We start from the raw sequence: 144,179 nt of genomic DNA, 5'->3' as shown, positions 1-144,179 counted from the left end.
TCGTGGGTTCGGCTTGGTGTCCTCCATTACTCTATATTTAACTTAGGGAGTATGGCAGATGTTACTCGTGGGTTCGGTTTGGTGTCCACAATTATTCTATAATTAACTTGGGGAGTATGACTCATGTTACACGTGGGTTCTGCTTGGTGTCTTCTATTACTCTATATTTAACTCGGGGAGTATGACAAGTGATACTCGTGGGTTCAGCTTGGTGTCCTCCATTACTCTATATTTATCTCAGGGAGTATGACAAGTGATACTCGTGGGTGCTGCTTGGTGTCATCCATTACTCTATATTCAAGTCAGGGAGCATGACACATGTTACTCTTGGGTTTGGCTTGGTGTCCTCCATTACTCTATATTTAACTTGGGGAGTATGACAAGTGATTCTCGTGGGTTCAGCTTGGTGTCCTCCATTACTCTATATTTACCTTGGTGAGTATCACACATGTTACTCATGGACTCGGCTTGGTGTCCTCCATTACTTTATATTTAACTTGGAGAGTGAGACAAGTGATACTTGTGGGTTCGGCTTGGTGTCCTCCATTACTCTATATTTAACTTGGGATTATGGCACATTTTACTCGTGGGTTCGGCTTGGTGTCCTCCATTACTCTGTATTTAACTAGGGGAGTATGGCACATGTTACTCGTGGGTTCGCTTGGTGTCCTCCATTACTCTATATTTAACTCTTGAGTATGACAAGAGATACTCATGGGCTCATCTTGGTGTCCTCCATTACTCTATACTTAACTTGGGGAGTATGGCACATGTTACTCGTGTGTTCGGCCTGTTGTCCTCTATTACTCTATATTTAACTCAGGGAGTATGACACGTGATACTAGTGGGTTCGGCTTGGTGTCCTCCATTACACTATATTTAAATTGGGGAGTATGGCACATGTTACTTGTGGGTTCAGCTTGATTCCCTCCATTACTCTATATTTAAGTCAGGGAGTATGACAAGTGATACTATTGGGTTTGGCTTGGTGTCCTCCATTACTCGATATTTAACTTGGGGAGTATGGCACATGCTACTCATTGGTTCGGCTTGGTGTCCTCCATTACTCTATATTTATCTAGGAGAGTATGGCACATTTTACTGAAGGGTTCAGCTTGGTGTCCTCCATTACTACATATTTAACTTGGGGAGTATGGCAGATGTTACTCGTGGGTTCGGCTTGGTGTCCTCCATTACTCTATATTTAACTTAGGGAGTATGGCAGATGTTACTCGTGGGTTCGGTTTGGTGTCCTCAATTATTCTATAATTAACTTGGGGAGTATGACTCATGTTACAGGTGTGTTCTGCTTGGTGTCTTCTATTACTCTATATTTAACTCGGGGAGTATGACAAGTGATACTCGTGGGTTCAGCTTGGTGTCCTCCATTACTCTATATTTATCTCAGGGAGTATGACAAGTGATACTCGTGGGTGCTGCTTGGTGTCCTCCATTACTCTATATTTAACTTGGGGAGTATGACAAGTGATTCTCGTGGGTTCAGCTTGGTGTCCTCCATTACTCTATATTTACCTTGGCGAGTATCACACATGTTACTCATGGAATCGGCTTGGTGTCCTCCATTACTTTATATTTAACTTGGGGAGTGAGACAAGTGATACTAGTGGGTTCGGCTTGGTGTCCTCCATTACTCTATATTTAACTTGGGATTATGGCACATTTTACTCGTGGGTTCGGCTTGGTGTCCTCCATTACTCTGTATTTATCTTGGGGAGTATAGCATATGTTACTCGTGGGTTTGCTTGGTGTCCTCCATTACTCTATATTTAACTCTTGAGTATGACAAGAGATACTCATGGGCTCGTCTTGGTGTCCTCCATTACTCTATACTTAACTTGGGGAGTATGGCACATGTTACTCATAAGTTCGGCTTGTTGTCCTCTATTACTCTATATTTAACTCAGGGAGTATGGCACATGTTACTCGTGGGTTCAGCTTGTTGTCCTCTATTACTCTATATTTAACTCAGGGAGTATGACACGTGATACTAGTGGGTTCGGCTTGGTGTCCTCCATTACACTATATTTAACTTGGGGAGTATGGCACATGTTACTCATGGGTTTGGCTTGGTGTCCTCCATTACTCTATAGTTAACTCAGGGAGTATAACACATGTTACACATGGGTTCCGCTTGTTGTCTTCTATTACTCTATATTTAACTCGGGGAGTATGACAAGTGATACTCGTGGGTTCGGCTCGTGTCTTCCATTACTCTATATTTAAGTCATGGAGCATGACACATGTTACTCTTGGGTTCGGCTTGATGTCCTCCACTACTCTATATTTAACTTGGGCAGTATGACAAGTGATACTCGTGGGTTCGGATTGGTGTCCTCCATTACTCTATATTTAACTTGGCGAGTATCACACATGTTACTCATGGACTCGGCTCGGTGTCCTCCATTACTTTATATTTAACTTGGAGAGTGAGACAAGTGATACTTGTGGGTTCGGCTTGGTGTCCTCCATTACTCTATATTTAACTTGGGATTATGGCACATTTTACTCGTGGGTTCGGCTTGGTGTCCTCCATTACTCTGTATTTAACTAGGGGAGTATGGCACATGTTACTCGTGGGTTCGCTTGGTGTCCTCCATTACTCTATATTTAACTCTTGAGTATGACAAGAGATACTCATGGGCTCATCTTGGTGTCCTCCATTACTCTATACTTAACTTGGGGAGTATGGCACATGTTACTCGTGTGTTCGGCTTGTTGTCCTCTATTACTCTATATTTAACTCAGGGAGTATGACACGTGATACTAGTGGGTTCGGCTTGGTGTCCTCCATTACACTATATTTAAATTGGGGAGTATGGCACATGTTACTTGTGGGTTCAGCTTGATTCCCTCCATTACTCTATATTTAAGTCAGGGAGTATGACAAGTGATACTATTGGGTTTGGCTTGGTGTCCTCCATTACTCGATATTTAACTTCGGGAGTATGGCACATGCTACTCATTGGTTCGGCTTGGTGTCCTCCATTACTCTATATTTATCTAGGAGAGTATGGCACATTTTACTGAAGGGTTCGGCTTGGTGTCCACCATTACTACATATTTAACTTGGGGAGTATGGCAGATGTTACTCGTGGGTTCGGCTTGGTGTCCTCCATTACTCTATATTTAACTTAGGGAGTATGGCAGATGTTACTCGTGGGTTCGGTTTGGTGTCCTCAATTATTCTATAATTAACTTGGGGAGTATGACTCATGTTACAGGTGTGTTCTGCTTGGTGTCTTCTATTACTCTATATTTAACTCGGGGAGTATGACAAGTGATACTCGTGGGTTCAGCTTGGTGTCCTCCATTACTCTATATTTATCTCAGGGAGTATGACAAGTGATACTCGTGGGTGCTGCTTGGTGTCCTCCATTACTCTATATTTAACTTGGGGAGTATGACAAGTGATTCTCGTGGGTTCAGCTTGGTGTCCTCCATTACTCTATATTTACCTTGGCGAGTATCACACATGTTACTCATGGAATCGGCTTGGTGTCCTCCATTACTTTATATTTAACTTGGGGAGTGAGACAAGTGATACTAGTGGGTTCGGCTTGGTGTCCTCCATTACTCTATATTTAACTTGGGATTATGGCACATTTTACTCGTGGGTTCGGCTTGGTGTCCTCCATTACTCTGTATTTATCTTGGGGAGTATAGCATATGTTACTCGTGGGTTTGCTTGGTGTCCTCCATTACTCTATATTTAACTCTTGAGTATGACAAGAGATACTCATGGGCTCGTCTTGGTGTCCTCCATTACTCTATACTTAACTTGGGGAGTATGGCACATGTTACTCATAAGTTCGGCTTGTTGTCCTCTATTACTCTATATTTAACTCAGGGAGTATGGCACATGTTACTCGTGGGTTCAGCTTGTTGTCCTCTATTACTCTATATTTAACTCAGGGAGTATGACACGTGATACTAGTGGGTTCGGCTTGGTGTCCTCCATTACACTATATTTAACTTGGGGAGTATGGCACATGTTACTCATGGGTTTGGCTTGGTGTCCTCCATTACTCTATAGTTAACTCAGGGAGTATAACACATGTTACACATGGGTTCCGCTTGTTGTCTTCTATTACTCTATATTTAACTCGGGGAGTATGACAAGTGATACTCGTTGGTTCGGCTCGGTGTCTTCCATTACTCTATATTTAAGTCATGGAGCATGACACATGTTACTCTTGGGTTCGGCTTGGTGTCCTCCACTACTCTATATTTAACTTGGGCAGTATGACAAGTGATACTCGTGGGTTCGGATTGGTGTCCTCCATTACTCTATATTTAACTTGGCGAGTATCACACATGTTACTCATGGACTCGGCTCGGTGTCCTCCATTACTCTATATTTAACTTGGGGAGTATGGCACGTGTTACTCGTGGGTTTGGCGTGGTGTCCTCAATTACTCTATATTTAACTAGGGAAGTATGGCACATTTTACTTATGGGTTCGGCTTGGTGTCCTCCATTACTCTATATTTAACTTGGGCGGTATGGCACATGTAACTCGTGTGTTCGGCGTGTTGGCCTCCAGTACTCTATTTTTAACTTGGGGAGTATGGCGCATGTTACTCCTGGGTTCGGCTTGGTGTCCTCCATTACTCTATAATTAACTTGGGGAGTATGACATATTTTAGTCATGGGTTCCGCTTGGTATCCTCTATTACTCTACATTTAACTCAGGGAGTATGACATATGATATTCGTGGGCTCAGTGTGGTGTCCTCCATTACTCTATATTTAACTCGGGGAGTATGACAAGTGATACTAGTGGGTTCGGCTTGGTGTCATCCATTACTCTATATTTAACTTGGGGAGCATGACAAGTGTTAACGTGGGTTCGGCTTGGTGTCCTCCATTACTCTATATTTAACTTGGGGCGTATGGAACATTTTACTCGTGGGTTCGGCTTGGTGTCCTCCATTACTCTATATTTAACTTGGGTTGTAAGGCACATGTTACTTGTGGGTTCGGCTTGGTATCCTCCATTACTCTATATTTAACTCAGGGAGTATGACAAGAGATACCCGTGGGCTCGACTTTGTGTCCTCCATTACTCTATATTTGACTTGGGGAGTATGGCACATGTTACTCGTGGGTTTGGCTTGGTATCCTCCCTTACTCTTTATTTATCTCAGCGAGTATGACACATGTTACTCATGGGTTCCGCTTGGTGTCCTCCATTACACTATATTTATCTCGGGGAGTATGACAAGTGATACTCGTGGGTTCTGCTTGGTGTCCTCCATTAACCTATATTTAAGTCAGGGAGCATGACACATGTTACTCTTGGGTTCGGCTTGGTGTCCTCCATTAGTCTATATTTAACTCGGGGAGTATGACAAGTGATGTTCATGGGTTCGGCTTGGTGTCCTCCATTACTCTATATTTAACTTGGCGAGTATCACACATGTTACTCATGTACTCGGCTTGTTGTCCTCCATTACTCTATATTTAACTTGGGGAGTATGACATGTGATACTAGTGGATTCGGCTTGGTGTCCTCCATTATTCTATATTTAACTTGGGGAGTATGGCACATGTTTCTCGTGGTTTCCGCTTGGTGTCCTCCATTACTCTTTATTTAACTTGAGGAGTATCACACATGTTACTCGTGTGTTCGGCCTGGTGTCCACCATTACTCCATATTTATCTCGGGGAGTATGACAAGTGATACTCATGGGTTTGGCTTGGTGTCTTCCATTACTCTATATTTATCTCAGGGAGTATGACACATGTTACCCCTGGGTTCGGCTTGGCGTCCTCCCTTACTCTATATTTAACTCGGGCAGTATGACAAGTGAAACTCGTGGGTTCGGCTTGGTGTCCTCCATTACTCTATATTTAACTTGGCAAGTATCACACATGATACTCATGGACTCGGCTTGGTGTCCTCCATTACTTTATATTTAACTTGGGGAGTGAGACAAGTGATACTAGTGGGTTCGGCTTGGTGTCCTCCATTACTCTATATTTAACTTGGGATTATGGCACATTTTACTCGTGGGTTCGGCTTGTTGTCCTCCATTACTCTGTATTTAACTTGGGGAGTATCGCACATGTTACTCGTGGGTTCGCTTGGTGTCCTCCATTACTCTATATTTAACTCTTGAGTATGACAAGAGATACTCATGGGCTCGGCTTGTTGTCCTCCATTACTCTGTATTTAACTTGGGGAGTATGGCACATGTTACTCGTGGGTTCGGCTTGTTGTCCTCTATTACTCTATATTTAACTCAGGGAGTATGACACGTGATACTAGTGGGTTCGGCTTGGTGTCCTCCATTACACTATATTTAACTTGGGGAGCATGGCACATGTTACTTGTGGGTTCAGCTTGAGTCCCTCCATTACTCTATATTTAAGTCAGGGAGTATGACAAGTGATACTATTGGGTTTGGCTTGGTGTCCTCCATTACTCTATATTTAACTTGGGGAGTATGGCACATGTTACTCGTGGGTTCGGATTGGTGTCCTCCATTATTCGATATTTAACTTGGGGAGTATGGCACATGCTACTCATTGGTTCGGCTTGGTGTCCTCCATTACCATATATTTAACTAGGAGAGTATGGCACATTTTACTGAACGGTTCGGCTTGGTGTCCTCCATTACTATATATGTAACTTGGGGAGTATGGCAGATGTTACTCGTGAGTTCGGCTTGGTGTCCTCCATTACTATATATTTAACTTAGGGAGTATGGCAGATGTTACTCGTGGGTTCGGTTTGGTGTCCTCAATTATTCTATAATTAACTTGGGGAGTATGACTCATGTTACACGTGGGTTCTGCTTGGTGTCTTCTATTACTCTATATTTAACTTGGGGAGTATGACAAGTGATACTCGTGGGTTCAGCTTGGTGTCCTCCATTACTCTATATTTATCTCAGGGAGTATGACAAGTGATACTCGTGGGTGCTGCTTGGTGTCATCCATTACTCTATATTTAAGTCAGGGAGCATGACACATGTTACTCTTGGGTTTGGCTTGGTGTCCTCCATTACTCTATATTTAACTCTTGAGTATGACAAGAGATACTCATGGGCTCGTCTTGGTATCCTCCATTACTCTATATTTAACTTGGGGAGTATGGCACATGTTACTCGTGGGTTCGGCTTGTTGTCCTCTATTACTCTATATTTAACTCAGGGAGTATGACACGTGATACTAGTGGGTTCGGGTTGGTGTCCTCCATTACACTATTTTTAACTTGGGGAGTATGGCACATGTTACTCGTAGGTTTGGCTTGGTGTCCTCCATTACTCTATATTTAACTCAGGGAGTATGACACATGTTACTCATGGGTTCCACTTGGTTTCTTCTATTACTCTATATTTAACTCAGGGAGCATGACAAATGATACTCGTGGGTTCGTCTTGGTGTCCTCCATTACTCTATATTCATCTTGGGGAGTATGACAAGTGATACTCGTGGGTTCTGCTTGGTGTCCTCCATTACTCTATATTTAACTTGAGGAGTATCACACATGTTACTCATGAGTTCGGCTTGGTGTTCACCATTACTCCATATTTATCTCAGGGAGTATGACAAGTGATACTCGTGGGTTTGACTTGGTGTTTTCCATTACTCTATATTTAAGTCAGGGAGCATGACATGTGATATTCATGGGTTCAGCTTGGTTTCCTCCATTACTCTATATTTATCTTGGGGAGTATGACAAGTGATACTCATGGGTTCTGCTTGGTGTCCACCATTACTCTATATTTAACTCAGGCAGTATGACAAGTGATACTCGTGGGTTCGGATTGGTGTCCTCCATTACTCTATATTTAACTTGGCGAGTATCACACATGTTACTCATGGACTCGGCTCGGTGTCCTCCATTACTCTATATTCATCTTGGGGAGTATGGCACGTGTTACTCGTGGGTTTGGCTTGGTGTCCTCAATTACTCTATATTTAACTGGGGAAGTATGGCACATTTTACTCATGGGTTCGGCTTGGTGTCCTCCATTACTCTATATTTAACTTGGGCGGTATGGCACATGTAACTCGTGTGTTCGGCTTGTTGGCCTCCATTACTCTATATTTAACTTGGGGAGTATGGCACATGTTACTCCTGGGTTCGGCTTGGTGTCCTCCATTACTCTATAATTAACTTGGGGAGTATGACATATTTTAGTCATGGGTTCCGCTTGGTGTCCTCTATTACTCTACATTTAACTCAGGGAGTACACAAGTGATACTAGTGGGTTCGGCTTGGTGTCATCCATTACTCTATATTTAACTTGGGGAGCATGACAAGTGTTAACGTGGGTTCGGCTTGGTGTCCTCCATTACTCTATATTTAACTTGGGGCGTATGGAACATTTTACTCGTGGGTTCGGCTTGGTGTCCTCCATTACTCTATATTTAACTTGGGTTGTATGGCACATGTTACTTGTGGGTTCGGCTTGGTATCCTCCATTACTCTATATTTAACTTGTGGAGTATGGCACATGTTGCTCGTGGGTTCAGCTTGGTGTCCTCCATTAATCTATATTTAACTCGGGGAGTATGACAAGTGATACTAATGGGTTCGGCTTGGTGTCATCATTTACTCTATATTTAACTTGGGGAGCATGACAAGTGTTAACGTGGGTTCGGCTTGGTGTCCTCCATTACTCTATATTTAACTTGGGGCGTATGGAACATTTTACTCGTGGGTTCGGCTTGGTGTCCTCCATTACTCTATATTTAACTTGGGTTGTATGGCACATGTTACTTGTGGGTTCGGCTTGGTATCCTCCATTACTCTTTATTTATCTCAGCGAGTATGACACATGTTACTCATGGGTTCCGCTTGGTGTCCTCCATTACACTATATTTATCTCGGGGAGTATGACAAGTGATACTCGTGGGTTCTGCTTGGTGTCCTCCATTAACCTATATTTAAGTCAGGGAGCATGACACATGTTACTCTTGGGTTCGGCTTGGTGTCCTCCATTAGCCTATATTTAACTCGGGGAGTATGACAAGTGATGTTCATGGGTTCGGCTTGGTGTCCTCCATTACTCTATATTTAACTTGGCGAGTATCACACATGTTACTCATGTACTCGGCTTGTTGTCCTCCATTACTCTATATTTAACTCGGGGAGTATGACAAGAGATACCCGTGGGCTCGACTTGGTGTCCTCCATTACTCTATATTTAACTTGGGGAGTATGGCACATGTTACTCGTGGGTTTGGCTTGGTATCCTCCATTACTCTTTATTTATCTCAGCGAGTATGACACATGTTACTCATGGGTTCCGCTTGGTGTCCTCCATTACACTATATTTATCTCGGGGAGTATGACAAGTGATACTCGTGGGTTCTGCTTGGTGTCCTCCATTAACCTATATTTAAGTCAGGGAGCATGACACATGTTACTCTTGGGTTCGGCTTGGTGTCCTCCATTAGCCTATATTTAACTCGGGGAGTATGACAAGTGATGTTCATGGGTTCGGCTTGGTGTCCTCCATTACTCTATATTTAACTTGGCGAGTATCACACATGTTACTCATGTACTCGGCTTGTTGTCCTCCATTACTCTATATTTAACTTGGGGAGTATGACATGTGATACTAGTGGGTTCGGCTTGGTGTCCTCCATTATTCTATATTTAACTTGGGGAGTATGGCACATGTTACTCGTGGTTTCGGCTTGGTGTCCTCCATTACTCTATATTTAACTTGAGGAGTATCACACATGTTACTCATGTGTTCGGCCTGGTGTCCACCATTACTCCATATTTATCTCGGGGAGTATGACAAGTGATACTCATGGGTTTGTCTTGGTGTCTTCCATTACTCTATTTTTAAGTCAAGGAGCGTGACACATGTTGCTCTTGGGTTCGGCTTGGCGTCCTCCCTTACTCTATATTTAACTCGGGCAGTATGACAAGTGAAACTCGTGGGTTCGGCTTGGTGTCCTCCATTACTCTATATTTAACTTGGCAAGTATCACACATGATACTCATGGACTCGGCTTGGTGTCCTCCATTACTTTATATTTAACATGGGGAGTGAGACAAGTGATACTAGTGGGTTCGGCTTGATGTCCTCCATTACTCTATATTTAACTTGGGATTATGGCACATTTTACTCGTGGGTTCGGCTTGTTGTCCTCCATTACTCTGTATTTAACTTGGGGAGTATGGCACATGTTACTCGTGGGTTCGCTTGGTGTCCTCCATTACTCTATATTTAACTCTTGAGTATGACAAGAGATACTCATGGGCTCGTCTTGGTGTCCTCCATTACTCTTTACTTAACTTGGGGAGTATGGCACATGTTACTCGTGGGTTCGGCTTGTTGTCCTCTATTACTCTATATTTAACTCAGGGAGTATGACACGTGATACTAGTGGGTTCGGCTTGGTGTCCTCCATTACACTATATTTAACTTGGGGAGTATGGCACATGTTACTTGTGGGTTCAGCGTGATTCCCTCCATTACTCTATATTTAAGTCAGGGAGTATGACAAGTGATACTATTGGGTTTGGCTTGGTGTCCTCCATTACTCTATATTTAACTTGGGGTGTATGCCACATGTTACTCGTGGGTTCGGCTTGGTGTCCTCTATTACTCGATATTTAACTTGGGGAGTATGGCACATGCTACTCATTGGTTCGGCTTGGTGTCCTCCATTATTCTATATTTAACTAGGAGAGTATGGCACATTTTACTGAAGGGTTCGGCTTGGTGTCCTCCATTACTATATATTTAACTTGGGGAGTATGGCAGATGTTACTCGTGGGTTCGGCTTGGTGTCCTCCATTACTCTATATTTAACTTAGGGAGTATGACTCATGTTACACGTGGGTTCTGCTTGGTGTCTTCTATTACTCTATATTTAACTCGGGGAGTATGACAAGTGATACTCGTGGGTTCAGCTTGGTGTCCTCCATTACTCTATATTTATCTCAGGGAGTATGACAAGTGATACTCGAGGGTGCTGCTTGGTGTCATCCATTATTCTATATTTAAGTCAGGGAGCATGACACATGTTACTCTTGGGTTTGGCTTGGTGTCCTCCATTACTCTATATTTATCTTGGGGAGTATGACAAGTGATTCTCGTGGGTTCAGCTTGGTGTCCTCCATTACTCTATATTTACCTTGGCGAGTATCACACATGTTACTCATGGACTCGGCTTGGTGTCCTCCATTACTTTATATTTAACTTGGGTAGTGAGACAAGTGATTCTAGTGGGTTCGGTTTGGTGTCCTCCATTACTCTATATTTAACTTGGGATTATGGCACATTTTACTCGTGGGTTCGGCTTGGTGTCCTCCATTACTCTGTATTTAACTTGGGGAGTATGGCACATGTTAATCGTGGGTTCGCTTGGTGTCCTCCATTACTCTATATTTAACTCTTGAGTATGACAAGAGATACTCATGGGCTCGTCTTGGTATCCTCCATTACTCTATACTTAACTTGGGGAGTATGGCACATGTTACTCGTGGGTTCGGCTTGTTGTCCTCTATTACTCTATATTTAACTCAGGGAGTATGACACGTGATACTAGTGGGTTCGGCTTGGTGTCCTCCATTACTCTATATTTAACTCGGAGAGTATCACACATGTTACTCGTGAGCTTGGCTTGGTGTCCACCTTTACTGTATATTTAACTCAGGAGTATGACAAGTGATACTCGTGGGTTCAGCTTGGTGTCTTCCATTACTCTATATTTAACTAAGGGAGTATGACACATGTTACTTGTGGGTTCGGCTTGGTGTCCACCATTTCTCTATATTTAACTAGGGGAGTATGACAAGTGATACTCGTGGGTTCGGCTTGGTGCCCTCCATTACTCTATATTTAACTCAGGCAGTATGACAAGTGATACTCGTGGGTTCGGCTTGGTGTCCTCCATTACTCTATATTTAACTCGGGAGTGTGACAAATGTTACTCATGGGTTCGGCTTGGCGTCCTCCATTACTCTATATTTAACTGTGGGAGTATGGCAAGTGATACATTGTGGGTTCAGCTTGGAGTCGTTCATTACTTCATATTTAACTCAAGGAGTATGACAAGTGATACTCGTGGGTTCGGCTTGGTGTCCTCCATTACTCTATATTTAACTCGGGGAGTATGACACATGTTACTCGTGGGTTCGGCTTGGCGTCCTCCATTACTCTATATTTAACTCCAGGAGTATGACAAGTGATAAATCGTGGATTCGGCTTGGTGTCCACCATTATTCTATATTTAACTCGGGGACTATGACAAGTGATACTCGTGAGTTCGGCTTGGTGTCCAACATTACTCTATATTTAACTTGGGGAGTATGACAAGTAATAATCATGGGTTTGGCTTGGTGACCTCCATTACTCTATATTTAACTTGGGGATTATGGCACATGTTACTCGTGGGTTCGGCTGGGTGTCCTCCATTACTCTATATTTAACTCGGGGAGTATCACACATGTTACTCGTGAGTTCGGCTTGGTGTCCTCCATTACCCTATATTTAACTCAGGGAGTATGACAAGTGATACTCGTGGGTTCAGCTTGGTGTCCTCCATTACTCTACATTTAACTCTGGGAGTATGGCAAGTGATACATCGTGGGTTCAGCTTGGTGTCCTTCATTACTTCATATTTAACTCCAGGAGTATGACAAGTGATAAATCGTGGGTTTGGCTTGGTGTCCACCATTATTCTATATTTAACTCGGGGACTATGACAAGTGATACTCGTGAGTTCTGCTTGGTGTCCACCATTACTCTATATTTAACTTGGGGACTATGACAAGTAATAATCATGGGTTCGGCTTGGTGTCCTCCATTACTCTATATTTAACTCGGGGTGTATCACACATGTTACTCGTGAGCTTGGCTTGGTGTCCACCTTTACTCTATATTTAACTCAGGAGTATGACAAGTGATACTCATGGGTTCAGCTTGGTGTCTTCCATTACTCTATATTTAACTAAGGGAGTATGACATATGTTACTTGTCGGTTCGGCTTGGTGTCCACCATTACTCTATATTTAACTAGGGGAGTATGACAAGTGATACTCGTGGGTTCGGCTTGGTGTCCTCCATTACTCTATATTTAACTCGGGGAGTGTGACAAATGTTACTCATGGGTTCGGCTTGGTGTCCTCCATTACTCTATATTTAACTGTGGGAGTATGGCAAGTGATACATTGTGGGTTCAGCTTGTTGTCCTTCGTTACTTCATATTTAACTCAAGGAGTATGACAAGTTATACTCGTGGGTTCGCCTTGGTGTCATCCATTACTCTATATTTAACTCGGGGAGTATGACACATGTTACTCATGGGTTCGGCTTGGCGTCCTCCATTATTCTATATTTAACTCCAGGAGTATGACAAGTGATAAATCATGGGTTGGGCTTGGTGTCCACCATTATTCTATATTTAACTCGGGGACTATGACAAGTGATACTCGTGAGTTCGGCTTGGTGTCCACCATTACTCTATATTTAACTTGGGGAGTATGACAAGTAATAATCATGGATTCGGCTTGGTGACCTCCATTACTCTATATTTAACTTGGGGAGTATGGCACATGTTACTCGTGAGTTCGGCTTGGTGTCCTCCATTACTCTATATTTAACTCAGGGAGTATGACAAGTGATACTCGTGGGTTCAGTTGGTGTCCTCCATTACTCTATATTTAACTTGCGGAGCATCACACATGTTACTCATGGGTTCGGCTTGGCGTCCTCCATTACTCTATATTTAACTGTGGGAGTATGGCAAGTGATACATTGTGGGTTCAGCTTGGAGTCGTTCATTACTTCATATTTAACTCAAGGAGTATGACAAGTGATACTCGTGGGTTCGGCTTGGTGGCCTCCATTACTCTATATTTAACTCGGGGAGTATGACACATGTTACTCGTGGGTTCGGCTTGGCGTCCTCCATTACTCTATATTTAACTCCAGGAGTATGACAAGTGATAAATCGTGGGTTCGGCTTGGTGTCCACCATTATTCTATATTTAACTTGGGGACTATGACAAGTGATACTCGTGAGTTCGGCTTGGTGTCCACCATTACTCTATATTTAACTCTGGGACTATGACAAGTAATAATCATGGGTTCGGCTTGGTGACCTCCATTACTCTATATTTAACTTGGGGAATATGGCACATGTTACTCGTGAGTTCGGCTTGGTGTCCTCCATTACTCTATATTTAACTCAGGGAGTATGACAAGTGATACTCGTGGGTTCAGTTGGTGCCCTCCATTACTCTATATTTAACCTGCGGAGTATCACACATGTTACTCGTGGGTTCGGCTTGGTGTCCTCCATTACTCTATATTTAACTCAGGGAGTATGACAAGTGATACTCGTGGGTTCAGCTTGGTGTCCTCCATTACTATATATTTAACTTGCGGAGTATCACACATGTTACTCGTGGGTTCGGCTTGGTGTCCACTACTACTCTATATTTAACTGGGGGAGTATGACAAGTGAAACTCGTGGGTTCGACTTGGTGTCCTCCATTACTCTATATTTAACTCGGGGAGTATCACACATGTTACTCGTGAGTTTGGCTTGCTGTCCACCTTTACTCTATATTTAACTCAGGAGTATGAGAAGTGATACTCGTGGGTTCAGCTTGGTGTCTTCCATTACTCTATATTTAACTCAGGGAGTATGACACATGTTACTTGTGGGTTCGGCTTGGTGTCCACCATTACTCTATATTTAACTAAGGGAGTATGACAAGTGATATTCGTGGGTTTGGCTTGGTGCCCTCCATTACTCTATATTTTACTCAGGCAGTATGACAAGTGATAATCGTGGGTTCGGCTTGCTGTCCTCCATTTCTCTATATTTAACTCGGGAGTATGACAAATGTTACTCATGGGTTCGGCTTGGCGTCCTCCATTACTCTATATTTAACTCTGGGAGTATGGCAAGTGATACATCCTGGGTTCAGCTTGGTGTCCTTCATTACTTCCTATTTAACTCAAGGAGTATGACAAGTGATACTCGTGGGTTCGGCTTGGTGTCCTCCATTACTCTATATTTAACTCGGGGAGTATGACACATGTTACTCGTGGGTTCGGCTTGGCGTCCTCCATTACTCTATATTTAACTCCAGGAGTATGACAAGTGATAAATCGTGGATTCGGCTTGGTGTCCACCATTATTCTATATTTAACTCAGGGACTATGACAAGTGATACTCGTGAGTTCGGCTTGGTGTCCAACATTACTCTATATTTAACTTGGGGAGTATGACAAGTAATAATCATGGGTTTGGCTTGGTGACCTCCATTACTCTATATTTAACTTGGGGAGTATGGCACATGTTACTCGTGGGTTCGGCTGGGTGTCCTCCATTACTCTATATTTAACTCGGGGAGTATCACACATGTTACTCGTGAGTTCGGCTTGGTGTCCTCCATTACCCTATATTTAACTCAGGGAGTATGACAAGTGATACTCGTGGGTTCAGCTTGGTGTCCTCCATTACTCTATATTTAACTCTGGGAGTATGGCAAGTGATACATCGTGGGTTCAGCTTGGTGTCCTTCATTACTTCATATTTAACTCCAGGAGTATGACAAGTGATAAATCGTGGGTTTGGCTTGGTGTCCACCATTATTCTATATTTAACTCGGGGACTATGACAAGTGATACTCGTGAGTTCGGCTTGGTGTCCACCATTACTCTATATTTAACTTGGGGACTATGACAAGTAATAATCATGGGTTCGGCTTGGTGTCCTCCATTACTCTATATTTAACTCGGGGTGTATCACACATGTTACTCGTGAGCTTGGCTTGGTGTCCACCTTTACTCTATATTTAACTCAGGAGTATGACAAGTGATACTCATGGGTTCAGCTTGGTGTCTTCCATTACTCTATATTTAACTAAGGGAGTATGACACATGTTACTTGTGGGTTCGGCTTGGTGTCCACCATTACTCTATATTTAACTAGGGGAGTATGACAAGTGATACTCGTGGGTTCGGCTTGGTGTCCTCCATTACTCTATATTTAACTCGGGGAGTGTGACAAATGTTACTCATGGGTTCGGCTTGGTGTCCTCCATTACTCTATATTTAACTGTGGGAGTATGGCAAGTGATACATTGTGGGTTCAGCTTGGTGTCCTTCGTTACTTCATATTTAACTCAAGGAGTATGACAAGTTATACTCGTGGGTTCGCCTTGGTGTCATCCATTACTCTATATTTAACTCGGGGAGTATGACACATGTTACTCATGGGTTCGGCTTGGCGTCCTCCATTATTCTATATTTAACTCCAGGAGTATGACAAGTGATAAATCATGGGTTGGGCTTGGTGTCCACCATTATTCTATATTTAACTCGGAGACTATGACAAGTGATACTCGTGAGTTCGGCTTGGTGTCCACCATTACTCTATATTTAACTTGGGGAGTATGACAAGTAATAATCATGGGTTCGGCTTGGTGACCTCCATTACTCTATATTTAACTTGGGGAGTATGGCACATGTTACTCGTGAGTTCGGCTTGGTGTCCTCCATTACTCTATATTTAACTCAGGGAGTATGACAAGTGATACTCGTGGGTTCAGTTGGTGTCCTCCATTACTCTATATTTAACTTGCGGAGCATCACACATGTTACTCATGGGTTCGGCTTGGTGTCCTCCATTACTCTATATTTAACTCAAGGAGTATGACAAGTGTTACTTGTGGGTTCAGCTTGGTGTCCTCCATTACTCTATATTTAACTCAGGGAGTATGACACATGTTACTTGTGGGTTCGGCTTGGTGTCCACCATTACTCTATATTTAACTAAGGGAGTATGACAAGTGATACTCGTGGGTTTGGCTTGGTGTCCTCCATTACTCTATATTTAACTCAGGCAGTATGACAAGTGATACTCGTGGGTTCGGCATGGTGTCCTCCATTACTCTATATTTAACTCGGGGAGTATGACACATGTTACTCGTGGGTTCGGCTTGGTGTTCACCATTACTCTATATTTAACTCCAGGAGTATGACAAGTGATAAATCGTGGGTTCGGCTTGGTGTCCACCATTATTCTATATTTAACTCGGGGAATAAGACAAGTGATACTCGTGAGTTCGGCTTGGTGTCCACCATTACTCTATATTTAACTTGGGGAGTATGACAAGTAATAATCATGGGTTTGGCTTGGTGACCTCCATTACTCTTTATTTAACTTGGGGAGTATGGCACATGTTATTCGTGGGTTCGGCTTGGTGTCCTCCATTGCTCTATATTTAACTCGGGGAGTATCACACATGTTACTTGTGAGTTCGGCTTGGAGTCCTCCATTACCCTATATTTAACTCAGGGAGTATGACAAGTGATACTCATGGGTTCAGCCTGGTGTCCTCCATAACTCTATATTTAACTCTGGGAGTATGGCAAGTGATACATCGTGGGTTCAGCTTGATGTCCTTCATTACTTCATATTTAACTCAAGGAGTATGACAAGTGATACTCGTGGGTTCAGTTGGTGTCCTCCATTACTCTATATTTAACTCGGGGAGTATCACATATGTTACTCATGAGTTCGGCTTGGTGTCCTCCATTACCCTATATTTAACTCAGGGAGTATGACAAGTGATACTCGTGGGTTCAGCTTGGTGTCCTCCATTATTCTATATTTAACTCTGGGAGTATGGCAAGTGATACATTGTGGGTTCAGCTTGATGTCCTTCATTACTTCATATTTAACTCAAGGAGTATGACAAGTGATACTCGTGGGTTCAGCTTGGTGTCCTCCATTACTCTATATTTAACTCGGGGAGTATCACACATGTTACTCGTGAGTTCGGCTTGGTGTCCTCCATTACCCTATATTTAACTCAGGGAGTATGACAAGTGATACTCGTGGGTTCAGCTTGGTGTCCTCCATTACTCTATATTTAACTCTGGGAGTATGACAAGTGATACTCGTGGGTTCGGCTTGGTGTCCTCCATTACTCTATATTTAACTCAGGGAGTATGACACATGTTACTCGTGGGTTCGGCTTGGCGTCCTCCATTACTCTATATTTAACTCCAGGAGTATGACAAGTGATAAATCGTGGATTCGGCTTGGTGTCCACCATTATGCTATATTTAACTCGGGGACTATGACAAGTGATACTCGTGAGTTCGGCTTGGTGTCCAACATTACTCTATATTTAACTTGGGGAGTATCAAAAGTAATAATAATGGGTTTGGCTTGGTGACCTCCATTACTCTATATTTAACTTGGGGAGTATGGCACATGTTACTCGTGGGTTCGGCTGGGTGTCCTCCATTACTCTATATTTAACTCGGGGAGTATCACATATGTTACTCGTGAGTTCGGTTTGGTGTCCTCCATTACCCTATATTTAACTCAGGGAGTATGACAAGTGATACTCGTGGGTTCAGCTTGGTGTCCTCCATTACTCTATATTTAACTCTGGGAGTATGGCAAGTGATACATCGTGGGTTCAGCTTGATGTCCTTCATTACTTCATATTTAACTCAAGGAGTATGACAAGTGATACTCGTGGGTTCAGCTTGGTGTCCTCCATTACTCTATATTTAACTCGGGGAGTATCACACATGTTACTCGTGAGTTCGGCTTGGTGTCCTCCATTACCCTATATTTAACTCAGGGAGTATGACAAGTGATACTTGTGGGTTCAGCTTGGTGTCCTCCATTACTCTATATTTAACTCTGGGAGTATGGCAAGTGATACATCGTGGGTTCAGCTTGGTGTCCTTCATTACTTCATATTTAACTCCAGGAGTATGACAAGTGATAAATCGTGGGTTTGGCTTGGTGTCCACCATTATTCTATATTTAACTCGGGGACTATGACAAGTGATACTCGTGAGTTCGGCTTGGTGTCCACCATTACTCTATATTTAACTTGGGGACTATGACAAGTAATAATCATGGGTTCGGCTTGGTGTCCTCCATTACTCTATATTTAACTCGGGGTGTATCACACATGTTACTCGTGAGCTTGGCTTGGTGTCCACCTTTACTCTATATTTAACTCAGGAGTATGACAAGTGATACACATGGGTTCAGCTTGGTGTCTTCCATTACTCTATATTTAACTAAGGGAGTATGACACATGTTACTTGTGGGTTCGGCTTGGTGTCCACCATTACTCTATATTTAACTAGGGGAGTATGACAAGTGATACTCGTGGGTTTGGCTTGGTGCCCTCTGTTACTCTATATTTAACTCAGGCAGTATGACAAGTGATACTCGTGGGTTCGGCTTGGTGTCCTCCATTACTCTATATTTAACTCGGGGAGTGTGACAAATGTTACTCATGGGTTCGGCTTGGCGTCCTCGATTACTCTATATTTAACTGTGGGAGTATGGCAAGTGATACATTGTGGGTTCAGCTTGGTGTCCTTCGTTACTTCATATTTGACTCAAGGAGTATGACAAGTGATACTCGTGGGTTCGCCTTGGTGTCCTCCATTACTCTATATTTAACTCGGGGAGTATGACACATGTTACTCATGGGTTCGGCTTGGCATCCTCCATTATTCTATATTTAACTCCAGGAGTATGACAAGTGATAAATCATGGGTTCGGCTTGGTGTCCACCATTATTCTATATTTAACTCGGGGACTATGACAAGTGATACTCGTGAGTTCGGCTTGGTGTCCACCATTACTCTATATATAACTTGGGGAGTATGACAAGTAATAATCATGGGTTCGGCTTGGTGACCTCCATTACTCTATATTTAACTTGGAGAGTATGGCACATGTTACTCGTGAGTTCGGCTTGGTGTCCTCCATTACTCTATATTTAACTCAGGGAGTATGACAAGTGATACTCGTGGGTTCAGTTGGTGTCCTCCATAACTCTATATTTAACTTGCGGAGCATCACACATGTTACTCATGGGTTCGGCTTGGTGTCCTCCATTACTCTATATTTAACTCAAGGAGTATGACAAGTGTTACTCGTGGGTTCAGCTTGGTGTCCTCTATTACTCTATATTTAACTTGTGGAGTATCACACATGTTACTCGTGGGTTCGGCTTGGTGTCCACTACTACTCTATATTTAACTCAGGAGTATGACAAGTGATACTCGTGGGTTCAGCTTGGTGTCTTCCATTACTCTATATTTAACTCAGGGAGTATGACACATGTTACTTGTGGGTTCGGCTTGGTGTCCACCATTACTCTATATTTAACTAAGGGAGTATGACAAGTGATACTCGTGGGTTTGGCTTGGTGCCCTCCATTACTCTATATTTAACTCAGGCAGTATGACACGTGATACTAGTGGGTTCGGCTTGGTGTCCTCCATTACACTATTTTTAACTTGGGGAGTATGGCACATGTTACTCGTAGGTTTGGCTTGGTGTCCTCCATTACTCTATATTTAACTCAGGGAGTATGACACATGTTACTCATGGGTTCCGCTTAGTTTCTTCTATTACTCTATATTTAACTCAGGGAGCATGACAAATGATACTCGTGGGTTCGTCTTGGTGTCCTCCATTACTCTATATTCATCTTGGGGAGTATGACAAGTGATACTCGTGGGTTCTGCTTGGTGTCCTCCATTACTCTATATTTAACTTGAGGAGTATCACACATGTTACTCATGAGTTCGGCTTGGTGTCCACCATTACTCCATATTTATCTCGGGGAGTATGACAAGTGATACTCGTGGGTTTGACATGGTGTTTTCCATTACTCTATATTTAATTCAGGGAGCATGACACATGTCACTCAAGGGTGCGGCTTGCTGTCCTCCATTACTCTATATTTAACTCAGGCAGTATGACAAGTGATACTCGTGGGTTCGGCTTGGTGTACTCCATTACTCTATATTTAACTTGGCGAGTATCACACATGATACTCATGGACTCGGCTTGGTGCCCTCCATTACTCTATATTTAACTTTGGGAGTATGGCACATGTTACTCGTGGGTTCGGCTTGGTGTCGTCCATTACTCTATATTTAACTCATGGAGTATGACAAGTGATACTAGTGGGTTTGGCTTGGTGTCCAACATTACTCTATATTTAACTTGGGGAGTATGGCACATGTTACTCGTTGGTTCGGCTTGGTGTCCTCCATTACTCTATATTTAACTGGGGAAGTATGGCACATTTTACTCATGGGTTCGGCTTGGTGTCCTCCATTACTCTATATTTAACTTGGGCGGTCTGGCACATGTTACTCGTGTGTTCGGCTTGTTGGCCTCCATTACTCTATATTTAACTTGGGGAGTATGGCACATGTTACTCTTAGGTTCGGCTTGGTGTCCTCCATTACTCTATAATTAACTTGGGGAGTATGACATATTTTAGTCATGGGTTCCGCATGGTGTCCTCTATTACTCTATATTTAACTCAGGGAGTATGACATATGATATTCGTGGGCTCAGTGTGGTGTCCTCCATTAATCTATATTTAACTCGGGGAGTATGACAAGTGATACTAGTGGGTTCGGCTTGGTGTCATCCATTACTCTATATTTAACTTGGGGAGCATGACAAGTGTTAACGTGGGTTCGGCTTGGTGTCCTCCATTACTCTATATTTAACTTGGGGCGTATGGAACATTTTACTCGTCGGTTCGGCTTGGTGTCCTCCATTACTCTATATTTAACTTGGGGAGTATGGCACATGTTACTTGTGGGTTCGGCTTGGTACCTTCCATTACTCTATATTTAAATCGGGGAGTATGACAAGAGATACCCGTGGGCTCGACTTGGTGTCCTCCATTACTCTATATTTAACTCAGGGAGTATGACACATGTTACTCATGGGTTCCGCTTGGTTTCTTCTATTACTCTATATTTAACTCAGGGAGCATGACAAATGATACTCGTGGGTTCGTCTTGGTGTCCTCCATTACTCTATATTCATCTTGGGGAGTATTGCAAGTGATACTCGTAGGTTCTGCTTGGTGTCCTCCATTACTCTATATTTAACTTGAGGAGTATCACACATGTTACTCATGAGTTCCGTTTGGTGTCCACCATTACTCCATATTTATCTCGGGGAGTATTACAAGTGATACTCGTGGGTTTGACTTGGTGTCCTGCATTACTCTATATTTAACTTGGGGAGTATGGCACATGTTACTTGTGGGTTCGGCTTGGTATCTTCCATTACTCTATATTTAACTCGGGGAGTATGACAAGAGATACCCGTGGGCTCGACTTGGTGTCCTTCATTACTCTATATTTAACTTAGGGAGTATGGCACATGTTACTCGTGGGTTTGGCTTGGTATCCTCCATTACTCTTTATTTATCTCAACGAGTATGACACATGTTACTCATGGGTTCCGTTTGGTGTCCTCCATTACACTATATTTATCTCGGGGAGTATGACAAGTGATACTCGTGGGTTCTGCTTGGTGTCCTCCATTAACCTATATTTAAGTCAGGGAGCATGACACATGTTACTCTTGGGTTCGGCTTGGTGTCCTCCATTAGTCTATATTTAACTTGGGGAGTATGACAAGTGATGCTCATGGGTTCGGCTTGGTGTCCACCATTACTCTATATATAGAGTATGACAAGTGATACTAGAGGGTTCGGGTTGGTGTCCTCTATTACTCTATATTTAACTTGGGGAGTATGGCACATGTTACTCGTGGGTTCGGCTTGTTGTCCTCCATTACTCTATATTTAACTCAGGGAGTATGACAAGAGATACTCAAGGGCTCGGCTTGGTGTCCTCCATTACTCTATACTTAACATGGGGAGTATGGCACATGTTACTCGTGGGTTCGGCTTGTTGTCCTCCATTACTCTATATTTATCTCGGGCAGTATGACAAGTGATACTAGTGGGTTTGGTTTGGTGCCCTCCATTACTCTATATTTAACTTGGGGAGTATTGCACATATTACTCATGGGTTCCGCTTGTTGTCTTCTATTACTCTATATTTAATTTGGGGAGTATGACAAGTGATACTCGTGGGTTCGGCTCGGTGTCTTCCATTAGTCTATATTTAAGTCAGGGAGCATGACACATGTTACTCTTGGGTTCGGCTTAGTGTCCTCCACTACTCTGTATTTAACTCGGGCAGTATGACAAGTGATACTCGTGGGTTCGGCTTGGTGTCCTCCATTACTCTATATTTAACTTGGGGAGTATGGCAGATGTTACTCGTGGCTTCGGCTTGGTGTCCTCTATTACTCTATATTTAACTTGGGGAGTATGGCACATTCTACTCATTGGTTTGGCTTGGTGTCCTCCATTACTCTATATTTAACTAGTGGAGTATTATGGCACATTTTACTCATGGGTTCGGCTTGGTGTTCTCCATTACTCGATATTTAACTTGGGGAGTATGGCAGATGTTACTCGTGGCTTCGGCTTGGTGTCCTCTATTACTCTATATTTAACTTGGGGAGTATGGCATATGCTACTCATTGGTTTGGCTTGGTGTCCTCCATTACTCTATATTTAACTAGGGGAGTATTATGGCACATTTTACTCATGGGTTCGGCTTGGTGTCCTCCATTACTCTATATTTAACTTGGGGAGTATGACAAGTGATTCTCGTAGGTTCGGCTTGGTGTCCTCCATTACTCTATATTTACCTTGGCGAGTATCATACATGTTACTCATGGACTTGGCTTGGTGTCCTCCATTACTTTATATTTAACTTGGGGAGTGAGACAAGTGATACTAGTGGGTTTGGCTTGGTGTCCTCCATTACTGTATATTTAACTTGGGAGTATGGCACATTTTACAAGTGGGTTCGGCTTTGTGTCCTCCATTACTCTGTATTTAACTTGGGGAGTATGGCACATGTTACTCGTGGGTTCGCTTGGTGTCCTCCATTACTCTATATTTAACTCTTGAGTATGACAAGAGATACTCATGGGCTCGTCTTGGTGTCCTCCATTACTCTATACTTAACTTGGGGAGTATGGCACATGTTACTCCTGGGTTCGGCTTGTTGTCCTCTATTACTCTATATTTAACTCAGGGAGTATGACACGTGATACTAGTGGGTTCGGCTTGGTGTCCTCCATTACACTATATTTAACTTGGGGAGTATGGCACATGTTACTCATGGGTTTGGATTGGTGTCCTCCATTACTCTATATTTATCTCGGGCAGTATGACAAGTGATACTAGTGGGTTTGGTTTGATGCCCTCCATTACTCTATATTTAACTTGGGGAGTATTGCACATGTTACTCATGGGTTCCGCTTGTTGTCTTCTATTACTCTATATTTAATTCGGGTAGTATGACAAGTGATACTCGTGGGTTCGGCTCGGTGTCTTCCATTAGTCTATATTTAAGTCAGGGAGCATGACACATGTTACTCTTGGGTTCGGCTTAGTGTCCTCCACTACTCTGTATTTAACTCGGGCAGTATGACAAGTGTTACTCGTGGGTTCGGCTTGGTGTCCTCCATTACTCTATATTTAACTTGGGGAGTATGGCAGATGTTACTCGTGGCTTCGGCTTGGTGTCCTCTATTACTCTATATTTAACTTGGGGAGTATGGCACATGCTACTCATTGGTTTGGCTTGGTGTCCTCCATTACTCTATATTTAACTAGTGGAGTATTATGGCACATTTTACTCATGGGTTCGGCTTGGTGTCCTCCATTACTCGATATTTAACTTGGGGAGTATGGCAGATGTTACTCGTGGCTTCGGCTTGGTGTCCTCTATTACTCTATATTTAACTTGGGGAGTATGGCATATGCTACTCATTGGTTTGGCTTGGTGTCCTCCATTACTCTATATTTAACTAGGGGAGTATTATGGCACATTTTACTAATGGGTTCGGCTTGGTGTCCTCCATTACTCTATATTTAACTTGGGGAGTATGACAAGTGATTCTCGTAGGTTCGGCTTGGTGTCCTCCATTACTCTATATTTACCTTGGCGAGTATCATACATGTTACTCATGGACTTGGCTTGGTGTCCTCCATTACTTTATATTTAACTTGGGGAGTGAGACAAGTGATACTAGTGGGTTTGGCTTGGTGTCCTCCATTACTCTATATTTAACTTGGGAGTATGGCACATTTTACAAGTGGGTTCGGCTTCGTGTCCTCCATTACTCTGTATTTAACTTGGGGAGTATGGCACATGTTACTCGTGGGTTCGCTTGGTGTCCTCCATTACTCTATATTTAACTCTTGAGTATGACAAGAGATACTCATGGGCTCGTCTTGGTGTCCTCCATTACTCTATACTTAACTTGGGGAGTATGGCAAATGTTACTCGTGGGTTCGGCTTGTTGTCCTCTATTACTCTATATTTAACTCAGGGAGTATGACACGTGATACTAGGGGGTTCGGCTTGGTGTCCTCCATTACACTATATTTAACTTGGGGAGTATTGCACATGTTACTCATGGGTTTGGATTGGTGTCCTCCATTACTCTATATTTAACTCAGGGAGTATGACACATGTTACTCATGGGTTCCGCTTGGTTTCTTCTATTACTCTATTTTTAACTCAGCGAGCATGACAAATGATACTCGTGGGTTCGTCTTGGTGTCCTCCATTACTCTATATTCATCTTGGGGAGTATGACAAGTGATACTCGTGGGTTCTGCTTGGTGTCCTCCATTACTCTATATTTAACTTGAGGAGTATCACACATGTTACTCATGAGTTCGGCTTGGTGTCCACCATTACTCCATATTTATCTCGGGGAGTATGACAAGTGATACTCGTTGGTTTGACTTGGTGTTTTCCATTACTCTATATTTAAGTCAGGGAGCATGACACATGTCACTCTTGGGTGCGGCTTGCTGTCCTCCATTACTCTATATTTAACTCAGGCAGTATGACAAGTGATACTCGTGGGTTCGGCTTGGTGTCCTCCATTACTCTATATTTAACTTGGCGAGTATCACACATGATACTCATGGACTCAGCTTGGTGTCCTCCATTACTCTATATTTAACTTGGGAAGTATGGCACATGTTACTCGTGGGTTCGGCTTGGTGTTGTCCATTACTCTATATTTAAATCATGGAGCATGACAAGTGATACTAGTGGGTTTGGCTTGGTATCCTCCATTACTCTATATTTCACTTGGGGAGTATGGCACATCTTACTCGTTGGTTCAGCTTGGTGTCCTCCATTTCTCTATATTTAACTGGGGAAGTATGGCACATTTTACTCATGGGTTTGGCTTGGTGTCCTCCATTACTCTATATTTAACTTGGGCGGTATGGCACATGTTACTCGTGTGTTCGGCTTGTTGGCCTCCATTACTCTATATTTAACTTGGGGAGTATGACATATTTTAGTCATGGGTTCCGCTTGGTGTCCTCTATTACTCTACATTTAACTCAGGGAGTATGACATATGATATTCGTGGGCTCTGTGTGGTGTCCTCCATTACTCTATATTTAACTTGGGAGCATGACAAGTGTTAACGTGGGTTCAGCTTGGTGTCCTCCATTACTCTATATTTAACTTGGGGCGTATGGAACATTTTACTCGTGGGTTCGGCTTGGTGTCCTCCATTACTCTATATTTAACTTGGGGAGTATGGCACATGTTACTTGTGGGTTCGGCTTGGTATCCTCCATTACTCTATATTTAACTCGGGGAGTATGACAAGAGATACCCGTGGGCTCGACTTGGTGTCCTCCATTACTCTATATTTAACTTGGGGAGTATGGCACATGGTACTCGTGGATTTGGCTTGGTATCCTCCATTACTCTTTATTTATCTCAGCGAGTATGACACATGTTACTCATGGGTTCCGCTTGGTGTCCTCCATTACACTTTATTTATCTCGGGGAGTATGACAAGTGATACTCGTGGGTTCTGCTTGGTGTCCTCCATTAACCTATATTTAAGTCAGGGAGCATGACACATGTTACTCTTGGGTTCGGCTTGGTGTCCTCCATTAGTCTAAATTTAACTTGGGGAGTATGACAAGTGATGCTCATGGGTTCGGCTTGGTGTCCACCATTACTCTATATATAGAGTATGACAAGTGATACTAGTGGGTTCGGGTTGGTGTCCTCCATTACTCTATATTTAACTCAGGGAGTATGACAAGAGATACTCAAGGGCTCGGCTTGGTGTCCTCCATTACTCTATACTTAACCTGGGGAGAATGGCACATGTTACTCGTGGGTTCGGCTTGTTGTCCTCCATTACTCTATATTTATCTCGGGGAGTATGACATGTGATACTAGTGGGTTTGGCTTGGTGTCCTCCATTACTCTATATTTAACTTGGGGAGTATTGCACATGTTACTCATGGGTTTGGCTTGGTGTCCTCCATTACTCTATAGTTAACTCAGGGAGTATGACACATTTTACTCATGGGTTCCGCTTGGTGTCTTCCATTACTGTATATTTAACTCGGGGAGTATGACAAGTGATACATCGTGGGTTCGGCTTGGTGTCCTCCAATACTCTATATTTATCTCAGCGAGTATGACAAGTGATACTCGTGGGTTCTGCTTGGTGTCCTCCATTACTCTATATTTAACTTGAGGAGTATCACACATGTTACTCATGAGTTCGGCTTGGTGTCCACCATTACTCCATATTTATCTCGGGGACTATGACAAGTGATACTCGTTGGTTTGGCTTGGTGTCTTCCATTACTCTATATTTAAGTCAGGGAGCATGACACATGTTACTGTTGGGTTCGGTTTGATGTCCTCCACTATTCTATATTTAACTCGGGCGGTATGACAAGTGATACTCGTGGGTTCGGATTGGTGTCCTCCATTACTCTATCTTTAACTTGGGGAGTATCACACATGTTACTCATTGACTCAGTTTGGTGTCCTCCATTACTCTATATTTAACTTGTGGAGTATGGCACATGTTACTTGTGGGTTCAGCTTGGTGTCCTCCATTACTCTATATTTAACTCAGGGAGTATGACAAATGACACTAGTGGGTTTGGCTTTGTGTCCTCTATTACTCTATATTTAACTTGAGGAGTATGGCACATGTTACTCGTGGGTTCAGCTTGGTGTCCTCTATTACTCTATATTTAACTTGGGGAGTATGGCACATGCTACTCCTTGGTTTGGCTTGGTGTCCTCCATTACTCTATATTTAACTTGGGGAGCATGGCACATGTTACTCGTGGGTTCGACTTGGTGTCCTCCATTACTCTATATTTAACTTAGGGAGCATGGCACATTTTACTCAGGGGTTCGGCTTGGTGTCCTCCATTACTCTATATTTAACTTTGGGAGTATGGCACATGTTACTCGTTGGTTCGGTTTGGTGTCCTCCATTACTCTATAATTAACTTGGGGAGTATGACACATGTTACTTGTGGTTCCGCTTGGTGTCCTCTATTACTCTATATTTAACTCAGGGAGTATGACATGTGATATTCATGGGTTCAGCTTGGTGTCCTCCATTACTCTATATTTATCTCAGGGAGTATGACAAGTGATACTCATGGGTTCGGCTTGGTGTCCTCCATTGCTCTATATTTAACTCTGGGAGTATGGCACATGTTACTGGTGGGTTCAGCTTCGTGTCCTCCATTACTCTATATTTAACTTGGGGATTATCACACATGCTACTCGTGGGTTTGGCTTGGTGTCCTCCAGTACTCTATATTTAACTCAGGGAGTATCACACATGTTACGTGTGAGTTCAGCTTGGTGTCCTCCATTACTCTATATTTAATTTGGGGAGTATCACACATGTTACTCGTGAGTTCGGCTTGGTGTTCACCATTACTCTATATTTAACTCAGGAGTATGAAAAGTGATACTCATGGGTTCGGCTTGGTGTCCTCCATTACTCTATATTTAACTCAGGGAGTATGACACATGATAATCGTGAGTTCGGCTTGGTGACCACCATTACTCTATATTTAACTCAGGAGTATGACAAGTGATATTCGTGGGTTCGGCTTGGTGTCCTCCATTACTCTATATTTAACTCACGGAGTATCACACATGCTACTCGTGAGTTCGGCTTGGTGTCCTCCATTACTCTATTTTAGACTCTGGGAGTATGACACATGTTACGCGTTGGTTCTGCTTTGTGTCTTGCATTATTATATATTTAATTCGTGGAGTATGACACATGTTACTCATGCGTTCTGCTTGGTGTCCTCTATGACTCTAGATTTAACTCAGGGAGTATGAGAGGTGATACTCGTGGGTTCGGCTTGGTGTCCTCCATTACCCTATACTTAACTTGGGGAGTATGGCACATGTTAGCCGTGGGTTCGGCTTGGTGTCCTTCATTACTCTATATTTAACTTGGGGATTATCACTCATGTTACTTGTGAGTTCAGTTTGGTGTCCACCATTACTCTATATTTATCCCGGGGAGTATGACAAGTGATATTAGTGGGTTCGGCTTGGTGTTCTCCATTATTCTATATTTAACTTGGGGAGTATGGTAGATGTTACTCGTGGGTTCTGCTTGGTGTCCTCCATTACTCTACATTTAACTTGGGAGTATCACACATGTTACTGGTGGGTTCGGTTTGGTGTCCTCCATTACTCTATATTTATTATATGATATGATATGGAATTTATAACGCACCTATACACAAGCGTTTCAAGGCGTGACGAGGCAAGGGAGGACAGACAACGATCCAGGTGTCATTTAGATCGTGCAAGTGCATGGGAAGGGGGAAGGGAAAAGTGGCGGGGGGAAGGGAGAGGGGAAAGTACAGTACATGGGAAAGTGGAATGAATAAGATAAATAAAACACATAAAACAGCCAGCTGGTGGCAAGTGCAAGGAAGTGCAGACATAAGTGCTGGAGGGGGACTGAAGGGATACAGAAAAAACGGTCCCCAAGTGCAGGGGTTGCCAGGGAGGAAGTGCAGGTGGGCAGTTGATGGGGCCTCGGCCAGAGATCAGAAAAGGGTGGCCAGGTAACCAGTGCAATTTCAGTCAGGAATTCAGCAAGGGAGGGGAGGAGAGAAAGCAGAAGCAAAGAGGAAGGTTTTGAGGTGTTTCCGGAACCGGAGATGGTTCTCCTCGAGTTTCAGGGAGGCAGGAAGGCTTTTCCAGAGAGAGGCCCCTGCCGAAGAGAATGATCTGCCACCAACTCGTTGCTTGGAGAAGCGACTGACCCTGAGGGAGTTGGAGGCAGATGAGCGAAGAGCTCGAGAAGAAAGATATTTAGGAAGAGAGAGTTGAAGGTATTGCGGCCCCAGACTCCAGAAGGCCTTGTGTACAATGCAGAGGGTTTTGAATTTAATCCTTGCAGCTACTGGGAGCCAGTGCAGAGATTTCAGTCCTGGAGAGATAGGATCCCTGGGCTTGAGGCCAAGGATAAGTCTCGCAGTCCTGTTCTGGATAAGTTGCAGAGAACAGAGAGTGGAGGCAGGAAGATTTAGAGGCTGTTACAGTAGTCCAACTTGGAGAGGACCAGGGCTCTGGAGACAGTGAGCTTCTGGGGGAAGGAGAGGAAAGGAAGAATACCTCTAAGGAGGTGCAGCTGGTAGTGTGACTTCTTAGAGACGTCTGAGATGCGAGGGGAGAAGGAGAGTGCAGAGTCGAAGATGACCCTGAGGTTTTTAGCCTTGCAGGTGGGAGTGGGAGGAGGGCCAAGAGAGGCCGGACAGAGAGCAGCAGCACTTATTAAACAAAGATAAATAGAAAGAACTCCTGTTAGGTTAGCACCTGATGCCAAATGCAATCCATCCCTAAATATTATAACACACTTACAGAGTTTTTTTTTTTTTACAGAACTTCAACCTCAAAAGGGAAGCACTTACAAATATACAAAACACAGGTGCCAACCTTGAAGCTGTATTTCTGTGAGGTTCCAAGACATCTGAAATTCAAAAATGCAATGTTCAGCCAGTGGTCTGCATCACTGTTCTCATCTGAGGCTGTTCCTGATATTTAACTTGGGAGCATCACACATGTTACGTGTGAGTTCGGCTTGGTGTCCTCCATTACTCTATATTTAACTCGGAGAGTATCACACATGTTACTCGTGAGCTTGGCTTGGTGTCCACCTTTACTGTATATTTAACTCAGGAGTATGACAAGTGATACTCGTGGGTTCAGCTTGGTGTCTTCCATTACTCTATATTTAACTAAGGGAGTATGACACATGTTACTTGTGGGTTCGGCTTGGTGTCCACCATTACTCTATATTTAACTAGGGGAGTATGACAAGTGATACTCATGGGTTCGGCTTGGCGTCCTCCATTACTCTATATTTAACTGTGGGAGTATGGCAAGTGATACATTGTGGGTTCAGCTTGGAGTCGTTCATTACTTCATATTTAACTCAAGGAGTATGACAAGTGATACTCGTGGGTTCGGCTTGGTGGCCTCCATTACTCTATATTTAACTCGGGGAGTATGACACATGTTACTCGTGGGTTCGGCTTGGCGTCCTCCATTACTCTATATTTAACTCCAGGAGTATGACAAGTGATAAATCGTGGGTTCGGCTTGGTGTCCACCATTATTCTATATTTAACTTGGGGACTATGACAAGTGATACTCGTGAGTTCGGCTTGGTGTCCACCATTACTCTATATTTAACTTGGGGACTATGACAAGTAATAATCATGGGTTCGGCTTGGTGACCTCCATTACTCTATATTTAACTTGGGGAATATGGCACATGTTACTCGTGAGTTCGGCTTGGTGTCCTCCATTACTCTATATTTAACTCAGGGAGTATGACAAGTGATACTCGTGGGTTCAGTTGGTGCCCTCCATTACTCTATATTTAACTTGCGGAGTATCACACATGTTACTCGTGGGTTCGGCTTGGTGTCCTCCATTACTCTATATTTAACTCAGGGAGTATGACAAGTGATACTCGTGGGTTCAGCTTGGTGTCCTCCATTACTATATATTTAACTTGCGGAGTATCACACATGTTACTCGTGGGTTCGGCTTGGTGTCCACTACTACTCTATATTTAACTGGGGGAGTATGACAAGTGAAACTCGTGGGTTCAACTTGGTGTCTTCCATTACTCTATATTTAACTCGGGGAGTATCACACATGTTACTCGTGAGTTTGGCTTGCTGTCCACCTTTACTCTATATTTAACTCAGGAGTATGAGAAGTGATACTCGTGGGTTCAGCTTGGTGTCTTCCATTACTCTATATTTAACTCAGGGAGTATGACACATGTTACTTGTGGGTTCGGCTTGGTGTCCACCATTACTCTATATTTAACTAAGGGAGTATGACAAGTGATATTCGTGGGTTTGGCTTGGTGCCCTCCATTACTCTATATTTTACTCAGGCAGTATGACAAGTGATAATCGTGGGTTCGGCTTGCTGTCCTCCATTACTCTATATTTAACTCGGGAGTATGACAAATATTACTCATGGGTTCGGCTTGGCGTCCTCCATTACTCTATATTTAACTCTGGGAGTATGGCAAGTGATACATCGTGGGTTCAGCTTGGTGTCCTTCATTACTTCCTATTTAACTCAAGGAGTATGACAAGTGATACTCGTGGGTTCGGCTTGGTGTCCTCCATTACTCTATATTTAACTCGGGGAGTATGACACATGTTACTCGTGGGTTCGGCTTGGCGTCCTCCATTACTCTATATTTAACTCCAGGAGTATGACAAGTGATAAATCGTGGATTCGGCTTGGTGTCCACCATTATTCTATATTTAACTCGGGGACTATGACAAGTGATACTCGTGAGTTCGGCTTGGTGTCCAACATTACTCTATATTTAACTTGGGGAGTATGACAAGTAATAATCATGGGTTTGGCTTGGTGACCTCCATTACTCTATATTTAACTTGGGGAGTATGGCACATGTTACTCGTGGGTTCGGCTGGGTGTCCTCCATTACTCTATATTTAACTCGGGGAGTATCACACATGTTACTCGTGAGTTCGGTTTGGTGTCCTCCATTACCCTATATTTAACTCAGGGAGTATGACAAGTGATACTCGTGGGTTCAGCTTGGTGTCCTCCATTACTCTATATTTAACTCTGGGAATATGGCAAGTGATACATCGTGGGTTCAGCTTGATGTTCTTCATTACTTCATATTTAACTCAAGGAGTATGACAAGTGATACTCATGGGTTCAGCTAGGTGTCCTCCATTACTCTATATTTAACTCGGGGAGTATCACACATGTTACTCGTGAGTTCGGCTTGGTGTCCTCCATTACCCTATATTTAACTCAGGGAGTATGACAAGTGATACTCGTGGGTTCAGCTTGGTGTCCTCCATTACTCTATATTTAACTCTGGGAGTATGGCAAGTGATACATCGTGGGTTCAGCTTGGTGTCCTTCATTACTTCATATTTAACTCCAGGAGTATGACAAGTGATAAATCGTGGGTTTGGCTTGGTGTCCACCATTATTCTATATTTAACTCGGGGACTAGGACAAGTGATACTCGTGAGTTCGGCTTGTTGTCCACCATTACTCTATATTTAACTTGGGGACTATGACAAGTAATAATCATGGGTTCGGCTTGGTGTCCTCCATTACTCTATATTTAACTCGGGGTGTATCACACATGTTACTCGTGAGCTTGGCTTGGTGTCCACCTTTACTCTATATTTAACTCAGGAGTATGACAAGTGATACTCATGGGTTCAGCTTGGTGTCTTCCATTACTCTATATTTAACTAAGGGAGTATGACACATGTTACTTGTGGGTTCGGCTTGGTGTCCACCATTACTCTATATTTAACTAGGGGAGTATGACAAGTGATACTCGTGGGTTTGGCTTGGTGCCCTCTGTTACTCTATATTTAACTCAGGCAGTATGACAAGTGATGCTCGTGGGTTCGGCTTGGTGTCCTCCATTACTCTATATTTAACTCAGGGAGTGTGACAAATGTTACTCATGGGTTCGGCTTGGCGTCCTCCATTACTCTATATTTAACTGTGGGAGTATGGCAAGTGATACATTGTGGGTTCAGCTTGGTGTCCTTCGTTAATTCATATTTAACTCAAGGAGTATGACAAGTTATACTCGTGGGTTCGCCTTGGTGTCCTCCATTACTCTATATTTAACTCGGGGAGTATGACACATGTTACTCATGGGTTCGGCTTGGCGTCCTCCATTATTCTATATTTAACTCCAGGAGTATGACAAGTGATAAATCATGGGTTGGGCTTGGTGTCCACCATTATTCTATATTTAACTCGGGGACTATGACAAGTGATACTCGTGAGTTCGGCTTGGTGTCCACCATTACTCTATATTTAACTTGGGGAGTATGACAAGTAATAATCATGGGTTCGGCTTGGTGACCTCCATTACTCTATATTTAACTTGGGGAGTATGGCACATGTTACTCGTGAGTTCGGCTTGGTGTCCTCCATTACTCTATATTTAACTCAGGGAGTATGACAAGTAATACTCGTGGGTTCAGTTGGTGTCCTCCATTACTCTATATTTAACTTGCGGAGCATCACACATGTTACTCATGGGTTCGGCTTGGTGTCCTCCATTACTCTATATTTAACTCAAGGAGTATGACAAGTGTTACTCGTGGGTTCAGCTTGGTGTCCTCCATTACTCTATATTTAACTCATGGAGTATGACACATGTTACTTGTGGGTTCGGCTTGGTGTCCACCATTACTCTATATTTAACTAAGGGAGTATGACAAGTGATACTCGTGGGTTTGGCTTGGTGTCCTCCATTACTCTATATTTAACTCAGGCAGTATGACAAGTGATACTCGTGGGCTCGGCATGGTGTCCTCCATTACTCTATATTTAACTCGGGGAGTACGACACATGTTACTCGTGGGTTCGGCTTGGTGTTCACCATTACTCTATATTTAACTCCAGGAGTATGACAAGTGATAAATCGTGGGTTCGGCTTGGTGTCCACCATTATTCTATATTTAACTCGGGGACTAAGACAAGTGATACTCGTGAGTTCGGCTTGGTGTCCACCATTACTCTATATTTAACTTGGGGAGTATGACAAGTAATAATCATGGGTTTGGCTTGGTGACCTCCATTACTCTTTATTTAACTTGGGGAGTATGGCACATGTTACTCGTGGGTTCGGCTTGGTGTCCTCCATTGCTCTATATTTAACTCGGGGAGTATCACACATGTTACTTGTGAGTTCGGCTTGGAGTCCTCCATTACCCTATATTTAACTCAGGGAGTATGACAAGTGATACTCATGGGTTCAGCTTGGTGTCCTCCATTACTCTATATTTATCTCTGGGAGTATGGCAAGTGATACATCGTGGGTTCAGCTTGATGTCCTTCATTACTTCATATTTAACTCAAGGGGTATGACAAGTGATACTCGTGGGTTCAGTTGGTGTCCTCCATTACTCTATATTTAACTCGGGGAGTATCACATATGTTACTCGTGAGTTCGGCTTGGTGTCCTCCATTACCCTATATTTAACTCAGGGAGTATGACAAGTGATACTCGTGGGTTCAGCTTGGTGTCCTCCATTACTCTATATTTAACTCTGGGAGTATGGCAAGTGATACATTGTGGGTTCAGCTTGATGTCCTTCATTACTTCATATTTAACTCAAGGAGTATGACAAGTGATACTCGTGGGTTCAGCTTGGTGTCCTCCATTACTCTATATTTAACTCGGGGAGTATCACACATGTTACTCGTGAGTTCGGCTTGGTGTCCTCCATTACCCTATATTTAACTCAGGGAGTATGACAAGTGATACTCGTGGGTTCAGCTTGGTGTCCTCCATTACTCTATATTTAACTCTGGGAGTATGACAAGTGATACTCGTGGGTTCGGCTTGGTGTCCTCCATTACTCTATATTTAACTCGGGGAGTATGACACATGTTACTCGTGGGTTCGGCTTGGCGTCCTCCATTACTCTATATTTAACTCCAGGAGTATGACAAGTGATAAATCGTGGATTCGGCTTGGTGTCCACCATTATGCTATATTTAACTCGGGGACTATGACAAGTGATACTCGTGAGTTCGGCTTGGTGTCCAACATTACTCTATATTTAACTTGGGGAGTATCACAAGTAATAATAATGGGTTTGGCGACCTCCATTACTCTATATTTAACTTGGGGAGTATGGCACATGTTACTCGTGGGTTCGGCTGGGTGTCCTCCATTACTCTATATTTAACTCGGGGAGTATCACATATGTTACTCGTGAGTTCGGCTTGGTGTCCTCCATTACCCTATATTTAACTCAGGGAGTATGACAAGTGATACTCGTGGGTTCAGCTTGGTGTCCTCCATTACTCTATATTTAACTCTGGGAGTATGGCAAGTGATACATCGTGGGTTCAGCTTGATGTCCTTCATTACTTCATATTTAACTCAAGGAGTATGACAAGTGATACTCGTGGGTTCAGCTTGGTGTCCTCCATTACTCTATATTTAACTCGGGGAGTATCACACATGTTACTCGTGAGTTCGGCTTGGTGTCCTCCATTACCCTATATTTAACTCAGGGAGTATGACAAGTGATACTCGTGGGTTCAGCTTGGTGTCCTCCATTACTCTATATTTAACTCTGGGAGTATGGCAAGTGATACATCGTGGGTTCAGCTTGGTGTCCTTCATTACTTCATATTTAACTCCAGGAGTATGACAAGTGATAAATCGTGGGTTTGGCTTGGTGTCCACCATTATTCTATATTTAACTCGGGGACTATGACAAGTGATACTCGTGAGTTCGGCTTGGTGTCCACCATTACTCTATATTTAACTTGGGGACTATGACAAGTAATAATCATGGGTTCGGCTTGGTGTCCTCCATTACTCTATATTTAACTCGGGGTGTATCACACATGTTACTCGTGAGCTTGGCTTGGTGTCCACCTTTACTCTATATTTTACTCAGGAGTATGACAAGTGATACTCATGGGTTCAGCTTGGTGTCTTCCATTACTCTATATTTAACTAAGGGAGTATGACACATGTTACTTGTGGGTTCGGCTTGGTGTCCACCATTACTCTATATTTAACTAGGGGAGTATGACAAGTGATACTCGTGGGTTTGGCTTGGTACCCTCTGTTACTCTATATTTAACTCAGGCAGTATGACAAGTGATACTCGTGGGTTCGGCTTGGTGTCCTCCATTACTCTATATTTAACTCGGGGAGTGTGACAAATGTTACTCATGGGTTCGGCTTGGCGTCCTCCATTATTCTATATTTAACTGTGGGAGTATGGCAAGTGATACATTGTGGGTTCAGCTTGGTGTCCTTCGTTACTTCATATTTAACTCAAGGAGTATGACACATGTTACTCATGGGTTCGGCTTGGCGTCCTCCATTATTCTATATTTAACTCCAGGAGTATGACAAGTGATAAATCATGGGTTCGGCTTGGTGTCCACCATTATTCTATATTTAACTCGGGGACTATGACAAGTGATACTCGTGAGTTCGGCTTGGTGTCCACCATTACTCTATATTTAACTTGGGGAGTATGACAAGTAATAATCATGGGTTCGGCTTGGTGACCTCCATTACTCTATATTTAACTTGGAGAGTATGGCACATGTTACTCGTGAGTTCGGCTTGGTGTCCTCCATTACTCTATATTTAACTCAGGGAGTATGACAAGTGATACTCGTGGGTTCAGTTGGTGTCCTCCATTACTCTATATTTAACTTGCGGAGCATCACACATGTTACTCATGGGTTCGGCTTGGTGTCCTCCATTACTCTATATTTAACTCAAGGAGTATGACAAGTGTTACTCGTGGGTTCAGCTTGGTGTCCTCCATTACTCTATATTTAACTTGTGGAGTATCACACATGTTACTCGTGGGTTCGGCTTGGTGTCCACTACTACTCTATATTTAACTCGGGGAGTATGACAAGTGATACTCGTGGGTTCGACTTGGTGTCCTCCATTACTCTATATTTAACTCGGGGAGTATCACACATGTTACTCATGAGTTTGGCTTGCTGTCCACCTTTACTCTATATTTAACTCAGGAGTATGACAAGTGATACTCGTGGGTTCAGCTTGGTGTCTTCCATTACTCTATATTTAACTCAGGGAGTATGACACATGTTACTTGTGGGTTCGGCTTGGTGTCCACCATTACTCTATATTTAACTAAGGGAGTATGACAAGTGATACTCGTGGGTTTGGCTTGGTGCCCTCCATTACTCTATATTTAACTCAGGCAGTATGACAAGTGATACTCGTGGGTTCGGCATGGTGTCCTCCATTACTCTATATTTAACTCGGGGAGTATGACACATGTTACTCGTGGGTTCGGCTTGGTGTTCACCATTACTCTATATTTAACTCCAGGAGTATGACAAGTGATAAATCGTGGGTTCGGCTTGGTGTCCACCATTATTCTATATTTAACTCGGGGACTAAGACAAGTGATACTCGTGAGTTCGGCTTGGTGTCCACCATTACTCTATATTTAACTTGGGGAGTATGACAAGTAATAATCATGGGTTTGGCTTGGTGACCTCCATTACTCTTTATTTAACTTGGGGAGTATGGCACATGTTACTCGTGGGTTCGGCTTGGTGTCCGCCATTGCTCTATATTTAACTCGGGGAGTATCACACATGTTACTCGTGAGTTCGGCTTGGTGTCCTCCATTACCCTATATTTAACTCAGGGAGTATGACAAGTGATACTCGTGGGTTCAGCTTGGTGTCCTCCATTACTCTATTTTTAACTTGCGGAGTATCACAAATGTTACTCGTGGGTTCGGCTTGGTGTCCTCCATTACTCTATATTTAACTCAGGGAGTATGACAAGTGATACCCGTGGGTTCAGCTTGGTGTCCTCCATTACTCTATATTTAACTTGCGGAGTATCACACATGTTACTCGTGGGTTCAGCTTGGTGTCCACTACTGCTCTATATTTAACTCGGGGAGGTTGACAAGTGATACTCGTGGGTTCGACTTGGTGTCCTCCATTACTCTATATTTGACACAGGGCGTATCACACATGATACTCGTGAGTTCGGCTTGGTGTCCTCCATCACTCTATATTTAACTCAGGGAGTATCACACATGTTACTCGTGAGTTTGGCTTGGTGTCCACCACTACTCTATATTTAACTAGGGGAGTATGGCACATGTTACTCGTGGGTTCGGCTTGGTGACCTCTATTACTCTAGATTTAACTTGGGGAGTATGGCACATGTTACTCGTGGGTTTGGCTTGGTGTCCTCCATTACTCTATATTTAACTCGGGGAGTATCACAAATGTTACTCATGAGTTCGGCTTGGTGTCCTCCATTACTCTATATTTAACTCGGGAGTATCACACATGTTACTCGTGAGTTCGGCTTGGTGTCCTCCATTACTCTATATTTAACTCAGGGAGTATGACAAGTGATACTCGTGGGTTGAGTTGGTGTCCTCCATTACGATATATTTAACTTGCGGGGCATCACACATGTTACTCATGGGTTCGGCTTGGTGTCCTCCATTACTCTACATTTAACTCAGCGAGTATGACAAGTGTTACACGTGGGTTCAGCTGGGTGTCCTCCATTACTCTATATTTAACATGCGGAGTATCACACATGTTACTCGTGGGTTCGGCTTGGTGTCCACTACTACTCTATATTTAACTCGGGGAGTATGACAAGTGATACTCGTGGGTTCGACTTGGTGTCCTCCATTACTCTATATTTAACTAAGGGAGTATGACAAGTGATATTCGTGGGTTTGGCTTGGTGCCCTCCATTACTCTATATTTTACTCAGGCAGTATGACAAGTGATACTCGTGGGTTCGGCTTGGTGTCCTCCATTACTCTATATTTAACTCGGGGAGTATGACAAATGTTACTCATGGGTTCGGCTTTGCGTCCTCCATTACTCTATATTTAACTCTGGGAGTATGGCAAGTGATACATTGTGGGTTCAGCTTGGTGTCCTTCATTACTTCATATTTAACTCAAGGAGTATGACAAGTGATACTCGTGGGTTCGGCTTGGTGTCCTCCATTACTCTATATTTAACTCGGGGAGTATGACACATGTTACTCGTTGGTTCGGCTTGGTGTCCACCATTACTCTATATTTAACTACAGGAGTATGACAAGTGATAAATCGTGGGTTCGGCTTGGTGTCCACCATTTTTCTATATTTAACTCGGGGACTATGGCAAGTGATACTCGTGACTTCGGCTTGGTGTCCACCATTACTCTATATTTAACTTGGGGAGTATGACAAGTAATAATCATGGGTTCGGCTTGGTGACCTCCATTACTCTATATTTAACTTGGGGAGTATGGCACATGTTACTCGTGGGTTCGGCTTGGTGTCCTCCATTACTCTATATTTAACTCGGAGAGTATCACACATGTTACTCGTGAGTTCGGCTTGGTGTCCTCTATTACTCTATATTTAACTTGCGGAGTATCACACATGTTACTCGTGGGTTCAGCTTGGTGTCCACTACTACTCTATATTTAACTCGGGGAGTATGACAAGTGATACTCGTGGGTTCGACTTGGTGTCCTCCATTACTCTATATTTGACACAGGGCGTATCACACATGATACTCGTGAGTTCGGCTTGGTGTCCTCCATCACTCTATATTTAACTCAGGGAGTATCACACATGTTACTCGTGAGTTTGGCTTGATGTCCACCACTACTCTATATTTAACTAGGGGAGTATGGCACATGTTACTCGTGGGTTCGGCTTGGTGACCTCTATTACTCTATATTTAACTCGGGAGTATCTGACATGTTACTCGTGAGTTCGGCTTGGTGTCCTCCATTACTCTATATTTAACTCGGGAGTATCACACATGTTACTCGTGAGTTCAGCTTGGTGTCCTCCATTACCCTATATTTAACTCAGGGAGTATGACAAGTGATACTCGTGGGTTCAGCTTGGTGTCCTCCATTACTCTATATTTAACTTGTGGAGTATCACAAATGTTACTCGTGGGTTCGGCTTGGTGTCCTCCATTACTCTATATTTAACTCAGGGAGTATGACAAGTGATACTCGTGGGTTCAGCTTGGTGTCCTCCATTACTCTATATTTAACTTGCGGAGAATCACACATGTTACTCGTGGGTTCAGCTTGGTGTCCACTACTGCTCTATATTTAACTCGGGGAGTATGACAAGTGATACTCGTGGGTTCGACTTGGTGTCCTCCATTACTCTATATTTGACACAGGGCGTATCACACATGATACTCGTGAGTTCGGCTTGGTGTCCTCCATCACTCTATATTTAACTCAGGGAGTATCACACATGTTACTCGTGAGTTTGGCTTGGTGTCCACCACTACTCTATATTTAACTAGGGGAGTATGGCACATGTTACTCGTGGGTTCGGCTTGGTGACCTCTATTACTCTATATTTAACTTGGGGAGTATGGCACATGTTACTCGTGGGTTTGGCTTGGTGTCCTCCATCACTCTATATTTAACTCGGGGAGTATCACAAATGTTACTCATGAGTTCGGCTTGGTGTCCTCCATTACTCTATATTTAACTCGGGAGTATCACACATGTTACTCGTGAGTTCGGCTTGGTGTCCTCCATTACTCTATATTTAACTCAGGGAGTATGACAAGTGATACTCGTGGGTTCAGTTGGTGTCCTCCATTACTCTATATTTAACTTGCGGAGCATCACACATGTTACTCATGGGTTCGGCTTGGTGTCCTCCATTACTCTACATTTAACTCAGCGAGTATGACAAGTGTTACACGTGGGTTCAGCTGGGTGTCCTCCATTACTCTATATTTAACATGCGGAGTATCACACATGTTACTCGTGGGTTCGGCTTGGTGTCCACTACTACTCTATATTTAACTCGGGGAGTATGACAAGTGATACTCGTGGGTTCGACTTGGTGTCCTCCATTACTCTATATTTAACTCGGGGAGTATCATACTTGTTACTCATGAGTTTGGCTTACTGTCCACCTTTACTCTATATTTAACTCAGGAGTATGAGAAGTGATACTCGTGGGTTCAGCTTGGTGTCTTCCATTACTCTATATTTAACTCTGGGAGTATGACACATGTTACTTGTGGGTTCGGCTTGGTGTCCACCATTACTCTATATTTAACTAAGGGAGTATGACAAGTGATATTCGTGGGTTTGGCTTGGTGCCCTCCATTACTCTATATTTTACTCAGGCAGTATGACAAGTGATACTCGTGGGTTCGGCTTGGTGTCCTCCATTACTCTATATTTAACTCGGGGAGTATGACAAATGTTACTCATGGGTTCGGCTTGGCGTCCTCCATTACTCTATATTTAACTCTGGGAGTATGGCAAGTGATACATCGTGGGTTCAGCTTTGTGTCCTTCATTACTTCATATTTAACTCAAGGAGTATGACAAGTGATACTCGTGGGTTCGGCTTGGTGTCCTCCATTACTCTATATTTAACTCGGGGACTATGGCAAGTGATACTCGTGACTTCGGCTTGGTGTCCACCATTACTCTATATTTAACTTGGGGAGTATGACAAGTAATAATCATGGGTTCGGCTTGGTGACCTCCATTACTCTATATTTAACTTGGGGAGTATGGCACATGTTACTCGTGGGATCGGCTTGGTGTCCTCCATTACTCTATATTTAACTCGGAGAGTATCACACATGTTACTCGTGAGTTCGGCTTGGTGTCCTCTATTACTCTATATTTAACTTGCGGAGTATCACACATGTTACTCGTGGGTTCAGCTTGGTGTCCACTACTACTCTATATTTAACTCAGGGAGTATGACAAGTGATACTCGTGGGTTCGACTTGGTGTCCTCCATTACTCTATATTTGACACAGGGCGTATCACACATGATACTCGTGAGTTCGCTTGGTTTCCTCCATCACTCTATATTTAACTCAGGGAGTATCACACATGTTACTCGTGAGTTTGGCTTGATGTCCACCACTACTCTATATTTAACTAGGGGAGTATGGCACATGTTACTCGTGGGTTCGGCTTGGTGACCTCTATTACTCTATATTTAACTCGGGGAGTATCAGACATGTTACTCGTGAGTTCGGCTTGGTGTCCTCCATTACTCTATATTTAACTCGGGAGTATCACACATGTTACTCGTGAGTTCAGCTTGGTGTCCTCCATTACCCTATATTTAACTCAGGGAGTATGACAAGTGATACTCGTGGGTTCAGCTTGGTGTCCTCCATTACTCTATATTTAACTTGCGGAGTATCACAAATGTTACTCATGGGTTCGGCTTGGTGTCCTCCATTACTCTATATTTAACTCAGGGAGTATGACAAGTGATACTCGTGGGTTCAGCTTGGTGTCCTCCATTACTCTATATTTAACTTGCGGAGAATCACACATGTTACTCGTGGGTTCGGCTTGGTGTCCACTACTACTCTATATTTAAGTCGGGTAGTATGACAAGTGATACTCGTGGGTTCGACTTGGTGTCCTCCATTACTCTATATTTAACACAGGGCGTATCACACATGATACTCGTGAGTTCGGCTTGGTGTCCTCCAGCACTCTATATTTAACTCAGGGAGTATCACACATGTTACTCGTGAGTTTGGCTTGGTGTCCACCACTACTCTATATTTAACTAGGGGAGTATGGCACATGTTACTCGTGGGTTCGGCTTGGTGACCTCCATTACTCTACATTTAACTTGGGCAGTATGGCACATGTTACTCGTGGGTTTGGCTTGGTGTCCTCCATTACTCTATATTTAACTCGGGGAGTATCACACATGTTACTCGTGAGTTCGGCTTGGTGTCCTCCATTACTCTATATTTAACTTGCGGAGTATTACACATGTTACTCGTGGGTTCGGCCTGGTGTCCTCCATTACTCTATGTTTAACTCAGGGAGTATGATACATGTTACTCGTGGGTTCGGCTTGGTGTCCACTACTACTCTATATTAACTCGGGGGGTATGACAATTGATACTCGTGGGTTTGGCTTGGTGTCCTCCATTACTCTATATTTAACTCAGGGAGTATCACACATGTTACTCGTGAGTTTGGCTTGGTGTCCACCATTACTCTATATGTAACTCGGGGAGTATGACACATATTACTCATGGGCTCAGCTTGGTGCTGTGAGAAACCTGAGGGTGTTCTCCTAAGTAGACCTCAGGGCCAGAGGAGGGCTGGCGCTCTCAGATCCCAACGCTGGGGGTGAACGAGCAAGGATCCCCTGGATAAGGAAACCCAGGGTTATGCTTGGGGGAACGCCCCAGGTGAGACGCGATACTATGCGGAGGAAGATTATGAGGCGAATGACATCTCTGAGGCCTTTATAGGCTATAACACATCTGCCTCACCTCCTCCCATTAAATCTCTTCTACCTAGATCCAATGACCCCTTTGTACAAAAACAATCCCCTAAGATTTTAAACCCGCTTGCACCCAAAGATTATCCACCCCAGAATCCCTCTTTGTCTATTCCCTACTCAAATTCCTCTAGTCATTGCCCTTCCCATTCTTCATTACGTCCCTTTAATTATTCTTCCCCGAAACCCCAGTATACTGTATTTACAGTAATCTGACCCATGAAGCGAGTGTCAGTTGAGGCTTTCGCCGCCACTTTCTCATCCCCTCCTCCCCCTTTGGCTGACTCACACCCTGACACAGCCCTTTCCATGCTCCACTCTTCTATCTGATACTCTCAATGCTCTTGCCCCTGTCATGAGGATCCGCCTGAAGCCCAAAGCCAAGTGCAACTCTTGGTACGACCCAGACCTTGTCACCCTCAAATGCAAGTGCAGGGTGGCTGAGAGGAAATGGCGTGCTTCTGGTAGATCCTCTGCCAAACTGGCCTGCTGCCTGCTCCACAGGCAATACCGGCTCTCTGTCCTCACCAAGAAGAGAGCTCACATCCAAGCCTGCATCTCTACGGCATCTAACAACTCAGATGAACTCTTTAAAATCTGCAAGGAACTGGCCAATCCTGCCGCAGTCTCTACCTCTCCTGTCCCCTCCCAGGCCCTCTGCACGGCGATGGCCTCTCATTTCATCTCTAAAACTAGGACATCCTATCCTCTCTCTCCTCCTCTCCCCTTCATCCCTCTACTCCTTGCTCTTCCTCTGGCCCTTCTTTGGCCACCTCTCCTCCCTCCTTCTCTTCCTTTCCCCTGTTCTCCCCAGACGAGGTTTCGAGACAAGTCCCATCCATGAAAGACTCGTCAAAACAGGTGCAACCCTGTCCCTCCAAAACCATCAAGGACCACATTGACTCCCTGGCTCCTGCTCTGGCCAACTTCTTCAACCACTCCTTCACCACTGGAGTCTTCCCTTCCCCCTGGAGCACTCCCTTGTGACCCCTCTTCTTACGAAACCCTCTGCCGACCCGTCCTGCCCAGCTAACTATCTCCCAATCTCCATCACTCCTTTCCTGGGCAAACTCTTGGAAAAGTTGGCCATCTCCCAGCCAGACCTTCCAGGATATTGCGGCATGAATTGTCAAATTATGTGGCATGAAATGGCAAATATTGCATTACCAACCTTTATTTATTGCGGCATTTTTGCGGGACATTTTGTATTAACTGGAGGGTGTAAGATTGCCACATTGTAGGAAATAGGCAAAGTGCAAGACTACAAGAGAGCCAGGGTGTCATTATTATGTATCTTTTGTATTAATTTAATAGGAAGAGTCCATGATGTCTCTGGATTGGCAGAACAGTTTTTGTTTTGGCTATATTTTTGGTTTAATGTGCCTGCCTATTTAATAGTATTAAATAAACTGATCATTATCAGTTGTAATGCTGAAACTATTCCCCTTCTGTGTTCTCCAATCCCCAAACACCCACACACACCTCTCGCACCAACACACCTCACACGTCTCATCAATTCCTCATCACAACTTGTAATCCTGAACCTCTCACTGCATCATACAAATACTTTTGTGCTATGTCACACTGTCAAGTCACAATGTGCACTCCCCTGCCCCTGCCAAACTCCAAATCATACTCCCAACTCACACCTTGCACACCACAATTCCTCCCGCAATATACAGTCCTTCATTCTTTTGTGCTTCTTCTGCATCTTGCATCCTTTCTCCCATTCTATCGCACTCTTCACTCATTCTTTTTCCCAATCTGCAACTCACTGCCTCTTTCCGGCCAACCGCTTCCTCTCTACTTTCTGGCTCAACGTCCCCCATGACCACACGCTCCCTCTACTTTCTGTACCTCCACTCGCTCTCAGATTTCTGGACCACTGCATCACTGCTTCCTCTGCTCTCTTGTGCACCACCTCCTCCTCTGACCCACTTCTCTCCCTCTGCTTTCTTGCCTATCACGTCACATCTCACCCATCACTCTCACTGTCTCCCCTTTCCCTCTCATAGTATGACCATTTTTTTTAAATGTAGATTTTGACCATGATTCTCAAAAAATGGGGCATTTAAAAATAGAGCAGAGGATATGCTATTTTTAGATAACCCCTTTTTGGAAATGAGTAGGTCACCTTATTCTCAAAGGTGACCTGCGCATTTCCAAGGGGCTGAGCTGTAGTGCTAATTCTGCTCTGGCCAGCTGCTTTGAATAGGGTTCTGGGTTGTTTGACCGAAGTTTCATTATTTGAGGCGGAATTTGCCGGAGTCAATTTTGCAGCAAATAGATTTGCTCTTCAGCCAAACAACCCAAAATGTACCTTTCACCACCACCCCACCGCCTCGCCTACTTAACTGCTTGGTTGCTGTCGCTTCCCCTGCAACCCTGCGGAGTAAGATCCGTCCCTCTAACGCAGGTCGAATCCGACGCCGGAGGGTCCCTTTTTAGTTTGTTTTTGTTTTCTGTTATTGGATCCCACCTCCAATTTTGAGGAAGCGGGGAGCACCCCTGCAACCCCCATGCCCCAAAAAACTGAACATGAGGAGCGGGTGACACCCCTGCAACCCCTGCTCCACAGGTTCGGTATTTATCAAAACTGATTGAATGGCACTGGCAAAATAGGTCAAATTGTACCATTCGATCGATTTTTGGCAGTCAAAATGGGAAGTACCTTGAATAGAAGTGCTCTCCCGACAGTGTTCTGCAAGCTCCCAGCGCCATTTACAGTGACAGGCCCTTCAGGGGCCTGCCACTGTAAAATGTGACCCAAAAAACGCATTTCTATCCTGTTTGAGGAACAGAAATGCAAGCGACATAGCAGCGGTTCATATATTAAAAAAATACATGACAGGTTCGAGAAAGACCCTTTCATGCATGGGCACCCCATCTCCCGTGCGCGTGGGGTTGCCTACAATTTCTGCACATTTAAAAGTGCATCTTGCTTGGAAATTTAGGATGTGCTTTTAAATGGCAGAAATGCCCCCTGATTTGCTCAAGGAGGTGAAAAAGGCCATCTTAATGGGCGCGCATATACAATTTAGAAGGGACACCTGAATGGGCACATTTTAATAAAATGTGCCCATTCAGGTGTCTCTTGTGGATTGGGCTGCTCTTTTTTTGGGCGTAAGTGATGAGATGTGTTAGTGCATTTCATTTCTTGCGTAAAAAAGTTTAGAGAATCTGGCACCCAGAATATTTCAATTTTTTTAAATGGTAGTTTTGCCTTTTTTTCTGCAAAAACAGCAGTTTTTTTGCAAAACGGCCGTTTTCGCAGCATTTTGTGCAAAACGGCCATTTTCGCAGCATTTTGCGGGATCGCAAAAAATCGCTATAAACTGAGGGGTCTGCCCAGCTTAATCTCCACACTGAACCTGTTGCTTGTCTCCATGATCATCAGTCTGGCTTCAGAGCTGCCAGAAGCACGGAAACTGCTCTCCTGAACATCCGTGAAGACTTGCTCTCCAACCTTGATTCCAACAGCCCCTGTGTCCTCATCTTACTTGATCTCTACCCTGCCTTTGACACGGTCAACCATGCCATCCTGCTCAACCGCCTTCGTGATAACCTGGGTATCACCGGTCTGGTCCTGGCGTGGCTGACTTCTTTCCTCTCTGATCAACCCTCCCAGGTTCAACTTGGGTCCTTCCTCTCCTCTATCTCTATCAGTGGCGGCTGGTGGGGCATGAATTTGCCGGGACGAATTTGGAAGCAAGAGAGCGCAGCGAGTGAGCCCAATGCATATCAAGAGGGGTAGAGCTGGTTTTCCCCTCTGGGAAAACTTCGGAAAAAGGGCTTCCAAAATGTGAAATTTACTGCCAAACCCACACAAACATGACCTAAAAGCATTAGGTTTTAGCTACGAATTGTGGTACATTATTCTTACGTGTGCAAGTGTGATGGTGAAGTATTTTACAGCAGTTTGTATTGAGAAGGGGTCATTTCCAGGTATGAAGGCAGTTGATGGGCAGGGCTGCTCCCATTGGTGGCAGTACATGACTGATTTGCATATGGCGGGATCCCTTTTGCAATGGCACAGCCCGGCGAAAAAACAGTGGTGTGGAAGGATGCCCAGAGCAGTGGCAGTGGCACAGATTAATTCAAAACCTTCCACCCATCACGTTTTTGGTTTCACTGCAGTCATGAAACACTACAGATATTTAGTCAACTTAGAAACTGTGTATCTTTCCTAACATTACAGAGGTGGAGGAGGAACAGCAGACATCCCAAAAATGCTGCAAAACGATCAGTGTGACTTGCAGGTTCAAGTTCAGGCAAGAGCAACTCAGACTTTCATCCATCCGCGGTCGAGGAATATCAACTTCGGCTGGGTGATATATTGTATGTTAATATGTTCTATGTAAAGCGCTTTGGTAAAAACGCTATATGTAAATAACACTTCATTATCACATAATTTAAAATGCAATTCTGCAAGGGAGCCTTTTTACTGTACATGACAATGGTAAGCCTGCACGCGATCGTGTGTAGTTATTTTCTTGTGCTGTGGTTTCCTTCCTTGCTATTTATGAAATATGCCATTTTGTCTGCGTGCTACACGTGCTTCTCCCACAGCACTCTCTGATGTACACTAATAAGATCTCAAATGTAATTAATACTGCTGCAAAAATGAAGGCGAGTGCAATGAGTATGTGAAGTTCCTGGAAGGCACTTTATTACAGTAAGTTTAATTGTGTCGGTCTGTGATCATGCAATTGGCTCATTAATGGCAACCCATTCCCATAAGAATAGGGCGCAAAGTGCGACCTTCATCCTGAATTTGCATTTCATTTCTTTATTGTGGAAGATGACATCTCATTTACCATTACTGGTACCCCTGCCTTGTGATGGCGAATATATGGCGAAGGCCGGAAATGGGGATAATTTTATAGACATGTTGCTAGTGCCAACCAAGTGTCCTGCAAATGGGATTGCGTAAAAACGGTTTCTAAATATATATATTTCAGACCATATACTACAGTGCAGTATTACCACACCCTTTGCGCAGTGTCCTGCATATACTGCACGCTTGCTAGCGCAGATGCATGCGAACGAGGATTGGTGAGCCCGACACAACAGAGAAGAGAGCACTAAAGAAGACACGTGGCAAACAGTGCCTGGTGCAGGGGTCCCTGAACCGTTTGGCTCTTCTGCTACCACTGATGTGTCAGGCTTCCCTGCAGGGGCCTTAACTCCCCATACCACAGTGGCGATGAGCTTCTGTTGAGGCCACCACGCTGGCACTATGCACCTTTCAGTGGGTATACCGCCTCCATCTGCATTCCTCCCCAAATGAACCATCCAATCCATGGCTCGAGAGGCGCACTGAGTTCTAAACCTAGCTACCCTACTTCACAACTCATTGGTTACTGAAGGACAGTGATGGTCTGCGTGGCCATGCGCCTGTGGTATTCAAGCTTCCTTAGGGCTCATATTGTTGTAGATGGCGGCATCTAATCGTGAGTGCCCACAGACCAGTACCATGGAATCCCTCTCAGGCCATACTGGTGTCTAACTGTTCATGGCCATATTGCAGTGCTAATGCAAGCCCGCCCAGCCCTCACATCATTGCAGACGGCAGTGTCTAACTATGTCCTCATACCAGTGCCACAGCAAGCGGTCTTCTTAAGCTTTATACTATAGGAAACTGCAGCGTGGCACTAGCAAAACGGACTCCAATGCTGTCTGCTACTCGCTTTTATTAGAACTGTTTGCTCACAGTGCAGAAGCGGCAGGACCGCTGCTAAGGGGTCATACATCATTGACCAGAAGAAAACATGTCCATCCTTTCATGCACTTCTGAATAAATAAGCAGCCACATGTGTGAGAGCTCAATCCCTGCGAAATATAGATAGCCTGCTCGGTATTGGGAATTCACCATGAGACCATTGTGAGACTGCAATGTTTTCTGTTGCAGGTGACTCACACTGGAAGCACCGAAACTGCCTCAGCAGCTTTGCAAAGGTACTGCACTACAATCCAAGATGGCCCATCCATCCCTCACTTAGAGTTGACTGCACGGTGGCAAGGATTAACGTTGCTTTGTGAATGCTGCTAGTTCCCGCAGCCAAACATTCACACAATGGGAAGTACAGGTGGGCTGCCCCCTAGCAACTGGCACTTTTGCGATATGCAACCATGCAAAATCAAATTTAATAAACAAAATACAAATAAAATGAGCGCTTTTAATGTAGGTCTGTTTTATGTTCACTCTGCAGATAATCACCCTAAATAAAGTGAAACTGTTCATACCCCTACAGCGCTTGCAATGAGTAAGATCGTCACTTTTCTGGTTCTTGCTTCTTCATTGTTTGCGCTGGGGCAAGCTCACCCCCAACTTGAAATTAAATGCTGGGGGAGGTCGCATTTTCGCACACATGCTGTGCAATTCAACAAACTGCAGGCCCCTGCACCCAACTCTAAATGGGGGCCTTGGTCACTGTTTGAAATACTGCTGCTGCAAAAAAGCCTGGTGACTCTGCTTTCACCATCACGTTCATGCAGCTACAGTCCTGCCTGCCAACTTCAAGCAGGTTGGAATAGGTGCTTAACTTTGTTCTAGAATGTCTGACGCTTTATGCTAGGTAGGCTGCAAGCGCCTTCCAAATCTATCGACGGTGACTGTGAGTTTGTCTAAGTAATGGATTCAAGTAGTTAGCCGGGCAGCACCTGTGCTTTCCAAAATGTGCCTGATCGGTAATTCGTTACCAGCTACATTTTGGTTGTCGAACGCCGTCAGGTACATTTTTGGATTCAGCTCGGGGTGGGCCAGGGCAGGCAAGAAGGCAAGGCCAACTAGGCCGAAGCATGCACACCCTCCCCGAGGAGTAGGACGAGTCGACCCCACCCTGGGCTTGACTAAGTGAGAAGGTGGAGCTGTGCCTGCCCATCACCCACCCGACACGTGACCATAATTATTTTAATTAGCTGGCAAACAGCCAATGAAAACTGTATAATCTGCCATTGTTACTAGGCAGCATTTCACTGCGCTGTTTGCGCACAGAATATAGATATATAGTGGTGGGGCCGGGGTCACTGCTCTTGCACCCCGCCAGCCTCCACATTCAAATGCTACTACTCTGCTAGCATAACGTGCGTGGAGCTACGACAAGCTCCATGCACTATAATGAAAAGAACACTGCGTTAAATGGGACGCACCCCTGCTGTTGAAAGGCAAGGTACCTCCAGCCATGCGAGCGGAGCGATAGGAGATATTTATGTATCACATTGCCATCACGCCGCCATGTTTAACAAACAGATTACAATAATTCCTTTTCTTTCTGCACTCCAGGAGGGGGTTGCGCCCCCACACCCTAAATAAGGAGCCACCACTGATCTCTATCTAACCTCTCTCCCTGGCTGTTCAACCAATACCTGGCACTTCTTGCCCACCGCATTGCTGCGCTCTGCCCCAACTTCCAATGCTATGCGGATGACACCCAGCTCATTTTCAGGCTACCCTCAGCCACTTATTCTCCCTCTCTCATCTTAGACTGTCTGTCCGCCATCCAGGAGTGGTGTGACGCCAAGGATCTCTGCCTTAATGCCAGTAAGAATGAGATTATCCTCATCGGCACACCCACACCCTCCTTTCCTGTCACTCTCTGGCCGGCCTCTCTTGGCCCTCTCCCTGCTCCCACCTGTGAGGCTAAAAACCTCGGGGTCATCTTCCACTCCACACTCTCATTCTCTCCTCACATCTCTGATGTCTCTGAGAAGTCGCACTACCAGCTGCACCTCCTCAGAGGTATTCTTCCTTTCCTCTCCTTCCTCCAGAAGCTCGCTGTCTCCAGAGCTCTGGTTCATATCTCTTCAGGACTGAAATCTCTGCACTGGCTCCTAGTGGCTGCGAGGATAAAGTTCAAAACCCTCTGCATTGTCCACAAGGCCTTCTGGGGCCTTAATACCTTCAACTCTCTCTTCCTAAATATATTCCTTCTCGAGCTCTTCGCTCATCCGCCTCCAACTCCCTCAGGGTTAGTTGCTTCTCCAAGCAACACGTTGGTGGTAGATCTCTTTCTTCAGCTGGGGCCTCCCTCTGGAACAGCCTCCCTCCCTCCCTCCCTGAAACTTGAGGAGTATCATCTCCAGTTCCGGAAGCACCTCAAAACATTTCTCTTTGCTTCTGCTTTTTTCTCCTCCTCTCCCATGCTGACCTCCTGGCTGATACTGAAACTGCACTGGTTACTTGGCCACCCTCTGTCCTCAGACCCAGGTCCCCTCCCCCGCCAGTCACATACCTGCACTGCCTTCCTGGCAACCCCTGCACTTGGGACTGTTTCTGTATCCCTACAGTCCCAATAGCAGCACTTACACCTGATGTCTGCACTTACCCTGGAGTACACAAAAAGGTGTTCGCATGTACGAAATTAGTTAACTTTGTAAGTACAACTTATGCTTTTTAGATGTTGCATTAAGTGGTGATTTAATCACATATTTTTACAGATCTATGGTACCTGTAACTATATTTTAACATAAGCCCGGTGAGTATTCAGGGTCTCAATGATGCCAATATCGAAAAAAAGAAAAGAAAAAGTAAATTGTTTTTTTATTTGTTTAGTGCAAAAGAAAATTGTCTGTGATTCATGAAATAGACATTCCGGCTTAATATAGCGCTGATAAATCAAAAATTAATACAAAAGCTAAATAAAATAGAGCACCTTGCTATTATTTCAACAATTAGACATTTGTGAAAAAATCTAAATGTACATTTGAACATAATCATATGGGGAAAAGCTAGCAACAGAGAAAATATTGTTGTGAGGAAACACAAACAGTAAGTACAAAAACAGTTTCAGCATGAAATGGAAAAGCACATCCAATGTGATTTGAAACAAAATTAGTCCCAAGCGGGATCTATGTGTTTGCAAAACGGAAAATACAGCTGAATTGGCTGACTGTCCCTGGCTAATCAGTGAGGTTAAGCCATCATCATGTGCATATTGACGCAAGAAAAAACAATTGCAACTTATTGTGGACATCAATACATCATTATAAACATGAATAAATTATTCCAAAAGGTCCTGGTTAGAAGATACCAGTTTAAGGCCGATGTAGAGGAGCCTACGCCCTGCGCTTGACTGAGTTGAAAGAAAGTGTTGATAGCCAACCGCTATTGTTCTGATGGTACAACACAGTACCCAAGCGGACGTTTGGCACAATGGGTGTTTTGGTGGGATGAAAGGGGTGTACCATATTCATCAGGTAGAGGATTTCTCTGTTCAGCCCTGAATAGAGTATCGTGCTCTTAGGCAAAGTGTGGTATGCCAACGGTATGTTAGCTCACAGGAAGAATTATTCAGTTTAGGCAATTGACACCAAAGACTTGAGTGTATAACTCGTAGCAAAGGGTGCACACATTGGTGCACGTCTGTAGTGTTAAGCAGCTACATGTAGCCGTGGCAGAAATATTTGAAGGCACATGTCATCTAAATCACGTGATTAAGTGAATCATACTGAGCTGAAAAGGAACATAAGGCTCAGGATCTCAATACCAAAAGGTGATTTTGATGACTTGTGCGTATAGTAATACATTTGACTGGTTAACAGACAAAAAAGAAGCGTTGGCCCCAATCATAGGAGGGTAGCAGTTGAGAAAAAATCGAATACAATAAGATTTTTAGATTGTCAATAATAAAAGCAGGATAGTAAGAATCAATAGAACTATAAAGGAAGACATAAAAAGAATGTTATTGTGCAGGCTTGAAAATTGTTTAAAGAATTGTTTTTGGGAAATGGGCGCTGATTGATGGTGCTTGCCCAAATGGATTGTTGTGGTATAATTAATTAAAGTATTAACAGAATAAAAGGAACCAGTAATTACTGACAGTTAAAAACGACTTGTCATTATGGGGACAAAGTGGGGTGGGGTGCAAAACATTACCAAGATACACACCTAAGATTAGGAAATACCATGCAGAGTGGGTAAAAGGCACAGCTGACATGGCTTGGCTTGAAGAAGGTTTGCTATCAAGAACAATATTGCCACACATAACAACATACTTAAACGCTGCATACTCAGGGAAGACGTTACAGAAAAGGTTAGCTGTTTTAGAGCTATGGAAAATGTACCAGAGCGAGAGTGAAGATCTGCCCGAGAAGGAGTGGATGCTTAATTAGCATATAGAGCAGGATGTAACGCCCTCGGCTCCTCTTTCTCCTCCTAAAAATGATAGTACAACTGAAGACAAACAGGGAATATATCCTCTAAAGGAGTTAAGGGCAGCGGTGGGGTATGTTAACCCAACATTTGCGCTCCCCGATTATAGTAGTGAGGATAGCATGGAAGGAATCAAGACTAAAGAATGTAAATATATGTCCACACCCGATGAATGTAAAGAGTGTGATCAAAGATGGTACAGACAGATAGAGATTGAAGAGTAAATATATGTCCACACCCGATGAATGTAAAGAGTGTGATCAAAGATGGTACAGACAGATAGCGATAGAAGAATAAGCTAAGTGACAAAAAGGAGACAAAGACTGAACTAGTGGAGTGACAATAGTACAGAACAAGTGGATGGGAGGACAGATACTACTTAAATTAGACAGAAAGGGTATTGACGATGTCAAAGAAAGAGAGGAACAGCAAAAGAAGGAAAAGAAATAAGAAAGGATATATAAAGATGAGGCAGATAAAGATAAGAAGCGAAAGGAAGAATGAAGAAGGTGTGAAGAACAGAAAAAGAGAAATAGAGAAAGGAAGAGAAGAAATGTGAAGAAATAGAAGCACAGAGATTGAAAGAACGTTGCAAAGAAGGCAAGAGGAAGAAGAGAAAAGGGAGATGAGAAGAAGGGAAGAAGAAATGAGAAGGAGTAGGGCACAACGGGATGACAAAGTAGATCACAATGTTAATAGATGTATGATACCAATTGTAGCATGAGAATGATGGGAAGAAGAGAGAGGGTCACAACCGGCCTGCAGGGAGCTGCACAACATACCTAGTGCACCGACATGGGCCGATGAGCTTGAGGCAGAAGCCATAAGGAAAACGATTGGGGATCTACAAAGGCAAGTGAGGGAGGAAAATGGTTATGAGACCAGAGGGAGTATCAAAGGATCTCCACCGAAAGAACCAAGAGGCAGATTGGATGACATAATGATGGACAAGCATAGAACACTGTCCTTAAGCACACTAGATCTTGATGACGAGGAAAGGGACAGCAGTCATACCAGTTGGGGTATAACGATGTCAGATCAAGAAAGGGGAGACAAGGAGAGAGCGCAAAGAGAGGGCATATGCAGCTTTTTGATATATCCGAACATAGAAAAGGGGTATAGTGGTTAGACTTAGAGGACCCAAAAGAAAAAAACACCAGAACCTATTCCATATTCTGAATGACCACAAGCACGGTTGCGTAGTTTAGAGGATATATTTCCATTTTATGAAGTAGATTAAATTCATTGTCAGAATGAAGATGAATGGGTGGAACTAGCCCCACCTGGAAGACAATTTGAATACAGTTATGGACCAGGATTTATACAATTTCCATTAATAGATAAAGGAGGAGGACAACCACAATGTATACAATGGCCACAAATGGATAAAGAAAATGTGTAATGTAAATTACCTAGTTTGACTGCAGGTGCAGGAAAATGGATTTTTGAGTTAGAAAGAATGACAGCTGGAATGACGTTAGCATTGGGTGATGTAAAAGGACTACTAGCAGCTATTCTAGGGGAGAGAGCTGGCAACATCTGGAGACGAGTGGGGAATGCAATTGTGACAGCACAAAATATGACACATGATGGAGCACCATTTAATAATTTTGGAGCAGACATATGGAGGGTGCTTACAGTACAATGCCCTGACACATCAGACATAGGTACGATTATGACTAGGAAAATGGGAAAGGACGAAGATCCTGCTGCTTTTATTCAGGAGATTCAAGAACATTTGCGTCTAGAAACCGTAGCATTATTTTATAATATTTTATGCCAGGGACTGCCCGAGCCAGTGCAACAGCAAATGAAGAAACAGGTAGAGATGCAAGCGAAGCCATGGCCAGAAATGCTGTTGACTAATGTACATCATTGTCGATTATTACAAGAGAAGAATAAGAAAAAAGCTAATTGGAAGCAGGATGAAGCAAATTTGGTTCTGAAAGAATTGTTGAGGTTTGCAATAGAAGGAGCAGTATTGACGAGTGGTGAAGGCATGGCCACACAAGAGTTACAGCCAGCGCGGCCAAGCAATGCAGGGTACCCTATAGTTAAAGGTGGGTACAATTTTTGGTCATGAGGTAGAGGGAATGGACCCAGAGGACAAGCAGATTTCAAAACCCTCAAGGGGAGAGGGAATTATTGAAGGACAAGCGCATCAGTGCTGGATTTGTATAATGACAAGACATATAGCCTGCATGTGTAGAAGTAGACGGGGCATGCAACAGAACTGGCAAGTTCCAAGAGGGGGGACGGGCTATTTTCCACTGTATAATACAGAGCCGCAGGTCTATTATGCCCAGGATCACACACAGTATTAGACACATGTGCTGCAAATACAGAAAACACAGCATATCACGCTGCAAACACAGTCGCCACAAGGGCAACCACATCAAATGCCTATGGAAACACAAGTACGGACACAACAACCGCAGTACACTCCGATGCAACAAGCAACAGTGCCACAATGGAAGGAGAATGCAGGAGCCCCACAGGTAACCACGCCCAGGATAGGGAGTGTGACCGTAGTCAGAGGGAATCCTTTTACCAGAACAGGGATGGCGTTATAACCACAATAGGTGACCCCACAGAGCAACCTGATGTTTTCAGTACTATCTGTGACACCAGACCCACCAAGGGTCAGGGTAACGATAGGAGGGAAGATATTTTTGTTGCTTGTAGACACAGGAGCTAATCGTTCCTGTGTTTGAGTGGGAAAGTACCCAATGTCTGGGATTGCCATGAATGCGCAGGGATTCTCTGGGCCTGCTAGTTTGGTTCCTTTTACTGAAGGATTACCACTTTCCATAGGAGAACATGAAGTGCCTATGCCAGTATTGTATTCTCCCGGCAGACACCCGGTTAACATAGTGGGACGTGACTTAATGACAAAGCTAAACATGACGATATCTTTTACTGACAAAGGGATAGCGTGTTCCACCACAGGCATATACTACATACATGTAAGATTATTCAGATTAGCATTTACAGGCCAAAACACATTGCAAGGGGTTCCTTTAGACTCAGAAGTATTTTTGTATGGAATACATATTTTGCTGACATGGCTTCCTAGACTGGTAGGTAAATTGTTGAGAATACCTCATAAATGTTTGTTTAGGCCAGAAATACCCATGCATGTCAAGGAAGGACAGGCTATTCCCCTAGAACTAGTTGCAGCTGTGGTAAGAGAGGAAAGGGTGGTTGTTCATGGGACAGATGATGAAGGAAGAGAATCGATTAATTGCTCTTGGTGAAGGATACAGACTAAGAGACTTGACAGATGAAGAATTGTTCAATGATGATTATTCAGATGATGAATTCGTATTTTTCATAAATCCACTTATTGGATTAAAGTTGAGAATAGGGAGATACCACAGAGAATAGCATTGGTGAAAAAGAAACCATCAATTTTCCAGGAAGATTTTGTTACCGTGGCAAGCATCTTATGAACCAGCAGCACATATGATGTGAGTCTATTGAGTGGCGCAGGAGCAGTTAAAATAAAACTCAAACCAGGAGCAATTTGCCACGAGCAAAACAGTATTCAATGTTGAGAGAGGCAGATGAAGGTATAGATGAGACCATTTCTGTTTTAATACAGCAGGGAATATTGTTACCATCAGAATCCCCATGTAACACAGCTGTATACCCGGTGAAGAAAGCAACGGGGGGGGCATGGAGATTTATTCAGGATCTGCTCCTGCCAAACAATATTTGTGAAGCAGAGTTTACGCTGGTTCCGATTACTGCTATGATGTTATGTAACATTGGAGCTAAAACCAAACATTTAAAAGTTATAGTTTTAAAAATGCATTCTTTTCAATTCCCCTTCTTGAAGACTCATAAGATTTGACTTTGTTTTTTAATAGAAATCAGTGGTAGAAACATACAAGAATACCTCAGGAGTATTGTGAGTCCCCATCAATCTTTAATAGGATTCTTCATAGGGACCTAGATAATGTACGATTGGAGAGCACAATAATTCAGTACGTAGATGACATATTAGTGTGCAGTAAGATAGAGGAAAGGTGCAGAGAAGATTCAGTTCGACTAATGACAATACTAGCAGAGAAAGGATACAGCCGTTGTTAGGTCTATGTAATTATTGCAGGGCCTGGGTTTTTGATTACAGTACATATATTTGACCACTTTTAAAAGGAATGAAGGGAGCACAGATATATAAAAGTAAAATAGCATGGACAGATGAGATGACTGAAGGATTCCAGGAATTAAAAAGGGCAATTTTTACATCCCCCTATTAGGGATTCCGGACTATAATGAGGAATTGTATTTATTCTCACATACAAATGGAGAAGTGATGGCTATAGTCCTCACGTAGAAGACAACAGTAGGACATGGACATAAACCGCTCCAGTTAGCCTACTATAATGAGATTCTAGACCCAGTAATGAAAGGGTCTAGAACCCTTGCGAACAACGTTAGCTGATGCTGCTTTTGCGATTCAAAAAGCTGATGCCCATAGTGTAGCAAAAATATCAGGGGATGAGATGTATGATTATTTGACAAATATGACCACTAGTGTTTCTTTTATTTCTCCAGAATTGGATCTTTCATAGATTCACATGCTTGAATATTCCCTGTCGTCAGACCGGGAATCCTCGGGGATTTAAAATAATTATTAATAATTAAATATATATATTATTTCCAAAGAAAAATTGAATTTGGATAGCCTATTATGCCTAATGAGGCATTCATTTGTGTAGCACCTCCACCTCACTTTGGTTTTGGGTTTAAGCCCCGCCCCAGGCAGCCATCTTCAGATTTTGAGCCATGAGTAGACTACATGTGTGATGACTGCTGGGCGTTGGAGCAGCCTCTCAGGGTAGGGTGCATGTGAATCTATGAAAGATACCAATGCTGGAGAAATACAGTTACTTCAATGCCAGCGAAGAACAAAACCCAACACTCACCGAATGACTCACTGAATTAAACCAGTGGATGAGCACCAAGAGCCTTAAACTCAACCCGGGCAAAACAAAAATCATGATTGCACCCGACGACCTGCTGAGCAACATTCACATTCCATAGCCCACCGAGCTAGGAAACCTGCCAGAACCATCCAAAGTGGTCAAAGACCTGGGAATCCTAATCGATAAGGAACTAACACTAGAACCACAAGTCAATGGAGTAGTAAAGAAATATGTTTTCTACCTGCACTTGATCAAGAAGATACTTCCTTACCCCTCTTTCACACACAGAACACTCGCCGTCATCTCTCTCATCATGTCAAGAATAGACTACACCAACAGCATCCACCTCAGAATGCCAGAATACCTTACGAGGAAGCTACAACAAATTCAGAATGCAGCAGCAAGATTACTCCTCAGACTCATTAAGAAAGAACACATCACAGGAGCGCTGAGAATACTACATTGGCTACCAGTCAAAACACAAATCTTCTTCAAAACTCTCTACATAACACACAGAGTGAACAACAGCCAAGGACCGGAATTCATACAGGAACAAATCACCATTCACAAACCAACTCAAACGCTAAGATCCAGCAATGACACCTGCCTCGAACCAACACAATACGCAAAAACAAACATTTGGGGGATCATCCTTCTCATGCATAGCAGTGAAACTATGGAACTTGCTCCCAAGGGAAATACGAGCAGTAGAAAACCACCTCCAATTCAGAAAGCTATTAAAACAGGGCTTTTTAACACACAGAGCTGAAGAAATCACAGAGAGAAAAAAGCCATGACCACAACACAAGAAAACTCTACAAAACCAGACCACCCAAACAGGTATCCGACGCTAATCAGAAAAGGAACAAAATAAGCTGAAGGGCTATCCCAATGCAAAAAACAACCCAGACAACCCCCGACTAACACTGCAAATAACCCTCCTACACTCTGCATACCCACCACCCAATCAGACCTCCACCACAAAACACCCACACTGCAGGCACTCTACCAATTCTCCACAACACCCAACACGCACATGAAACATCTTCATACAACTACACACAAAACATCACAAAATGACAATCAACTAAAACCATACCAGCACACAGCAACCGGTTTTCTCAAGCTGAAGCTACCAACAGCACATCAAAGCTCTCTTGCGCTGGTCCCTCTCAGACCTACTAATTAACTAACCACCCTAACCCCCTTCCCTTTCAGATCTACCTGAGCACCTGGAGACCTTAAAATATGGTAGCAGTTTGCAGTGTAAGTCACAATAACATAACGGTTCTATGTCCCTTTATTGACAGCTTTTTTTAAAAATAATTTATAACACCAAAATTACTTCGAAAAAAACTCTGCAAATTTGTATTTTTTATTTTTGGGGGGTCCCCTTTCTCTATATTCTAACTCCTACTCCAAACCCCTCCCCACCCATTTTAACCCCTTACCCCCTATATATTTCAATTAGTTTTTTCATAGTAATTTTGGCATTTAAATATGTCAGCAAAACAACAGGATATGTAACACAATATAATAAATGTATGAATGACCCATCATCCAGAAAGATGTAAATACTAAGCATTCTGAGAGACATAGGTCAGCTTTCACATTCTGTTTATTAAGTAAATAAGATAAAATGGCGAAACAGAACCGACACACCAAAACATTATGTTAGCAAAAGTAAGGCTTTGGGTCTTCACAGTGTTCGTCGTCTTGAGAAAAGCGCAGTCTTTAAAGCAGAATGTTCTCACGTGCTCCTCAAGCTGAAAGGAAAGAAGAAAAGTTACAACACACAGATCACACCGGCAGTGTAGCTCCTGAAGAAGGCCACTTTGCACAATCACATGGGAAATGAACCAACAAGTACATAGAGAAGGACCTAAAATCCACACCACAGATCACACAGAAGTAGAAGCAAGTAGCAGAGCTCAGTGGGTAAATGCGCCTTATGCAGGCATGAGGGTTCAGCAGCATATGTTTCATCAGAGGCTGCGTCCAAATCTTGATCAAAAGACTTGCCGTTTACAGAGCTTTCAGCCCTTGTGGGGTTCGATGCTGCAGTAAAGCAATACATTCCAGCTCTTGGTTATTAGAGTGCTGCATCTGGGGCGCTGTGGACACATTTTGTCAATTAGAGGGGGTGCATTAACCAAAGATCCCCTGCTTGACTCGTGCCATGCCCTTGCCATCCATGCTGGCTAGCCCAGTGCCTTTTCCCAGTAGAGAAGCGGGCACTTTCCTGAGCATTGACCCTTCTGGTACACCTGTTCTTCCCCTCAGTCTCCCTGCTCTGCTCACCCTCACCTCGTGGCCCTCCATTACGAGGGTAGCGGGCATCCAGTAAAAATCAAGTGCCGATAGTGCTGAAACTGGTACTCTTGCCACCCGGGAACCTTGGGATGCACATTATACAGGATGCCAATGTACGAAAGCCCATGGGCCGGAAACTCTTTGTGGGAAATCAATGATCCCGGGGAGCAACACCAGGGCGTCGGTGCTTTATTAACCACGCAACGCCATCTTGTCCATGTTACATGCATAGATGAAAGACACAGGAGCGTCATTTGTGTTGAGTTTCCAAACTCTTTTCCATGGACAAGGATCTTGGGACCAGCATTAACCTTCTTCAGGGAAACAGCAAGAAACAAGCTTTTAAAAAAATGCTTCCTTACCCCGGCTAACTACTGGGGGTCTTTTCGTTACCCTTTGGTGCCCCCAGCTAGCACCAGCCCTCTTGGGTGGAGGACTGCTAGTGCAAAATAGTGTCAGATCAAAGTAGTTAGGACTCAAACCAAGGGGCCCTTTCTAGGAACCTCATCAAATTGAAACTTTCTTTCCAAAATTCGAGCTTCTCTTTCAAAAGAGTGTTTGGAAACCAGGCATAGGAGGCCGCAGATGAGTGAGATGTCTGTAATGACAGTGGGATTTATTTGAATGCTACAGAGACTAAGTAACCAACCTATTCTAAGGTAGACCCAATGGTGGGCCTTGGGGTGTAGTAACATGAGCTCTTAGTGCTAAGAGATGAGGCAGTGTGTGCAGTGTGTGCAGTGTGTGCAATATCTAATGCAGTCATTCAGGAGACAATGGCCTAGTCCACTCAACGAGCTCCCAGTCAGTATAACCAGAGTCTTCAGAGCGACAGCAACAAAGCAAATGGCATGAAGGGAATCCCAGGTGCCGCCTTGCATACTTACAGCAGTACAGGCGGTTGATCTTGGTGATGTCCGTGCTGGTGAACTGGCGGGATGTACCAATAGCAACGTTGGGATCCGGCTTGGGGACAATGGTGGCGCGTCCATTGCTTGAGAAGGCGGTCCTGTAGGGAAGCACAGAAAGGAGAGATGTGAAGCATTTAGCAAGTACACTGCGCCGAGAGACCATTGTGAGAAAACTGTGCAAGCGCTCGGCTACTAAGAGGGACGCTGGAGAGAGAGAACTCACTCACTCACTCACTCACTCACTCACTCACTCACTCACTCACTCCTGCACTTAAGACCACAGGGAAAAGCTTCCTGAATCCTATGACTTGAGAATACTCATCTCAGGACCAGTATCGCAAAAAAGCGTTACTGGTTTTGCCTCAATGAAGACAAGACGGAAGTGATGATTGTGGGTCCACCGTCTGCAGCCTCACTCTGGACACCGGCCTTCTGGCCGGCATCTCTTGGGCCGCTGCAGGTTCCTGTTTCCATGGTTAGGGATCTGGGCTTCAAAATGTCTTCTTCACTGTCTACTGAGGCGCAAGTAAGTGCTGTCTCTCAGAAGATACATTTTAAACTTAAGGTTCTTCATAACGTGTTTCCATTTCTCCCCATGCACTTTCGTCTTCCGGTTGTGGCTACTATTATTTCTGGAACCTTGGATTATTGCAATTCTTTGTATCTGGCTCAAACAGCTTATTTGGTTAACGGCCTGCAAATTTTGCAGAACGCGGCGGCCAGAGTTGCAACGGGTTCTGGTTTCCGTTTGTCTATTGCTCCAATTCTTAAATCGTTGCACTGGCTTCCTCTTGCCAAACGTACTGAATTCAGAACACTTTGCATAGTTCTGCATAGTCCCATTGCTTTTTATAGCAATGGGACGGATTTTCTAAAAGCAAAATTTCGCCCTTATGTCCCCACCAGTTTTTTAGATCTGAGACTGATTCTCTAATTGCGATTGCACGCTTTTCACTATTGCGCATTGCTAGCCGAGCCTTTTACGTGGCAGCTGCCCAGCTATGGAATTGGCTGTCCCGCAACTTCGTGCTACTGAGAATCATTTCACATTTTGGTGACTTTTGAAAACGTGTCTCTTCTAGGGGTTTTTTCCTTTTTCTTTTTTCTGACTTGTGTTGTTTAGCGCCAAGGTGCCCTTGTGGTGAATGTTTGTGCTATACAAATTGGTATAACATAACATCTGCCATTCACGGATACAAAAATGCCCCAAACCTCAGTAGCGAAAAAGCATCGCACATTGTGATTAACAATACTTGCCTTGCGTAGTGCATGATTGATGCATAGTCATAGCGGGTGCCCAGGTTGTTGCTGCTCACCTTCCGAAAATTATGTTCCATGCCTAAAATGATACAGCTTGTTATTAGGAGAAGTTATCAATCATTGTTTCCAATGTTATTATGTCTGGGTCACAGTAATTTACCATTGCTTTTAACTATACATTGCAGTTCTAGCAGTTTATCTGAAGGGATGAGCAGTCCTTGATGAATCACGTACACATAACTTTAAAGATCAGTCTTTACAGCGATGTATACGGAAAACTCTACATTGTTGGCCATTGTGGGTTGGGCAATATATGTCTGGACTAGTGTCAGATTTGTGATATTAAATTACAGTGGTAGTAAAATTGTGATGTGCAAATATATAATACTTTTTATTGTTGTCAGTAGCATAATCTATGCTATTAAACCTAATGGGATGTGCAATACAGTCCTCCTCAAGAGTTAGAAGTGCAATACTAAAAACAGGTTTAGCCACTTTGGCATGTATTAGACAAGACTTCTCCTTGGTGACGCTGCTAATATCTGTAATGTTTAACTAAATTGGTGATACCAAGTGCTGAGTGTGCTGAGAGAATGCTACTTAGACTTGAAACCCCAACTTCGGACTTCTTAAACCCATCCTGGAATTTATACATAAGCATTCCATTCTAGATTTTAAAAAACCATGTCAAAGACACAAGTCCATTCCTGGATCTTATCACTAGTGCAGCAAAGCAAAGACACATCTTAATTGCCCACTGGCCTGAACTGAAGAAAATCCATCCCTTGCCCCAAGAGCCAGATCATGCCCAGAATGTCAACACTTCGTCTCGTGTGTAGAACGCTCAACATGTATTGTCTGTCCATTGCACACACAGGCCACCTGCGTTAGTTATCTCCCTTGGGTCACTTACATAGATAAGTAGGTTTCTAAAGAGTAAGAAGTATATTCACGGTACCCCCCAAAACAACCAATACGCTATATATCCCCTTAAATTCAGGAAATACCTCTGGCTTACTGAGTGTCCCTGCAAGCACTCAACAGAAGTGTCTCCACTATCTGCCCTTTACCACTTATAGAACTTTACATCGACATTCACCCCGTTTGATGTCTTAATCTTATGTGTTCAACTTACAAAAGTGTTTTTGTCCCTCATTGCCAACCAGAACTAGCAGATGCGCATCACCCGCCACTGCGCCAACCTTTTTTTGGATTAAACAGACAGCAAGTCATTTTATTTATTTATTTAACATTTGTTTGGCGCTTATACAGCAGAATGTGTTTCCAGGCGCCACAAGACTAAGGGGCGAGGGGAACAGAAGAGGATATACAACAATAAACAGTTCTACTAGGCCTTGTGACATTTGTATCGTGCAAGTGCAACAAACAGGAAATGTAGAGGGGGAGGCGAAAGGGAAGGTAAAGGTGGAGGATGCAGGAGGGAGAGGGCCCCAGGAGCTGGCTAAGTGCTATGCGGAGCCCGGAGGGCAAGTGTGGCGGGGGACAGGATAAGGGTCAATTAGTGTGAGGAGGGGGGTGGACCAGACTCAGTAGTCTAGTCAGGGAAGGGTGCCCGTGTGCAAGTGCTACTAAGGAGGTGCTGAGGCAGACTGGTCAAGGGGGCGGCCTGGCCCCTGTATGACTCCGAAGGGACCAGGTAGCCAGTTGCAGCAATAGGGGGTCTTAGCAAGCAAGCAAGAGAGGGAAGGAGGAGGAGAAGAGGAAGGTCTTGAGAAGCTTCTTGAATGTAAGGAGCTCCGGCTGAAGTCTGAGAGGGGTGAGAGGCCATCTCCTGCCGAGTAAAGAGACCTACCCCCACTCTCTGCTTGGAGAAACATCGGACCTGCAAAGAGTTAGAGTTAGAGGACTGAAAGACTTTAGCCGGGTGGCATCTAGGGAGAGAAAGTTGGATGTAGCGCGGTACCCAGAAATTCTTGTGGATGATGCAGAGGGTCTTGAATTTGATCCTTACGGCCACCAGGAGCCAGTGGAGAGATTTTAGGGCTGGAGAGATGGGGTCCCTGGGCTTGAGGCCAAGGATAAGTCTTGCAGTTCTATTCTGGATTAGTTGTAGTGGGCGGAGGGAGGACAGAGGCAGATTGAGCAAGAGGCTGTTGCATTAGTCCAGCCTGGAGAGAACCAGAGCTCTGGGGATGGTGAGGAAAGGGAGAATGCCTCTGAGTAGGTAAAGCTGAAAGTGATCCTTCTTGGGAAGGCCAGTGATAAGATGTGGGAAGGAGAGAGACAAGTCGAAGATGACACCCACGTTTTTTGCTTCACAAGAGGGTGAGGGAAGGGAGCCCAAGAAGAGCGGCCAGAGAGTAGGGGGAGGGAGTTCCAACGAGAAGGATCTCAGTCTTACTGGCATTAAGACGGAGATCGTTAGCAGCACACCATGCCTGAATAGCGGTAACACATTCGAGAGTCAAAGAGGAGAGAAGGCTGCAAGCCTTACCAGGTGTCACATTCTGGAGCAAGATGTCAACAAAGCTGTCGCGGTCACTACGGTTCTGTTCGTGGTGGAATCCCAGGGCATGGAGGAGCTCATGCTGCGCCGTGCCCAGGTAGACGCATCCGTTCCGCTGCAAGGAAACAACCTGGCGGCCCCCAGTTCGTCCAATGTAGGACCAGCATCTGAAAAGAGGAGGGATTAGTACTCAAATGGGCACATTTGCTGACTGTCATTGGGTGCGCTGATATCCGTAGGGCTCAAAGACCTTCCCACGAGGAAGGGTCTCAACCCTTGAGGATTGACATATTTCTGAACCTCTACCTGCATGAACCATCTTGAAGAGTATGATGGCTTGAAGGATTTGCGATGATAAAGGCGTTCCTCACCAATGACAATTATCACAAAGAGAGGGCCCACCTAGAAAGGAGCACCCAAACCTTCAGCTGCAGATATGCAACAATTAGAGGACATCAGTGGTCCTTCTGGGAGGACTAGGTAAACACAGGCTTTGAAACACTCAATGCAGTGGTCAAGAACAGTGCTAGGGGCCAGCGTTGAGTACTACGACACTGAATGGAGTTACAGCAGGGGTTTTATTGCCCTACCCCACTGAAATTGTTCCTTCTCTGGAATACAATGTCTGAATCCTTAGGACACAGCACAAGAGGAATTTCTCTGGAGGTTGAAATGTAATATCTGGCTATCGTGTAAATCCACACAGCCTCGGAGAACCGTGTGTACGTAAACAAGGAATGTGGGTACAGCCCGGTAGCACCAACCTGGGGCCCTTTATCAGCAGACCTAGAGGCTTATTAAGGGCACAGCTGAGGCTGCCCTCAGGCAGGACCACCTTCTGTGTTTCTAATCCAGGACATCAAGGAGCCCACAGAGAAGCAAACCAACCCTCCTCCCAACGCCCCCATGCTTCATAGGTGTCAATCGGGCCCTTGACTTTCCTATGGAGATCCCATGTGATATTCTCTCTGACACAGCACTCAGTGTCACAGAATAACAGCAAAAGATGCCTATCACAGACCATGCCATGAAAATCTCACCACGGCCATGCCATGAAAAGCCCACCACAGACCGTGCCATGAAAAGCCCACCACAGACTCTGCCATGAGAAGCCCTCCACAGACTATGCCATGAAACTCCCACCACAGACTGTGCCATGAAACTCCCACCACAGACTGTGCCAAGAAACACCCACCACAGTCTGTGCCTTGCAACGCCCACCACAGACTGTGGCATGAAAAGCCCCCCTCAGGCTGTGCCATGAAAAGCCCATCACAGGCTGTGCCATGAAATGCCCACCAGAGACTGTGCCATGAAATGCCCATCACAGACTGTGCCATGAAATGCCCACCACAGACTGTGCCATGAAATTCCCACCACAGTCTGTGCCATGAAACGCCCACCACAGTCTGTGCCATGAAATGCCCAACCCAGACCATGCCATGAAAGGCATACTGCAGGCTGTGCCATGACATTCCCAGAGGCCAGGCAATGAAAGGTCTATCAGAGAGTGCCACATTAAATGTCCATCAGAGACTGTCCCATGAAATGCCCCTCAGAGACTGTCCCATGCAATGTCCATCAGAAAGAGTGCCACACAATCTCCAGACTGTGCGGGGAAATCCCCAGCACTGTGCCATGAAATACCTAACAGAGACAGTGCCATCAAATTCCCACACCTGTGCAATGAAATGCCAATCCAATTGTCCCCTGAAATGCCCACCAGGCCGTGCCATGATATGCCCAACAGTACCCACAGAGATAGGGTGTCCAGATGTCCTGGTTTTTCCAGGACTGTCCTGGTATTTGCCCCTCCGTCACGGTGTCCCGAGGCTTTTTTAAGTTTAAAAACCCTGGGAATAGAAGGTCTGGGGGAGACCAGGGTCGCCAAGTACACAGGTGCTCTAGGGCCCAGCCCCCACCCCTGGAAAGGCCAATTGCATAAAAGTCATCATACATTACAATGGGACTTTTTGTCTTACTGCCGGCCTCTCAAATCCCACCAGGGAAACTGTAAGTCAACCCCCTGGTGGACACTGTCCCAGTTTTTTTGCCAAACACTATTGAAAAATCTGAGATCGAGCGGGTTACCGCTCTCCCCAATCACTTTTCATCCCACTTACCAAACCTGGTCCCTTCCTCCAGGTCATCTTTCCTCCAATCAGCGTTCTGTGCCTCCAACATGCACAGAGACTGACCACTGACACAGAAGTAGGACAAAAGTTTCATCAGCACCCTGTTTGTGTTTTAGTCCTTCTTTGCTGTTTATCACAGCGGAAATTGTAGTCCTACTTCTATGTCGGTGGGCTGTCATGGTTTTTTTGTTTGAAAATATGGTCCCCCGACTGTCACAGACACCCTTACTGACCCATTCTGTGGCTCGATGAAGAGATAGTCGCGCTCGTTGGTTCGAGATCTGAAGGAGATGCAGGTGCTTTGCGAGAAGGACTGGATGGCGGACATGATGACGGAACGCTCGTTCGAGGCTGAGGAGGGGAAACAGAAGAGGAAGGAGTTGCATGCTTTCATTCGACACAAACATACTATGATCTGGCAAGGTTTAAAGTAGCTCAGACAAGATTAAATCAGGGAAGCACTTGACATAGGATCTTGGTTTGAAAATGAGGTGCAAAACGATGGCAAGAAACAACGTGAACAGGAACTGGATTTGGGAATTTTCCAAGAGGTCAGCTGGTCCTAAAACACAATCAGAACAGTGCACGAGCTACCCAAAAAATATAATTATAATATAAAAATGACCACTTAATACATTTTTAGCTGCTTAAATAAATGCAGACTAATTTGACCCAAAAGGGTCAGCTGAAGGGAACTCTACTTCAGCCATACTACTCTTTTTACTACTTCAAGTGATAAGGTAAAGTGGCTCTATAATGAGACAGGTGGTGGTGGACTGTGAGTGCGATAGAGGGAGTGGCAGATGCAGAAGACTGCTGCGCTGAAGAGTGCAGGTGGGAAGCACCCCTAACTATTTGGCAGGAGGGGTTCTCGGTGTTCAGGGGGAGGAAGGGCGCAGTGGAGGATATCCATGAGACATGCCTCAGCTGGGAGCCCTGCGATAGATGCGGTGTAGGTGCTGATGGAGTAGAGCTTGATGGGAGTCTGTGATTCCGATGCTAGGCCTTGTGGGCTGTCGGATGGGGAAGGAGTGTGGTGTAAACATCAGAGATTTTAGCAGTGAGGGTGTTAGTGAGTGGGGAAGGAGGGAAGGGAACGTTCCTCAGAAGCAGTGCTGGGGCTGTTCCCTGGTTCAGGGGTTGTAGTCCGGTTTGAAGAACATGGAAAAGACACAAGCGGTTAAGCAAAGCTACGTGAGTCGTGGTCTGTAGGTGGGATATAGAGTAGACCACCTCCTTGCTCATCTCAGGAACGGTGGTTATAGCAATTAGTTGAAGAGCCATGTTTTGAGCTGTTCCTTGAAAGTCTGGTGGTGCCCTTCAAAGTTCCTTAGGTAGTGAGTTCCAGAATGTGGGGGCCAATTCTGTGATGCAGAATTGCAGCTTTGAAGTGTCATAACTGACGCAACATAGCTGCCACAGCTTTGCTGACTCAAACATGACCTGTGCAGTGGCGCGTCATGCCTGACTGTAACATGGCCGCCATCGTGACTTCAATACTAAAATCAGACATCCAAATATTTTACATTAATAGCGAACATTTGAGACTGCTAGGAAGGAGCTTTTAAGACGAAAAGATGGAGGGCCTCATTACGACCCTGGCGGTAAGGGGTTAACGCCAGCGTTAGCTGCGCCGACCCCTTACCGCCAATTCCGAGTTCCCCTAGCGCCATGGAGGTTTTAACACCCGATTTTAGCGGGTGTTAAAATCCATGGCGCTAAGGGACCATGGAGTTAATTACGCCACCGTAATTTACGGTGGCGTAATTAACACCTTCCCCACTCCCATTATGCCCTATGGGGCAAAAATGGGAATGGGGAAGGGTAAATGGGGATTGGGGACTTACCGCCCCGCCAAGGTCGGAATGGGGCGGTAAGTCCGCCAACCACCATGGCGTAAACGTAGTTTACGCCATGGTGGTAAAGTCACGGCCCAGGCGGTAACTTACCGCCTGGGTCGTAATGAGGCCCGGAGTGTTGAATGTGCCTGTTCAATTGCATTGTGGTGATATTTTATGAGAGAGAAAGTAAACAATCTATGAAAAACAGCAGTAGTTTTGGCCAACAAATTGTGAATCTCCTTCGTCAACAGGTAAAGTGGTCTACATGCTAGTACAGGGTCAGCGCTGTAACAAGGCCATGCCGTAAGCATCCAATGGCGGACAGGGTATTTTCTGGCATGGGCACCATATGGAGAGATACCATTTTAAATAAGAAGTTCAGGCAGTTTGGGAGGTGGGCGGCTGGGGCCATCAATACACGGCTTAGTCGTTCAGCTGCAGCACCACTGCAGGGTCACACTAAACCCCCCTAAAGTAGGATATGCGATGGCACTGAGCAGAGGTGGGCAAGCCTCCAGGGAGAGAAACTCGCCTGTAACTGACTCTGCAGAGCCTGTCTGACATACGACTGACTCTGCCCCAGTCCCACCAGACCATCGGAGATGCCTACTTGTGGGAACAGAGTAGCCTATCTCTGGTGTAATGGACCACCAGGAATTTTAATCCCACGTAGTGGACCGCCACATCTTTATGGAAAAAACAAAGTTTTATTGTAAAATGCCAAACTTAATGGTTGCCCCCAGTGCTGATGAGACCCATGACATGAAGTTGGTGATGGCACTTACTGTAACTGGACGAGATCTGATATGGTACCAGCACTTGGCCGTTGTTGGCACGTGGCCATCGGCATTGGCCAGAAGCACACTGGTCGGCATTTCTGAGGGGATCCACAGCGATATCACCGAACTCGAGGGACGGCTGCCCAATGGGGGATTCGCCTATGAAATGGGGAAGAGAGAACAAGGAGTTAAAAAGCTGATCATGTGTGCCTCCAAAATGCAGTCTCTACTCGTACCCCTCCTCTATCGTTACCCCGCCACGAGTTCCAGGTCACTAACAAAATGCTTTGTTCTCCTGCTTCTGACCCCTCTACAATCACTTCTCTTCTCGATCACCCTACTCTACTTTCTGCGTTCACTACACTCAAGTTCTCTAGCTCTATTATCCGCTGGTTCCATTCGGATTCTCCTGGATCTATTTGCGGTCTTTGACACTGTCGACCACCCTACTCTACTTTCTGTGTTCACTGCACTCGGTTCTCTAGCTCTATTATCCGCTGGTTCCGTTCTCATTCTCCTGGATCTATCTCCGGCCTTTGACACTGTCGACCACCCTACTCTATTGTCTGCGTTCTCTGCACGCGGGATCACTAGCTCTATTATCCACTGGTTCCATTCTTATCTATCTAGTCATGCAGCCTGTGACACTGCTGTCGACCATCCTACTTTCTGCGTTCACTGCGCTCGGGTTTTCTAGCTCTATTATCCGCTGGTTCCATTCGGATTCTCCTGGATCTATCTGCGGTCTTTGACACTGTCGACCGCCCTACTCTACTTTCTGAGTTCACTGCACTCAGGTTCTCTAGCTCTATTATCCGCTGGTTCCATACTCATCCTCCTGGATCTATTTGTGGCCTTTGACACTGTCGACCTCCCTACTCTACTTTCTGCGTTCGCTTCACTTAGGTTCTCTAGCTCTCTTATCCACTGGTTCTGTTCTCTTTCTCCTGGATCTATCTGCGGCCTTTGACACTGTCGACACCCTACTCTACTTTGTGCGTTCACTTCACTCGGGTTCTCTAGCTCTATTATCCGCTGGTTCCATTCTCTTTCTCCTGGATCTATCTGTGGCTTTTGACACTGTTGACCACCCTACTCTCTGCGTTCACTGCACTCGGGTTAACTAGCTGTATTTTCCGCTGTTCCATTCTCATTCTCCTGGATCTATCTCCGGTCTTTGACACTGTCGCCCACCCAACTTTACTTTCTGCGTTCACTCCACTTGGATTAGCTAGCTCTATTATCTTCTGGTTCCATTCTCATTCTCCTGCATCTATTTGCGTCCTTTGACATGTCGACCACCCTATTCTCTGCGTTCACTGCACTCCGGTTCGCTAGCTGTATTTTCCAATGTTCCATTCTCATTCTCCTGGATCTGTCTGAGGTCTTTGACACTGTTGAGCACTCTAATCTACTTTCTGCGTTCTATGCACTTGGGTTCTCTAGCTCTATTATCCGCTGGTTCCGTTCTCATTCTCCTGGATCTATCTGTGGCCTTTGACACTGTTGATCACCCCACTCTACTTTCTGCGTTCACTGCACTCAGGTTCTGCAGCTCTATTATCCACTGGTTCCATTCTTATCTTTCTAGTCATGCGACCTTTGACACTGTCAATCACCCTACTCTACTTTCTGCGTTCACTGCACTCGGGTTCTCTAGCTCTATTATCCACTGGTTCCATTCTTACCTTTCTAGTCATGCGACCTTTGACACTCGACCACCCTAATCTACTTTCTGCGTTCACTGCACTCAAGTTCTCTAGCTCTATTATCCACTGGTTCCATTCTCATTCTCCTGGATCTATCTGCGGTCTTTGACACTGTCAACCTCCCTAATCTACTTTGTGCGTTCACTGCACTCGGGTTCTCTAGCTCTATTATTAGCTGGTTCCATTCTCATTCTCCTGGATCTATTTGCGCCCTTTGACACTGTTGAGCACCCTACTTTACTTTCTGTGTTCACTGCACTTGGGTTCTCTAGCTCTATTATCCACTGGTTCCATTCTTATCTTTCTAATCGCCCGTTTTTATGTCCTGGGCAGGCTGCACCTCTTCTCCACAGCCGATCTGCTACGGGATCCCACAAGGCTCAGTACTTGGCCCCTAGCACGTCTCTATATATACTCTCCCGTTGGTCTCTATCATTGAATCTTTTAACTTTCCTTGCACATTTATGCCAATGACTCTCAAATCGTTTTTGCCATTTCTCCGTTTTCTGGCTCAGTCTCATCATGGCTCTCTGCCATAAAGGATTGGATGCGCTTCCATTTTCTTCATCTTAACCCTTCGAAAATGTAGATTGTGTACTTTGCACCAACTTCTCCCTCTCCCCTCTTCTCTTCTTTCTCCATCTGTTCTCCCCTTTTCATGATCGAGGCGTCAGTTATGATTCTTCTCTTTCCTTCTCCGCTCATATTTTCCTAACTGTTCGCACCGTCGCTTCTTTCTCTTTAACTTTCAGGAAATCCGCCTTCACCTGTCCTTTCACGCTGCTAAACTCCTTACTACCGCCTCAATCTTTTCCCGTCGAGACTGCTGCTCTGCTCTCCTCATTTGACTACCATTCTCCCATATCACCCCCTCTGCTCTGTATTTAACTCTGCTATCATCTTCTGATCTCACTTTCTCCTCTCTCGTCCCTTATTCCCTCCGTTCTATATCTCTACTTCCTTGAGACTCTCGTCTTCTTTTCCACTTCCTCTGAATCGTTTTAAGTCTTACCAGGGTCCTGCTTCCCTTATTTACCCTCACTCCGCCTCACGTTCTCTTCGTTAACAGCCTCTCATCCCCTCGTCGCGGCTCCTGAGGCATCTTGTGCTGCTTCTGGCTTCTGGTCAATCTCTCTGCTGGCTCCAGCATTGCAGAATGTCCCTCCTCATGGTCTTACCAGGGACTTGCTTCTCATATTCCTCCCTACTCTCTCTTATGCCCTCTTTGTTCCTAGCCTCCCCTCGTCACACCTCCTGAGCCTCCTTGTGCTGCTTCTGGCTTCTGGTCAGCCTCTCTGCTGGCTCCAGCATTCTGGAATGCCCCTCCTCATGTGTTAGCAGGTTCTTGTTTACCTTATTTCTCCCTACACTCTCTCACGTTCTCTTTGTTACCGGCATTTTATCCCCTCCTCGCTCTTCCTGAGCCTCCTTGTGCTGCTTCTGGCTTTCGGTCACTCTCTCTGCTGGCTCCAGCATCTTGGAATGCCCCTCACCTGATATTCCTGTCTCTCCCTTTCTTCACATCTTTTACTCTTGATTAAAGACTCATCTTCTGGCACCTCTTTATCCCCTTTAATGTCCGCTTATTTACCTCGGTTTGATATTCATATTCAATTTCATTTTTTTTGTACTGTCTTTTGCCATGTGATATGTACAGCACTTTTACGAAAGTGCTCATAAATTGCAATAAAATACAAATACAATTTGGACAGCAGTGCTAGGCCTTGAATTCTGGCCAACAACACGTGAAGTAATGCGCCCACACGATCCCCAAACTAATTCTGCAACCAAATCTTGCACCCACACCACCACTGCACAGTGGTGCATGTCATGGTGAGGGGCGCACTCTGGTTCCCAGTTCAATCAGCCGCCCAAAGTCCAGATGGTGTTCTCCTTCGAGTGCTTCAGCGCCTCTCTCACTCATCAGAGAGGCAGTCTGTTCAGGTGTTGCTGTTTAGTACAAGATCGTGGCCTCAGGGAATTCTGGTAGCTGTAGTCCATGAAGTTAGTCAAGTACCAACTCTCCCTCCCATTGCGCAATGGTCTTTCTTCTGGAAACGGATGCCACCGATGCTGCCGTAGGAGCCGTGTTAAAAAAGCTACAAGACAATGGCAGAGAACACGCTTTTGGCCTATTTTTCAAAGACCTTATCGCCCGCTGCGTGCAATTACTCGGAATTGGAGAAAGAGCTGCTCGCCATGAAACTGGCCTGTAAAGAGTGGAGACACTTGTTACTTGGCACTCCTCATCCCACTGAGATCAGGACAGACCATCGAAACCGGATGTCCTTACAAAGCCTAGACTGCCAGAACAGCTGGCAAGCACGGTGGGTGCACTTCTTTTCCCATTATTTGTTTGTGATTACCTAGCTTCCTTGAACAAAGAACGTGATCGCTGACCTTCTGTCCAGAAACAGACACCTAGAAGCGGAAGGACCATTTCGGGGTAAGATGTTTCCTACCACCATCTTCATACACAAAATCAAAACTTGGATACAGCAGTAACAGGCAGTCCCCTTGATAGTAAACTACGTCCACAACTCACGTCTAAACACGGTCTATACTACTTCAAAACAAAGATATATGTACCTACACCAGAATTCCACTAAAGGGTTATGAAATTGGGACAAAACTCATTTATGCGTGGACACCATGGACAGAGAGTCACTATCGAGCTCATAAAGAGGTAGTTTTGGTTGCCCTCTCTTATCAGTGACGTTACCACCTACGTTAATGAATGTTTGGTTTGTGCTCAGAATAAGACATCACGCCGTCTTCCAGCAGGTCACCTCTATTCCCACACATTGCCTTCTCGACCATGGCAGAAGATTTCAACAGACTTTATAGTAGAGCTACTGGAATTCTGTGGATGTACGGTCATTATGGTGACTGTGGTTTATTTCACAAAACTAGCACATTTCTCCTCTCTGAGAAAGATACCAACTGCAGAAGAAATGAGCGCTGTGTACCTCAGGGACATCTTTCACTTGAATAGGTTACCGGAGTCCATAACTTCTGACCATGGAGTGCAGCATACCTCTAGGTTCTGGGGGGCATTGTGTAGGCACCTTGGTATCTCTAGAGCCATGTCATCCGGATACCATCCTGAGACAAATGGTCAGACCGAGCGCCTTAACCAAACCCTGGAGCAATACCTCAAATGTTTGACTAACTACTGTCAGGACAACTGGGCAACTCTGTTACCTTTAGCTGAGTTCTCCTATAACAACATGGTACACTCAGCTATGGCAAAGAGTCCTTTCTTTTGTTCCTACGGATTTCATCCCATCTGGATCCCGGATCTACCCGCTGTGGTCACTTCAGTGCCATCTGTAGAGGAAAACCTAAGGAACTTACGGGATGTTCAGCAAAAGACCTGTCAAGCCTTGCAAGACGCTCAAGCCACGTACATGACCTATGCTGATTGTAGGAGGAAACAATCCGAGAACTATCAAAATGGCGACCTGGTATGGTAATTCTCAAAATACCTCCCACGCAGACTAAGACCTGGCAAGTTCCCCCCTAAACATGTCGGACCGTTTCCAGTGATGAAAACCATCAATCCGGTGGCTTATAAACTCTGTTTGCCAACCACTTGGCAACGTTTACATCCTGTGTTCCACACCGCTTTGTTGAAACTGTTTATTGGGCAAGACAAGAAAGATGTAATTCCCCCAGTGAAGGACCAGGAGGGTGAATACAAGGTCAATAAGGTCTGCGACTCCAGGTACCATCAGGGTGTACTTCAGTATCTGGTACATTGGGAAGGTTATTCTGCAGCTGAAATATTGAGGGAATCCCCCTCCAACATACAATCCTCCTCCAAAATACGTGCCCCTCGTTTGATTTAAGAATTCCACCAACGTCACCCCTGGAAGCCAGGTGTATTTTCACACAGGAGGGGCATAATGTAACATCTCTGTTATGTTTACGGCAGACATGGAGGTTGCTAAACCGTGCGTCGCTATGGAAACGCTGGAGGAGCTTTCCCCATTCCAACATGGCCGGCATTCACGTACCCGCAACATTGAAGTCATTACGTTTGCGTCAGTACCGGAAGAATGCAGTTCCGGCAATATAGACACAGAAGAACAGGTAGGCTGCGCGTTGCAACTGCTTTCCATTGATGCTGTTTGCTAGTGTGTGTGTTTTTCCCTTGCACGGCTCGCCGCGCGCTTCTGTTCTATTTGACTTCCTTTCTCTGATTCTTGCTTTCCCGCTTGCCGTGCCTCCAGATTCTCGCGGCATTCTACATTCTGTGCCTCTCCCTGTGCTATTCTGGATTCTTGTAACTGGCGCCTTCTGTGGTTCCCCCCTGCCTGAGTTTCCTGCCTTGCTCTCTTAATTCTTCATATACAGTTGGTTCTCTTCTCTGCATATCCGCTGTTACCTGCCACAGCTCTCATATTTTTTCCGTATCTGCTGCACAGTTTGAAGGAGAGCTGCTACTGCTACTGTGATCTTCAACAACTACAGTGACCTGGCACCATAACATTCCAGTCAGGTTTTCCCCCAGGAGGGGTTTATTCCTTGAGACCGAGCTCACCGGGTGGGCTCCGTGCCTCCCAGATTACTATACTTGATTGGCAAGTTGGCGGCATGGAGTGAAAGGCCTTACCTCTTTGCACCAAAGGACAACAAAGCAAAGAAGGTGAGACCTGACAGTGACAGAGAGAGAGAGAGAGAGAGGGAGCACACAGAGCAGACAGAGAGAGAGAGAGGTCACAGGGCAGAAAGACAGAGAGAGCACAGAGAATAGAAAGACAGCGAGAGAGAGAGACAGAGAGAGAGAGCGAGGGAGCACACAGAGCAGAAAGAGAGAGAGAGCACATACAACAGAAAGACAGAGAGAGAGCACACAGAGCAGAAAGAGAGAGAGAGAGCACACAGAGCTGAAATACAGAGAGAGAGATAGACAGAGAGAGCACACAGAGCAGAAATACAGAGAGAGAGAGAGAGAGAGAGAGAGAGAGCACACAGAGCAGAAAGAGAGTGAGAGCACAGCACAGAGATAGAGCACACAGAGCAGGAAGACATAGAGAGAGAGAGTGAGAGAGCACACAGAGACAAAAGAGAAAGAGGGAGAGAGGGATCCCACGGAGCAGAAAGACAAAGTGAGAGAGGGAGAGAGAAAGCACACAGATCAGAGAGAGAGAGAGAAAGAGAGAGAGAGAGAGAAGTGGACAGCGAGGGGGAGGGAGAGAGCACACAAAGCAGAAAGACAGAAAGAGACAGAAAAAGAGAGAGAGCGCACAGCATTGAGAGAGAGAAGAGAAAGAGAGCACACAGCAGAAGAAGAGAGTTCACAAAGAGCAGATATACAGCGAGAGGTAGGGAGAGAGAGCATACACAGAGCAGAAACCCTGAAAGAGAGGGGGGAGAGAGAGCACACAGCACAGATAGAGAGAGAGAGAGAGAGCACAGAGAACAGTAAGACAGAGAGAGGGAGCACACAGAGCAGAAACAGAGAGAGTGGTGGAGAGAGAGAGTGAGATACAGATAGAGGAGAGAGGGAGAGAACACAAAGAGCAGGAAGACAGCGAGGGACAGGGAGAGCACACACAGAGCAGAAAGGCAGAACAAGAGGGGGAGACAGAGCACACAGCACAGAGAGAGGGAGAGAGAGAGAGCACGGAGCAGAAAGAAAGCGAGAGAGCAGAAAGACAAAGTGAGAGAGCACACAGAGCAGAAAGACAGAGAGAGAGAGAGAGATCACACAGAGCAGAAAGACAGAGAGAGCACACAGATCAGAAAGATAGAGAGAGGGAGAGAGAGAAAAAACAGAGTGCACAGAAAACCAGTTGTAGAGGAGGAGATGTACATGTCACTCATGGAGCCCGTCCCCTCACCTCTGTCATATTGGAAGAGCAGCAAGAAAGCACTGTGCATGACACCTGGTATCGTCCCAATACCGCATTGACGATATGAATGACGTTATGCACTCAGACAACTGTTTCGAATGTACCCTCAAACTGACGTGGTAGAAGGAAGTATGCAGACAACACCAGACGTAGAAGAGTTATAAGTAAAGTCTGACAGGTGTAAAGTGACGTCATAAAGAGAAGACATAATGACGCACTGAAGCGATATACAAACACTCAAAGAATGAAGATGTAACTGAAGCAACAAAGTAAACGAACATAAAAATGTGAAGAAATCATGTGTAATAAGAAGACACTGGAGAAGAGATGCAGTAGATGTGTATACGCAGAAACGCAAGGTAGATGAGAAATATAGAAGCATGCTGCAGTAGAAAATATAACACGGGTAAAGCAGCCATTTTGAAAAGATAGGCGTCGGTTTCGTGTAATAGCAAGCTGAAAACCCCACGGAGAGAGACCGAGGCAGAAGAGCTGACAGGTACTGGAATACAAATTCATGCAAGAACAATGAATATTTGTTTGGCTAAGGATCAAGGATGCCACAGTCAGAACCAACTGCAAAGAACAAAAGGAGTGAAAGAGGATAAGCCATGTACGCAGGACATATTTCTCTTAGATTAAGCAAAGGAGTAAACATCTGTGAGAGCCAAGTGTTGGACAATTAAAAGTGAAGAAGAGCATGTGCAAGACAGAGCAACCAAGTCCCCAGAGGCCAAAGAGAGTAATAGCACCCAGTATAACTGAATCAAGTAGCACTAAATAGGAGGACAGAATAGAGAGATCATGGTCTGCTCACACGTGGTGCAAGAACAGAAAACCAGGGCTATTCATATTGCTTGAGACGAAGATAGCAGTGTACCCTCACTCGCTTAAGAGTCCCGGAGAAGAGAACAGTCAGCAAGGTCAACTCCAAAGAAGAGGCCTTGCCTTAAGGCCTAACTGATGAGCGATGGTAGGCTAGTGGGCCAAGTGGGCAGTTGTCAGACGTTGTTCCCTGCACCTGGGTTTCATTTTGCTTACGTGCTGCTAACGAGCTGAATGTCCAAGGTTGGAAGAAGATGCCAGCCACTAGGCGTGCCTATCAGGTGAAGGGCAACCAGTGATGTTTCTCGATAGCTATTTATGTTCCCTTAACCTATCGCTCCGCTCAGTAGGTTTTTACTACTTGCCAGTAGGATGGCCTCATAGCTGATGCATTTTGCGTTATAAAGCCTCTGTATAATGGGAATGTATTTTGAGAGCGAGTAATCTGCGACTTGTTATGCTTGCTGGATTTCCCTGCTTTATTGAACTGATAATAAAGTAGTATTTTGGCATATTATGTGAGTCGGTCCAGTTATTTGGGCCTGTAATTAGTGTTATGGTAACCCCGCCCAGGTGCTACTACACACAGGTTTCACATACACTCTGAGTGCAAGAGACCGAGAACAACAAAAAGCAGAGAGAGACTGAAGAGAAAAGCAGGGTAGACACTTTCAGCTAAAGAAGTTACCCCGTCCCTCACCGTCACTTTGGCCCCCAGTCTAACCGGTACAACGTCCTTTCATCGCAGGATGTTTTTTCAATGGTATTTTCACAGTGACATTTTTAACGAAAAAAACCCATCAAATTCTTTAGGGGGGGGTAGAAAATGACATATATGGGTTGTGGGTGTTCGGGAATACATACAAAATTAAAGGGAATGGGGGGCTTGGGGGACCCCATCGAAAAATAAAATAAAACTAAATTCGATGGGTTTTTTCATTACAAAAGTCACCCAAGCACCATGCAATCACTGTGGCACCCCGGGCAATTACTACGTCCCCCAGCAGTCACCCAGACAGCAGGCAATCACTGTGGCACCCAGGCAATTACTACGTCCCCCAGCAGTCACCCAGACACCAGGCAATCACTGTGGCACCCAGGCAATTACTACGCCCCCCAGCAGTCACCCAGACACGAGGCAATCACTGTGGCACCCCAGTCAATTACTACGCCCCCAGCAGTCACCCAGACACCAGGCAATCACTGTGGCACCCAGGCAATTACTACGCCCCCCCAGCAGTCACCCAGACACCAGGCAATCACTGTGGCACCCAGGCAATTACTACACCCCCCAGCAGTCACCCAGACACCAGGCAATAGCTTTGAGTCCCAGAACTCACCACCCCCCAGGCCCCCACACCTCTACCCCATCCCTGATAACTCCACTCCCGCCACCCACCCCTCCCCCCGCAGTCACTGTTGTCTGCAGGCAGTCACCATATGGCCACCAAACTCTCAACCAAAACCCCAGAAGTAACCATGGCCCGTTGGCAGTCACCACAGCCCCAAGCAATCCTTATATCCCGGCAGTCACCCCAACACAGAGGCGTTGCTAGGGGGTGGCTAAGGGGGCTATAGCCCCTGGTCTTTTGGTTGTAGCCCCGGATAGAAACTCAGGAGCTACAAACAAAAGGGCCGGATAGCCCCCAGTCCCAAATGTTCTGACCTTAGCGTAGCCCCGGGTCGTTTCCAGACGTAGCAACACCCCTGCCCCAACACCAGGTACCCCTCATCTCGACTTACCAGAAGCTTCGTTGACCTTTAGGATCTGAGCTGATGGTTCGGGGTCTTCCTCCCCAGAGATGAGGTCAGCCTGCTCGTCGGGCCCTCCTCCTATCAAAACAGGATCTGATCATGTGACTTAGACATTAAGAAGTGAAACAGTGACCCCGCCCCCGGCCCCACCCCCGCTTAGCGCACCCAGGTCTAGCTGGAATACTTACCAAGGTGGTGCTGGGTCTCCGAGGGTCCCGCCAGACATCCCTGCGCCTGAAAAAGAGGAGAGGGCACAGCTGAAAGAGCAGGCAAGGCAGTAGAGTTGGGCCTGTTTTTGGGGTGCTGCCCTTTCCCTGCATGCAGCTGGGTAGACATACACATGGCATTTGCAGGGAACCTTTTTCCGAACCGTTCTGAAAGATGCCAACGACTGCAGAACAGTTTCTCGCTTCAAGAGTAAATGCTTTCTGCAGAACTGGCAACACTGCGCCAGGTTATAAGCACTTGAGTGTTGGCTACAAAATTAAAAGATTAGCGGGGGGTGTTTAAAGTAAAATAAAAAATACAACTGGATAGCAGCTGTAGAGTGGCTTACAGTTAGCGAGGGACCGGAAATGACATCACAGGAAGTGACATCACAGGAAGTGACATCACATGCAGAAATGGATACTTGCTTGTAAACATTGTTAGGCAGAATCCTGTGCAGTTTCCTTAGGGACCAGTGCAAGAAGATTAAGACTATAGGAGTAAGCAGTAAACCCAATTGGTAGCAGTCTGTACCACCCAGATTTACCTGGTAGCTGTGGCTGAGCAGTCAGACTTCTCTCAAGAAGAGTAGGGCAGTATACAGAGCATACACAATAGGGCAAAAGAACACAGTAGAACAAGCAAACACTGACCAGAGCTTTGTATCAAAAGTATATAATTATTTATTTAACACACACTTCAGAGAATACACTAGCACTATTAATTAAAAGCAAGTTCCAACACAATCAGAAAAGTATTTACACCTCCCTCAGCAATTACTAGACAAGTCTAAGTTAAAACACCACTTTTTATCAAAACAGAGATGAGCGCGTAACTTAGATGGCACTCCAATAATTAGGTTAAAGGGAGAGAAAAAAGGCAGGTCATAAAAATAAAACAGTTCCCAACACTTTTAAGAGACAAAATCAAGTTACTGAAGGCAGGGTATACTGTAGAGCCAAAGTTCATAGGCCAGGCCCACTTTGAATGGAGCAAGGCGAAATGTGCCCAAGATCACACGGTTTAGCAATGCATTCAAGTCTTTGTAGAAATGTTCAAAAGAGGTTGGGGTGGTTCAAAAGACAAAGTTAGAAGGTCTGGGGGCCAACCCATTTGGAAAGCCAAGGATTTAAGGGTCACCTTGGGCAAACCAAAGAAAGGGAGGCAAGGTAGAACACAGTACCTTAAAGAGTGAGGAAGCTCCAGCGGTGGCAGTTGTTCGTGGCAGCGTGTGCAGTTCGTGGTTTAGACCAGGGGAAGAGAGGATCTCGTCAAGGAGGAAACTTGGAGTCGTTGCACTGCCCAGGGAAGAAACTAGCCGCGGTGTTCATCGGTGGAAAGGTGTGTTCCTGGTATTCGCGGTCACAGTGGTGCAGCTTGGCTATCCAGCTGCTGGGGTGCTTGGCACGGGCGATTTGACCAAGAGATGTCTTTGGAAGACGAAAGGGGTGAACTGGTTGGTCCCATCAACTCAAAGGAAGAAGACTCGTCCAGCAGAAGATCTTCTCTTGTCGTTGGTGAGTTTGTTGCAGCAGGGCTTCACCGGTGGTGTCGTCGTTGCAGATGGCTCAGCTTCTTCCCTCATTGGATTCTTAGGTCCTGTGGCTTCTTCTGAAGTTCCAGTCCCAAAGGCCCTGCTTTTATGCTGAAAAACCCCCATTCAACAGCCTAGCTGTCACTCACACATGCTAAATGGTGAGCCGGGTGGCTCACCACTGGCCCAATCAGAACAGAGTGCGACTTGAGTTGCTAAGGCAACGCATTCCAGGGTGACAATTCCCCCACCCACACATCCTGTGGAACCCAGACAGAGTGGCACCAGTTGGAGGGCTTCTGTGGGGAAGTCTGCCAAAAAGTGGAACAAAGGGTCCGACCTTGGTTGGAGTTACAGAGGCGGACACAAACGAAAAGAGCTCTGGCAAAAAGACCCAACCGGTGTTTTGATATTAAATAAATAAACCAGCGGTATCTTTAACATTGCACCAAAAAGTGGTGCGTTTGAAATCAATGGGAAAATCCCATAGGAAATATTCTGGTGGAATATTTTGCGTGGTAACCACTGCCACCAGCCAGAAACTCGACAAGCGGGGACTGGACAGTGCCCCCTTGGAAACAGACCCAGGGGCAATCGAATTAACCCCTTCCAGTATTTCCACAATATGATGGTTTGTACTGGTTCTGTTCACAATTTTGTACTAGTAAAGTCAATGGTGACTTTACATGCCCTGGGAGACAGTAGTCAGTCCCAGGGTATGGAGTCTATGTTTGGGGTCGCTATGACACCCCTGTGTTAGTGCACTGAGGGTGCTGTGTAACACATACACAAAAAACAGATGATACCCTATGGAGTAAAAGACCCCATATCCCATAAGCACACAAAAAGTCAGAGACATACCTCAAATCATGCCTAAGAGTGGGAGGAAAAGAGTCTCACTCTTAGCAGGAGAAAAAAAACAAACGCCAAAAATCCAGCAAAGCTGCTGGGGGACCACTAGGTTTGGGAAATTAGCAGTATAAGAGAATTCTCCCTAACAAACATACCTTTTCATAAGGTGAATAGTGCCTCACACTGGGAAATTCCAAACGTTTTAAATAAACATGTGCAATAAACACTTAATATAAAGTGGATTTTGCCTTTAAACACTTGATTAACACTTGTTTTGCCTATAAATTGAGAGCCCTTTCGTAGAGCCCAGGCACTGCCAGGGAAGCCCGCCACTATCCGATCACTCTTGGGCATGTAATTTCCATCCCACAGGATTTCCTTCCGATTCACCAGTTGCTTCCTAGATCCCAGGCACTGCCAGGGAAGCCCGCCACTACCCAATCACTCTTGGGCACTTAAGTTCCATCCCCCAAGCTTTCCTTCAGATTCACCAGTTGCTTCCTGGAGCCCAGGCACTGCCAGGGATGCCCGCCACTACCCAATCAGTCTTGGGCATGTAAGTTCCATCCCACAGGCTTGCCTTCAGATTCAACAGTTGCTTCCTAGAGCCCAGGCACTGCCAGGGAAGCCCACCGCTACCCGATAGTCTGGGGGAGGTAAGTTCCATCCCACAGGCTTTCCATCAGATTCACCAGTTGCATCCTGGAACCCAGGCACTGCCAGGGATGCCGCCACTACTTGATCAGTCTGGGGCACGTAAGTTCCATCCAACAGGCTTCCCTTCCGATTCCCCAGTTGCTTCCTAGAGCCCAAGCACCGCCAGGGAAGCCCACCACTATCCGATTAGTCTTGAGCAAGTAAGTTCCATCCCACAGGCTTTCCTTCAGCTTCCCCAGTTACTTCCTAGAGCCCAGACACTGCCGGGGAAGCCCGCCGCTACCTGATCACTCTTGGGCAGGTAAGTTCAACCCCACAGGCTTTCCTTCAGATTCACCAGTTGCTTCCTAGAGCCCAGGCACTGCCAAGGAAGCCGGCCACTACCCGATCACTCTTAAGCAGGTAAGTTCCATCCCACAGGCTTTCCTTCAGATTCACCAGTTGCTTCCTAGAGCCCAGGCACTGCCAGGGAAGCTGGTCACTACCCGATCAGCCTTGGGCAGGTAAGTTCCATCCCATAGGCTTTCCTTCAGATTCACCAGTTGTTTCCTAGAGCCCAGGCACTGCCAGGGATGCCTGCAACTACCTGATAAGTCTGGGGCCTGTGTGTTCCATCCCACAGGCTTTCTTTCAGATTCACCAATTGCTTCCTAGAGCCAAGGCACTGCCAGGGAATCCTGCCACTACCTGATCAGTTTTGGGCAGGTAAGTTCCATCCCACATGCTTTTCTAGAGATTCACTGGTTGCTTCTTAGAGCCAAGGCACTGCCAGGGAAGCTGGCCACTACTCGATCAGTCTGGGGCAGGTAAATTCCATCCCACAGGCTTTCCTTCAGATTCACCGGTTGCTTCCTAGAGCCCAGGGACTGCCAGGGAAGCCCGCCACTACCCGATAACTCATGGGCACTTTAGTTCCATCCCCCAGGCTTTCCTTCAGATTCACCAGTTGTTTCCTATATCCCAGGCACTGCCAGGGAAGCCCGCCACTACCCGATCACTCTTGGGACCTTAAGTTCCATCCCCCAGGCTTTCCTTCAGATTCACCAGTTGCTTCCTGGAGCCCAGGCACTGCCAGGGATGCCCGCCACTACCCGATCAGTCTTGGGCATGTAACTTCAATCCCACAGGCTTGCCTTCAGATTCAACAGTTGCTTCCTAGAGCCCAGGTACTGCCAGGGAAGCCCAATGCTACCCGATAGTCCGGGGGAGTTAAGTTCCATCCCACAGGCTTTCCTTCAGATTCACCAGTTGCTTCCTGGAACCCAGGCACCTCTAGGGAAGCCCGCCACTATCCGATCAGTCTTGGGCAGGTAAGTTCCATCCCACAGGCTTTCCTTCAGCTTCCCCAGTTGCTTCCTAGAGCGCAGGAACTGCGGGGGAAGCCCGCCGCTACCTGATCACTCTTGGGCAGGTAAGTTCAACCCCACAGGCTTTCCTCCAGATTCACCAGTTGCTTCCTGGTGCCCAGGCACTGCCAGTGATGCCCGCCACTACCCGATCAGTCTTGGGCATGTAAGTTCAATCTCACAGGCTTGCCTTCAGATTCAACAGTTGCTTCCTAGAGCCCAGGCACTGCCAGGGAAACCCACTGCTACCCGATAGTCTGGGGGAGTTAAGTTCCATCCCACAGGCTTTCCTTCAGATTCACCAGTTGCTTCCTAGAGCCCAAGCACCGCCAGGGAAGCCCGCCACTATCCGATCAGTCTTGGGCAGGTAAGTTCCATCCCACAGGCTTTCCTTCAGCTTCCTCAGTTGCTTCCTAGAGCGCAGGCACTGCAGGGGAAGCCCGCCGCTACCTGATCACTCTTGGGCAGGTAAGTTCAACCCCACAGGATTGCCTTCAGATTCAACAGTTGCTTCCTAGAGCCCAGGCACTGCCAGGGAAGCCCACCGCTACCCGATAGTCTGGGGGAGGTAAGTTCCATCCCACAGGCTTTCCATCAGATTCACCAGTTGCATCCTGGAACCCAGGCACTGTCAGGGATGCCGCCACTACTTGATCAGTCTGGGGCACGTAAGTTCCATCCCACAGGCTTCCCTTCCGATTCCCCAGTTGCTTCCTAGAGCCCAAGCACCGCCAGGGAAGCCCACCACTATCCGATTAGTCTTGGGCAGGTAAGTTCCATCCCACAGGCTTTCCTTCAGCTTCCCCAGTTACTTCCTAGAGCCCAGACACTGCCGGGGAAGCCCGCCGCTACCTGATCACTCTTGGGCAGGTAAGTTCAACCCCACAGGCTTTCCTTCAGATTCACCAGTTGCTTCCTAGAGCCCAGGCACTGCCAAGGAAGCCGGCCACTACCCGATCACTCTTAAGCAGGTAAGTTCCATCCCACAGGCTTTCCTTCAGATTCACCAGTTGCTTCCTAGAGCCCAGGCACTGCCAGGGAAGCTGGTCACTACCCGATCAGCCTTGGGCAGGTAAGTTCCATCCCATAGGCTTTCCTTCAGATTCACCAGTTGCTTCCTAGAGCCCAGGCACTGCCAGGGATGCCTGCAACTACCTGATAAGTCTGGGGCCTGTGTGTTCCATCCCACAGGCTTTCTTTCAGATTCACCAATTGCTTCCTAGAGCCAAGGCACTGCCAGGGAATCCTGCCACTACCCGATCAGTTTTGGGCAGGTAAGTTCCATCCCACAGGCTTTCCTACAGATTCACTGGTTGCTTCTTAGAGCCAAGGCACTGCCAGGGAAGCTGGCCACTACTCGATCAGTCTGGGGCAGGTAAATTCCATCCCACAGGCTTTCCTTCAGATTCACCGGTTGCTTCCTAGAGCCCAGGGACTGCCAGGGAAGCCCGCCACTACCCGATCACTCATGGGCACTTTAGTTCCATCCCCCAGGCTTTCCTTCAGATTCACCAGTTGTTTCCTAGATCCCAGGCACTGCCAGGGAAGCCCGCCACTACCCGATCACTCTTGGGACCTTAAGTTCCATCCCCCAGGCTTTCCTTCAGATTCACCAGTTGCTTCCTGGAGCCCAGGCACTGCCAGGGATGCCCGCCACTACCCGATCAGTCTTGGGCATGTAGGTTCAATCCCACAGGCTTGCCTTCAGATTCAACAGTTGCTTCCTAGAGCCCAGGCACTGCCAGGGAAGCCCAACGCTACCCAATAGTCTGGGGGAGTTAAGTTCCATCCCACAGGCTTTCCTTCAGATTCACCAGTTGCTTCCTGGAACCCAGGCACTGCCAGGGATGCCCGCCACTACCTGATCAGTCTGGGGCACGTAAGTTCCATCCCACAGGCTTCCCTTCAGATTCCCCAGTTGCTTCCTAGAGCCCAAGCACCTCCAGGGAAGCCCGCCACTATCCGATCAGTCTTGGGCAGGTAAGTTCCATCTCCCAGGCTTTCCTTCAGCTTCCCCAGTTGCTTCCTAGAGCGCAGGAACTGCCGGGGAAGCCCGCCGCTACCTGATCACTCTTGGGCAGGTAAGTTCAACCCCACAGGCTTTCCTCCAGATTCACCAGTTGCTTCCTGGTGCCCAGGCACTGCCAGTGATGCCCGCCACTACCCGATCAGTCCTGGGCATGTAAGTTCAATCTCACAGGCTTGCCTTCAGATTCAACAGTTGCTTCCTAGAGCCCAGGCACTGCCAGGGAAGCCCACTGCTACCCGATAGTCTGGGGGAGTTAAGTTCCATCCCACAGGCTTTCCTTCAGCTTCCCCAGTTGCTTCCTAGAGCGCAGGCACTGCCGGGGAAGCCCGCCGCTACCTGATCACTCTTGGGCAGGTAAGTTCAACCCCACAGGCTTTCCTTCAGATTCACCAGTTGCTTCCTAGAGCCCAGGCACTGCCAAGGAACCCGGCCACTACCCGATCACTCTTGGGCAGGTAAATTCCACCCCAAAGGCTTTCCTTCATATTCACCTGTTGCTTCCTAGAGCGCAGGCACTGCCAGGGAAGCCTACCACTAACCGATCAGTCCTGGGCAGGTAAGCTCCAACCCACAGGCTTTCCTTCAGATTCACTGGTTGCTTCCTAGAGCCCAGGCACTGCCAGGGAAGCTGGCCACTACCCGATCAGTCTGGGGCATTTTAAGTTCCATCCCACAGGCTTTCCTTCAGATTCACCAGTTGCTTCCTAGAGCCCAGGCACTGCCAGGGAAGCCGGCCACTACCTGATCAGTCTGGGGCTCGTATGTTCCATCCCACAGGCTTTCCTTCAGATTTCCCAGTTGCTTCCTAGAGCCCAAGCACCACCAGGGAAGCCCGCCACTATCCGATCAGTCTTGCGCAGCTAAGTTCCATCCCACAGGCTTTCCTTCAGCTTCCCCAGTTGCTTCCTAGAGCCCAGGCACTGCCGGGGAAGCCCGCTGCTACCTGATCACTCTCGGGCAGCTAAGTTCAACCCCACAGGCTTTCCTTCAGATTCACCAGTTGCTTCCTAGAGCCCAGGCACTGCCAAGGAAGACGGCCACTACCCGATAACTCTTGGGCAGGTAAGTTCCATCCCACTGGCTTTCCTTCAGATTCACTGGTTGCTTCCTAGAGCCCAGGCACTGCCAGGGAAGCTGGCCACCACCCGATCAGTCTGGGGCAGTTAAGTTCCATCCCACAGGCTTTCCTTCAGATTCACCAATTGCATCCTAGAGCCCAGGCACTGCCAGGGAAGCCGGCCACTACCTGATCAGTCTGGGGCACGTAAGTTCCATCCCACGGGCTTTCCTTCAGATTCCCCAGTTGCTTCCTAGAGCCCAAGCACCGCCAGGGAAGCCCGCCACTATCCGATCAGTCTTGCGCAGGTAGGTTCTATCCCACAGGCTTTCCTTCAGCTTCCCCAGTTGCTTCCCAGAGCCCAGGCACTGCCGGGGAAGCCCGCCGCTACCTGATCACTCTCGGGCAGCTAAATTCAACCCCACAGGCTTTCCTTCAGATTCACCTGTTGCTTTCTAGAGCCCAGGCACTGCCAAGGAAGACGGCCACTACCCGATCACTCTTGGGCAGGTAAGTTCCATCCCACAGGCTTTCCTTCAGATTCACTGGTTGCTTCCTAGAGCCCAGGCACTGCCAGGGATGCCTGCAACTACCTGATAAGTCTGGGGCCTGTATGTTCCATCCCACAGGCTTTCCTTCAGATTCACCAATTGCTTCCTAGTGCCCAGGCACTGCCAGGGAAGCCTGCTACTACCCAATCAATCTTGGGCAGGTAAGTTCCATCCCACAGGCTTTCCTTCAGATTCACTGGTTGCTTCCTAGAGCCCAGGCACTGCCAGGGAAGCTGGCCACAACCCGATCAGTCTGGGGCAGTTAAGTTCCATCCCACAGGCTTTCCTTCAGATTCACCAGTTGCTTCCGGGAGCCCAGGCACTGCCGGGGAAGCCCGCCACTACCTAATCACTTTTGGGCAGGTAAGTTCCATCCCATAGGCTTTCCTTCAGATTCACCAGTTGCTTCCTAGAGCCCAGGCACTGCCAGGGAAGCTGGTCATTACCCGATAAGCCTTGGGCAGGTAAGTTCCATCCCATAGGCTTTCCTTCAGATTCACTGGTTGCCTCCTAGGGCCCAGGCCCTGCCAGGGATGCCTGCAACTACCTGATAAGTCTGGGGCCTGTATGTTCCATCCCACAGGCTTTCCTTCAGATTCACCAATTGCTTCCTAGAGCCAAGGCACTGCCAGGGAAGCCTGCCACTACCCGATCAATCTTGGGCAGGTAAGTTCCATCCCACAGGCTTTCCTTCAGATTCACTGGTTGCGTCCTAGAGCCCAGGCACTGCCAGGGAAGCTTGCCACTACCCGATCAGTCTGAGGCAGTTAAGTTCCGTCCCACAGGCTTTCCTTCAGATTCACCAGTTGCTTCCTAGAGCCCAGGCACTGCCTGGGAAGCCGGCGACTACCCGATCACTCTTAGGCAGGTAAGTTCCATCCCACAGGCTTTCCTTCAGATTCACCAGTTGCTTCCTAGAGCCCAGGCACTGCCAGGGAAGCTGGCCACTACCCGATCAGCCTGGGGCAGGTAAGTTCCATCCCACAGGCTTTCCTTCAGATTCACCAGTTGCTTCCGGGAGCCCAGACACTGCCAGGGAAGCCCGCCACTACCTAATCACTCTTGGGCAGGTAAATTCCATCCCACAGGCTTTCCTTCAGATTCACCGGTTGCTCCCTGGAGCCCAGGCACTGTCAGGGATGCCCGCCACTACCCGATCACTCTTAGGCAGGTAAGTTCTATCCCACAGGCTTTCCTTTAGATTCACCAGTTGCTTCCTAGAGCCCAGGCACTGCCAGGGAAGCTGGCCACTACACGATCAGCCTTGGGCAGGTAAATTCCATTCCACAGGCTTTCCTTCAGATTCACGGGTTGCTTTCTAGAGCCCAGGCACTGCCAGGGAAGCCTGCCACTACCCGATCAGTCTTGGGAAGGTAAGTTTGAACCCACAGGCTTTCCTTCAGATTCACTGGTTGCTTCCTGGAGCCCAGCACTGCCAGGGAAGCTGGCCACTGTCCGATCAGTCTGGGGCAGTTAGGTTCCATCCCACAGGCTTTCCTTCAGATTCACCGGTTGCTTTCTAGAGCCCAGGCACTGCCAGGGAAGCCTGCCACTACCCGATCAGTCTTGGGAAGGTAAGTTCCAACCCACAGGCTTTCCTTCAGATTCCCCAGTTGCTTCCTAGAGCCCAAGCACCCCCAGGGAAGCCCGCCACTATCCGATCAGTATTGGGCAGGTAAGTTCCAACCCACAGGCTTGCCTTCAGATTCAACAGTTGCTTCCTAGAGCCCAGGCACTGCCAGGGAAGCCCACTGCTACCCGATAGTCTGGGGGAGTTAAGTTCCATCCCACAGGCTTTCCTTCAGATTCACCAGTTGCTTCCTGGAACCCAGGCACTGCCAGGGATGCCCGCCGCTACCTGATCAGTCTGGGGCATGTAAGTTCCATCCCACAGGCTTTCCTTCAGATTCCCAAGTTGCTTCCTAGAGCCCAAGCACCGCCAGGGAAGCCCGCCACTATCCGATCAGTCTTGGGCAATTAAGTTCCATCCCACAGGCTTTCCTTCAGCTTCCCCAGTTGCTTCCTAGAGCGCAGGCACTGCCGGGGAAGCCCGCCGCTACCTGATCACTCTTGGGCAGGTAAGTTCAACCCCACAGGCTTTCCTTCAGATTCACCAGTTGCTTCCTAGAGCCCAGGCACTGCCAAGGAACCCGGCCACTACCCGATCACTCTTGGGCAGGTAAATTCCACCCCAAAGGCTTTCCTTCATATTCACCTGTTGCTTCCTAGAGCGCAGGCACTGCCAGGGAAGCCTACCACTAACCGATCAGTCCTGGGCAGGTAAGCTCCAACCCACAGGCTTTCCTTCAGATTCACTGGTTGCTTCCTAGAGCCCAGGCACTGCCAGGGAAGCTGGCCACTACCCGATCAGTCTGGGGCATTTTAAGTTCCATCCCAGAGGCTTTCCTTCAGATTCACCAGTTGCTTCCTAGAGCCCAGGCACTGCCAGGGAAGCCGGCCACTACCTGATCAGTCTGGGGCACGTATGTTCCATCCCACAGGCTTTCCTTCAGATTTCCCAGTTGCTTCCTAGAGCCCAAGCACCGCCAGGGAAGCCCGCCACTATCCGATCAGTCTTGCGCAGCTAAGTTCCATCCCACAGGCTTTCCTTCAGCTTCCCCAGTTGCTTCCTAGAGCCCAGGCACTGCCGGGAAGCCCGCTGCTACCTGATCACTCTCGGGCAGCTAAGTTCAACCCCACAGGCTTTCCTTCAGATTCACCAGTTGCTTCCTAGAGCCCAGGCACTGCCAAGGAAGACGGCCACTACCCGATAACTCTTGGGCAGGTAAGTTCCATCCCACTGGCTTTCCTTCAGATTCACTGGTTGCTTCCTAGAGCCCAGGCACTGCCAGGGAAGCTGGCCACCACCCGATCAGTCTGGGGCAGTTAAGTTCCATCCCACAGGCTTTCCTTCAGATTCCCCAGTTGCTTCCTAGAGCCCAAGCACCGCCAGGGAAGCCCGCCACTATCCGATCAGTCTTGCGCAGGTAGGTTCCATCCCACAGGCTTTCCTTCAGCTTCCCCAGTTGCTTTCCAGAGCCCAGGCACTGCCGGGGAAGCCCGCCGCTACCTGATCACTCTCGGGCAGCTAAATTCAACCCCACAGGCTTTCCTTCAGATTCACCTGTTGCTTTCTAGAGCCCAGGGACTGCCAAGGAAGACGGCCACTACCCGATCACTCTTGGGCAGGTAAGTTCCATCCCACAGGCTTTCCTTCAGATTCACTGGTTGCTTCCTAGAGCCCAGGCACTGCCAGGGATGCCTGCAACTACCTGATAAGTCTGGGGCCTGTATGTTCCATCCCACAGGCTTTCCTTCAGATTCACCAATTGCTTCCTAGTGCCCAGGCACTGCCAGGGAAGCCTGCCACTACCCAATCAATCTTGGGCAGGTAAGTTCCATCCCACAGGCTTTCCTTCAGATTCACTGGTTGCTTCCTAGAGCCCAGGCACTGCCAGGGAAGCTGGCCACTACCCGATCAGTCTGGGGCAGTTAAGTTCCATCCCACAGGCTTTCCTTCAGATTCACCAGTTGCTTCCGGGAGCCCAGGCACTGCCGGGGAAGCCCGCCACTACCTAATCACTCTTGGGCAGGTAAGTTCCATCCCATAGGCTTTCCTTCAGATTCACCAGTTGCTTCCTAGAGCCCAGGCACTGCCAGGGAAGCTGGTCATTACCCGATAAGCCTTGGGCAGGTAAGTTCCATCCCATAGGCTTTCCTTCAGATTCACTGGTTGCCTCCTAGGGCCCAGGCCCTGCCAGGGATGCCTGCAACTACCTGATAAGTCTGGGGCCTGTATGTTCCATCCCACAGGCTTTCCTTCAGATTCACCAATTGCTTCCTAGAGCCAAGGCACTGCCAGGGAAGCCTGCCACTACCCGATCAATCTTGGGCAGGTAAGTTCCATCCCACAGGCTTTCCTTCAGATTCACTGGTTGCGTCCTAGAGCCCAGGCACTGCCAGGGAAGCTTGCCACTACCCGATCAGTCTGAGGCAGTTAAGTTCCGTCCCACAGGCTTTCCTTCAGATTCACCAGTTGCTTCCTAGAGCCCAGGCACTGCCTGGGAAGCCGGCGACTACCCGATCACTCTTAGGCAGGTAAGTTCCATCCCACAGGCTTTCCTTCAGATTCACCAGTTGCTTCCTAGAGCCCAGGCACTGCCAGGGAAGCTGGCCACTACCCGATCAGCGTGGGGCAGGTAAGTTCCATCCCACAGGCTTTCCTTCAGATTCACCAGTTGCTTCCGGGAGCCCAGACACTGCCAGGGAAGCCCGCCACTACCTAATCACTCTTGGGCAGGTAAATTCCATCCCACAGGCTTTCCTTCAGATTCACCGGTTGCTCCCTGGAGCCCAGGCACTGTCAGGGATGCCCGCCACTACCCGATCACTCTTAGGAAGGTAAGTTCCATCCCACAGGCTTTCCTTTAGATTCACCAGTTGCTTCCTAGAGCCCAGGCACTGCCAGGGAAGCTGGCCACTACACGATCAGCCTTGGGCAGGTAAATTCCATTCCACAGGCTTTCCTTCAGATTCACGGGTTGCTTTCTAGAGCCCAGGCACTGCCAGGGAAGCCTGCCACTACCCGATCAGTCTTGGGAAGGTAAGTTTGAACCCACAGGCTTTCCTTCAGATTCACTGGTTGCTTCCTGGAGCCCAGCACTGCCAGGGAAGCTGGCCACTGTCCGATCAGTCTGGGGCAGTTAGGTTCCATCCCACTGGCTTTCCTTCAGATTCACCGGTTGCTTTCTAGAGCCCAGGCACTGCCAGGGAAGCCTGCCACTACCCGATCAGTCTTGGGAAGGTAAGTTCCAACCCACAGGCTTTCCTTCAGATTCCCCAGTTGCTTCCTAGAGCCCAAGCACCGCCAGGGAAGCCCGCCACTATCCGATCAGTATTGGGCAGGTAAATTTCATCCCACAGGCTTTCCTTCAGCTTCCCCAGTTGCTTCCTAGAGCCCAGGCACTGCCAGGGAAGCCCGCCGCTACCTGATCACTCTTGGGCAGGTAAGTTCAACCCCACAAGCTTTCCTTCAGATTCACCAAGTTGCTTCCTAGAGCCCAGACACTGCCAAGGAAGCCCGCCACTACCCGATCACTCTTGGGCAGGTAAGTTCCATCCCACAGGCTTTCCTTCAGATTCACTGGTTGCTTCCTAGAGCCCAGACACTGCCAGGGATGCCTGCAACTACCTAATAAGTCTTGGGCCTGTATATTCCATCCCACAGGCTTTCCTTCAGCTTCACCAATTTCTGCCTAGAGCCCAGGCACTGCCAGGGAAGCCTGCCACTACCCGATCAATCTTGGGCAGGTAAGTTCCATCCCACAGGCTTTTCTTCAGATTCACTGGTTGCTTCCTAGAGTCCAGGCAATGCCAGGGAAGCTGGCCACTACCCGACAAGTCTGGGGTAGTTAAGTTCCATCCCACAGGCTTTCCTTCAGATTCACCAGTTGCTTCCTAGAGCCCAGGCACTGCCAGGGAAGCCAGCCACTACCCGATCAGTCTGGGGCATGTAAGTTCCATCCCACAGGCTTTCCTTCAGATTGGCCAGTTGCTTCCTAGAGCCCAGGCACTGCCAGGGACGCCGGCCACTACCCGATCAGTCTGGGGCAGGTAAGTTCCATCCCACAGGCTTTCCTTCAGATTCACCAGTTGGTTCCTAGAGCCCAGGCAATGCCAGGGAAGCCGGCCACTACCCGATCACTCTTGGGCAGGTAAGTTCCATCCCACAGGCTTTCCTTCAGATTCACTGGTAGCTTCCTAGAGCCCATGCACTGCCAGGGATGCCTGCAACTACCTGATATGTCTGGGGCATGTATGATCCATCCCACAGGCTTTCCTTCAGATTCACCAATTGCTTCCTAGTGCCCAGGCACTGCCAGGGAAGCCTGCCACTACCCAATCAATCTTGGGCAGGTAGGTTCCATCCCACAGGCTTTCGTTCAGATTCACTGGTTGCCTCCTAGAGCCCAGGCCCTGCCAGGGATGCCTGCAACTACCTGATAAGTCTGTGGCCTGTATGTTCCATCCCACAGGCCTTCCTTCAGATTCACCAATTGCTTCCTAGAGCCAAGGCACTGCCAGGGAAGCCTGCCACTACCCGATCAATCTTGGGCAGGTAAGTTCCATCCCACAGGCTTTCCTTCAGATTCACTGCTTGCTTCCTAGAGCCCAGGCACTGTCAGGGAAGCTTGCCACTACCCGATCACTCTGAGGCGGGTAAGTTCCATCCCACAGGCTTTCCTTCAGATTCACCAGTTGCTTCCGGGAGCCCAGACACTGCCAGGGAAGCCCGCCACTACCTAATCACTCTTGGGCAGGTAAATTCCATCCCACAGGCTTTCCTTCAGATTCACTGGTTGCTCCCTGGAGCCCAGGCACTGTCAGGGATGCCCGCCACTACCCGATCACTCTTAGGCAGGTAAGTTCCATCCCACAGGCTTTCCTTTAGATTCACCGGTTGCTTCCTAGAGCCCAGGCACGGCCAGGGAAGCTGGCCACTACACGATCAGCCTTGGGCAGATAAGTTCCATTCCACAGGGTTTCCTTCAGATTCACGGGTTGCTTTCTAGAGCCCAGGCACTGCCAGGGAAGCCTGCCACTACCCGATCAGTCTTGGGAAGGTAAGTTTGAACCCACAGGCTTTCCTTCAGATTCACTGGTTGCTTCCTGGAGCCCAGGCACTGCCAGGGAAGCTGGCCACTGCCCGATCAGTCTGGGGCAGTTAGGTTCCATCCCACAGGCTTTTCTTCAGATTCACCGGTTGCTTTCTAGAGCCCAGGCACTGCCAGGGAAGCTTGCCACTACCCGATCAGTCTTGTGAAGGTAAGTTCCAACCCTCAGGCTTTCCTTCAGATTCCCCAGTTGCTTCCTAGAGCCCAAGCACCGCCAGGGAAGCCCGCCACTATCCGATCAGTATTGGGCAGGTAAGTTCCATCCCACAGGCCTTCCTTCAGCTTCCCCAGTTGCTTTCTACAGCCCAGGCACTGCCAGGGAAGCCCGCCGCTACCTGATCACTCTTGGGCAGGTAAGTTCAACCCCACAGGCTTTCCTTCACATTCACCAAGTTGTTTCCTAGAGCCCAGACACTGCCAAGGAAGCCGGCCACTACCCGATCACTCTTGGGCAGGTAAGTTCCATCCCACAGGCTTTCCTTCAGATTCACTGGTTGCTTCCTAGAGCCCAGACACTGCCAGGGATGCCTGCAACTACCTGATAAGTCTTGGGCCTGTATATACCATCCCACAGGCTTTCCATCAGATTCACCAATTTCTGCCTAGAGCCCATGCACTGCTAGGGAAGCCTGCCACTACCCGATCAATCTTGGGCAGGTAAGTTCCATCCCACAGGCTTTCCTTCAGATTCACTGGTTGCTTCCTAGAGTCCAGGCACTGCCAGGGAAGCTGGCCACTACCCGACAAGTCTGGGGTAGTTAAGTTCCATCCCACAGGCTTTCCTTCAGATTCACCAGTTGCTTCCTAGAGCCCAGGCACTGCCAGGGAAGCCAGCCACTACCCGATCAGTCTGGGGCATGTAAGTTCCATCCCACAGGCTTTCCTTCAGATTGGCCAGTTGCTTCCTAGAGCCCAGGCACTGCCAGGGACGCCGGCCACTACCCGATCAGTCTGGGGCAGGTAAGTTCCATCCCACAGGCTTTCCTTCAGATTCACCAGGTGGTTCCTAGAGCCCAGGCACTGCCAGGGAAGCCGGCCACTACCCGATCACTCTTGGGCACGTAGGTTCCATCCCACAGGCTTTCTTTCAGATTCACTGGTTGCTTCCTAGAGCCCAGGCACTGCCAGGGATGCCTGCAACTACCTGATAAGTCTGGGGCCTGTATGTTCCATGCCACAGGCTTTCCTTCAGATTCACCAATTGCTTCCTAGTGCCCAGGCACTGCCAGGGAAGCCTGCCACTACCCAATCAATCTTGGGCAGGTAAGTTCCATCCCACAGGCTTTCCTTCAGATTCACTGGTTGCTTCCTAGAGCCCAGGCACTTTCAGGGAAGCTGGCCACTACCCGATCAGTCTGGAGCAGTTAAGTTCCATCCCACAGGCTTTCCTTCAGATTCACCAGTTGCTTCCGGGAGCCCAGGCACTGTCGGGGAAGCCCACCACTACCTAATCACTCTTGGGCAGGTAAGTTCCATCCCACAGGCTTTCCTTCAGATTCACTGGTTGCTTCCTAGAGCCCAGGCACTGCCAGGGATGCCTGCAACTACCTGATAAGTCTGGGGCCTGTATGTTCCATCCCACAGGCTTTCCTTCAGATTCACCAATTGCTTCCTAGTGCCCATGCACTGCCAGGGAAGCCTGCCACTACCCAATCAATCTTGGGCAGGTAAGTTCCATCCCACAGGCTTTCCTTCAGATTCACTGGTTGCTTCCTAGAGCCCAGGCACTGCCAGGGAAGCTGGCCACTACCCGATCAGCCCTTGGCAGGTAAGTTCCATCCCACAGGCTTTCCTTAAGATTCACTAGTTGCTTCTTAGAGCCCAGGCACTGCCAGGAATGCCTGCAACCACCTGATAAGTCTGGGGCCTCTATGTTCCATCCCACAGGCTTTCCTTCAGATTCACCAATTGCTTCCTAGAGCCCAGGCACTGCCAGGGAAGCCTGCCACTACCCGATCAATCTTGGGCAGGTAGGTTCCATCCCACAGGCTTTCCGTCAGATTCACTGGTTGCTTCCTAGAGCCCAGGCACTGCCAGGGAAGCTGGCCACTACCCTGATCAGTCTGGGGCAGTTAAGTTCCATCCCACAGGCTTTCCTTCATATTCACCAATTGCTTTCTAGAGCCCAGGCACTGCCAGGGAAGCCGGCCACTACCCGATCAGTCTGGGGCAGGTAAGTTCCATCCCACAGGCTTTCCTTCAGATTCACCAGTTGCTTCCGGGAGCCCAGACACTGCCAGGGAAGCCCGCCACTACCTAATCACTCTTGGGCAGGTAAGTTCCATCCCACAGGCTTTCCTTCAGATTCACCAGTTGCTTCCTAGAGCCCAGGCACTGCCAGGGAAGCTGGCCACTACCCGATCAGCCTTGGGCAGGTACGTTCCATCCCACAGGCTTTCCTTCAGATTCTCGGGTTGCTTTCTAGAGCCCAGGCACTGCCAGGGAAACCTGCCACTACCCGATCAGTCTTGGGCAGGTAAGTTCCAACCCACAGGCTTTCCTTCAGATTCACTGGTTGCTTCCTGGAGCCCAGGCCCTGCCAGGGAAGCTGGCCACTGCCCGATCAGTCTTGGGCAGTTAGGTTTCATCCCACAGGCTTTCCTTCAGATTCACCAGTTGCTTCCTAGAGCCCAGGCACTGCCAGGGAAGCCGGCCACTACCTGTTCAGTCTGGGGCACCTTAGTTCCATCCCACAGGCTTTCCTTCAGATTCCCCAGTTGCTTCCTAGAGCCCAAGCACCGCCAGGGAAGCCCGCCACTATCCGATCAGTCTTGGGCAGATAAGTTCCATCCCACAGGCTTTCCTTCAGCTTCCCCAGTTGCTTCCTAGAGCCCAGTCACTGCCAGGGAAGCCGGCCAGTACCTGATCGCTCTTGGGCAGGTAAGTTCCATCCCGCAGGCTTTCCTTCAGATTCACCAGTTGCCAGTCATGTATGGGCAATGCACCACTGGCACGCGGACCTCCAAGCGCTGAAGTCATACTCCACAGTCACTCGCGGCGCTACGGCTGGCGAGGCTCCTGTTCAAGATCTTCTACTTGGAACATTCTGGAATGGCGGCCACTCTACCCCCCAGGCTTCCCCCATGCATGTTCTCAGAGTGCAGTAAGCTCCCATGCTGCGGGCCTGAAGACACTGTTTGCGTGGGGCCCCAGGAGCACCGGGCTCCAAGAGCTCAGGGCCCCAGGAGCGCGGGGCAAAGTGATGGCCAGTGTTTGGCAAATCTCTTGCCCTGTGCTTCAGAAAATCAACACACAATGCAAAGCAACAATGTTTAGTGCACAATTTACTGCTGTCTCAGGTATGCCATCACTCTCTCCCCATCATCACATGAAGCTTCCGGGATGCCATCTCACCCGGGACCCCCAGACTGCACTACACTCTGCACAGCCCCCATGTGCATTGAAGAGGGGCACAGTATTACCTCTGCGGGAAGTTGGTAGCATTCTCTGCCAAAGAGGTACGCCAGAGGTCTGGGGGTGACTACGAGCTTACCCGTTCTGCTCCCAAAGGCCCCAAACTCCCCTACCCCCAGTAACAAACGGAGGACTGAGCCAAGGGGAAGTTAGAACTTTCATTTATTACAAAAAGCCGGAAGGGATCATACAGGACATTCCCAAATCTCTAAAATCACAAATCCAACCAACACCTCACTGCTTTCTGGTTGGATTTTGATGTACTTAACCTCCACCCAATCGGCATCAGCTGCCCCAGGATCCTAACAGCAACGCACGCTTGAAAGCCCCTTGAACAAGTCTCTAAATAGCAGCTGGATCTGGGTCCCAAGTCTCTAAACAGCAGCTGGATCTAGGTCCCAAGTCTCCAAACAGCAGCTGGATCTAGGTCCCAAGTCTGTAAACAGCAGCTGGATCTAGGTCCCTAGTCTCCAAACAGCAGCTGGATCTACGTCCCGAGTCTCCAAACAGCAGCTGGATCTGGGTCCCAAGTCTCTAAACAGCAGCTGGATCTGGGTCCCGAGTCTCTAAACAGCAGCTGGATCTGGGTCCCAAGTCTCCAATCAGCAGCTGGATCTGGGTCCCAAGTCTCTAAAAAGCAGCTGGATCTAGGTCCCAATTCTCCAAACAGCAGCTGGATCTAGGTCCAAAGTTTCTAAACAGCAGCTGGATCTAGCTCCCTAGTCTCCAAACAGCAGCTGGATCTAGGTCCCAAGTCTCCAAAAAGCAGCTGGATCTGGGTCCCAAGTCTCTAAACAGCAGCTGGATCTGGGTCCTGAGTCTCTAAACAGCAGCTGGATCTGGGTCCCAAGTCTCTAAACAGCAGCTGGATCTGGGTCCCATGTCTCTAAACAGCAGCTGGATCTGGGTCCCGAGTCTCTAAACAGCAGCTCGATCTGGGTCCAAAGTCTCTAAACAGCAGCTGGATCTGGGTCCCAAGTTCCTAAACAGCAGCTGGATCTGGGTCCCAGGTCTCTAGATAGCAGCTGGATCTGGGTCCCGGGTCCCAAGTGTCTAAACAGCAGCTGGATCTGGGTCCCAAGTGTCTAAACAGCATCTGGATCTGGGTACCAAGTCTCTAGACAGAAGCTGGATCCGGGTCCCGAGTCTCTAGACAGCAGCTGTATCTGGGTCCCAAGTGTCTAAACAGCAGCTGGATCTGAGTCCCGAGTCTCGAAACAGCAGCTGGATCTGGGTCCTGAGTGTTTAAACAGCAGCTGGATCTGGGTCTCAAGTCTCTAGACAGCAGCTGGATCTGGGTCCCAAGTCTCTAGACAAAAGCTGGATCTGGGTCCCAAGTGTCTAAACAGCAGCTGGATCTGGGTACCAAGTCTCTAAACAGCTGCTGGATCTGGGTCCTAAGTGTTTAAACAGCAGCTGGATCTGGGTCCCAAGTCTCTAGACAGCAGCTGGATCTGGGTCCCAAGTCTCTAAACAGCAGCTGGATCTAGGTGCCTCGTCTCCAAACAGCAGCTGGATCTATGTCCCAAGTCTCCAAACAACAGCTGGATCTGGGTCCCAAGTCTCTAAACAGCAGGTGGATCTGGGTCCCGTGTCTGCAAACAACAGCTGGATCTGGATCCCGAGTCTCTAAACAGCAGCTGGATCTGGGTCCCAAGTCTCTAAGAAGCAGCTAGATTTGTGTCCCTAGTGTCTAAACAGCTGCTGGATCTGCATCCCAGGTCCCCAACCAGCAGCTGGATCTGGGTCCCAAGTCTCTAAACAGCAGCTGTATCTGGGTCCCAGGTCCCCAACCAGCAGCTGGATCTGGGTCCCATGTCTCTAGACAGCAGCTGGATCTGGGTCCCAAGTCTCTAAACAGCAGCTGGATCTAAGTGCCTCGTCTCCAAACAGCAGCTGGATCTATGTCCCAAGTCTCCAAACAACAGCTGGATCTGGGTCCCAAGTCTCTAAACAGCAGGTGGATCTGGGTCCCGTGTCTGCAAACAACAGCTGGATCTGGATCCCGAGTCTCTAAACAGCAGCTGGATCTGGGTCCCAAGTCTCTAAGGAGCAGCTAGATTTGTGTCCCTAGTGTCTAAACAGCTGCTGGATCTGCATCCCAGGTCCCCAACCAGCAGCTGGATCTGGGTCCCAAGTCTCTAAACAGCAGCTGTATCTGGGTCCCAGGTCCCCAACCAGCAGCTGGATCTGGGTCCCAAGTCTCTAAACAGCATCTGGATCTGGGTCCCAAGTCTCTAAACAGCAGCTGGATCTGGGTCCCAAGTGTCTAAACAGCAGCTGGATCTGGGTCCCTAGTCTCTAAAGAGCAGCTGGATCTGGCTCCCAAGTCTCTTAACAGCAGCTGGATCTGGGTCCCAAGTCCCTAACCAGCAGCTGGATCTGGGTTTCAAGTCTCTAAACAGCAGCTAGGTCTGGGTCCCAAGTCCCTAACCAGCAGCTGGATCTGGGTTTCAAGTCTCTAAACAGCAGCTGGATCTGGGTCCCGAATGTCTAAACAGCAGCTGGATCTGGGTCTCGAGTCTCTAAACAGCAGCTGGATCTGGGTCCCAAGTCCCTAAACAGCAGCTAGGTCTGGGTCCCAAGTCCCTAACCAGCAGCTGGATCTGGGTCCCAAGTCTCTAAACAGCAGCTTGATCTGGGTCCCGAATTTCTAAACAGCAGCTGTATCTGGGCCCCGAGTCTCTAAACAGCAGCTGGATCTGGGTCCCAAGTCCCTAAACAGCAGCTGGATCTATGTACCAAGTCTCCAAACAGCAGCTGGATCTGGGGCCTGAGTCTTTAAACAGCAGCTGGATATGGGTCCCAAGTCTCTAAACATCAGCTGGATCTGGGTCCCAAGTCTCTAAACAGCAGCTGGATCTTGGTCCCAGGTCCCTAAACAGCATCTGGATTTGGGTCCCAAGTCTCTAAACAGCAGCTGGATCTGGGTCCCAGTTCCCTAAACAGCAGCTGGATCTGGGTCCCAAGTGTCTAAACAGCAGCTGGATCTGGGTCCCAAGTCCCTAAACAGCAGCTGGATCTGGGTCCCGAGTCTCTAAACAGCAGCTTGATCTGGGTCCCGAGTCTCTAAACAGCAGCTGGATCTGGGTTCCGAGTCTCTAAACAGCAGCTGGATCTGGGTCCCGAGACTCTAAACAGCAGCTGGATCCGGGTCCCAAGTCTCTAAACAGCAGCTGGATCCGGGTCCCGAGTCTCTAAACAGCAGCTCGATCAGGGTGCCAAGTCTCTAAACAGCAGCTAGATCCGGGTCCCATGTGTCTAAACAGCAGCTGGATCTGGGTCTCAAGTGTCTAAACAGCAGCTGGATCTGGGTCCCAAGTCTCTAAACAGCAGCTGGATCTAGGCCCCGGGTTTCTAAACAGCAGCTGGATCTGGGTTCCGAGTCTCTAAACAGCAGCTGGATCTGGGTCACAAGTGTCTAAACAGCAGCTGGATCTGGGTCCCAAGTCTCTAAACAGCAGCTGGATCTGGGTCCCGAGTCCCTAAACAGTAGCTGGATCTGGGCCCCGAGTCTCTAAACAGCAGCTGGATCTGGGTCTCAAGTGTCTAAACAGCAGCTGAATCTGGGTCCCAAGTCTCTAAACAGCAGCTGGATCTGGGTCCCAAGTCTCTAAACAGCAGCTGGATCTGGGTCCCAAGTCCCTAAACAGCAGCTGGATCTGGGTCCCGAGTCTCTAAAAAGCAGCTGGATCTGGGTCCTAAGTCTCTAAACAGCAGCTAGATCTGGGTCCCAATTCTCTAAACAGCAGCTGGATCTGGGTGCCAAGTCTCTAAACAGCAGCTGGATCTGGGTCCCGAGTCCCTAAACAGCAGCTGGACCTGGGCCCCGAGTCTCTACACAGCAGCTGGATCTGGGTCCCAAGTCTCTAAACAGCAGCTGGATCTGGGTGCCAAGTCTCTAATCAGCAGCTGGATCTGGGTCCCAAGTCTCTAAACAGCAGCTTGCTCTGGGTCTCACGTCTCTAAAGAGCAGCTGGATCTGGTTCCCTAGTCTCTAAAGAGCAGCTGGATCTGGGCCCCAAGTCTCTAAACAGCAGCTGGATCTGGGTCCCAAGGCTCTAAACAGCAGCTGGATCTGGGCCCCAAGTCTCTACACAGAAGCTGGATCTGGGTCCCGAGTCTCTAAACAGCAGCTGGATCTGGGTCACTGTCTCGACATCGTGTTTGCTGACACGCTGTTCCATGTCCCCGAGTCCCCCATGTCCCCCTAGACCTCTCCCCTGTCACGACCCCTGTTCATCGTTTGATGGGCAGAGCTACCCTTACCCTGAGCCCTTACACCCTAATGGAGTAACCGCTGCACAGACGATTTATCCTGACATCAAAATCCTGAGACTCTCTCTATGAATGCATGTGGCTTATGGTTACAAACACTTTAATGCTAGGGTGAGGTTGTGTAAAATGAATTGCACCTCTAACCCAGTGCACACTGTGCACTTAGTGATACAAGCGTTTAACCCTTTATCACAACATTATGTGTCACATATAATCTGTGGTCATTTTTAAATTCCCAAACTTCTTTGATTTTATGCAAAGCAGTCTCAAACCTTCATTGCTGCTGTTTGTCTCCTTCCCTTGTTCATATAATAATTTCTACAATAGGACTGTACCAGAGCGTCCATCTTGCAATGGAAACCTTCTATCAGAAAATACTCTATGGTTACTCTAGGATGTGATAATGTGCTTCGCTCAGTAAGACTAAAGCAACATTCCTATTAGGTGTTCAGTGTGTACTGGACGTGATCTGTAGAAATAAACACTGCACCATTTTAAAAGAAGCCAGTTTACAATGTTAGTAAAATTAAATATTTTCCTTTTTTGAAACTTTAAGATATCTGTTTTTTTTAACTCTTACCCAGAAGCTGTCAGCAAAGGCTGGGGGGCCTCTAAAAAACGCAGCTATAACAACGTAACTCACTTCCCCCCCCCCGCTGTGTGCGACACAGCGGGGGGGGGGGGGGAGCAGAGAGAGAATAGGCAAGTATGCGAGAGATCAGTGTTCGAAAGGATGGAGAGAGAGAAAAGGAGAGAGTGGGAGATCTTTGTTTGACACGAGGGCGGGAGAGAAAAAGGTCGGTGATTGAAATGAGGGAGAGAGGGTGAGAGAAAGGGAGTGCTTGAGAGAGAGCAAAGAGAGAGAAAAGGAGAGAGTCTGAGGCAGGGGTGGACTGGCCTATAGGGAACTCTGGAGATTTCCCGGTAGGCCTCTGCACCCTGGTCAGGGGTGGACTGGCCTACAGTGAACTCTGGAGATTTCCCGGTAGGCCTCTGCACCCTGGGCAGGGGTGGGCTGGCCTCTAGGGAACTCTGGAGATTTCCTGGTAGGTCCCCGCACCCTGGGTAGGGGTGGACTGGCCTATAGGGAACTCTAGAGATTTCCTGGTAGGCCTCTGCACCCTGGCCAGGGGATGGAGTAGCCTATAGGGAACTCTGGAGATTTCCCGGTAGGCCTCTGCACCGTGGGCAGGGTTGGGCTGACCTCTAGGGAACTCTGGAGATTTCCAGGTAGGCCTCTGTACCATAGGCAGGGATGGACTGGCCTCTAGGGAATTCTGGAGATTTCCCAGTAGGCCTCTGCACCCTGGGCAGGGGTGGGCTGGCCTCTAGGGAACTCTGGAGATTTCCCGGTAGGCCTCTGCACCCTGGGCAGGGGTGGACTGGCATGCAGGGAACTCTGGAGATTTCCCGGTAGGCCTCTGCACCGTGGGCAGGGGTGGGCTGGCCTCTAGGGAACTCTGGAGATTTCCCGGTAGGCCTCTGCACCCTGGGCAGGGGTGGACTGGCATACAGGGAACTCTGGGGATTTCCCTGCAGGCCTCTGCACCCTGGTCAGGGGTGGACTGGCATACAGGGAACTCTGGAGATTTCCCGGTAGGCCTCTGCACCGTGGGCAGGGGTGGGCTGGCCTCTAGGGAACTCTGGAGATTTCCCGGTAGGCCTCTGCACCCTGGGCAGGGGTGGGCTGGCCTCTAGGGAACTCTGGAGATTTCCCGGTAGGCCTCTGCACCCTGGGCAGGGGTGGACTGGCATACAGGGAACTCTGGAGATTTCCCGGTAGGCCTCTGCACCGTGGGCAGGGGTGGGCTGGCCTCTAGGGAACTCTGGAGATTTCCCGGTAGGCCTCTGCACCCTGGGCAGGGGTGGACTGGCATACAGGGAACTCTGGGGATTTCCCTGCAGGCCTCTGCACCCTGGTCAGGGGTGGACTGGCATACAGGGAACGCTGGAGATTTCCTGGTAGGCCTCTGTACCGTAGGAATCTTTTGTGTGGTCTTTGCAAATTTTACCATAGGAAAAGAGTTGGGTTACTGGAAATGTGCAATATTGGGCCTCTTTAAACAGTATTTCCAGGGCCAGTCCACCCCTGAGGGAGGGGGAGAGAGCAGAGAGAGGAACAGGACAGAGTGTGAGAGATCGGTGTTTAAAAGGAGGGAGAGAGAGAGGGAGAAGCAGTGTGAGAGGCCATTGTTTGAAACTAGGAGGGGGAAGTGCGAGAGAGGAGAGTGTAAGAGAGGCAGGGAGAGAGAGCGCAAAGAGGGAGAGAGAGAGAGAGAAAGAGAGAGAGGGAGAGTTTGAGAGGTCGGTGTTTAAAAAGAAGGAGAGAGAGAGGAAGAAGCAGTGTGAGAGGTCATTGTTTGAAACAAGGAGGGGAAAGTGGGCAGAGAGGAGAGTGCAAGCGCGGTAGGGAGAGAGAGCGCAAAGAGAGAGAAAGAGCAGGAGAGAGAGAGAGAGGGAGAGTTCGAGAGGTCGGTGTTTGAAACGCCGGGTCATGCAGCTAGTGTCCTTGTAACTCGTTAATGACCTGGGAATGCAATTCGCTGCCATACATTGGAGATACAGACAGCACCCCCCCCCAGAGCCCCCCCCCCCCCACCACGTCTTAGAAGAATGCGCCGTGGGACGCTTGAAAGCCCCATGAATAGGGGAGAGGTGTAGTCCAACACTCTCAGCATTACAAGTTAAATCATTCATTCAATTCGATGTGTGCCCTGAGAGTCTCAGACAGTATTTGCATTTTCTGATTCCAGCTGGCTCACAATGCCCAGAGGGCCATGAAGGCGGCATGTCGGCGCTATACATATGAACATACATTAAGCTCACTACTCACCTGCCCGGCGAGTCCAGGCAGCGGGAGGGCATAGAGGGCGGTCGGCAGCGCCGATAGGAGGACGCTTAGGAGTAGGAGCTTCATAGTGCCTGGAGGAGCAGCTGGATACCGAGGCACTTCGGGAGGCCTGCTCTTTATACCCTCTATCGGAGGCGGGCACGGCCAGGCCGTAGCGCGAGATGTCCTTGGACAACTCTCTGGCTAACCCGATTGGCTCATCTGCGGCTCCTAATCGACGGGGGCCCAGAGGGGCGGGGGTTGCTAGGGGGGCGGTGGGGTGGGGGGTTGGAGGTAGGGGCAACATCATAGCTGACCACAAAGACACGCCTGGATATGAGACCTTGGGCCCTTCACATTTTCCAAGACATGCCTACATCATGGAAACTATCGTGACATGTTGCTGGCCTCATATAAGAAACATGAGACCTGCCAACAATAGACGCTGGGCGCAGGGCAGTAATCCTGTAACATGTTATCTAGTGCTTCATGCTGAATTACTCTAGCTTCTAAGCTCTGTAATGATAGCAGTTACTACCCAATGTGATGGTAGTCAATGTATCAGCCTCCAAAGCTTGCGGGTTACACACAGGAATAACTAGCTGAGCTATCCTGGCCGTTACTCACACAGCAACATAATAATAATAATAATAATAATAATAATAATAATAATAATAAAGAGCCTCACGAAGGACTCCTCCCGTTTCTAAGCACTCTAATAGCAGGTGCCATTGTCACCCTTTTTTAATGGTGCTGTTTATCCCATTTTGAAGGATGAAAGGTGGAGTCAGGACCCGTCTCGGTATTCAGACTTGCATGGACAGGCATTGGCAAGGCCAATGGGTTTGGCTTTTGTAATCTGTGCTGCCAGGGGTGGGTACCCCATGCCAGCTACTCCGACCCCTTGACATGCATGGCGGTGATGTGCTGGCTCTGCAGGAAACCCTTTGCCATCGTGTTGCCATATACTCGCATCACTGAAGGGCAAAGCCACCCTGATAAAGCAGGCACTGGTGCCATTTGCCCTCTCTTGCCACTCTGGGTACATGGTGCCAGTACCTGGGCAAGGGATGGCAACCCCAGGCCCCTAGCAGCCACGCCTACCATGTGATGCCAGTGTCCAGGTGAAAGAGAGCAGCACCAGCAGCTCCCTGGCCCGCAGGTCGGCTTCTCCCCCCGCCTTATGCAGCTCTATAACCAGTATTTCTAGTGTTCTTTTAAAAAAACGCGAAAGCCGCAAGTAGACCTCTTCATTATTTGTCTATTTACCGGATCCAGTCTTTTCTATAACATTCGGCCATTGGATTTCCCCATCCGCCTGGACTACAACCGACGAGTTGTTAGCAGCTTTATCTCCCGAATAGCAAAGCATGTACCCCCTTGGTCACACCTGGCCCGCTCCCTACAGATCGTGCCCCCCATGTTTGGCTAAGATGTCTGTTAGGGACCACAAGTCAGTAGGCAGTCTAATAATGAGAAATATGTTTAAAAGATGAACAGCCAAACTTATTCAGAAAGCCACAAGTACAACTTATTTCCTTTTCTTGTGTCTGCTTCCCCATAGGGTCCACTCGCCCTGAGGAAGGCATCTTTTGAAATCACTGCCCGGCAGGTGTGCTGGATTGGACACCAGCACGTAGGCAGACCTGCCAAGAGAATGATGAATAGAGAAGGACGAATGACAAGCTAAACTAAGAATCTTGAAGTTTAGAAAGAGAAAAAAAGATACTTTTTCAGATTTTTTTGCTCTCATCAATTGTTTGTCTCACACCATCTCTCATTTTGTCAAAAAAACCTCTTATGTTTGCTTATTTGCTTTGTGTGATCTTGCCTAACTGTTTCAATATATGTTCTTTCTTTGAGCACCCACATATATTTATATATATATATTTTGAATATGTGTTTTTTACAACAAATTTGTATTTCAAAATTTACAACCACCTCTTCATTTGTAATTGAACAAATCCATAAATGTTATGAAATAATCACTGGATGGCTTACAGAATTTTGATTTGGCTTACATCAGAATGACAGTGAAATAATGAGAGATACACTGTACATTTCAAGTCTACGATTTATTGAATTTATCTTTTCATCACAGTGGACCTTGTTGTTTTTTGCTTAAGATTTGTGTCCCATTCCACTGTGTTATACAGGGCCCTCCCCACTTTTTGTATGCAACGCAAAACATTGCGCCTGCCGCTGGGCCCCCCTAGGCAATGCGAGCACCTGCGCAAACAAGATTGCAATACCTGGAAACAGTGATGCGGGGACCGTGCCGCATAGCATCACGCCCAGCTGGCGTTTCCAAGGTCTCCAGGCTTTCCATGGGGTCTGGGGGGTGGGGGATGGGGGAGGAGGGATCCTGAGCTCTGCATGGGGTCAGTGCCTATGTGTGTTGTGTCAGGAGCGCGGAGGCGTCTGTGTCCAGAGGGGGACCTTGGATGACCTGGCTGGGGGCTGTGCTGTGTAGGTTGGTTGTGGATGTGTCTTAGCAGTGTAGAGGGTGTGCATTAAGAAGCCACGTGTGAGTGGCTTGGTGGGTTTGCAAGCATCACGATTCGGCTTGGTATCCTCCATTACTCTATATTTAACTCGGGGAGTATCACAAATGTTACTCATGGGTTCGGCTTGGTGTCCTCCATTACTCTATATTTAACTTGGGGAGTATCACACATGTTACTCATGGGTTCGGCTTGGTGTCCTCCATTACTCTATATTTAACAAAGGGAGTATGATACATGTTATTCGTGGGTTCGGCTTGGTGTCCACAATTACTCTATATTTAACTCGGGGAGTATGGCACATGTTACTCGTGGGTTTGGCATGGTGTCCTCCATTATTCTATATTTAACTTGGGGAGCATGACAAGTGTTAAGGTTGGTTCGGCTTGGTGTCCCCCATTACTCTATATTTAACTTGGGGAATATGGCACATTTTACTCGTGGGTTCGGCTTGGTGTCCTCCATCACTCTATATTTAACTTGGGGAGTATGGCACATGTTACTCGTGGGTTCGGCTTGGTGTCCTCCATTACTCTATATTTAACTCGGGGAGTATGACAAGAGATACTCATAGGCTCGGCTTGGTGTCCTCCATTACTCTATTCTTAACTTGGGGAGTATGGCACATGTTGCTCGTGAGTTCGGCTTGGTGTCCTCCATTACTCTATATTTAACTCGGGGAGTATGACAAGAGATACTCATAGGCTCGGCTTGGTGTCCTAAAATTACTCTATTCTTAACTTGGGGAGTATGGCACATGTTACTCGTGGGTTCGGCTTGTTGTCCTCCATTACTCTATATTTAACTCGTGGAGTATGACAAGTGATACTAGTGAGTTTGGCTTGGTGTCCTCCATTACTCTATATTTAACTTGGGGAGTATGGCACATGTTACTCGTGGGTTTGGCTTGGTGTCCTCCATTACTCAATATTTAACTCAGGTAGTATGACACACGTTACTCATGGGTTCCGCTTGGTGTCTTCTATTACTCTATATTTAACTCGGGGAGTATGACAAGTGATACTCATGGGTTCGGCTTGGTGTCCTCCATTATTCTATATTTAACTCGGGGAGTATCACACATGTTACTCGTCGGTTCGGCTTGGTGTCCTCCATTACTCTATATTTAACAAAGGGAGTATGATACATGTTACTCGTGGGTTCGGCTTGGTGTCCACAATTACTCTATAATTAACTCAGGGAGTATGAAAAGAGATACTCATGGGCTCGGCGTGGTGTCCTCCATTACTGTATATTTAACTAGGGGAGTATGGCACATGTTACTCGTGGGTTCAGTTTGGTGTCCTCCATTACTCTATATTTAACTCGGGGAGAATGACAAGTGATGCTAGTGGGTTCGGCTTGGTGTCCTACATTATTCTATATTTAACTTGGGGAGCATGACAAGTGTTAACGTTGGTTCGGCTTGGTGTCCTCCATTACTCTATATTTAACTTGGGGAGTATGGCACATTTTACTCATGGGTTCGGCTTGGTGTCCTCCATTACTCTACATTTAACTCGGGAAGTATGATAAGAGGTACTCATGGGCTCGGCTTGGTGTCCTCCATTACTCTATTCTTAAATTGGGGAGTATGGCCCATGTTACTCATGGGTTCGGCTTGTTGTCCTCCATTACTCTATATTTAACTCGTGGAGTATGACAAGTGATACTAGTGGGTTCGGCTTGGTTTCCTCCATTACTCTATGTTTAACGTGGGAAGTACGGGACATGTTAATTGTGGGTTCAGATTGGTGTTGTCCATTACTCTATATTTAACTCAGGAAGTATGACAAGTGATACTAGTGGGTTTGGCTTGGTGTCCTCCATTATTCTATATTTAACTGGGGGAGTATGGCACATGTTACTCGTGGGTTTGGCTTGGTGTCCTCTATTACTCTATATTTAACTTGGGGAGTATCACACATGTTACTCGTGGGTTCGGCTTGGTGTCCTCCATTACTCTATATTTAACTCAGGGAGTATGACAAGAGAAACTCATAGGCTCGGCTTGGTGTCCTCCATTACTCTATTCTTAACTTGGGGAGTATGGCACATGTTACTCGTGGGTTTGGCTTGTTGTCCTCCATTACTCTATATTTAACTCAGGGAGTATGACACATGTTACTCATGGGTTCCGCTTGGTGTCTTCTATTACTCTATATTTAACTCGGGAAGTATGATAAGTGATACTCATGGGTTCGGCTTGGTGTCCTCCATTATTCTATATTTAACTTGGGGAGTATTACACATGTTACTCGTGGGTTCGGCTTGGTGTCCTTCATTACTCTATATTTAACAAAGGGAGTATGATACATGTTACTCGTGGGTTCAGCTTGGTGTCCACAATTACTCTATATTTAACTCATGGAGTATGAAAAGAGATACTCATGGGCTCGGCGTGGTGTCCTCCATTACTGTATATTTAACTTGGGGAGTATGGCACACGTTACTCGTGGGTTCAGTTTGGTGTCCTCCATTACTCTATATTTAACTCGGGGAGTATGACAAGTGATACTAGTGGGGTCGGCTTGGTGTCCTACATTACTCTATATTTAACTTGGGGAGTATGGCACATGTTACTCGTGGGTTCGGCTTTGTGTCCTCCATTACTCAATATTTAACTCTGGGAGTATGACACACGTTACTCATGGGTTCCGCTTGGTGTCTTCTATTACTCTATATTTAACTCGGGGAGTATGACAAGTGATACTCATGGGTTCGGCTTGGTGTCCTCCATTATTCTATATTTAACTTGGGGAGTATCACACATGTTACTCGTGGGTTCGGCTTTGTGTCCTCCATTACTCTATATTTAACAAAGGGAGTATGATACATGTTACTCGTGGGTTCGGCTTGGTGTCCACAATTACTCTATATTTAACTCAGGGAGTATGAAAAGAGATACTCATGGGCTTGGCGTGGTGTCCTCCATTACTGTATATTTAACTTGGGGAGTATGGCACATGTTACTCGTGGGTTCAGTTTGGTGTCCTCCATTACTCTATATTTAACTCGGGGAGTATGACAAGTGATACTAGTGGGGTCGGCTTGGTGTCCTACATTATTCTATATTTAACTTGGGGAGCATGACAAATGTTAACGTTGGTTCGGCTTGGTGTCCTCCATTACTCTATATTTAACTTGGGGAGTATGGCACATTTTACTCGTGGGTTCGGCTTGGTGTCCTATATTACTCTATATTTAACTTGGGGAGTATGGCACATGTTACTCATGGGTTCAGCTTGGTGTTCTCCATTACTCTACATTTAACTCGGGAAGTATGATAAGAGATACTCATGGGCTCGGCTTGGTGTCCTCCATTACTCTATTCTTAACTTGGAGAGTATGGCCCATGTTAATCGTGGGTTCGGCTTGTTGTCCTCCATTACTCTATATTTAACTTGTGGAGTATGACAAGTGATACTAGTGGGTTCGGCTTGGTGTCCTCCATTACTCTATGTTTAACTTGGGAAGTATGGCACATGTTACTCGTGGGTTTGGCTTTGTGTCCTCCATTACTCTATATTTAACTCAGGGAGCAGACACATGTTACTCATGGGTTCCGCCTGGTGTCTTCTATTACTCTATATTTAACTCAGGGAGTATGACAAGTGATACTCGTGGGTTCGGCTTGGTGTCCTCCATTACTCTATATTTATCTCGGGGAGTATGACAAGTGATACTCGTGGGTTCTGCTTGGTTTCCTCCATTACTCTATATTTAACTTGGTGAGTATCACACATGTTACTCATGGACGCGGCGTGGTGTCCTCCATTACTCAATATTTAACTTGGTGAGTATGGCACATGTTACTTGTGGGTTCAGATTGGTGTTGTCCATTACTCTATATTTAACTCAGGAAGTATGACAAGTGATACTAGTGGGTTTGGCTTGGTGTCCTCCATTATTCTATATTTAACTTGGGGAGTATGGCACATGTTACTCGTGGGTTTGGCTTGGTGTCCTCTATTACTCTATATTTAACTTGGGGAGTATCACACATGTTACTCGTGGGTTCGGCTTGGTGTCCTCCATTACTCTATATTTAACAAAGGGAGTATGATACATGTTACTCGTGGGTTCGGCTTGGTGTACATGATTACTCTATATTTAACTCGGGGAGTAAGAAAAGAGATACTCATGGGCTCGGCGTAGTGTCCTCCATTACTGTATATTTAATTTGGGGAGTATGGCACATGTTACTCATGGGTTCAGCTTGGTGTCCTCAATTACTCTATATTTAACTCGGGGAGCATGACAAGTAATACTAGTGGGTTCGGCTTGGTGTCCTCCATTACTCTATATTTAAGTCAGGGAGCATAACATATGTTACTATTGGGTTCGGCTTGGTGTCCTCCATTACTCTATATTTAAGTCAGGGAGCATAACATATGTTACTATTGGGTTCGGCTTGGTGTCCTCCATTACTCTATATTTAACTCGGGGAGCATGACAAGTGATGCTCGTGGGTTCGGCTTGGTGTCCTCCATTACTCTATATTTAACTTGGCGAGAATCACACATGTTACTCATGGACTCGGCGTGGTGTCCTCCATTACTCTATATTTAACTTGGGGAGTATGGCACATGTTACTTGTGGGTTCAGCTTGGTGTCGTCCATTACTCTATATTTAACTCAGGCAGTATGACAATTGATACTAGTGGGTTAGGCTTGGTGTCCTCTATTACTCTATATTTAACTTGGGGAGTATGGCACATCTTACTTGTTGGTTTGGCTTGGTGTCCTCCATTACTCTATATTTAACTAGGGAAGTATGGCACATTTTACTCGTGGGTTCCGCTTGGTGTCCTCCATTACTCTATAATTAACTCGGTGTGTATGACGCATATTACTCATGGGTTCCGCTTGGTGTCCTCTATTACTCTATATTTATCTCGGGGAGTATGACAAGTGATACTAGTGGGAACAGTTTGGTGTCATCCATTACTCTATATTTAACTCAGGAAGTATGACAAGTGATACTAGTGGGTTTGGCTTGGTGTCCTCCATTATTCTATATTTAACTTGGGGAGTATGGCACATGTTACTCGTGGGTTTGGCTTGGTGTCCTCTATTACTCTATATTTAACTTGGGGAGTATCACACATGTTACTCGTGGGTTCGGCTTGGTGTCCTCCATTACTCTATATTTAACAAAGGGAGTATGATACATGTTACTCGTGGGTTTGGCTTGGTGTACATGATTACTCTATATTTAACTCGGGGAGTAAGAAAAGAGATACTCATGGGCTCGGCGTAGTGTCCTCCATTACTGTATATTTAATTTGGGGAGTATGGCACATGTTACTCATGGGTTCAGCTTGGTGTCCTCAATTACTCTATATTTAACTCGGGGAGCATGACAAGTAATACTAGTGGGTTCGGCTTGGTGTCCTCCATTACTCTATATTTAACTTGGGCAGCATGACAAGTGTTAACGTTGGTTCAGCTTGGTGTCCTCCATTACTCTATATTTAACTTGGGGAGTATGGCACCTGTTTCTCGTGGGTTCGTATTGGTGTCCACCATTACTCTATATTTAACTCGGGAGTATGACAAGAGATACTCATGGGCTCGGCTTGGTGTCCTCCATTACTCTATTCTTAACTTGGGGAGTATGGCACATGTTACTTGTGGGTTCGACTTGTTGTCCTCCATTACTCGATATTTAACTCGTGGAGTATGACAAGTGATACTAGTGGGTTCGGCTTGGTGTCCTCAATTACTCTATATTTAATTTGGGGAGTATGGCACATGTTACTCGTGGGTTAGGCTTGGTGTCCTCCATTACTCTATATTTAACTCAGGGAGTATGATACATGTTACTCATGGGTTCCGCTTGTTGTCTTCTATTACTCTATATTTAACTCGGGGAGTATGACAAGTGATACTCGTGGGTTCGGCTTGGTGTCCTCCATTACTCTATATTTATCTCGGGGAGTATGACAAGTGATACTCGTCGGTTCTGCTTAGTGTCCTCCATTACTCTATATTTAACTTGAGGAGTATCACACATGTTACTCATGAGTTCGGCTTGGTGTCCACCATTACTCTATATTTATATTGGGGAGTATACAAGTGATACTCGTGGCTTTGGCTTGGTGTCTTCCATTACTCTATATTTAAGTCAGGGAGCATAACATATGTTACTATTGGGTTCGGCTTGGTGTCCTCCATTACTCTATATTTAACTCGGGGAGCATGACAAGTGATGCTCGTGGGTTCGGCTTGGTGTCCTCCATTACTCTATATTTAACTTGGCGAGAATCACACATGTTTCTCATGGACTCGGCGTGGTGTCCTCCATTACTCTATATTTAACTTGGGGAGTATGGCACATGTTACTTGTGGGTTCAGCTTGGTGTCGTCCATTACTCTATATTTAACTCAGGGAGTATGACAATTGATACTAGTGGGTTAGGCTTGGTGTCCTCTATTACTCTATATTTAACTTGGGGAGTATGGCACATCTTACTTGTTGGTTTGGCTTGGTGTCCTCCATTACTCTATATTTAACTAGGGAAGTATGGCACATTTTACTCGTGGGTTCCGCTTGGTGTCCTCCATTACTCTATAATTAACTCGGTGTGTATGACGCATATTACTCATGGGTTCCGCTTGGTGTCCTCTATTACTCTATATTTATCTCGGGGAGTATGACAAGTGATACTAGTGGGAACAGTTTGGTGTCATCCATTACTCTATATTTAACTTAGGGAGAATGACAAAAGTTAATGTGGGTTCGGCTTGGTGTCCTCCATTACTCTATATTTAACTTGGGGAGTATGGAACATTTTACTCGTGGGTTCGGCTTGGTGTCCTCGATTGCTCTATATTTAACTTGGGGAGTATGGCACATGCTACTCGTGGGTTTGGCTTTGTGTCCTCCATTACTCTATATTTAACTCAGGGAGTATGACACATGTTACTCATGGGTTCCGCTTGGTGTCGTCTATTACTCTATATTTAACTTGTGGAGTATGACAAGTGATACTCGTGGGTTCTGCTTAGTGTCCTCCATTACTCTATATTTAAGTCAGGGAGCATGACAGATGTTACTCTTGGGTTCGGCTTGGTGTCCTCCATTACTCTATATTTAACTTGGCGAGTATCACACATGTTACTCATGGGTTCCGCTTGGTGTCCTCTATTACTCTATATTTAACTCAGGGAGTATGACATGTGATATTCGTGGGTTCAGCTTGGTGTCCTCCATTACTCTATATTTATCTCGGGAAGTATGACAAGTTATACTCGTGGGTTCGGCTTGGTGTCCACCATTACTCTATATTTAACTTGGGGAATATGGCACATGTTACTCGAGGGTTCAGCTTTGTGTCCTCCATTACTCTATATTTAACTCGGGGAGTATGACAAATGATACTAGTGAGTGGGGCTTGGTGTCATCCATTACTCCATATTTAACTTGGGGAGCATGACAAGTATTAATGTGGGTTCAGCTTCGTGTCCTCCATTACTCTATATTTAACTCGGGGAGTATGACAAGAGATACTCATGCACTCGGCTTGGTGTCCTCCATTACTCTATATTTAACTCAGGGAGTATGACACATGTTACTCATGGGTTCCGCTTGGTGTCTTCTATTACTCTATATTGAACTTGTGGAGTGTGACAAGTGATACTCGTGGGTTCAGCTTGTGTCCTCCATTACTCTATATTTTTCTCGGGGAGTATGACAAGTGATACTCGTGGGTTCAGCTTGGTGTCCTCCATTACTCTATATTTAAGTCAGGGAGTATGACAAGTGATACTCGTGGGTTCGGCTTGGTGTCCACCATTACTCTACATTTAACTTGGGGAGTATGGCACATGTTACTCGAGGGTTCAGCTTCGTGTCCTCCATTACTCTATATTTAACTCGGGGAGTATGACAAGTGATAATAGTGGGTTCGGCTTGGTGTCATCCATTACTCTATATTTAACTTGGGGAGCATGACAAGTGTTAATGTGGGTTCGGCTTGGTGTCCTCCAATACTCTATATTTAACTTGGGGAGTATGGAACATTTTACTCGTGGGTTCGGCTTGGTGTCCTCCATTGCTCTATATTTAACTTGGGGAGTATGGCACATGTTACTCGTGGGTTCGGCTTGGTCATTACTCTATATTTTTCTCGAGGAGTATGACAATAGATACTCATGCATTCGGCTTGGTGTCCTCCATTACTCTATATTTAACTTGGGGAGTATGGCACATGCTACTAGTGGCCTCGGCTTAGTGTCCTCCATTACTCTATATTTAACTCAGGGAGCATGACACATGTTAGTAATGGGTTCCGCTTGGTGTCTTCTATTACTCTATATTTAACTTGTGGAGTATGACAAGTGATACTTGTGGGTTCGGCTTGTGTCCTCCATTACTCTATATTTATCTCGGGGAGTATGACAAGTGATACTCGTGGGTTCTGCTTGGTGTCCTCCATTACTCTATATTTAAGTCAGGGAGCATGACACATGTTACTCTTGGGTTCGGCTTGGTTTCCTCCATTACCCTATATTTAACTCGGGGAGTATGACAAGTGATGCTCGTGGGTTCGGCTTGGGGTCCTCCATTACTCTATATTTAACTTGGCAAGTATCACACATGTTACTCATGGACTCAGCTTGGTGTCCTCCATTACTCTATATTTAACTTGGGGACTATGACAAGTGATACTAGTGGGTTCGGGTTGGTGTCCTCCATTACTCTATATTTAACTTGGGGAGCATGACAAGTGTTAACGTGGGTTTGGCTTGGTGTCCTCCATTACTCTATATTTAACTCGGGGAGTATGACAAGAGATACTCAAGGGCTCGGCTTGGTGTCCTCCATTACTCTATACTTAACTTGGGGAGTATGGCACATGTTACTCGTGGGTTCGTCTTGTTGTCCTCCATTACTCTATATTTAACTCATGGAGTATGACAAGTGATACTAGTGGGTTCGGCTTGGTGTCCTCCATTACTCTATATTTATCTCAGGGAGTATGACACATGTTACCCATGGGTTCCGCTTGGTGTCTTCTATTACTCTTTATTTCACTCGGGGAGTATGACAAGTGATAATAGTGGGTTCGGCTTGGTGTCATCCATTACTCTATATTTAACTTGGGGAGCATGACAAGTGTTAACGTGGGTTCGGATTGGTGTCCTCCATTACTCTATATTTAACTTGGGGAGTATGGAACATTTTACTCGTGTGTTCAGCTTGGTGTCCTCCATTGCTCTATATTTAACTTGGGGAGTATGGCACATGTTACTCGTGGGTTCGGCTTGGTGTCCTCCATTACTCTATATTTAACTCGGGGAGTATGACAAGAGATACTCATGCGTTCGGCTTGGTGTCCTCCATTACTTTATATTTAACTTGGGGAGCATGACAAGTGTTAACGTGGGTTCGGCTTGGTGTCCTCCATTACTCTATATTTAACTTGGGGAGTACGGCACATGTTACTCGAGGGTTCAGCTTTGTGTCCTCCATTACTCTATATTTAACTCAGGGAGTATGACAAGTGATAATAGTGGGTTCGGCTTGGTGTCATCCATTACTCTATATTTAACTTGGGGAGCATGACAAGTGTTAACGTGGGTTCGGCTTGGTGTCCTCCATTACTCTATATTTATCTCGGGAAGTATGACAAGTTATACTCGTGGGTTCGGCTTGGTGTCCACCATTACTCTATATTTAACTTGGGGAGTATGGCACATGTTACTCGAGGGTTCAGCTTTGTGTCCTCCATTACTCTATATTTAACTCGGGGAGTATGACAAATGATACTAGTGAGTGGGGCTTGGTGTCATCCATTACTCCATATTTAACTTGGGGAGCATGACAAGTATTAATGTGGGTTCAGCTTCGTGTCCTCCATTACTCTATATTTAACTCGGGGAGTATGACAAGAGATACTCATGCACTCGGCTTGGTGTCCTCCATTACTCTATATTTAACTCAGGGAGTATGACACATGTTACTCATGGGTTCCGCTTGGTGTCTTCTATTACTCTATATTGAACTTGTGGAGTGTGACAAGTGATACTCGTGGGTTCAGCTTGTGTCCTCCATTACTCTATATTTTTCTCGGGGAGTATGACAAGTGATACTCGTGGGTTCAGCTTGGTGTCCTCCATTACTCTATATTTAAGTCAGGGAGTATGACAAGTGATACTCGTGGGTTCGGCTTGGTGTCCCCCATTACTCTACATTTAACTTGGGGAGTATGGCACATGTTACTCGAGGGTTCAGCTTCGTGTCCTCCATTACTCTATATTTAACTCGGGGAGTATGACAAGTGATAATAGTGGGTTCGGCTTGGTGTCATCCATTACTCTATATTTAACTTGGGGAGCATGACAAGTGTTAATGTGGGTTCGGCTTGGTGTCCTCCAATACTCTATATTTAACTTGGGGAGTATGGAACATTTTACTCGTGGGTTCGGCTTGGTGTCCTCCATTGCTCTATATTTAACTTGGGGAGTATGGCACATGTTACTCGTGGGTTCGGCTTGGTGTCCTCCATTACTCTATATTTAACTCGAGGAGTATGACAATAGATACTCATGCATTCGGCTTGGTGTCCTCCATTACTCTATATTTAACTTGGGGAGTATGGCACATGCTACTAGTGGCCTCAGCTTAGTGTCCTCCATTACTCTATATTTAACTCAGGGAGCATGACACATGTTAGTAATGGGTTCCGCTTGGTGTCTTCTATTACTCTATATTTAACTTGTGGAGTATGACAAGTGATACTTGTGGGTTCGGCTTGTGTCCTCCATTACTCTATATTTTTCTCGGGGAGTATGACAAGTGATACTCGTGGGTTCTGCTTGGTGTCCTCCATTACTCTATATTTAAGTCAGGGAGCATGACACATGTTACTCTTGGGTTCGGCTTGGTTTCCTCCATTACCCTATATTTAACTCGGGGAGTATGACAAGTGATGCTCCTGGGTTCGGCTTGGGGTCCTCCATTACTCTATATTTAACTTGGCAAGTATCACACATGTTACTCATGGACTCAGCTTGGTGTCCTCCATTACTCTATATTTAACTTGGGGACTATGACAAGTGATACTAGTGGGTTCGGGTTGGTGTCCTCCATTACTCTATATTTAACTTGGGGAGCATGACAAGTGTTAACGTGGGTTTGGCTTGGTGTCCTCCATTACTCTATATTTAACTCAGGGAGTATGACAAGAGATACTCAAGGGCTCGGCTTGGTGTCCTCCATTACTCTATACTTAACTTGGGGAGTATGGCACATGTTACTCGTGGGTTCGTCTTGTTGTCCTCCATTACTCTATATTTAACTCAGGGAGTATGACAAGTGATACTAGTGGGTTCGGCTTGGTGTCCTCCATTACTCTATATTTATCTCAGGGAGTATGACACATGTTACCCATGGGTTCCGCTTGGTGTCTTCTATTACTCTTTATTTCACTCGGGGAGTATGACAAGTGATAATAGTGGGTTCGGCTTGGTGTCATCCATTACTCTATATTTAACTTGGGGAGCATGACAAGTGTTAACGTGGGTTCGGATTGGTGTCCTCCATTACTCTATATTTAACTTGGGGAGTATGGAACATTTTACTCGTGTGTTCAGCTTGGTGTCCTCCATTGCTCTATATTTAACTTGGGGAGTATGGCACATGTTACTCGTGGGTTCGGCTTGGTGTCCTCCATTACTCTATATTTCACTCGCGGAGTATGACAAGAGATACTCAAGGGCTCGGCTTGGTGTCCTCCACTACTCTATACTTAACTTGGGGAGTACGGCACATGTTACTCGAGGGTTCAGCTTTGTGTCCTCCATTACTCTATATTTAACTCAGGGAGTATGACAAGTGATAATAGTGGGTTCGGCTTGGTGTCATCCATTACTCTATATTTAACTTGGGGAGCATGACAAGTGTTAACGTGGGTTCGGCTTGGTGTCCTCCATTACTTCATATTTAACTTGGGGAGTATGGAACATTTTACTCGTGGGTTCAGCTTGGTGTCCTCCATTGCTCTATATTTAACTTGGGGAGTATGGCACATGTTACTCATGGGTTCGGCTTGGTGTCCTCCATTACTCTATATTTAACTCGGGGAGTATGACAAGAGATACTCAAGGGCTCGGCTTGGTGTCCTCCACTACTCTATACTTAACTTGGGGAGTATGGCACATGTTACTCGTGGGTTTGGCTTGGTGTCCTCCATTACTCTATATTTAACTTGGCGAGTATCACACATGAAACTCATGGACTCGGCTTGGTGTCCTCTATTACTTTATATTTAACTTGGGGTGTATGGCACATGTTACTCGCGGGTTTGGATTGGTGTCCTCCATTACTCTATATTTAACTTGGAGAGTATCACACATGTTACTCATGGGCTTGGCTTGGTGTCCTCCATTACTCTATATTTAACTTGGGGAGTATGGCACATGTCACTCGTTGGTTCGGCCTGGTGTCCTCCATTACTCTATATTTAACTAGGGGAGTATGGCACATTTTACTCATGGGTTCGGCTTGGTGTCCTCCATTACTCTATATTTAACTTGGGGAGTATGGCAGATGTTACTCGTGGATTCGGCTTGGTGTCCTCCATTACTCTATATTTAACTTGGGGACTATGACAAGTGATACTTGGTGGTTCGGCTTGGTGTCCTCCATTACTATATATTTAATTCAGGGAGCATGACACATGTTACTCTTGGGATCGGCTTGGTGTCCTCCATTACTTTATATTTAACTTGGGGAGTATGACAAGTGATACTAGTGGGTTCGGCTTGGTGTCCTCCATTACTCTATATTTAACTAGGGGAGTATGGCACATTTTACTCATGGGTTCGGCTTGGTGTCCTCCATTACTCTATATTTAACTTGGGGAGTATGGCAGATGTTACTCGTGATTCCGCTTGGTGTCCTCTATTACTCTATATTTAACTCGGGGACTATGACAAGTGATACTTGGTGGTTCGGCTTGGTGTCCTCCATTACTATATATTTAATTCAGGGAGCATGACACATGTTACTCTTGGGATCGGCTTGGTGTCCTCCATTACTTTATATTTAACTTGGGGAGTATGACAAGTGATACTAGTGGGTTCGGCTTGGTGTCCTCCATTACTCTATATTTAACTTGGGGAGCATGACCAGTGTTAAGGTGGGTTTGGCTTGGTGTCCTCCATTACTCTATATTTAACTTGGGGCGTATGGCACATTTTACTCATGGGTTCGGCTTGGTGTCCTCCATTACTCTATATTTAACTTGGGGAGTATGTCACATGTTACCCGTGGGTTCAGCTTGGTGTCCTCCATTACTCTATATTTAACTCAGGAGCATGACAAGAGATACTCATGGGCTCAGCTTGGTGTCCTCCATTACTCTATACTTAACTTGGTTAGTATGGCACATGTTACTCGTTGGTTTGGCTTGTGGTCCTCCATTACTCTATATTTAACTCGGGGAGTATGACACGTGATACTAGTGGGTTCGGCTTGGTGTCCTCCATTACTCTATATTTAACTCGGGGAGTATCACATATGTTACTCATGAGTTCGGCTTGGTGTCCACCATTACTCCATATTTATCTCGGGGAGTATGACACATGTTACTCTTGGGTTCAGCTTGGTGTCCTCCATTACTCTATATTTAACTCAGGCAGTATGATAAGTGATACTCGTGGGTTTGGCTTGATGTCCTCCATTACACTATATTTAACTTGGCGAGTATCACACATGAAACTCATGAACTCGGCTTGGTGTGCTCCATTACTCTATATTTCACTTGGGGAACATGGCACATTTTACTCCTGGGTTCGGCTTGCTGTGCTCCATTACTCTATATTTAACTTGGGGAGTATGACAAGTGATACCAGTGGGTTCGGCTTGGTGTCCTCCATTACTCTATATTTAACTTGTGGAGCATGGCACATGTTACTCGTGGGTTCGGCTTGGTGGCCTCCATTACTCTATATTTAACTTGGGGAGTATGGCACATGTTACTCGTGGGTTCGGCTTTGTGTCCTCGATTACTCTATAATTAACTCGGGGAGTATGACACATTTTACTCATGGGTTCCGCTTTGTGTCTTCTATTACTCTATATTTAACTTGTGGAGTATGACAAGTGATACTCGTGGGTTAGGCTTGGTGTCTTCCATTACTCTATATTTATCTTGAGGAGTATGACAAGTGATACTCGTGGGTTCTGCTTGGTGTCCTCCATTACTCTATATTTAACTCAGGGAGTATGACATGTGATATTCGTGGGTTCAGCTTGGTGTCCTCCATTACTCTATATTTATCTTGGGGAGTATGACATGTGATACTCATGGGTTCTGCTTGGTGTCCACCATTACTCTATATTTAACTTGGGCGGTATGGCACATGTTACTCGTGGGTTCGGCTTGGTGGCCTCCATTACTCTATATTTAACTTGGGGAGTATGGCACATGTTACTCGTGGGTTCGGCATTGTGTCCTCGATTACTCTATAATTAACTCGGGGAGTATGACACATTTTACTCATGGGTTCCGCTTGGTGTCTTCTATTACTCTATATTTAACTTGTGGAGTATGACAAGTGATACTCGTGGGTTCGGCTTGGTGTCTTCCATTACTCTATATTTATATTGAGGAGTATGACAAGTGATACTCGTGGGTTCTGCTTGGTGTCCTCCATTACTCTATATTTAACTCAGAGAGTATGACATGTGATATTCGTGGGTTCAGCTTGGTGTCCTCCATTACTCTATATTTATCTTGGGGAGTATGACAAGTGATACTCATGGGTTCTGCTTGGTGTCCACCATTAAACTCAGGCAGTATGACAAGTGATACTCGTGGTTTTGGCTTGGTGTCCTCCATTACACTATATTTAACTTGGCGAGTACCACACTTGAAACTCATGAACTCGGCTTGGTGTCCTCCATTACTCTATATTTATCTTGAGGAGTATGACAAGTGATACTCGTGGGCTCGGCTTGGTGTCCTCCATTACTCTATACTTAACTTGGGGAGTACGGCATATGTTACTCGTGGGTTCGTCTTGTTGTCCTCCATTACTCTATATTTAACTCAGGCAGTATGACAAGTGATACTAGTGGGTGCGGCTTGGTGTCCTCCATTATCTATATTTATCTCAGGGAGTATGACACATGTTACCCATGGGTTCCGCTTGGTGTCTTCTATTACTCTATATTTCACTCGGGGAGTATGACAAGTGATACTCATGGGTTCTGCTTGGTGTCCTCCATTATTCTATATTTAAGTCAGGGATCATGACACATGTTACTCTTGGGTTCGGCTTGTTGTCCTCCACTACTCTATATTTAAATTGGGCAGTATGACAAGTGATACTCGTGGGTTTAGCTTGGTGTCCTCCATTACTCTATATTTAACTTGGCGAGTATCACACATGAAACTCATGGACCCGTCTTGGTGTCTTCTATTACTATATATTTAACTTGGGGATTATGGCACATGTTACTCGTGGGTTCGGCTTGGTGTCCTCCATTACTCTATATTTAACTTGGGGAGTATCACACATGTTACTCATGGGCTTGGCTTGGTGTCCTCCATTACTCTATATTTAACTGGGGGAGTATGGCACATGTTACTCGAGGGTTCAGCTTCGTGTCCTCCATTACTCTACATTTAACTCGGGGAGTATGACAAGTGATAATAGTGGGTTTGGCTTGGTGTCATCCATTACTCTATATTTAACTTGGGGAGCATGACAAGTGTTAACGTGGGTTTGGCTTGGTGTCCTCCATTACTCTATATTTAACTTGGGGAGTATGGAACATTTTACTCGAGGGTTCAGCTTGGTGTCCTCCATTGCTCTATATTTAACTTGGGGAGTATGGCACATGTTACTCGTGGGTTCAGCTTGGTGTCCTCTATTACTCTATATTTAACTTGGGCAGTATGACAAGAGATACTCATGCGTTCGGCTTGGTGCCCTCCATTACTCTATATTTAACTTGGGGAGTATGGCACATGCTACTAGTGGGCTTGCCTTAGTGTCCTCCATTACTCTATATTTAACTCTGGGAACATGACACATGTTAGTAATGGGTTCCGCTTGGTGTCTTCTATTACTCTATATTTAACTTGTGGAGTATGACAAGTGATACTTGTGGGTTCGGCTTGTGTCCTCCATTACTCTATATTTATCTCGGGGAGTATGACAAGAGATACTCATGCGCTCGGCTTGGTGTCCTCCATTACTCTATATTTAACTCAGGGAGCATGACACATGTTAGTAATGGGTTCCGCTTGGTGTCTTCTATTACTCTATATTTAACTTGTGGAGTATGACAAGTGATACTTGTGGGTTCGGCTTGTCTCCTCCATTACTATATATATATCTCTGGGAGTATGAGAAGTGATGCTCGTGGGTTCGGCTTGGTGTCCTCCATTACTCTATATTTAACTTGGCGAGTATCGCACATGTTACTCATGGACTCAGCTTGGTGTCCTCCATTACTCTATATTTAACTTGGGGACTATGACAAGTGATACTAGTGGGTTCGGGTTTGTGTCCTCCATTACTCTATATTTAACTTGGGGAGCATGACAAGTGTTAACGTGGGTTTGGCTTGGGGTCCTCCATTACTCTATATTTAACTTGGGGAGTATGGCACATGTTACTCGTGGGTTCGGTTTGGTGTCCTCCATTACTCTATATTTAACTCAGGGAGTATGACAAGAGATACTCGTGGGCTCGGCTTGGTGTCCTCCATTACTCTATACTTAACTTGGGGAGTACGGCACATGTTACTCGTGGGTTCGTCTTGTTGTCCTCCATTACTCTATATTTAAATCAGGGAGTATGACAAGTGATACTAGTGGGTTCGGCTTGGTGTCCTCCATTACTCTATATTTATCTCAGGGAGTATGACACATGGGGAGTATGGAACATTTTACTCGTGGGTTCAGCTTGGTGTCCTCCATTGCTCTATATTTAACTTGGGGAGTATGGCACATGTTACTCGTGGGTTCAGCTTGGTGTCCTTCATTACTCTATATTTAACTTGGGGAGTATGACAAGAGATACTCATGCGTTCGGCTTGGTGTCCTCAATTACTCTATATTTAACTTGGGGAGTATGTCACATGCTACTAGTGGGCTTGCCTTAGTGTCCTCCATTACTCTATACTTAACTTGGGGAGTATGACAAGAGATACTCATGCGCTCGGCTTGGTGTCCTCCATTACTCTATATTTAACTCAGGGAGCATGACACATGTTAGTAATGGGTTCCGCTTGGTGTCTTCTATTACTCTATATTTAACTTGTGGAGTATGACAAGTGATACTTGTGGGTTCGGCTTGTGTCCTCCATTACCCTATATTTATCTCTGGGAGTATGAGAAGTGATGCTCGTGGGTTCGGCTTGGTGTCCTCCATTACTCTATATTTAACTCAGGGAGTATGACAAGAGATACTCGTGGGCTCGGCTTGGTGTCCTCCATTACTCTATACTTAACTTGGGGAGTACGGCACATGTTACTCGTGGGTTCGTCTTGTTGTCCTCCATTACTCTATATTTAAATCAGGGAGTATGACAAGTGATACTAGTGGGTTCGGCTTGGTGTCCTCCATTACTCTATATTTATCTCAGGGAGTATGACACATGTTACCCATGGGTTCGCTTGGTGTCTTCTATTACTCTATATTTCACTCGGGGAGTATGACAAGTGATACTTGTGGGTTCTGCTTGGTGTTCTCCATTATTCTATATTTAAGTCAGGGATCATGACACATGTTACTCTTGGGTTCGGCTTGTTGTCCTCCACTACTCTATGTATGAATTGGGCAGTATGACAAGTGATACTCGTGGGTTCAGCTTGGTGTCCTCCATTACTCTATATTTAACTTGGAGAGCATGACAAGTGTTAACGTGGGTTCGGCTTGGTGTCCTCCATTACTCTATATTTAACTTGGGGAGTATGGAACATTTTACTCGTGGGTTCAGCTTGGTGTCCTCCATTGCTCTATATTTAACTTGGGGAGTATGGCACATGTTACTCGTGGGTTCAGCTTGGTGTCCTTCATTACTCTATATTTAACTTGGGGAGTATGACAAGAGATACTCATGCGTTCGGCTTGGTGTCCTCAATTACTCTATATTTAACTTGGGGAGTATGGCACATGCTACTAGTGGGCTTGCCTTAGTGTCCTCCATTACTCTATACTTAACTTGGGGAGTATGACAAGAGATACTCATGCGCTCGGCTTGGTGTCCTCCATTACTCTATATTTAACTCAGGGAGCATGACACATGTTAGTAATGGGTTCCGCTTGGTGTCTTCTATTACTCTATATTTAACTTGTGGAGTATGACAAGTGATACTTGTGGGTTCGGCTTGTGTCCTCCATTACCCTATATTTATCTCTGGGAGTATGAGAAGTGATGCTCGTGGGTTCGGCTTGGTGTCCTCCATTACTCTATATTTAACTTGGCGAGTATCGCACATGTTACTCATGGACTCAGCTTGGTGTCCTCCATTACTCTATATTTAACTTGGGGACTATGACAAGTGATACTAGTGGGTTCGGTTTCGTGTCCTCCATTACTCTATATTTAACTTGGGGAGCATGACAAGTGTTAACGTGGGTTCGGCTTGGTGTCCTCCATTACTCTATATTTAACTTGGGGAGTATGGCACATGTTACTCGTGGGTTCGGCTTGGTATCCTCCATTACTCTATATTTAACTCGGGGAGTATGACAAGAGATACTCGTGGGCTTGTCTTGGTGTCCTCCATTACTCTATACTTAACTTGGGGAGTACGGCACATGTTACTCGTGGGTTCGTCTTGTTGTCCTCCATTACTCTATATTTAACTCAGGGAGTATGACAAGTGATACTAGTGGGTTCGGCTTGGTGTCCTCCATTACTCTATATTTATCTCAGGGAGTATGACAAATGTTACCCATGGGTTCCGCTTGGTGTGTTCTATTACTCTATATTTCACTCGGGGAGTATGACAAGTGGTACTCGTGGGTTCTGCTTGGTGTCCTCCATTATTCTATATTTAAGTCAGGGATCATGACACATGTTACTCTTGGGTTTGGCTTGTTGTCCTCCACTACTCTATATTTAAATTGGGCAGTATGACAAGTGATACTCGTGGGTTCAGCTTGGTGTCCTCCGTTACTCTATATTTAACTTGGCGAGTATCACACATGAAACTCATGGACTCGGCTTGGTGTCCTCTATTACTATATATTTAACTTGGGGATTATGGCACATGTTACTCGTGGGTTCGGCTTGGTGTCCTCCATTACTCTATATTTAACTTGGAGAGTATCACACATGTTACTCATGGGCTTGGCTTGGTGTCCTCCATTACTCTATATTTAACTTGGGGAGTATGGCACATGTTACTTGAGGTTTCAGCTTCGGGTCCTCCATTACTCTACATTTAACTCGGGGAGTATGACAAGTGATAATAGTGGGTTCAGCTTGGTGTCACCCATTACTCTATATTTAACTTGGGGAGCATGACAAGTGTTAACGTGGGTTCGGCTTGGTATCCTCCATTACTCTATATTTTACTTGGGGAGTATGGAACATTTTACTCGTGGGTTCAGCTTGGTGTCCTCCATTGCTCTATATTTAACTTGTGGAGTATGACAAGTGATACTTGTGGGTTCGGCTTGTGTCCTCAATTACCCTATATTTATCTCGGGGAGTATGAGAAGTGATGCTCGTGGGTTCGGCTTGGTGTCCTCCATTACTCTATATTTAACTTGGCGAGTATCGCACATGTTACTCATGGACTCAGCTTGGTGTCCTCCATTACTCTATATTTAACTTGGGGACTATGACAAGTGATACTAGTGGGTTCGGGTTTGTGTCCTCCATTACTCTATATTTAACTTGGGGAGCATGACAAGTGTTAACGTGGGTTCGGCTTGGTGTCCTCCATTACTCTATATTTAACTTGGGGAGTATGGCACATGTTACTCGTGGATTCGGCTTGGTATCCTCCATTACTCTATATTTAACTCGGGGAGTATGACAAGAGATACTCGTGGGTTCGGCTTGGTGTCCTCCATTACTCTATATTTAACTTGGGGAGTACGGCACATGTTACTCGTGAGTTCGTCTTGTTGTCCTCCATTACTCTATATTTAACTCAGGGAGTATGACAAGTTATACTAGTGGGTTCGGCTTGGTGTCCTCCATTACTCTATATTTATCTCAGGGAGTATGACAAATGTTACCCATGGGTTCCGCTTGGTGTGTTCTATTACTGTATATTTCACTCGGGGAGTATGACAAGTGGTACTCGTGGGTTCTGCTTGGTGTCCTCCATATTCTATATTTAAGTCAGGGATCATGACACATGTTACTCTTGGGTTCGGCTTGTTGTCCTCCACTACTCTATATTTAAATTGGGCAGTATGACAAGTGATACTCGTGGGTTCAGCTTGGTGTCCTCCATTACTCTATATTTAACTTGGCGAGTATCACACATGAAACTCATGGACTCGGCTTGGTGTTCTCTATTACTATATATTTAACTTGGGGATTATGGCACATGTTACTCGTGGGTTCGGCTTGGTGTCCTCCATTACTCTATATTTAACTTGGAGAGTATCACACATGTTACTCATGGGCTTGGCTTGGTGTCCTCCATTACTCTATATTTAACTTGGGGAGTATGGCACATGTTACTCGAGGGTTCAGCTTCGTGTCCTCCATTACTCTACATTTAACTCGGGGAGTATGACAAGTGATAATAGTGGGTTCAGCTTGCTGTCATCCATTACTCTAAATTTAACTTGGTGAGCATGACAAGTGTTAACGTGGGTTCGGCCTGGTATCCTCCATTACTCTATATTTTACTTGGGGAGCATGGAACATTTTACTCGTGGGTTCAGCTTGGTGTCCTCCATTGCTCTATATTTAACTTGGGGAGTATGGCACATGTTACTCGTGGGTTCAGCTTGGTGTCCTCCATTATTCTATATTTAACTTGGGGAGTATGACAAGAGATAATCATGCGTTCGGCTTGGTGTCCTCCATTACTCTATATTTAACTTGGGGAGTATGGCACATGCTACTAGTGGGCTTGCCCTAGTGTCCTCCATTACTCTATATTTAACTCAGGGAGCATGACACATGTTAGTAATGGGTTCCGCTTGGTGTCTTCTATTACTCTATATTTAACTTGTCGAGTATGACAAGTGATACTTGTGGGTTCGGCTTGTGTCCTCCATTACTCTATATTTATCTCGGGTAGTATGACAAGAGATACTCATGCGCTCGGCTTGGTGTTCTCCATTACTCTATATTTAACTCAGGGAGCATGCCACATGTTAACAATGGGTTCCGCTTGGAGTCTTCTATTACTCTATATTTAACTTGTGGAGTATGACAAGTGATACTTGTGGGTTCTGCTTGTGTCCTCCATTACTCTATATTTATCTTGGGGAGTATGAGAAGTGATGCTCGTGGGTTCGGCTTGGTGTCCTCCATTATTCTATATTTAACTTGGTGAGTATCGCACATGTTACTCATGGACTCAGCTTGGTGTCCTCCATTACTCTATATTTAACTTGGGGACTATGACAAGTGATACTAGTGGGTTCGGGTTAGTGTCCTCCATTACTCTATATTTAACTCGGGGATTATGACAAGAGATACTCAAGGGCTTGGCTTGGTGTCCTCCATTACTCTATACTTAACTAGGGGAGTACGGCACATGTTACTCGTGGGTTTGTCTTGTTGTCCTCCATTACTCTATATTTAACTCAGGGAGTATGACAAGTGATACTAGTGGGTTCGACTTGGTGTCCTCCATTACACTATATTTAACTCAGGGAGTATGACACATGTTACTCATGGGTTCCGCTTGGTGTCTTCTATTACTCTATATTTCACTCGGGGAGTATGACAAGTGGTACTCGTGGGTTCTGCTTGGTGTCCTCCATTACTCTATATTTAACTTGAGGAGTATCACACATGTTACTCTTGAGTTCGGCTCGGTGTCCACCTTCACTCCATATTTATCTCGGGGAGTATGACAAGTGATGCTCGTGGGTTCGGCTTGGTGTCCTCCATTACTCTATATTTAACTTGGGGAGTATGACCAGAGACACTCAAGGGCTCGGCTTGGTGTCCTCCATTACTCTATATTTAACATTTAACTCGGGGAGTATGACGAGAGATACTCAAGGGCTCGGCTTGGTGTCCTCCATTACTCTATACTTAACTTGGGGAGTATGGCACATGTTACTCGTGGGTTTGGCTTGGTGTCCTCTATTACTCTATATTTAACTTGGCGAGTATCACACATGATACTCATGGACTTGGCTTGGTGTCCTCTATTACTATATATTTAACTTGGGGAGTATGGCACATGTTACTCGTTGGTTCGGCCTGGTGTCCTCCATTACTCTATATTTAACTAGGGGAGTATGGCACATTTTACTCATGGGTTCGGCTTGGTGTCCTCCATTACTCTATATTTATCTTGGGGAGTATGGCAGATGTTACTCGTGGGTTATGCTTGGTGTCCTCCATTACTCTATATTTAACTTAGGGAGTATGGCACATGTTACTCGTGGGTTCGGTTTGGTGTCCTCCATTACTCTATAATTAACTTGGAATGTATGACACATGTTACTCGTGATTCCGCTTGGTGTCCTCTATTACTCTATATTTAACTCAGGGAGTATGGCATGTGATATTCGTGCGTTCAGCTTGGTGTCCTCCATTACTCTATATTTATCTCGGGGAGTATGACAAGTGATACTCGGTGGTTCGGCTTGGTGTCCTCCATTACTCTATATTTAATTCAGGGAGCAAGACACATGTTACTCTTGGGATCGGCTTGGTGTCCTCCATTACTTTATATTTAACTTGGGGAGTATGACAAGTGATACTAGTGGGTTCGGCTTGGTGTCCTCCATTACTCTATATTTAACTTGGGGAGCATGACCAGTGCTAAGGTGGGTTCGGCTTGGTGTCCTCCATTACTCTATATTTAACTTGGGGAGTATGGCACATTTTACTCATGGGTTCGGCTTGGTGTCCTCCATTACTCTATATTTAACTCAGGAGCATGACAAGAGATACTCATGGGCTCAGCTTGGTGTCCTCCATTACTCTATACTTAACTTTTGGAGTATGGCACATGTTACTCGTTGGTTCGGCTTGTGGTCCTCCATTACTCTATAATTAACTTGGAATGTATGACACATGTTACTCGTGATTCCGCTTGGTGTCCTCTATTACTCTATATTTAACTCAGGGAGTATGACATATGATATTCGTGCGTTCAGCTTGGTGTCCTCCATTACTCTATATTTATCTCGGGGAGTATGACAAGTGATACTCGGTGGTTCGGCTTGGTGTCCTCCATTACTCTATATTTAATTCAGGGAGCAAGACACATGTTACTTTTGGGATCGGCTTGGTGTCCTCCATTACTTTATATTTAACTTGGGGAGTATGACAAGTGATACTAGTGGGTTCGGCTTGGTGTTCTCCATTACTTTATATTTAACTTTGGGAGCATGACCAGTGTTAAGGTGGGTTCGGCTTGGTGTCCTCCATTACTCTATATTTAACTTGGGGAGTATGTCACATGTTACTCGTGGGTTCGGCTTGGTGTCCTGCATTACTCTATATTTAACTCAGGAGCATGACAAGAGATACTCATGGGCTCAGCTTGGTGTCCTCCATTACTCTATACTTAACTTGGGGAGTATGGCACATGTTACTCGTTGGTTCGGCTTGTGGTCCTCCATTACTCTATATTAAACTCGGGGAGTATGACACGTGATACTCACGGGTTCCGCTTGGTGTCTTCTGTTACTCTATATTTAACTCGGGGAGTATGACAAATGATACTCGTGGGTTCGGCTTGGTGTCCTCCATTACTCTATATTCAACTCAGGGAGTATCACATATGTTACTCATGAGTTCGGCTTGGTGTCCACCATTACTCCATATTTATCTCGGGGAGTATGGCTTGGTGTCCTCCATTACACTATAAGCACCTCAAAACCTTCCTCTTTGCTTCTGCATTCTCTCTTCCTCTCCCCTGCTGAACATCTAATATTCTTCACTGAAACTGCACTGATTCTGCAACTGGACCACTCTTAACAGCCTCGGTCCTGGGCCCAGTCACTCTCCACTTGCACTGATGCCCTGGAACCCCTCTGCACTGCGGGACTGTCTCTGTATCCCTACAGCCCCCCCCTTTTCCAGCACTTGTTCTGCACTTACCTTGCACTTGCCACCAGCTGGCCCTATTTATTTATTACTTTACGCCACCTACCTTGTACTGCACTTCCCCCCCGCCCTTTCCCCTTGCACTTTTCCCCCTCCCCCACCCCTGCACTTGCGCGATCTGAATGACACTTGGCCTAGTAGGATCGTTGTCTGTCTCCCCTTGTTCCTCCCCTCCCTGCCTCGTCGCGCCTTGAAACACCTGTGTATAGGCGCGTTACAAATGCCATATCATATCATATCATAACTTGGCGAGTATCACACATGAAACTCATGAACTCGGCTTGGTGTCCTCCATTACTCTATATTTATCTTGAGGAGTATGACAAGTGATACTCGTGGGCTCGGCTTGGTGTCCTCCATTACTCTATACTTAACTTGGGGAGTACGGCACATGTTACTCGTGGGTTTGTCTTGTTGTCCTCCATTACTCGATATTTAACTCAGGGAGTATGACAGGTGATACTAGTGGGTTCGGCTTGGTGTCCTCCATTACTCTATATTTATCTCAGGGAGTATGACACATGTTATCCATGGGTTCTGCTTGGTGTCTTCTATTACTCTTTATTTCACTCGGGGAGTATGACAAGTGTTAACGTGGGTTCGGCTTGGTGTCCGCCATTACTCTATATTTAACTTGGGGAGTATGGAACATTTTACTCGTGGGTTCAGCTTGGTGTCCTCCATTACTGTATATTTAACTTGGGGAGTATGGCACATGTTACTCGTGGGTTCAGCTTGGTGTCCTCCATTACTCTATATTTAACTCGGGGAGTATGACAAGTGATAATAGTGGGTTCGGCTTGTTGTCCTCCATTACTCTATATTTAACTCGTGGAGTATGACAAGTGATACTAGTTAGTTCGGCTTGGTGTGCTCCATTACTCTATATTTAACTTGGGGAGTATGGCACATGTTACTCGTGGGTTTGGCATTGTGTCGTCCATTACTCAATATTTAACTCAGGGAGTATGACACACGTTACTCATGGGTTCCGCTTGGTGTCTTCTATTACTCTATATTTAACTCAGGGAGTATGACAAGTGATACTCATGGGTTCGGCTTGGTGTCCTCCATTATTCTATATTTAACTCAGGGAGTATCACACATGTTACTCGTGGGTTCGGCTTGGTGTCCTCCATTACTCTATATTTAACAAAGGCAGTATGATACATGTTACTCGTGGGTTCGGCTTGGTGTCCACAATTACTCTATATTTAACTCAGGGAGTATGAAAAGAGATACTAATGGGCTCGGCGTGGTGTCCTCCATTAATCAATATTTAACTTGGTGAGTATGGCACATGTTACTTGTGGGTTCAGATTGGTGTTGTCCATTACTCTATATTTAACTCAGGAAGTATGACAAGTGAAACTAGTGGGTTTGGCTTGGTGTCCTCCATTATTCTATATTTAACTGGGGGAGTATGGCACATGTTACTCGTGGGTTTGGCTTGGTGTCTTCTATTACTCTATATTTAACTTGGGGAGTATCACACATGTTACTGTGGGTTCGGCTTGGTGTCCTCCATTACTCTATATTTAACTCGGGGAGTATGACAAGAGATACACAAGGGCTCGGCTTGGTGTCCTCCATTACTCTATACTTAACTTGGGGAGTACGGCACATGTTACTCGTGGGTTTGTCTTGTTGTCCTCCATTACTCTATATTTAACTCAGGGAGTATGACAAGTGATACTAGTGGGTTCGACTTGGTGTCCTCCATTACACTATATTTAACTCAGGGAGTATGACACATGTTACTCATGGGTTCCGCTTGGTGTCTTCTATTACTCTATATTTCACTCGGGGAGTATGACAATTGATACTCGTGGGTTCTGCTTGGTGTCCTCCATTACTCTACATTTAACTTGAGGAGTATCTCACATGTTACTCTTGAGTTCGGCTTGGTGTCCTCCATTACTCTATATTTAACTTGGGGAGTATGACAAGTGTTAACGTGGGTTTGGCTTGGTGTCCTCCATTACTGTATATTTAACGTGGGGAGTATGGCACATGTTACTCGTGGGTTCAGCTTGGTGTCCTCCATTAATCTATATTTAACTCGGGGAGTATGACAAGTGATAATAGTGGGTTCGGCTTGGTGTCCTCCATTATTCTATATTTAACTTGGGGAGCATGACAAGTGTTAAGGTTGGTTCGGCTTGGTGTCCCCATTACTCTATATTTAACTTGGGGAGTATGGCACATTTTACTCGTGGGTTCGGCTTGGTGTCCTCCATCACTCTATATTTAACTTGGGGAGTATGGCACATGTTACTCGTGGGTTCGGCTTGGTGTCCTCCATTACCCTATATTTAACTCGGGGAGTATGACAAGAGATACTCATAGGCTCGGCTTGGTGTCCTCCATTACTCTATTCTTAACTTGGGGAGTATGGCACATGTTACTCGTGGGTTCAGCTTGTTGTCCTCCATTACTCTATATTTAACTCGTGGAGTATGACAAGTGATACTAGTGAGTTCGGCTTGGTGTCCTCCATTACTCTATATTTAACTTGGGGAGTATGGCACATGTTACTCGTGCGTTTGGCTTTGTGTCCTCCATTATTCTATATTTAACTCGGGGAGTATCACACATGTTACTCGTGGGTTCGGGTTGGTGTCCTCCATTACTCTATATTTAACAAAGGCAGTATGATACATGTTACTCGTGGGTTCGGCTTGGTGTCCACAATTACTCTATATTTAACTCAGGGAGTATGAAAAGAGATACTCATGGGCTCGGCGTGGTGTCCTCCATTACTGTATATTTAACTTGGGGAGTATGGCACATGTTACTAGTGGGTTCAGTTTGGTGTCCTCCATTACTCTATATTTAACTCGGGGAGTATGACAAGTGATACTAGTGGGTTCGGCTTGGTGTCCTACATTATTCTATATTTAACTTGGGGAGCATGACAAGTGTTAACGTTGGTTCGGCTTGGTGTCCTCCATTACTCTATATTTAACTTGGGGAGTATGGCACATTTTGCTCGTGGGTTCGGCTTGGTGTCCTCCATTGCTCTATATTTAACTTGGGGAGTATGGCACATGTTACTCGTGGGTTCGGCTTGGTGTCCTCCATTACTCTATGTTTAACTCGAGGAGTATGACAATAGATACTCATGCATTCGGCTTGGTGTCCTCCATTACTCTATATTTAACTCAGGGAGCATGACACATGTTAGTAATGGGTTCCGCTTGGTGTCTTCTATTACTCTATATTTAACTTGTGGAGTATGACAAGTGATACTTGTGGGTTCGGCTTGTGTCCTCCATTAATCTATATTTATCTCGGGGAGTATGACAAGTGATACTCGTGGGTTCTGCTTGGTGTACTCCATTACTCTATATTTAAGTCAGGGAGCATGACACATGTTACTCTTGGGTTCGGCTTGGTTTCCTCCATTACTCTATATTTATCTCGGGGAGTATGACAAGTGATGCTCGTGGGTTCGGCTTGGGGTCCTCCATTACTCTATATTTAACTTGGCAAGTATCACACATGTTACTCATGAATTCAGCTTAGTGTCCTCCATTACTCTATATTTAACTTAGGGACTATGACAAGTGATACTAGTGGGTTCGGGTTGGTGTCCTCCATTATTCTATATTTAACTGGGGGAGTATGGCACATGTTACTCGTGGGTTTGGCTTGGTGTCTTCTATTACTCTATATTTAACTTGGGGAGTATCACACATGTTACTGTGGGTTCGGCTTGGTGTCCTCCATTACTCTATATTTAACTCGGTGAGTATGACAAGAGATACACAAGGGCTCGGCTTGGTGTCCTCCATTACACTATATTTAAGTCAGGGAGCATGACACATGTTACTCTTGGGTTCGGCTTGGTGTCCTCCATTACTCTATATTTAACTCGGTGAGTATGACAAGTGATACTCGTGGGTTCTGCTTGGTGTACTCCATTACTCTATATTTAAGTCATGGAGCATGACACATGTTACTCTTGGGTTCGGCTTGGTTTCCTCCATTACTCTATATTTATCTCGGGGAGTATGACAAGTGATGCTCGTGGGTTCGGCTTGGGGTCCTCCATTACTCTATATTTAACTTGGCAAGTATCACACATGTTACTCATGAACTCAGCTTAGTGTCCTCCATTACTCTATATTTAACTTAGGGACTATGACAAGTGATACTAGTGGGTTCGGGTTGGTGTCCTCCATTATTCTATATTTAACTTGGGGAGTACGGCACATGTTACTCGTGGGTTTGTCTTGTTGTCCTCCATTACTCTATATTTAACTCAGGGAGTATGACAAGTGATACTAGTGGGTTCGACTTGGTGTCCTCCATTACACTATATTTAACTCAGGGAGTATGACACATGTTACTCATGGGTTCCGCTTGGTGTCTTCTATTACTCTATATTTCACTCGGGGAGTATGACAATTGATACTCGTGGGTTCTGCTTGGTGTCCTCCATTACTCTATATTTAACTTGAGGAGTATCTCACATGTTACTCTTGAGTTCGGCTTGGTGTCCTCCATTACTCTATATTTAACTTGGGGAGTATGACAAGTGTTAACGTGGGTTTGGCTTGGTGTCCTCCATTACTGTATATTTAACGTGGGGAGTATGGCACATGTTACTCGTGGGTTCAGCTTGGTGTCCTCCATTAATCTATATTTAACTCGGGGAGTATGACAAGTGATAATAGTGGGTTCGGCTTGGTGTCCTCCATTATTCTATATTTAACTTGGGGAGCATGACAAGTGTTAAGGTTGGTTTGGCTTGGTGTCCCCATTACTCTATATTTAACTTGGGGAGTATGGCACATTTTACTCGTGGGTTCGGCTTGGTGTCCTCCATCACTCTATATTTAACTTGGGGAGTATGGCACATGTTACTCGTGGGTTCGGCTTGGTGTCCTCCATTACTCTATATTTAACTCGGGGAGTATGACAATAGATACTCATAGGCTCGGCTTGGTGTCCTCCATTACTCTATTCTTAACTTGGGGAGTATGGCACATGTTACTCGTGGGTTCAGCTTGGTGTCCTCCATTACTCTATATTTAACTCGGGGAGTATGACAAGTGATACTAGTTAGTTCGGCTTGGTGTGCTCCATTACTCTATATTTAACTTGGGGAGTATGGCACATGTTACTCGTGGGTTTGGCATTGTGTCGTCCATTACTCAATATTTAACTCAGGGAGTATGACACACGTTACTCATGGGTTCCGCTTGGTGTCTTCTATTACTCTATATTTAACTCAGGGAGTATGACAAGTGATACTCATGGGTTCGGCTTGGTGTCCTCCATTATTCTATATTTAACTCAGGGAGTATCACACATGTTACTCGTGGGTTCGGCTTGGTGTCCTCCATTACTCTATATTTAACAAAGGCAGTATGATACATGTTACTCGTGGGTTCGGCTTGGTGTCCACAATTACTCTATATTTAACTCAGGGAGTATGAAAAGAGATACTAATGGGCTCGGCGTGGTGTCCTCCATTAATCAATATTTAACTTGGTGAGTATGGCACATGTTACTTGTGGGTTCAGATTGGTGTTGTCCATTACTCTATATTTAACTCAGGAAGTATGACAAGTGAAACTAGTGGGTTTGGCTTGGTGTCCTCCATTATTCTATATTTAACTGGGGGAGTATGGCACATGTTACTCGTGGGTTTGGCTTGGTGTCTTCTATTACTCTATATTTAACTTGGGGAGTATCACACATGTTACTGTGGGTTCGGCTTGGTGTCCTCCATTACTCTATATTTAACTCGGGGAGTATGACAAGAGATACACAAGGGCTCGGCTTGGTGTCCTCCATTACTCTATACTTAACTTGGGGAGTACGGCACATGTTACTCGTGGGTTTGTCTTGTTGTCCTCCATTACTCTATATTTAACTCAGGGAGTATGACAAGTGATACTAGTGGGTTCGACTTGGTGTCCTCCATTACACTATATTTAACTCAGGGAGTATGACACATGTTACTCATGGGTTCCGCTTGGTGTCTTCTATTACTCTATATTTCACTCGGGGAGTATGACAATTGATACTCGTGGGTTCTGCTTGGTGTCCTCCATTACTCTACATTTAACTTGAGGAGTATCTCACATGTTACTCTTGAGTTCGGCTTGGTGTCCTCCATTACTCTATATTTAACTTGGGGAGTATGACAAGTGTTAACGTGGGTTTGGCTTGGTGTCCTCCATTACTGTATATTTAACGTGGGGAGTATGGCACATGTTACTCGTGGGTTCAGATTGGTGTCCTCCATTAATCTATATTTAACTCGGGGAGTATGACAAGTGATAATAGTGGGTTCGGCTTGGTGTCCTCCATTATTCTATATTTAACTTGGGGAGCATGACAAGTGTTAAGGTTGGTTCGGCTTGGTGTCCCCATTACTCTATATTTAACTTGGGGAGTATGGCACATTTTACTCGTGGGTTCGGCTTGGTGTCCTCCATCACTCTATATTTAACTTGGGGAGTATGGCACATGTTACTCGTGGGTTCAGCTTGTTGTCCTCCATTACTCTATATTTAACTCGTGGAGTATGACAAGTGATACTAGTGAGTTCGGCTTGGTGTCCTCCATTACTCTATATTTAACTTGGGGAGTATGGCACATGTTACTCGTGCGTTTGGCTTTGTGTCCTCCATTATTCTATATTTAACCCGGGGAGTATCACACATGTTACTCGTGGGTTCGGGTTGGTGTCCTCCATTACTCTATATTTAACAAAGGCAGTATGATACATGTTACTCGTGGGTTCGGCTTGGTGTCCACAATTACTCTATATTTAACTCAGGGAGTATGAAAAGAGATACTCATGGGCTCGGCGTGGTGTCCTCCATTACTGTATATTTAACTTGGGGAGTATGGCACATGTTACTCGTGGGTTCAGTTTGGTGTCCTCCATTACTCTATAATTAACTCGGGGAGTATGACAAGTGATACTAGTGGGTTCGGCTTGGTGTCCTACATTATTCTATATTTAACTTGGGGAGCATGACAAGTGTTAACGTTGGTTCGGCTTGGTGTCCTCCATTACTCTATATTTAACTTGGGGAGTATGGCACATTTTACTCGTGGGTTCGGCTTGGTGTCCTCCATTGCTCTATATTTAACTTGGGGAGTATGGCACATGTTACTCGTGGGTTCGGCTTGGTGTCCTCCATTACTCTATGTTTAACTCGAGGAGTATGACAATAGATACTCATGCATTCGGCTTGGTGTCCTCCATTACTCTATATTTAACTTGGGGAGTATGGCACATGCTACTAGTGGGCTTGGCTTAGCGTCCTCCATTACTCTATATTTAACTCAGGGAGCATGACACATGTTAGTAATGGGTTCCGCTTGGTGTCTTCTATTACTCTATATTTAACTTGTGGAGTATGACAAGTGATACTTGTGGGTTCGGCTTGTGTCCTCCATTAATCTATATTTATCTCGGGGAGTATGACAAGTGATACTCGTGGGTTCTGCTTGGTGTACTCCATTACTCTATATTTAAGTCAGGGAGCATGACACATGTTACTCTTGGGTTCGGCTTGGTTTCCTCCATTACTCTATATTTATCTCGGGGAGTATGACAAGTGATGCTCGTGGGTTCGGCTTGGGGTCCTCCATTACTCTATATTTAACTTGGCAAGTATCACACATGTTACTCATGAACTCAGCTTAGTGTCCTCCATTACTCTATATTTAACTTAGGGACTATGACAAGTGATACTAGTGGGTTCGGGTTGGTGTCCTCCATTATTCTATATTTAACTGGGGGAGTATGGCACATGTTACTCGTGGGTTTGGCTTGGTGTCTTCTATTACTCTATATTTAACTTGGGGAGTATCACACATGTTACTGTGGGTTCGGCTTGGTGTCCTCCATTACTCTATATTTAACTCGGTGAGTATGACAAGAGATACACAAGGGCTCGGCTTGGTGTCCTCCATTACACTATATTTAAGTCAGGGAGCATGACACATGTTACTCTTGGGTTCGGCTTGGTGTCCTCCATTACTCTATATTTAACTCGGTGAGTATGACAAGTGATACTCGTGGGTTCTGCTTGGTGTACTCCATTACTCTATATTTAAGTCATGGAGCATGACACATGTTACTCTTGGGTTCGGCTTGGTTTCCTCCATTACTCTATATTTATCTCGGGGAGTATGACAAGTGATGCTCGTGGGTTCGGCTTGGGGTCCTCCATTACTCTATATTTAACTTGGCAAGTATCACACATGTTACTCATGAACTCAGCTTAGTGTCCTCCATTACTCTATATTTAACTTAGGGACTATGACAAGTGATACTAGTGGGTTCGGGTTGGTGTCCTCCATTATTCTATATTTAACTTGGGGAGTACGGCACATGTTACTCGTGGGTTTGTCTTGTTGTCCTCCATTACTCTATATTTAACTCAGGGAGTATGACAAGTGATACTAGTGGGTTCGACTTGGTGTCCTCCATTACACTATATTTAACTCAGGGAGTATGACACATGTTACTCATGGGTTCCGCTTGGTGTCTTCTATTACTCTATATTTCACTCGGGGAGTATGACAATTGATACTCGTGGGTTCTGCTTGGTGTCCTCCATTACTCTATATTTAACTTGAGGAGTATCTCACATGTTACTCTTGAGTTCGGCTTGGTGTCCTCCATTACTCTATATTTAACTTGGGGAGTATGACAAGTGTTAACGTGGGTTTGGCTTGGTGTCCTCCATTACTGTATATTTAACGTGGGGAGTATGGCACATGTTACTCGTGGGTTCAGCTTGGTGTCCTCCATTAATCTATATTTAACTCGGGGAGTATGACAAGTGATAATAGTGGGTTCGGCTTGGTGTCCTCCATTATTCTATATTTAACTTGGGGAGCATGACAAGTGTTAAGGTTGGTTTGGCTTGGTGTCCCCATTACTCTATATTTAACTTGGGGAGTATGGCACATTTTACTCGTGGGTTCGGCTTGGTGTCCTCCATCACTCTATATTTAACTTGGGGAGTATGGCACATGTTACTCGTGGGTTCGGCTTGGTGTCCTCCATTACTCTATATTTAACTCGGGGAGTATGACAATAGATACTCATAGGCTCGGCTTGGTGTCCTCCATTACTCTATTCTTAACTTGGGGAGTATGGCACATGTTACTCGTGGGTTCAGCTTGTTGTCCTCCATTACTCTATATTTAACTCGTGGAGTATGACAAGTGATACTAGTGAGTTCGGCTTGGTGTCCTCCATTACTCTATATTTAACTTGGGGAGTAGGGCACATGTTACTCGTGGGTTTGGCTTTGTGTCCTCCATTATTCTATATTTAACTCGGGGAGTATCACACATGTTACTCGTGGGTTCGGGTTGGTGTCCTCCATTACTCTATATTTAACAAAGGCAGTATGATACATGTTACTCGTGGGTTCGGCTTGGTGTCCACAATTACTCTCTATTTAACTCAGGGAGTATGAAAAGAGATACTCATGGGCTCGGCGTGGTGTCCTCCATTACTGTATATTTAACTTGGGGAGTATGGCACATGTTACTCGTGGGTTCAGTTTGGTGTCCTCCATTACTCTATATTTAACTCGGGGAGTATGACAAGTGATACTAGTGGGTTCGGCTTGGTGTCCTACATTATTCTATATTTAACTTGGGGAGCATGACAAGTGTTAACGTTGGTTCGGCTTGGTGTCCTCCATTACTCTATATTTAACTTGGGGAGTATGGCACATTTTACTCGTGGGTTCGGCTTGGTGTCCTCCATTGCTCTATATTTAACTTGGGGAGTATGGCACATGTTACTCGTGGGTTCGGCTTGGTGTCCTCCATTACTCTATGTTTAACTCGAGGAGTATGACAATAGATACTCATGCATTCGGCTTGGTGTCCTCCATTACTCTATATTTAACTTGGGGAGTATGGCACATGCTACTAGTGGGCTTGGTTTAGCGTCCTCCATTACTCTATATTTAACTCAGGGAGCATGACACATGTTAGTAATGGGTTCCGCTTGGTGTCTTCTATTACTCTATATTTAACTTGTGGAGTATGACAAGTGATACTTGTGGGTTCGGCTTGTGTCCTCCATTAATCTATATTTATCTCAGGGAGTATGACAAGTGATACTCGTGGGTTCTGCTTGGTGTACTCCATCACTCTATATTTAAGTCAGGGAGCATGACACATGTTACTCTTGGGTTCAGCTTGGTTTCCTCCATTACTCTATATTTATCTCGGGGAGTATGACAAGTGATGCTTGTGGGTTCGGCTTGGGGTCCTCCATTACTCTATATTTAACTTGGCAAGTATCACACATGTTACTCATGAACTCAGCTTAGTGTCCTCCATTACTCTATATTTAACTTAGGGACTATGACAAGTGATACTAGTGGGTTCGGGTTGGTGTCCTCCATTACTCTATATTTAACTTGGGGAGCATGACAAGTGTTAACGTGGGTTTGGCTTGGTGTCCTCCATTACTCTATATTTAACTTGGGGAGTATGGCACATGTTACTCGTGGGTTCGGCTTGTTGTCCTCCATTACTCTATATTTAACTCGTGGAGTATGACAAGTGATACTAGTGAGTTCGGCTTGGTGTCCTCCATTACTCTATATTTAACTTGGGGAGTATGGCACATGTTACTCGTGGGTTTGGCTTTGTGTCCTCCATTACTCAATATTTAACTCAGGGAGTATGACACACGTTACTCATGGATTCCGCTTGGTGTCTTCTATTACTCTATATTTAACTCGGGGAGTATGACAAGTGATACTCATGGGTTTGGCTTGGTGTTCTCCATTATTCTATATTTAACTCGGGGAGTATCACACATGTTACTCGTGGGTTCGGGTTGGTGTCCTCCATTACTCTATATTTAACAAAGGCAGTATGATACATGTTACTCGTGGG

General features: G+C 46.0%; 1 protein-coding gene across 1 annotated transcript; it reads right to left on the bottom strand.

Annotated features, from left to right (window-relative positions):
* Positions 1-60,832: 60,832 nt before the first annotated feature.
* Positions 60,833-106,626, bottom strand: LOC138520068 (hatching enzyme 1.2-like). The gene is made up of 9 exons (XM_069632595.1): positions 106,521-106,626; positions 81,277-81,322; positions 81,077-81,166; positions 70,945-71,097; positions 68,552-68,669; positions 66,172-66,350; positions 63,714-63,795; positions 62,433-62,554; positions 60,833-60,998 (listed from the first exon to the last, which is right to left on the bottom strand). The coding sequence occupies exons 1-9, from the start codon at positions 106,602-106,604 to the stop codon at positions 60,994-60,996; spliced, it is 879 nt and encodes a 292-aa protein (XP_069488696.1). The 5' UTR covers positions 106,605-106,626; the 3' UTR covers positions 60,833-60,993.
* Positions 106,627-144,179: the final 37,553 nt, after the last annotated feature.

Source organism: Ambystoma mexicanum, chromosome 13 (genome assembly GCF_040938575.1).
Source record: "Ambystoma mexicanum isolate Mex_15411 chromosome 13, UKY_AmexF1_1, whole genome shotgun sequence".
Classification (NCBI taxonomy): Eukaryota; Metazoa; Chordata; class Amphibia; order Caudata; family Ambystomatidae; genus Ambystoma; species Ambystoma mexicanum.
Note: the sequence above shows the minus strand (reverse complement) of the source record. Positions and strands in the feature narration are given on the sequence as shown.

Excerpts from the sequence above, each read along its gene's own strand:
- LOC138520068 (XM_069632595.1), bottom strand. The coding sequence starts at position 106,604 with ATGAAGCTCCTACTCCTAAGCGTCCTCCTATCGGCGCTGCCGACCGCC. Across the intron at positions 81,167-81,276 it reads GGAGACCCAGCACCACCTTG|GAGGAGGGCCCGACGAGCAG; the intron begins GTAAGTATTCCA and ends CTGTTTTGATAG. Across the intron at positions 62,555-63,713 it reads TCAATCATGCACTACGCAAG|GACCGCCTTCTCAAGCAATG; the intron begins GCAAGTATTGTT and ends GCTTCCCTACAG.